At 50.5% G+C, this 136,147-nt stretch overlaps 9 protein-coding genes across 25 annotated transcripts; 6 read left to right on the top strand and 3 right to left on the bottom strand.

The window, feature by feature from the left end:
- Positions 1-316: 316 nt before the first annotated feature.
- Positions 317-18,943, top strand: LMNA (lamin A/C). Its single transcript, XM_014566985.2, has 12 exons — positions 317-911; positions 11,897-12,053; positions 13,398-13,523; positions 13,791-13,961; positions 14,148-14,273; positions 14,814-15,034; positions 15,128-15,350; positions 15,812-15,919; positions 16,026-16,145; positions 16,582-16,671; positions 17,441-17,710; positions 18,002-18,943. Exons 1-12 carry the CDS (start codon positions 556-558, stop codon positions 18,026-18,028), a joined length of 1,995 nt encoding a protein of 664 aa, XP_014422471.2. The 5' UTR covers positions 317-555; the 3' UTR covers positions 18,029-18,943.
- Positions 18,944-23,614: 4,671 nt separating this feature from the next.
- Positions 23,615-45,684, top strand: SEMA4A (semaphorin 4A). 4 transcript variants are annotated; one of them, XM_032464056.1, is made up of 15 exons: positions 23,615-23,701; positions 30,027-30,197; positions 31,432-31,664; positions 32,594-32,656; positions 32,906-33,004; positions 33,235-33,340; positions 34,187-34,303; positions 34,667-34,791; positions 34,956-35,128; positions 35,781-35,931; positions 41,162-41,342; positions 43,165-43,283; positions 43,393-43,550; positions 43,874-43,974; positions 44,367-45,684. In XM_032464056.1, exons 2-15 carry the CDS (start codon positions 30,056-30,058, stop codon positions 44,957-44,959), a joined length of 2,361 nt encoding a protein of 786 aa, XP_032319947.1. In that variant the 5' UTR covers positions 23,615-23,701; positions 30,027-30,055; the 3' UTR covers positions 44,960-45,684. The 4 variants fall into 4 exon arrangements, with proteins under 4 accessions (XP_032319947.1, XP_032319945.1, XP_032319946.1 ...); XM_032464054.1 differs by lacking the exon at positions 23,615-23,701 and adding an exon at positions 29,049-29,250; XM_032464055.1 differs by lacking the exon at positions 23,615-23,701 and adding an exon at positions 29,049-29,264.
- A 6,746-nt stretch (positions 45,685-52,430) lies between these two features.
- On the top strand, positions 52,431-67,217 carry SLC25A44 (solute carrier family 25 member 44). 3 transcript variants are annotated; one of them, XM_006174561.3, is made up of 4 exons: positions 52,431-52,592; positions 57,194-57,857; positions 62,322-62,449; positions 64,570-67,217. In XM_006174561.3, exons 2-4 carry the CDS (start codon positions 57,233-57,235, stop codon positions 64,759-64,761), a joined length of 945 nt encoding a protein of 314 aa, XP_006174623.1. In that variant the 5' UTR covers positions 52,431-52,592; positions 57,194-57,232; the 3' UTR covers positions 64,762-67,217. The 3 variants fall into 3 exon arrangements, 2 of the variants coding, with proteins under 2 accessions (XP_006174623.1, XP_014422455.1); XM_014566969.2 differs by having other exon boundaries at positions 52,432-52,592; positions 57,220-57,857; XR_004313988.1 differs by lacking the exon at positions 52,431-52,592 and having other exon boundaries at positions 57,201-57,857; positions 62,327-62,449; positions 64,570-64,705.
- Positions 67,218-67,394: 177 nt separating this feature from the next.
- LOC102512646 (polyamine-modulated factor 1) lies at positions 67,395-90,207 on the top strand. Of its 5 annotated transcripts, XM_032464051.1 has the most exons (7): positions 67,396-67,580; positions 83,840-83,945; positions 84,370-84,423; positions 84,705-84,805; positions 86,175-86,370; positions 88,030-88,087; positions 90,072-90,204. In XM_032464051.1, exons 1-6 carry the CDS (start codon positions 67,420-67,422, stop codon positions 88,081-88,083), a joined length of 672 nt encoding a protein of 223 aa, XP_032319942.1. In that variant the 5' UTR covers positions 67,396-67,419; the 3' UTR covers positions 88,084-88,087; positions 90,072-90,204. The 5 variants fall into 5 exon arrangements, with proteins under 5 accessions (XP_032319944.1, XP_032319942.1, XP_032319941.1 ...); XM_032464053.1 differs by lacking the exon at positions 90,072-90,204 and having other exon boundaries at positions 67,395-67,580; positions 88,006-88,563; XM_032464050.1 differs by lacking the exon at positions 90,072-90,204 and having other exon boundaries at positions 67,397-67,580; positions 88,030-88,563.
- PAQR6 (progestin and adipoQ receptor family member 6) lies at positions 84,830-97,080 on the bottom strand. 4 transcript variants are annotated; one of them, XR_004313986.1, is made up of 10 exons: positions 95,443-95,573; positions 94,731-94,806; positions 94,161-94,288; positions 93,823-94,028; positions 93,569-93,695; positions 93,074-93,170; positions 92,751-92,901; positions 91,991-92,404; positions 85,245-85,378; positions 84,830-85,113 (listed from the first exon to the last, which is right to left on the bottom strand). XR_004313986.1 is itself a non-coding variant. In XM_032464048.1 (8 exons), the coding sequence occupies exons 2-8, from the start codon at positions 94,779-94,781 to the stop codon at positions 92,130-92,132; spliced, it is 1,035 nt and encodes a 344-aa protein (XP_032319939.1). In that variant the 5' UTR covers positions 94,782-94,806; positions 95,443-95,572; the 3' UTR covers positions 91,430-92,129. The 4 variants fall into 4 exon arrangements, 2 of the variants coding, with proteins under 2 accessions (XP_032319939.1, XP_032319940.1); XR_004313987.1 differs by lacking the exon at positions 84,830-85,113 and having other exon boundaries at positions 85,190-85,378; XM_032464048.1 differs by lacking the exons at positions 84,830-85,113; positions 85,245-85,378 and having other exon boundaries at positions 91,430-92,404; positions 95,443-95,572.
- Positions 90,223-91,314, top strand: BGLAP (bone gamma-carboxyglutamate protein). The gene is made up of 4 exons (XM_006174558.3): positions 90,223-90,363; positions 90,602-90,640; positions 90,826-90,895; positions 91,046-91,314. The coding sequence occupies exons 1-4, from the start codon at positions 90,300-90,302 to the stop codon at positions 91,173-91,175; spliced, it is 303 nt and encodes a 100-aa protein (XP_006174620.2). The 5' UTR covers positions 90,223-90,299; the 3' UTR covers positions 91,176-91,314.
- A 148-nt stretch (positions 97,081-97,228) lies between the features above and the next one.
- On the bottom strand, positions 97,229-123,153 carry SMG5 (SMG5 nonsense mediated mRNA decay factor). 3 transcript variants are annotated; one of them, XM_032464045.1, is made up of 22 exons: positions 122,919-123,153; positions 119,119-119,217; positions 118,464-118,587; positions 117,944-118,100; positions 116,134-116,223; positions 115,084-115,173; positions 114,296-114,374; positions 112,010-112,135; positions 111,835-111,903; positions 111,161-111,369; positions 110,342-110,479; positions 109,582-110,181; positions 107,956-108,131; positions 106,716-106,791; positions 105,793-105,968; positions 104,614-104,772; positions 101,422-101,481; positions 100,884-101,043; positions 100,369-100,459; positions 99,376-99,450; positions 98,830-98,968; positions 97,229-98,668 (listed from the first exon to the last, which is right to left on the bottom strand). In XM_032464045.1, exons 1-22 carry the CDS (start codon positions 122,990-122,992, stop codon positions 98,585-98,587), a joined length of 3,051 nt encoding a protein of 1,016 aa, XP_032319936.1. In that variant the 5' UTR covers positions 122,993-123,153; the 3' UTR covers positions 97,229-98,584. The 3 variants fall into 3 exon arrangements, with proteins under 3 accessions (XP_032319936.1, XP_032319938.1, XP_032319937.1); XM_032464046.1 differs by lacking the exons at positions 97,229-98,668; positions 98,830-98,968; positions 99,376-99,450 and adding an exon at positions 99,457-99,886; XM_032464047.1 differs by lacking the exons at positions 116,134-116,223; positions 117,944-118,100; positions 118,464-118,587; positions 119,119-119,217; positions 122,919-123,153 and adding an exon at positions 115,279-115,297.
- Positions 123,154-124,540: 1,387 nt separating this feature from the next.
- TMEM79 (transmembrane protein 79) lies at positions 124,541-130,229 on the top strand. 3 transcript variants are annotated; one of them, XM_032464044.1, is made up of 5 exons: positions 124,661-124,679; positions 125,446-126,245; positions 126,510-126,723; positions 129,167-129,409; positions 129,706-130,229. In XM_032464044.1, exons 2-4 carry the CDS (start codon positions 125,486-125,488, stop codon positions 129,378-129,380), a joined length of 1,188 nt encoding a protein of 395 aa, XP_032319935.1. In that variant the 5' UTR covers positions 124,661-124,679; positions 125,446-125,485; the 3' UTR covers positions 129,381-129,409; positions 129,706-130,229. The 3 variants fall into 3 exon arrangements, with proteins under 3 accessions (XP_006174617.2, XP_032319935.1, XP_032319934.1); XM_006174555.3 differs by lacking the exon at positions 124,661-124,679 and adding an exon at positions 124,541-124,646 and having other exon boundaries at positions 129,167-130,229; XM_032464043.1 differs by having other exon boundaries at positions 129,167-130,229.
- A 261-nt stretch (positions 130,230-130,490) lies between these two features.
- GLMP (glycosylated lysosomal membrane protein) lies at positions 130,491-133,486 on the bottom strand. Its single transcript, XM_006174554.3, is given in 7 exon segments — positions 130,491-130,994; positions 131,108-131,364; positions 131,817-132,035; positions 132,161-132,325; positions 132,327-132,362; positions 132,563-132,820; positions 133,332-133,486. Coding segments are annotated over 7 exon segments (1,221 nt in total). The 5' UTR covers positions 133,452-133,486; the 3' UTR covers positions 130,491-130,828.
- Positions 133,487-136,147: the final 2,661 nt, after the last annotated feature.

Below are 136,147 nucleotides of genomic sequence, written 5' to 3'. Positions count from 1 at the left end.
ACTTTCCTGGATCTGCCCACTTTCCCTCTCCCCCCTGCCCTTTGCCCACCCACTCACACCCCTTGGCTCTGCCTTCTACTCCCGAAGGCCCTGGACAGTGGGGGCCAGCTTGCAGCTTGGAACGTTGAGCAGGCAGGGACCAAGATGGGAGCTTCAGTGAAGCCCCAGGCAGGCGGGGGTGCGCGAGAGAGGGTGGGGCTGGACTCCACCACAGCCAGGCGGTCCTCTTCTCTCCTCATCTCTCCCTCCCCCACCACTGTGGGTATGTGACGGCCCCTTTAAGAGCAGTAGCCCCTCCTCCCATTCCCTAGACCTATTAGAGCCTTTGCTCGGGTGCCGGTGACTCAGAGTGTTCGCGGGAGCGCCGCATCCACACCGGCCAACCCAGATCCTGAGGTCGACAGCTCCCGGCCCAGATCCCCACGTCTGCCAAGAGCAAGCTGAGAGCCAGCCGGCCGGCGCGCTCCCACCCCGAGCAGTCTCTGTCCTTCTGCCTGAAACCCGTGCCCTTCTCGGGACCTCTGCCCCGCGGGCAGCGCTGCCACCCTGCCGGCCATGGAGACCCCGTCCCAGCGGCGCGCCACCCGCAGCGGGGCGCAGGCCAGCTCCACCCCGCTGTCGCCCACCCGCATCACCCGACTGCAGGAGAAGGAGGACCTGCAGGAGCTCAACGACCGCTTGGCGGTCTACATCGACCGTGTGCGCTCGCTGGAGACGGAGAATGCAGGTCTGCGCCTTCGCATCACTGAGTCTGAGGAGGTAGTCAGCCGCGAGGTGTCCGGCATCAAGGCCGCCTACGAGGCCGAACTCGGGGATGCCCGCAAGACCCTTGACTCGGTGGCAAAGGAGCGTGCCCGCCTGCAGCTGGAGCTGAGCAAAGTGCGCGAGGAGTTCAAGGAGCTCAAAGCACGGTGAGTGCGCCCAGGTGGCGGTGTGCGGGGCAGGGAGGAGCAGAGAGGGCCAGTGGACTGTCGCCCCAGCCCGGCACCAGGCGGCTGATAACTTTGCCATGTAGTCTCCTCCCTCCCCGGAACTGCCCCCAGCGGTGACTGGCAGTGCCAAGGGAAATTGTCAAGACAGGACAGAGTGGGGAAGGGTCTCTGGGAGAGGGTGGAGTATATAAGCTATGAGGGGGCACCTGGGCCTAGTAGGGACTGGTGGCAGGGTGAGATTTACCAGCCTTTTGGGGCCTGGAGGAAGGCCTTGGGCAAAGCCGAACTGGCCCTGGCTAAGAAATCTGGGCACCCAGGATACGTTGGAGTGGGTGAAAGGGTCCTGTTAGAACTTTCTTGGCAGGTTTGGCACTGAGCCAACTTCCCCCAGCCTGGCTTTGAACACATGACACCCACTAAGACAAAGCTCACAAGCCGACAGATGTCCAGTGGTGCTGGAAAGAGGTCTCCAAGGCAGGTTGACCCTTTTTCCCTTGTGGGGGTATGGCAATGGCCTCCTTGGCACAACCCTTTCCAAGGTTCTTTCTAAGAGTTGGGAAGCTCTCCCTCACTCCCTGCGTGGCTGGGACCTTCCCTAGACTCTGACAGGCCCACCAAACAGCTCCAGGAGAGTGGCTGGCTCCCCCGCAGCTCCCACAGCCCTTGGCCTGCTTGGCCCAGGAATGCAAGGGAGGGAGGGAGACAGGGCAGAGGCTCCAGCTCAGGAAGTTGTGCTATGCCCAGGTCTGCACGCCCCCCTGGCCCTCTGCCTGGAGACTTTGAGGGTCAGATCAGGGGCCCTGTCCCTCCCTGCCTCCTTCCTTGGGATGAACCACTTTCATTTTCCCAGCCAAGCCGAGCAATCTTTGCTCTGGCCCGTCCTCTCAGCCACTGATTTTTTTTTTTTTTTAATCTTTGCCTTATTAAACTACTGGAATACAATGACATTTTTGAAATCCAGCCGTTGGAAGCTTCAGGCCACTCCTACCTCACCCATCCCTGCCCCACCCTACCGCACCCTCCTTGGCTCCTCCCTCTTTTCTAAAAAGGCCTTTGGAGCTGGGAAATTTAGGCCCTCTTTGGCCCCTCAAGAATTTGTTTTTCCTACTCTCTGTTCTCCTTTTCTCTGTTGAAGACCTTAGCCAAAGAGCACTAATGGTGCTTGGAGATCCCTGGTGGATGGTGGAGGGGGCCCTATGGTTTGACTTCCTTTCTTTCCCCTTTCGTCTCCAAACTCATGGGCTTCCCAGAACCTCTATGTATTCCATGCTCTTTATACTCCTTTGCTCACCCCCTGCCCTAGGCATGGTGGGTGTGGCAGATCCATCCCCTCGTGAAGAGTAGATGGAAACTGTGTGGAAGATAGGTCGACTGTATTTCTGTTGACAGGGATCACCCCTGTCTTTGTCCACTGGTGACATGAATAACTTAGCAGGACAGACAGGCAAGCTAGAGGAGTCCCAGAGAATTAGTGTCTTAAACTAGTCCACTCAACTACCAAACTACTACCTTGCAGATCTTTTTCGGGGGAAGATGTTGATCAGGGAACAGGACGAGTGGAGTCTAAGGTCTCTTGCTCACCCAGCCACGCCAGACTGTCTCCTCTGCCTCTTGGTGCAGCTGTCCAGGCCTGGGACACCAGGCGGGTGTGTGTGCACGTGGGGCAGGGCCGGGGGTGGTGTGTGTACTTGTTATATTTAGCCACCTGCCTCTTCTCCCCCGCTGATCCTGGCTGGGGAGGCTGGGCTTCCGGAAAAGGGGGGTAGGTTTGCACACCTGGATTCTAGGCTGATGGGAGGCAGGATGGAGATAAAGGGGGTTCAGACACGGGTGCCTGTCCCGTTCCATGTCCCCAGTGAGAGAAGCCAAGAACTGTTCCTACCTTTTGTGTCTGCAGTGCTCAGGGTGAGGTCAAGAGTGGAATGAAGAATTTAGGAGAGGAAGAAAGGCATTGTCCTAACTCCTCCCACTAAAGCCTAGAGAGAAGGTGTTGTCTGGTTTAATGTTTAATTAGAGCTCAGAGTTCAGGGCCAGGCTTTGGGTTGGGATGCAGAGCTGTCTGTAAGATCTTGTGGTGATTCCTGGCCCAGCCTGAGTACCTTGACCACACCCAGGGGTTTGGGGTACCCTCTTGTCAGGTTAGGTTATAGGCTCCAAGCAGAAACACTCCCCCTGCCCACAAACACATACACACATTCTCTGCTCTGGAGCCAGAGGGATTTGGACACCTAAGTGTGGGAAGAATGAGGAGGTTAAAAGTATCAGGGAAGGCCTGCCTGGGGTCCAGGCTTGGAGCTAGGCCCCACCCCAGGCAGGGCAGCTGGGTGGATGACTCAGAAGCTTCCCCCCTCCCTCCAACCCTGGTGGCTTTACAAGAGATAGCAGGAGATAGGGTGGAGACAGCAGATGTCTTAAAAGGAGAGATGGGGGCCTGAATGTCTGCATCTTCTGCTCCCTGCTCCCCACTGCATCCTGGGATCCTTTCCTGCCTCCTTCCTTAGGACCTCTGGTGGTGGTACGGAACCGGGGCTCCTGGCGGGCAGTATGCACAAGTAGCTCTAGAGTTGAGTCCAGAGTTATAGGCTTAGGCTGCAGGATGGTGCCAGGGTCTGTGTCTTCCCATGCGGAACTGGAGGAGGAAGGCTGAGTCAGAATTGGGGAGATCCCAGGCCCACAAAGCAGAAGCACCTCTTCCCCACTGGACAAGGCCTGGGTGCCTGATAACTTCCTGAATTGCCCGCCTTATGTGGCCCCAGTAGTAACAGGCAGGGACCTGCAGGCCCAGGTTGATCCAAGCTCTTATCAGGATAAGAATAGCCAAAGCCAGAGAGGTGCAGAGGCTTGTCCCATGTCACACAGCAAGGGAGTGACAGGTCAGGACTTGAACACAAGCCACTGACTTCCAGTTGAGTGCTCATACCATTAAACCTTACTTCTCTAGCTTAGGGGACAGTTTGGAGACTCTAGAAGGTGGATGGGGTGACTGAGGCCCCCTCCTGCTGTCTGGAGATTCTGCTCTGGGACCAGTGTTGCCTTAATGTTCTGCTGTCCTTTAGGGCCTATTAACTCTTAATAGCCTTTGCCCCAGCCTGTACCTGGAAAGGCCTGCCAGGCCATGGACCATGAGACAGAGCTCTGGGATGCTGGTGATTCCTGTCTTGAGACTGTCTTGGGACTTGTCATGGGAATTGTCTACCTGGATTTGCAGAAGGCTATGTCTTTTGGCAGATACATAAGGATAACGGGGATGGAGACCTTTAAACATACCTGGGTCCCAGTCCTCACCTGAGGGAACTCCAGGTGTTATCTCCATTATCTCCACCCCCCCACCCCCACCACAAGTCCACATTCTCATTCAGATGAAAAGAAGATGCAGCTAACCTTGGGAGCGGAGCAGTAAATACTTAAGGAGGGTCCTAGGGCCCCAATTGCCTTCCCACGATTGATGCCCCTGGTTGGCACATCCCCTGGCCTCCAGGAATCTGAGACTTACTCTTGCATGAGACATGCCCATTGTCCTCACTCCCAGTCCCACCCCCAGTGATTCAGTAGCTCAGTGTCAGGGCTGAAGCCAGGGACAGCTGGGGGGACAACTGGTAGGAGATGCCTTCACCTACCAGCTGTGCCCTCTGCTCTCCCCTGACCTCGCCTCCCTCCTCCCCAGCCCCTCACCACCTCAAGCAGCTGCAGCAGCCAAGACCAGGTCTGGCTCAGAGGCCCAGACACTGAGGCAGTTCATCCTGTTCTTACCTCCTTGGGCCCAGTGTACTGAAGATGACACAGGCCGAGCTCTAATATTCTTGGAGATAGCGGGAAAGAGGTTCTTCGGGGAGGTTGCAGGGTTTCCTACCCATTAACAAGAGGCAAAGTGGGCCACGGCCAAAATGACAGGTAGTGTGAGGCAGTAGAAACAGCCCTGGCCCTCAGTGTCCTTAGTTCTAGGCTTGGCCCTGCCACTAAATTGCTGTGCGACCTTGAGCAAATCACTTCCCCTCTCTGGACTTCCCTAGCTATAAAAGAAAGGGGTTAGGGCAGAAGGTCCCCAGAAATCTCTCCAGTTCCAAAGTAGTACAGTGCCCCACAAAGTGAGAAAACAGTCCTCTAAAAATACCAAGCCATAAATATTAAAATCGAATATAATTATTAGCCAATGCCATTCTCAACAGAAATAATTCCACCAAGTTGTGGAATTAAAAGTACTAACACCCTTCTCTATTTCTTAAAGTTTGTTAGAAACAGTTAATTTACGACATTACACTCTTGGCTGATGCCTTGTTTTTATTGCTAGTAAGAAAGGACACTACGTTTTTAATACCTCTCCCTTCAGGACGTATCATGTAGGCTATATCTTGTGGGAGAGGGAGAGTCCCACGGACTTGGGTTAGGGGTAGAAGGGAGGACCTGGGAAAGGCAGGACTGTTACCTTAGTGCTGGCCAGGATTAGACAGCGTGAGCCCAGAGCCAGAGGGACGTGCAGGGTGACCTTGAACTGCCCACCTTCTACCCTTCCTGCGCCCATTCTGGCTCCCCCAACCAGAGGCCAGGGCTGTGAGGAGTTCTTGGTCCTTAACTATCTCTCAAGGAATGGGACAGTTTGGGAAGGAGGCAGGACAGGGTAAGGGGGCAGGGGCTCCCCTTGTCCGTTTGTGGGAGAGGAAGCCTGAATCCTGCCTGTCAAAGCCAGGAATAATTCTGGCTGGGATCCCAGGCCCGGCAGAGGAGCTGAGTCACAGTAGAAGGCAGATTAGAGAGTGGACGGGAGACCCTGAGCTTGTCCAGTGAGATAAAAAGGCTGAGGGGTGGCCCTTTCTTGAGAGCAACGGTGGGTGTTCTTGTAAAGTGGCAGCCAGAAGGATGAGGGTCTGAATCAGGTGGGGGACAAGTGGAGGGGGGAAGAACACAGGAGTCCCCTTAGGGCTGGCTTAGGGGAGCTAGAGACCCTTCATTTGGAGGGGCCCAGTTCTTGGCAGTTGAGGGGAGGCTGTTTGGGATCGCCAAGGCACCCTCTTCCTCCTCTGAAGCTCTAACGCTGCCACCCTCTGCTGGCTGGGAGAGAGCATTGCATCTTCCTAGGCTGGAGCTGGAATGCAGTGGGACCAGAACTCCTAGGTCCTCCTCCACTTCCTTTCTCGATTTCGGGGTGTGGCTCCCACCCCCTCCTGCTCTTGTCAGGGTTAATAACCAGGAGCTGCCAGATGGAGGGTTAATTCATCCTAAGAAGGGACTGATGAGTCGCTTTCTTGTGGGGATCCCCTAAATGTCTGTCCTTTTGGCCAGTGGCCTCCCTCCCTCCCACCCCCAGTACATTCTACCTCTTCCTAGGCCACCCTTCTCCCCTCCATGCCCCCACTTCTTTTGGTCTGTTCTCAGGCCTCACCGCTGCATTTTTTGACAACCGAGGAATGATTTCTGGAGAGACGAGCCAGAAAGAAGGGAAGTAGAATTTGGCAGGGGAAACCTGGAGGGAACGGTTGGTCAGGAAGCCAGCTGCCTGTTGTCCAGGACCCCAGCGCCCTAGCCTCTGGCTGCAGGCCTCTCCTGCCTCTGTGCAATGCCACGTTGATACACCCAGCAGCTGTGACTCAGGCCTGGCCCCCTGCCAGCCCCAGCGCCTCTGCTGGAGTTGCGTCTGAACATGTCAACAGGCCTCCTATCCCCCTTCTCAGCACCAGTTCCCCCATCCCAACCCTCCCTCTGCTTGGAATTGAGACCTGGCTTTGTCTGGGGCGAAGACAGCTGGGAGCCTGGCAGTTCTGGAAGGGGATCTGAGGGCCCTCAGACCCTGTGCATATGTGGCGGGTGTCACACCCAACGGAGGCACTCGGAAGCAGAGCCGAGGCGTGCCTGCTGTGGGTGCATGTGCCTGTGTGGGGAGGTCCATACTGGAGGTCTCCCATGTGCTTTCTAGGTGTCAGACATTCAGAACTTCATAGAGTAGGGTTTGGGGGAAGGCTCAAGGATTTTCTAAGTCTCTGAAACACCTGCCCCCTTCAGTTCCTCTCTTTGAGGTCTCCTTTCCAGAGAGCAATGGCGCCTTGAATGCCAGAGTGGGAAACCAGATGTCCCAGCCTTCCCACATCCCGCCCTTACCTGAAAGTGATGGCGGACCCACAGACCAGCCAAGAAACCAAGCAGTGGTTACTTTTGGGGGTGGGGGACTATCACACCTCAGCTATGGGAGTGTGTGACGTTTGAGGGCTGTTTCACTAGGTCTCTGTGTCATCGCTCTCTGACAAGGTTGTCTCCCAGCAATTGAGCCGGGTCGAAGTGTCTCCCAGGCTCTCTTCTTGGCTGTCTCTGTCTGCTTTCTGTGCCCATCACATGCGTCACACCATTTTCTGTGTCTGTCCCCTGTCTGCTGTGAATGTCCTCAGGTGACCTGGTGGCAGGTTTTTAGGGTCTGAGCCTGCCTTTCTCCAGGCCTTGGTTTCTCCATTTGTAAAAGGGCAGGAGTCAGTCCAGGGGGAGGTCCCCCTAGAAGCCTTGAGCATATGAACTCCCTAGTCTCAGGGCATTTGGGGACATACAGAAAAAGCACTGAGACACCTTATAGCATCAGTGGAAAGAGAATAAACCGGCAGGTACAACAACAGCCATGGGCAGTTGGGAGAGGAGAAGAGGGTGCGACTGGAGCTGGAGGCACAGGGCTGAGGCAGGGCTCAGCTGAGGTTGGGGCCTGGATTTGGAGAGGAGAAAGGAGGGAAGGATGCATTTCAGTGGGAGGAGTTGCTGGAACAAAAGGAGGGGTGGCAGGAACGTGAGACCCGGCTTGGGGTGGCCGCAGGCGACGCCCTGTCACCTGGCAGGAAGTCCGCCTGGGCAGAGGTCTAGACGTCTAGGTGGGTAGGGTAAAGCTCTCGTCCAGCCAGGAAGGCTGGGACTCCCCGCTAAGCGCCCAGCCCTGGCCTGCCCTGCCCTGCCCAGCCACAGGGGGCGCCCTTTCCTGGGAGGCGGGAAATGCGGCTCAGAGACCTCTGCTCGCCGGCCTCCCCTCCCCCTCCCGGTCCGTCTGCGCCGCCATGGGGAACTCCGAGGGCCGGTGAGGCTGGGGTGTGGGTCTGAGGGAGCCCCTCCACCGCCCCCTCCGCCATCTTCCCCTCCCATTTCTTATTTTTAGCCCCAGTCCGATGTCTCTGCTCCCCCAGTCTCTTCCTCAGCCCAGGGGAGGAAATGGGTGCCTCTGTATCTCGGGGCCTAGCGAGTTGCTCCCAGCAACCAGGCCCAAACAGGCTGGTGATTGGCCCTGGCTTCCACATCTGGCATCCAGACTGGCCTGAGGAGGGTGACTCAGCGGGCGGGTCAGTGCCTGGCCCAGTGCCCACTCAGCCCCTTTCCTGTGCTGGTGCCTTTCTTCCCCCAGAGCAGCCCCAGAGTCCTGGCCTGCCATGGCCCTGGAGCGGGCTTCCCTATCCCGCCAGCTTCAGCCTAACGGAGCCCCAGACTGGGCCACACCAGCCAGCTCCCAGCTCTCCTTTCTACCTTATTCTTTTCCTCTCTGCTACCCTGCCCTCCCCCACCCCACTCATCCCTCCTTTGGAGGTCAGACTTGCCAGCTGTGGGAAGAGTTAGAAACAGGATGCCCAGCCCTTGTTGCCTCACGAGCTCGCTGGGATGGGGAGCCACTCCTGTGCTGGAGGAGCCTGGCTGGCTCCTCCCTCTGGGAGGGAGAGAGCCTCCCACTGGCATGGCACAGGGCCTGGGGCAGGATGCGGGGAAAGCCAGGGTCTCCCCTGTGAGCACTAGAGGATTTCCCGACCCTGCCTGGGTGTTGTCTGCTTGAGGATGAGTCACCTGTGGAGCCCCTGGTTCCCACCCTTCCAGCTCCCCTTGCCTGCCCACCCTGTCCTCCCTGCCAGCCCAGTGCGGGGTGGCAGTCAGCACGTGCCGTGCCCAGCTTTCCCACTGCCAGCTCCCAGTGGACTCGGGCATGGGCGGCACCACCACCCTGGCCTGCACACTTGGCCAGTGTCTGCTTGTGGTCCCTGCCGGGTCCCTGAAGACCCCAACTAGGGAAGGAATGGCGTTCAGAGCCGGTGGGCAGGCAAGACTCGGGGGGAGGTAGGAGAGGCACTGGGCTCTTGGGGAGTGCGTGTGGCTCCCTAGCCACAGAGCTCCTGAGGTCTGAGTCATGAGCCCATGGGTGATAGTGGCTTCTTCCCCGCAGAGGGGAGCTCCCCAAGCCTAACTGAGAAAACCACAAGGGCTCTAACTCGCTTCCCTCTCTTGGCTCGTGGTTTCCCTCATCTATAGGGTGTGTCTTAGTCCTTTCTCTGCATCTCTTTTAAGTGCTAATCAAAGCCTCCAGGAGGGAAGGGGAAAATAGCCACCTTAATTTCTTTGGAGGCTATCACAGCGTGGCAGGTGCCCCGAGCAGCACCGCGCAGATTTCCAGCTCTGCTCCTGACTTGCTGCAGGTCCCTGGACATAGCTCTCTGTTCCTCAGTTTCCTCAATCACGTAGTAATAGCCCCTGTCTCACAGGAAAGCTGTGGAGATTGAATGAACATTGTGCTGTTTAGAGCAATGCCTGGTACACAATCAGCTCTGTTTGCTGCTATTATGTTAGTATTAGTATTACTACCACCCCACCTTTGGGAGCAGTAGGAAGTAAAGAGGTTAGTGAAGGACAAAATCCTGCAGTTGTCAGACTGAGCTCCCTGAGGGCAGGGACCACGCAGCTCTGTTTTCCGCTGTCTGCCTGGCACTGTTGCAGGAAAGGTATTTCCAAGGAGAACTCCTGGAGTCTCCTGGTGTCTGAGGAGGCAGAGGAGGCGGGACTAAGGAAGAGACATCTTGAGATGTCTTTTGAAGGCATCCTGTCACTCCTTCCTGATTCTCCCAGCTCAGGCTGGCTGGATCTGGGAGCCTTCTTTCTCCTGCTGACTTCTCGGCTCTCTGTAGACCTGTGGCCAAGAAAGGCAGTGGAGGAGGAGGAGTCCTGATCAGTAGCCAGAACTGACGATGACCCCTCCCAGGTCCCCGTAGCTGCTTGCTGTGCTTGCCACTGGACCCCTCACCTTCCTCCTCTGCGCCTCAGTTTCCTCATCTGTAAAAGGAGGGGGTTAAGCTGAACCTTCGCTAAGCTCCTTCTAGTTCTCTAAATTCAGAGAGCCTCCCAGCACAGCCAGCTGCTGTCGTTCGCCTGCAGGATAGAGAGGCCTCTTCTGGGAAGTCCCTGCCAGCCTTGGAGTAGGCCCAAGGAGCTCGGAATCTATGTCTGCCGCGTCGCTTCACTTTACCAGCGGTTTTTCTTCTTTTTCCCTCCTCCCCCTGCAGCTGCCTCAGCTTCGGAAAAGTTCTGAAGTCATGGAAAGTTGGGGCTGTGCTCCCAGCCAGGGGCTGGGGCGGATGGCAGCCAAAACCTGAGCTGGGTTTTGACTTTATTTTTAGCTTTTCTGGCTGAGACGGAGGAGGGGAGACATCCTCCAGATCTGGAAGGGCCTCTTTTCACGGGAGACAGACACTGTTGCATGAAACAGCTTGTTCTGAGATGTGGCCAGAGGCCTGGACAGAGCAAGTGTGCAGGCTAGGGGCCCTCCCTCCAGGTCTTTGTGTCCTTCCCCTGCCTGTCTGGGCGTTGCTCTGTTCCCCTCCCAGTGGAGCCCAGTCAGAGGGGAGGTGACTCCTATTTGAAATCTCCTGAGCTGGTGGCAGAAGAACACGGCCTCAGTCTCGGCCCCTCCCTCCAGGGCTTCCTCGAGTCTAGCCTTCTCCGTCCTGCTTCACAGTGAATTGTTGGGTCTCTTGGAGCTGAGGGCTTTGGTGGTAGGAGAAAAATGTTGGCAGGGCCACTTTTCTCCTTTCCAGGATAGATTTTTCCCCCTGCCCACGTTTGGTTTTCCTTTTTTCCATCTGCCATGGTTGGGTTGTGCTTGAAGTCTGATGAATTACAGATGGCAGCTGGGCCCAGGCCCCTTGATCTTTCCTTCCACTCCCTGGGTCTAGTGCTTTCTCTCACCGTGCACTGGTGAAGGGATCATTATATCTGGAAATCTCTTGGATTCCTCAGAGGTCTTTAAGAAAATGGGACCCCTCTATTTCTCTAGGTCACTGTCCAGCAAAAATAATCATGGGCCCAGAAAGGGAGGGAAGTCCAAGGCAACCCCTGTTTGGTTGGTTCTAGGAAAAGCTTTATCCAATTTGAGGAGTGGGGAGGTTCAAGGCTGGAGCCCAGATGGACTTGGAGGCCTGGGGGCCACATCTGGAGCCAGATGATGAGGCTTGTAGTCAGTGGTCTGGCTCAGCAATCTTAGACTCTGATGAGGCCCAGAGGGAGGGAGGCTGGAAACCCTGTGCTCTGCCCAGGTCAGGGGACCAGACTGGGTTTGCAAAAGGGGTCAGTATCATTCCTGGTTGTCCTCATCCCAGGTCTCCCTAAGTTTTAACCAGACTTTTCCTCCCCACAGTCCCTGGTGTGTAAAAGGGACTAGAGGAGGTGACCGGCCTGTTTAGGGCTCAGGCTGAGAAGCATTAGGGACCCATGGACCCCGGGGCTGGGAGCCTGGCTGTCTGCGTCCCCGCAGGGAAGGAGGTTTAGCTGAATGGAAGGTGTGTGGAGTCAGGGGGGAGAAGGTTAAGGCCCTATGTGGGAAGGGGCAGGAGACAAAGGTGGCTCTGTCTCTTTGGGAAGGAATGGGAGGGGGGAGAGGGAAAAGCATTCATCTCACGGGATCCAGCTTTGCCCTTGGCCCTAGGCACGTTCCTGAGCACTGAGTCATGGGAAGGGTGGAGAAGCAGGAAGGGGGTTTAGGGGACCTTGGGGGAAGTGGGAGTCCAGCCCCAGAGGCAGGCAGATGCAAACAAACCAAGGCCAAGGATGCCCTCTCCTGGCAGTTTGAGGGACAGCAGGGCCGGACCCCACAGCTGACCTCCCAGGAAGTGACTTGTCTCTCTTCCTGGGGGACCTGGCTCTCTCTAGGGACACAGACTCCTTCTCTTAAGCCCACTCTTCCCTTGCTTCTTTAGCAATACCAAGAAGGAGGGAGACTTGATGGCCGCCCAGGCCCGGCTCAAGGACCTGGAGGCTCTGCTCAACTCCAAGGAGGCAGCGCTGAGCACTGCTCTCAGCGAGAAGCGTACGCTGGAGGGCGAGCTGCATGACCTGCGGGGGCAAGTAGCCAAGGTGAGGCCTGCCTGTGACCCCACCAGACATCTCTGGCCCCCCACCCCCAAACAAATGCACACTCTTCCACCCCAGGTGCTCTCAAGAGCTGCCTGGTCTGACCTGCTGCACAGCATCAGAACCAATCGTGTCCTAGCGTCGTTGTACCCATTCAGACAGCACTTCTTCCTTCTTTGTGGCCTGTGGCGTCTAGCACGGTGAATTTAAAAGAATCCACAAGCTCTTTCCATTCAACTTTGCAGTGAATTGTGCCTGGCCCTGGATCCCTCCTGGTTTGGCCCTCCTATAGAGAGCTGTGACCTCTCTGGAAGACAGGAGAGGAGTGTAGACCACCCACAGAGCCCAGAGTTGGGAGCTGATGGTTAATCACATATGGACCATGTTCTTAATGCTTGGCATGTGTATGGTGGTCTCTACTTTCAAAACACTTTGCTATCTATTCTAGCCTCTAATCTCTCACGTTACAAGCTAAGGAACAGAATCAAAGATGCTGGCTTATTCCCAGCCTCACAGCCTCATCTGCTCAGAGCAGAGCCAGGACTGGAGTCACTTGCTAAACATCTGTCCTGGGCTCTCTCCCCTCCCCTCCCCTCCCCTCCCAGGCCCTGCCACCATGGTGCACTGTGGAGAGACCAGAGAATGCCAGTGGGTTGACTTCAAAACCAGGGCTGGGCCATTCTCCCAGGTCTCCTGCTTCCAGCTCTGCCCTGCCCCCCAGCCCTTCCCCGCTGCACTGGCCAGCTTTTGCTTTCTAAGATGAAGATCTAAGAAAGATGCTCCCCTGCTCAAGCTTCAGAGGATCTTTTTGTGGCAGATGAGGTTGCATCTCTCCATGACCCAGTTCCTGCCTTCCAGTCTGGCCACTTTTGCCATCATGCTCCCCCTGGGCCCTGTCCTTGAAGCTTCAGCAGTACTGAGCCTTCTGAAGACCCTGAGGTGCACGTGTGTGCCTTCCTGCCTCTGTGCCTTTGCACTCGCTCCTTTCTGCCCCTGCAGTCACGGCAGTGTCCCTCCCCAGGCCCCACCAACCCAGCTTTCAGAGCTTAGCCTCTTGGAGCCCTTCCCAGAATCCCCTTTACCACCCCAGGCACACTTTGGTTCCTTCCCTCATCCCTTGTATACTGTGGACGTACTTCCTTTATTGCGGTGGCTATGTTGTAGAAAGAGAGGGGACACTATCTTTTTTTTTTCTTAGCACAGTACCTACCCAGAATCCTTCCTGTGAGTGAGTAGATACCATTACCACTGTGGGCATCCAAGGCTCTCACAGCCCCACTTCTCAGCTTCCTTCCTGCTCTGATGTTCTATGACCCCTCTCCCTGACCTCTGCCCCCTTCCTCTCAGCTCGAGGCAGCCCTGGGTGAGGCCAAGAAACAACTTCAGGATGAGATGCTGCGGCGGGTGGATGCTGAGAACAGGCTGCAGACCCTGAAGGAGGAACTGGACTTCCAGAAGAACATCTACAGCGAGGTGGGGACTGCGCTCTGCAGACTGGAGGACTAGGGCTAGGTCGTGACAGTCATCAGAGTTGGGGCTGGGGGATCAGCTGTGTGCAGAGCTCCCCTGCCTGACTCCCTTGTGCTAGAGGATGGAGAGTGGGGGATGGCCAGCCCCGAGGTTAAAGAGGGGCTTACAGTGGCTCTGCTCAGGGTTAGGATTGGGCCGGGCACTTGGCCACCTGGGTCTCATCCTCAAGAGACTAGCTCTAATTTTGGTTTCTGGGTCCAACCCTTCCAGGAGCTTCGTGAGACCAAGCGCCGCCATGAGACTCGGCTGGTGGAGATTGATAATGGGAAGCAGCGGGAGTTTGAGAGCCGGCTGGCTGACGCCCTGCAGGAGCTGCGTGCCCAGCACGAGGACCAGGTGGAGCAGTATAAGAAGGAACTGGAGAAGACCTATTCTGCCAAGGTGCTTGCTCTCCCCTGGCTCCCTTGGTGCGCCTTCCCCCAGCAGCCCTCCCCTCTGCCCACCCTGAGATGTCCTGTGGGGGATTCCTGGGACCTGAGACTGCAGCAGTGCTGCCCTTCGCAGGTCCCTTCCCTCCCTCCTGTCCTCCCGATCCCTGCAGCCCTAACCCTGCGTCCTCCCCTCCAGCTGGATAACGCCAGGCAGTCAGCCGAGAGGAACAGCAACCTGGTGGGGGCTGCCCACGAGGAGCTGCAGCAGTCCCGCATCCGCATCGACAGCCTTTCGGCCCAGCTCAGCCAGCTCCAGAAGCAGGTGATGGTCCCATCTCACCCCTTCCCCCATCAGCCAATAGTCTGTGCAGGATGTAGGGTGGAGGTCCTGAGGAGGGGAGAGTAGAGGACCGAACATGCCCCTAGGACCACAGACTGAGTAAGAAGCCTAGGATTTGGAGTCAGATGAGCTGTTTGCTATTCCATGACTACCTCTTATCTTGCCTGTATGACCTTCACTCCTCAGAGCCGTGGTTTTCCCATTTGAATATGGAGATCGTTCTTACCATCCCTAACTCATAGCTCTGCCACCAGACTCAATGTGAGGTGTTAAAAGCATCAGTGTTCTTCTAGCTGGCTGTGCCATTTGTGGCAGAAGGAAATAGGTTCCAGCCTCAGATTAAGAGATTTCAGTTAGATATGGAGGACTCCCCAGTCACCAGCCCAGGCCGCATTAGAGCCCATGAAAGGCTCTGATGGGAACCTGGAGATACTGGAGACGGTAGCTGGGTGACCCCTACCCCTTGCGTCTTCATGCCTGGGGCTCTTGGGAGCTCATCAGACCCCCATCCCTCTCACCTAGCTGGCAGCCAAGGAGGCGAAGCTGCGCGACCTGGAGGACTCACTGGCCCGCGAGCGTGACACCAGCCGGCGGCTGCTGGCGGATAAGGAGCGGGAGATGGCGGAAATGCGAGCAAGGATGCAGCAGCAGCTGGATGAGTACCAGGAGCTGCTGGACATCAAGCTGGCCCTGGACATGGAGATCCATGCCTACCGCAAGCTCCTGGAGGGCGAGGAGGAGAGGTGCGCTGTAGAGTAGTTGGGGAGGTGCTAGCCGCCACCTCTGGCCTGCGACCAGCCTTGACTAGGCCCCCCTCTCTGTCTCCCCCTCTGCAGGCTACGCCTGTCCCCCAGCCCCACCTCGCAGCGCAGCCGTGGCCGTGCAGCCTCTCACTCCTCCCAGACACAGAGTGGGGGCAGCATCACCAAAAAACGCAAACTAGAGTCCACCGAGAGCCGTAGCAGCTTCTCCCAGCACGCTCGCACCAGCGGGCGCGTGGCCGTGGAGGAGGTGGACGAGGAGGGCAAATTCGTGCGCCTGCGCAACAAGTCCAATGAGGTAGGGCCCCAAGTCAGGACTAAGGGACTACAGCTGGGTTAGGAAGGACACCTGAAAAGTGAAGGGAGGAAGTTTGAGGGGAGGGCTGTTCCTCCTGTCAGAGGCAGACCAATGTGGCTATCTCCTCTATACCCTAGTTCCAGGCCTGGCTCTAGGACTCATCATTGGCTGTGAGACCTTAGGCAAATTATTTAACCTCTCAGAGCATCAGTTTCCTCATCTGTAAAGTGGGCATGAATGATAGTCCCTAACTGAGTCCTTGGGAAGATGAAAGTATTGAGTGTGTTTGGCACAACATGAGCACCCACAGATCGTGGCTGTTATCCTTGAGGCAGGGAGAGGGGCAGGGAGAGGCAGAATAGAGGGAGAGGCCTCTGACTGAGGCCTGCCTGAGCCCTTGAGTGAGATAAACCCAAGAGCCTGTATGAGCCTCCTCCACCTTCTCCTTTCCTCCCTGGCAGGACCAGTCCATGGGCAACTGGCAGATCAAGCGCCAGAATGGAGATGACCCCTTGCTGACCTACCGCTTCCCACCAAAGTTCACTCTGAAGGCTGGGCAGGTGGTGACGGTGAGTGGCAGGGTGTGTCGGACTCTGGGTGGCCTTGGGTGAGGACAGGTTGGCCTGAGGATGGGAGTGCTGGAGTGAGTGCCCTTCTCTAATTCTCCCTCCCCAGATCTGGGCTGCAGGAGCTGGGGCCTCTCATAGCCCCCCTACCGACTTGGTGTGGAAGGCACAGAACACCTGGGGCTGCGGAAACAGCCTACGCACAGCTCTCATCAACTCCACTGGGGAAGTGAGTATGCCGCAGGCTGGCCTCTTGCTGGATGAGGCTCCCCCAACGTCCAAAGTTGGAGCCAGCTGCCCCCAACCCAAAGGAGCCCATTCAGGGCCACTTTCTCCCAGCTTTCCTGTGCAGTCTCAGGCCCCAAACTCTCCACCCAGTGGGCAAACACAAAGATACCTCCCCCAGCAGCAGAAGGGGAGGAAGTTAGACAGTGAGGTTTGTTAAAGGCAGACCATGCTTCTACCCAGAGAGGTCGACAGTGTCCCTGTGGGGTAGAAACAGGTTCCTTGGCTCCAGTACCACAGAGGACAGAGTAAGCAGCAGGCTGGACAGAGGGCAGACCATGAGAAGATTCTTCAGTGGTCACTGTGGGTGGATAGGCTCCACACCCCTCCCCGCTGCCCTGACCCACTAACCCCTGGGCCTGGTCTCGTTTCCCCGGCAGGAGGTGGCCATGCGCAAGCTGGTGCGCTCAGTGACGGTGGTTGAGGACGACGAGGATGAGGATGGAGATGACCTGCTCCATCACCACCACGTGAGTGGCAGCCGCCGCTGAGGCCAAGCCCACGCTGGGGCACCCAGCCAGGCCTGGGGACAGCCTCTCCCCGGCCTCCCCACACCAAAAATCTTTTCATTAAAGAATGTTTTGGAACTTCACTCGCTGCCCTGGCTTTTCTTCTCTCTCCTCCCTATACCTTGAACAGGGAACCCAGGTGTTTGGGTGCCCTACTCTGGTAAGGAAGGGAGTGGGAACTTTCTGATGCCATGGAGTCTTCCCATGGGAGCCGTGGACAAGGGTCTGGATTTGTCTCCCAGGACAGGGACGGGAGGACAGATGTGGGGCACCCAGCCCTGCCTCTCTCCCCCCATTTCTGTTGCATGCATCTCCTTTCTTGTTCCCTCCCCATTCCTGTCACATGCATGGCCTCTCATTTTAACCCCTTTTCCTGGGAGAACAGTCTCTCTTACCCACACCCCTTCCCAATTAATTTTGCATGCCAGCTGCTCTACAAGCTTGCTCACTCTCCTTTCCCTCTTAAAACTTAGAGTAGCTAGGACAGAGTCAAAGCCACAACTCCCATTCCCTGTCCCTAAGTCTTCCTGACCCTTCCCCCTTTGCATGTCCTCCCTGCCTCTTCCCAGTCCCGGCCCTCCAGTTAGGTCGCCCTGTTAGGTTACTTGAGCACAGAACCCCACCTTCCTGCCGGGCAACAGGAGCCTGCAGGAGCGCAGAGCCTGGGTGTCGGGCCTGAGTGGTCAGTCCCAGACTCGCCGTCCCGCCTGAGCCTTGTCTCCCTCCTCAGGGCTCCCACGGCAGCAGCTCGGGGGACCCCGCCGAGTACAACCTGCGCTCCCGCACCGTGCTGTGCGGGACGTGCGGGCAGCCTGCCGACAAGGCGTCTGCCAGCGGCTCGGGAGCCCAGGTGGGCGGATCCATCTCCTCTGGCTCCTCTGCCTCCAGTGTCACAGTCACTCGCAGCTACCGCAGTGTGGGGGGCAGTGGGGGTGGCAGCTTCGGGGACAGCCTGGTCACCCGCTCCTACCTCCTGGGCAACTCCAGCCCCCGAACCCAGGTGAGTTGTCCCTCTGCCTCCACACCCCTTGTGGGCAGAGGACCCATGTCCTTGAGGGTTAGGACAGGGTGGCCCTGCAGGGGGTGGAGAGCCTTCTCTTCCGCAGCCCGGGGGAGTGGGAGCCTCCTCCCCGCAGCCTAAGATCTTAGCTGGTTGGTTGGTTGCTCCTGCGTCCTGCCCCTCCCGTCTGAGCCCCAGATTGGAGGGCAGGGGCAGGGCTGGGGTTAAGGGGAGGGAGGGCACGGCTGGGTCCTGCCGCTCACACCTCTTCTCTTGTCTCTTCTCTCTTAGAGCCCCCAGAACTGCCGAATCATGTAACCTGGGACCTGCCAGGCAGGGGTGGGGGCGGAGGCCTCCTGCTTCCTCCTCCCTTCATGCCCATCCCTGCCCTGCACCTCATGGGAAGGGGCTTGAAGCCAAAGAAAAATGCCCCTTTGGTTTTTTTTCTTCTATGTTTTGTTTTTTTTTTTCTAAGAGAAGTTATTTTCTACAGTGGTTTTATACTGAAGGAAAAACAAGCGCAAAAAAAAAAAAAAAGCTTCTATCTCAAGTCCCCCGTCCTTTTCCCTGCTTCCAGGAAACTCCAAGTCTGCCTTAAAACCAAAGAGGGAGCCAAGGGAAAGGGCTGCTTTTACAGAGCCTAGTTTCTGCTTTTCTGCCCTGCCTGCTGCCCCCACCCCGGGGACCCTGTGACATGGTGCCTGAGAGGCAGGTGTGGAGCCTTGTCCGCCAGCCTCCAAGGGAGGAAGGCTGAGCCAGGCCCCTGGGCCAGCCCCCATCGTTCCACTACACCTGGCTGAGGCTCCTCCGCCTGCCCCGCTCCCAGCCCCCCTGCCCCCAGCCCCGGGGTGACTGGATTCTCCCAGGTACCAGCTGCGCTTGCTTTTTCTGTATGTTATTTAGACAAGAGATGGGAATGAGGTGGGAGGTAGAAGAAGGGGGAGGAAATGTTAGTTTGAGCCTGCCTTCACCCAGCTTTAGAGCTGGAGGGGTGGGGGTGGGCTCTGCCCAGTCACTGGAGGTCAAAGTCAAGTGGGTGTAGGGGAGGAGGGAGAGGGAGACCTACTAGAAAGGGGGAGAGCCTGCTGGGGCCCCACCCCAGAGGAGGAAGGTGAGAAGGGGTGGAGGGTGGGCGGCAGTGGGTTTTGGCATACACTAAGGAGCCCCTTGCCTCCCATTTCCCATCTGCACCCCTTCTCTCCTCCTCAAATCAATACACTAGTTGTTTCTATCCCTGGCTTGTGGTGTCTGTCTTTGTTGGTGGGCGTCACTGTGTTCCTAGGGGCAGACACACACATACACATGCCCCACTTGGTCTCCTGCATCCTCACGCTGCCCAGCCTTGGCCCTGCTCTAGGGGAGGTGCAGTGAAGCCCTCAGAGCTTCAGGTGCACATCTGGGCACCCAGTGGTGGCTGATGGGGAGAGCCTCTGACATAAGCATCACCCACCCACTGCGGGGCTCTCTCCCTGTGAGTCCCTCAGAGAGGTAGTCCCTCAAGGAGGGATTTCCTTTCTCCCTTCCTTCAGCCAGCCAGCACTTACTGAGCACCTTCTACATGCTGGGCCCTGAGCTCAGCATGAATCCTAAGACATACAATATGGACCCAGTCTGAGGGTAGTGTGATACCTCAGGACCTGGGGCAAGGACAGATGGGGAGGAGGGAGTAGAAGCCAGTGAGAGCAGCAGAAAAGGAGCAGGACTGACTTTGTGAACAAGCAGTTAATGGCCCTTTGGGCCACGTTCCATGTTCAGCTTGGGGACAAGGAAATGAACAAGACAACACTGTCAGTGTCCTCAGGGACCTGCCAGAAAACATGGACTGCTGTGGACAAGGAGATGTGTCAGGTGAAGTAGGAGCCTCAGAGGGGGAGGCCTATAATCTCCAGGGATGAAAACCCCAGGCTGAGGGAAAGGGCCCCAGACGGAAAATGAGCTATAGAAACCAACCTTTCTCTGGCCCTTCATAGATTCCAAAGTGTCTGCGCTATTTCATTTGATCCTCATACTACCTTGGCAGGTAGTTATTGTCCCCTTTGCCCCTGGAAATGGGGACTCAGAGTTAACTTGACAAAGCCACGCAGCTGGTAGGTGGCAGAGATCCCAGGGTCCTGTCTGCAGACCCCTGCTTCTGTGACATTATGCTCCCCCTCTGAAAAAAAATAGTGATGATAAAATACAAGTTTATACTCCCTGGAGCAGAGGAGTTGAGCCTGCCCCAGTCAAAAGTCAGTGAGACAGAGCATGTCTGGGACTGCGGAGAAACGAAATGAGTGAGAGGAGAAAAGCATCCGAAGTCCTGCAGGAAAGCCCCAGACTGAGACCAGGCGCCTCTGGGAGAGGGATGCTGAGATGATGGGGCGTGGGCTTGAGGAAGCAGTCTTTTCCTGTGGTGGACAGCTTCGAAGAAGGAAACTTCCTCTCCCAGCCCACTGCGAAGGCCTCAGTGGCCCCCGGTGCATCAGCCGAGTCGTCCCTTCCAAGGGTGTCCACATGCACTTCCCGGGCTGGACACCCGGGGGCGCCAGAGCCCCACCCACTCGGGTTCTGCCCCCTGACCCCCTACCGTGCCTCTTCTCACCCCCCACATCCCCACATTTAGCTTCGCCCCTCAACCCAGCTGAACCTCGTGGATGGCGCACGGTGAACTGGGAAACAGCAGGACCAGCAGGCAAGGACCCTGCTCTGGAGGAGGGCCGAGGGATAAGGCAAGTCTGTAAAAACTGCAGCAAGCTGTCCCCCGCCGTAGAATTCGCAGCTCTGACTCCGCGCAGCTGCGGCGTCGCGCACGTGGTTACCCAGGTGATGCTCCACACACAGCGGACCACGCTTGACTATTAAAAATTTTTTCGTTGTAGTTAAAATGTAACTCACACTCTAGTAAAACGGAAAACACAGGTAATCACAAAGAAGAAAAAAGAAGTCATCCCTTTTCAAGCACCCAGAGGCTACGGATGGATTTCCTTCCAGATTTTTCCCCCTGAATATATACTTTATATAGCCAAGATCTCACTGTGATTTAAACTTTGATTCTGCTTTTCTCAGCTTTTCTCAGTTAACATGCATAAGCACTTTCCAATGTTATTACAAAATTTATAAAGGTTATTTAAAACTAACGCTGATTTTAAAAAATTGGGGGGCAGGTAATTAGGTTTATTTATTAATTTGATGGAGGTACTGGAGATTGAACCCAGGACCTCACGCACGCTAGGCATGCACTCTACCACTGAGCTATATCAACTCCCCTACATTGATTCTTTTTCTATCATGTAATACTTGGCCATTATAGAGAGGGTAGAACAAGAGAAAGGAGAAAATCATTATCTCCACTTCCACTCCTCAGCGATAACCAGTCCACTATGAACACTATGGAGGGGGGGAGGACTCTAAGCACCTTTTTTTCAATTTTGAAATATACTTACAGTTTTCTACCAGTTGTTTATAAATAATGTGTCCTGGAACAGACATTATTGCATGCATCTCTGGGTATTTCCATGAAATAAATTCCAAGAAGGGGACTGGCTGAGTCAAAGGTATACATATTATAAAGGCAGTTGACAATATTGCCAAGTGGCATCCAGAGAAACTGGGTCCTTAACCATTCTCACCTGCCACAGAGCCCACTTTTCCCCCAAACTCTTCCCAACACCAGGATTTTTGTCGGTTTTCATCTTTGCCAACTTGTTAGGAAAATAATTATAGCTCATTAGTGTTTCCTATTGCATTTCTTTGAAGACGCTGAAATTTTTTTGCATCCATGTATATTGGTTTTTGCATTTCTTCTGGTGTGAATAACATGTGTCTATCCCTTTTGCTCATTTTTTTTTATTGGCAAAGTTATCTTTTTTAAGTTGATTCTTTAAGGGAGAAAGTTTCCCTCTCCATTTTATCTATCTATAGCTATTAGGCCATATGTTTTGCAAATATTTTGTGTTTTGCAGCCATTTTTAATGGCTGAATGAATAAACAACACTTCATTTAACCACCTCCTCTGGACATTTAGATTAATACTCAATTTTATGATTGTAAATAATGCTGTAGTGAATGTCTTTTCTTTAAATATTTCAGGTAATTTCTTAGGATGGAATCCTGATGATTCTGCTAATTGGTCTTATTTTAAATTCATGACCACACGCCCCTGGTACTGCCCCCACTGCTACTCCTGTCCCTAGCCCTGTCATCCCCTTTCTCCAGATGACTATATCACACCTCTCCTCCCTCTTCAAACTTCTCACTCTCAGCTGCTGACCTCCTTCCTCTTTCATTCCAAAAAGACTGCTTTGCAAGGTCCCCATGACCTGCACGTTGCTAACCCAGCGGCCACTTCTCAGTCTTTATCCTCCTTGACCTTGTTTGTCAGATGATCACTCTTTGGTCCTTCTCAGCCTGCATCGCTACATCTTCCTCTTCTCCCTGACTTCTGATGGATGGAGTGAACCAGGGTTCAATTCTTCTCGCCTCTGTCTACATTTAGGTCCTGGGAGACTTCCTCCAGGCTCATGGCTTTAAATATCATCCACATATTGGTGACTCTTAAGTTTACACCTTTAGCTCATTCCTTTGCTTGAACTCCAAACCTTAATGCCCACATGACAGTCTGATGGCATTTCAAAGTTAACATGTCGAAAACGTATATGCTGGTTTCTGATACCTGATTTCCTGACACCTTCAGCCAAATAGCTTCCAAAATGATGGAACCAGTTTGCACGTTCACCACTAGAGGACAGGCTACTTATTAGTAGTCCCATTTTAAGTGAAGCAACTGAGACCCAAGGAGAAGAGAGGTTTACCTGAAGTCACCTAACTTGCTGGTGATGGACCCCAGGACTTCTGATTCCCAGAACACACTGTTGCCACTCAGAATACTGTGGGAGGATCCAGGAGGGCTTTATGGAGGAAGGGGTCCTTTTGGGGCAGGCGTGGAAGAATGGGAAGAATTCTCGGTAGAAATGAGAAGAAATAACATTCCAGGTAGGGGTTAGATCTAAAGTGAAACTTGAGAAAAGGCAGGGTCCAAGTGGACTGAGCAGAGCATTCCCATGCTGAAGGGATGAGAGGGGACCTAGGACACAAGCCAGGGAGTTTGAAATTAATTCCACGGGCCCTGGGGAGCCAGGGGGATTTTCGAGCAGGGATATGAAAACTGAGGTTTTCTGCTGGCTCATTGCTGTCTTTCAGTTTCCACTTCTTTTCCCCTCTCCTTATATGTGTATGTCTCAGCTGTCCCCTGCCCCTCCATGGCCAGAAGTAACTGCTTAAGTCATTTTCCTTTTCCATGTCACCACCCTGACAGTCTCTCAGTGGGTAGGAGATGGAGGGGCTGAGCCAAGACACTTTGTCTCTTAGTCTCCCCAGGGCCTTAGTGCCCCCTATCCTGCCCCGCCAGGGGCGGAGGGAAGGCAGTTGGGGGAGTAGGGTGCATCCTGCGCAACACCCCCCTTGACTCTGAGGTACTGGCCTCCCCTCCCCCTCTGGAGCCCTTACAATCCTTGGGCTGATTCTCCGTGCTTAGTACCAGTCAGTGCCAGCTGGCAGCTCTCACCGGAGACTGAGGTGGCATGAATATGGGGGGTGGGGGAGTGGGCAGAGGCCCAAGGGGAACAGGGGCCAGGATTTGAGGAGGTGGTAGTCATAAGCTGGGTGGCCAACATGGGGGTCACCCGAGCTGAAGGAAAGACTAGACTGAGGAGTCGGAGGGTTTCCAGGGGGTTAGAGGAGGTGTCAGACTCCCCACTCTGGCCCTGTGGTCCCTGGCAAACCTAATCCTCTCCCTACCACTCACTTTCCTTTACACCCACCCCTTTAAGCTGCCCCTAGCTAATTCTCCTTGGTTCCTTTAAGAGCTGCCTGGGAACTGGGGCACTGGAGGGGGCTGGCAGAGCCCCCACCCCCTCCCCCTGCCCTGCCTGCCTCTGCTCCACCCCCTGCCCAGTACAGATTCTGCTGGAAGTCTTGGACGCCTGGGTTAGGGTCTCCACTGCTGGGCTAGGGGTAAGGCTTGAAAGTGGTGGGGAAGGGGGACCGTGGTCCCTGGGGTGGGATGGAGGTGGGGGCGGGATGCCAGCTTCCTAGCACTAGGGACATGGAATGTCTCTGTATACGGGGTCCTCTGGGTGGTCCTCCAGCCTCAGACTAGGAGAAGAGCAGCTCCAGGGATCTTGAGGGACAGAGCCTAGAGGGCAGGATGCCTGGGTCTCCTCATGCTCCACTCCCCCATCTTATTTTCCTGGGATTCTCATTTGCTAACCTCCATCGAACCATTCCCTGCCCCTCCTGCAATTAAAGACATAGGGCCCTGACCCCCTGTCTTCCCACAGATGGGGAAATTGAGGCTAAGCAAACCAGAGGAAAAGGAATTGTCTGTGCTGCAGCAGGAGAAACTGAGATTAGGCTGCAGAAAGGTTCTCTGTCCTTCTCTACCCCAGAGAACTAGACACAGGGAAATTGTGTGTCCAGCTCATGCCAGCAAGTTTCTAACTGCAGTCACACCACTGCCCGAGACTAAGTCCCTGGTCCCTCATCAGGACTAGTTAGCTTCTTCCTGGAAGTTTGATTTCCATCTGTCAGGGCCAGGAGAGGCTTCCTGAAACCCAGCTGGGTAACCTGGAATGAAGTGGAGCCCACGGTGGCAGGGGTGGGGGTCCTCTGTAGACCTCCCTACTTTACTCCCTTGGATTATTTCAGAAATGTAGCCCCTTCCAGTTCTGCCACAAAGACTGAGCCCAATTCCCCTAAAAGAGAAGGAGATGGGGGCAGGGACCCAAGGACACCCCCTGGGTATAAAGTCCTTCTGCAGTCTAACCTTCCTGTTACAGCCCTAGCTCCGTTTCCTCGAGTCCCTGCCACCTTGATTCCAAATCATTTCCTCCCCTCCTGCCATGTGCCCCTGTCCTGGGGGAGAAGAGCCTGGATGTGTAGGCATACTCTGAGTCCCCAAGGCCTCCGGGCTGAGGGCGCAGAGGATGGCGTGGCAGGAAGTAGTGGGGGAGGTGAGAGCCGCTCTGCTCAGAGCCTACTTCTGCTTTCAGCACATGCCCTTCTTACCCTGCCCCAGACAGAAATGCTCACCTATTACCCTGGCCCAGACCTAAAGGGGAACCAGGCTTTGCCTGTGAAACCCTCGGCCCGAGGGCTAGCCAGAACCAGCACACCCACTTTCATCTTCTTAAAAATACTAAATCTAGAGGTGAGTCCTGCTGCTCCCAGGTAGTCTGAAAAGACATCATTTTACCTGTGTGCATCAGAGAGGGCAAGTGCTCTGTCCTGGATCACACATCAAGATATAGGTAGTTAGGCCTGGGATCCAGGGCTCTGGCTCCCCAGCCCCATGGTGCCTTTTTCAGTTTTCCCACAGGCTGAGAAAGGCCAAACTGGAAGGGGTTTTTCAACTCCTGATTTTACCACTAAAGAAGCCGAGGCCCAGTGGGGACAGGAAGGAGTTCTGGTAAACAGTAGCTCAGGATCAGAACTGGGAGAGGACACCAGGTCCAGCTCCCAAATCTCCCACGCAGACCCCTGCTTGCCTCGCAGATGGGAAAGAATACAGGTCAGGCTTATCTCTCTCTCTCTCTCTTTTTTAATGCCTAGCTGGTCTAGACCTCTGGAAAGTCTGAAGACAGCCCTCCATCCCTCCTCTTATAAAGCACAAATCTTCTCCCCCTAATAGGTCTCGGGGTTTAGCCAAAGAAGGCTTCTGGAGGAGCCATCTTCTTGGGAAGGTGGCTCAGGAAGAAATGGCAGAATTTGAACCTGTCTGGGGAGCCCTTGCCATGCAAGGATAATATTAATAGAAAAAGCCTTCTGAGGCTTCTTGACAGTGACCCTGTCTCCTGGCTTATTTGCACAGATATTTGTATGTTCATTTGCATCCTCACCAGCAAACTCAGTTTGCCTGAGGTCAGGCTGGCTAGCATCCAGGTGTGACCCCTCTATGTGTATATATATACATTCCCAAGGGAAAAGAGAAAGCCCAGAGAAACTGACCATAAAGAGAATTGGCCTTTACTGACCCCCCTGAACCCAGCTGGGGAACATCTGCACCGTGGTGCCTGCTTGACAGTGGGCAAGGGAGCTGAGCAAGGACCCCCAGGGGCTAGTGTGCCCCCTCCTACCTCCCCCACATCTGGAGCCCTTCCTCCCACACATATGGATCCAGTAGCTGCAGAAGGTGGGGCGCAGGGGGACATGGGTAGGAGGAGGAAGAATATGGGGAGATTCTAGTCCCTCCTACTTAGAGATGCGGTTGCCATGGTGACTGAGGACCAGTGAGGCGGGATGGGGTTGGGGATGGGGGGCGGGGGTGTGGCAGGGACGAAGGCACTGGGAGACAGGAAGCCTGGCATTCCAGGGGGAGGCAAACGTGGTGGCTGCATCTCCAAGCTCCAGGTAAGGGAGAGGGAGCGCTGACAGTTCAGAAAGGAGGGGGCAGGCCATTGTCTGGAGCTGGCTCTGCCCTGAGGAGGGGGCAGACAGAAGGGGTCGGGCCATTGTGTTCAATACTCAGCTCAGCTTCCAGCACTAGTCAGACGGGAGGAGGAAACCTAGGAGGCACTGGGTAAGGGGTTAGCCGGGACTGGACTGGGTGGGAAGCAAGCAGGCTGGAAGAGAGTGGGGACGGGAAGAGATGGGAGGATGCTGGGGGAGTAGAGGCTTGGGGTCATCCCTAGTGCCTTACACACAGTAGGCAGTTAATAAATATAAGTTGATTTCACTTTCTTGTGATTATAAAACGAGGGCAACGAGGGGCAGGGCAGGGGGGCCTAAAAAGAGAGCCGGGAAGCTGCTGTTCTCCAGGACTGCTCTTTTGGGGCAGAAAGCAGAGGTGTTTGGGGAAACTGAACAAGCCGGGTCATTGGCTCTAGGAGCCCCTCCCTCAATGAGATATCCATGCTCCCTCGGAGTGCAGAAGAGGCAGAGCCCCTGGGGTGAGCATGGGGTAAGGAAGAGGAGAGACATCTCCATCTCCCCTCCCATATCCACCCCCACATCTGGATCTCTATCCTGGCCAGAAAGGGGCTACTGTTTGATGTGGTCTAAGGTCTGTAGGGGAGGAATTGCCACTCGGGGGTCGGGGTTGAACTCAGCATTGTTGTCATGGGCTCCAGGGCTTACGGAGAAAGGAGTTGGGAACCCCAACATTGGGGTTATGAAATGGCATGACCCCTATGGCCTGGTTCCTGAAACTTTGACTGGTTCTTATGGCCACTCCACCTGAAAGGCTGCCTGACTCCAAACCCAGGGAAGACACTTCCCTTCCCTGGCCTTGATTTCCTCATCTGTACAGTGAGGGAGGGGGTGGGGCTCTGTCAGCTCTGAGCATCTTGAACGCTGCAGGCAGGACCTGCTATATCATTTGCAAAGCCCAGTGCAAAATGAAAGTGTGGGGCCCCTCGTTCGAGACCAAGACTTTCCAGACAGCAGCAGTTGAGCATTAGACCAACTGTGGGCCCTTCCACAGGTCTCGTGCCCAGGAAGCCAGACCTAGCTGTGGGCCCTGCAAGTTGCAGCAAGGGAGATGGCAGTGCGACTTGGGGTCTGACTCCTGCAGCTCTGGTGCAAGGCAGTGATAGGGGGCAGGGTGCCCTTCCTCCCCTCCAGGCCCCTCCGTGGAATTAGACCAGGAGGATCTTGTGGAGGCAGAGAGCGGTACGTGTACATGATGGCTTTTCTTCAGAGACATTTCTATTCCCTCTTGAGTCAGGAATCACCCCAGAGATACTGTTTCTTAGCCCAGAGGAGCTAGAACTTGCTACCCCCCATCTTCCACACTTGCCTTCTCCATCCAAGTGGCTCAGAGCTGAGTTTCCTGGCCAAGGCAGGAGTTGGACTCCAGAGACAGTGTGGTTAAGGGATTTGCTCTCCAACGAGGCAGATCTGAGTTTAACTTGGCTTCTGGCTGTGTAACCTCCTTAGCCTCTCTTTCCTCATCTGTCAAATGGGATTATGGTGGTACCTATAAGCTAAAACTTTTGGATAACCAAAGCCTAATAATGCGAACTTCATATTTGCCAGAGAGGCTGGGGAAAAGGAGAGCCCGTACCAGAAGGAGAATTCCTGGGTCCCTAGAGAAGGAGGAACTAGGCTCAGGGCATTGAATCTAACATTTCCAAAGAGATGGAAACAGGGCAATTGGGGCTGAAATCTCCTCCCTCTACCCCCACTCCCCACATCAGACCGCTTTCCAGAGACCCATAAGCCATTTGGTTCAAGCAGAGAGGCTCGAGGCAGGGTAGGTTCCTAATCTGAGCTGGTGGGAAGGACTGGGGTGGGGAACATGGAATGTGGGGTCCAAGTGGAAGTTTCCCTTGATCCTGACAGTCTAGAAATTTTTCTCTGGGTGGCTTGGCCCATGGCTTCTCCCAAGGGCCTGGCAACCAGCCTCCATGAGAGTCTGGGGGGTCTTAGGCAAGTCTTGACAGAAGCAGTTGTCAGGAGGGGTTTGGCTGAGATCAGCCCTCAGGGAAATCGAGGGAAAATGGGAGCAGAGAGAGGGAAGAAGGCTGAGCCGGCTCTGACAAGGAATTCTTCTCAGGAGGAGCCTAGGCTGTAACATCACCCTGTAGACAGGTGCTGTGGCAAGAGGGAGGGAAGTTGCACTACAGCGAGGACTTCCTGATCGTGAGGAATGTGCGTTTAAGAAGGAGCTGGGTTATTTATTGGAGTCAATTAGCCCTGGGATGTCTGTGCTCTGTAACCAGCAGAGTCTCGGGCTGAGTGGGCAGGCAACTACCCACTTTATAGGTCACGGAGCCCTCGGTGCTGGATGCCTCATTAACCCTGCGTTATGAGGTTCCCCCGGAGCCTTCAGGGAGGGGTGAACAGCCACCATCGGGGGTTTGGGTGTCTCAGAAGTATGAGCTCAGATGGGAATTTTTCTGGGCCTCCTGCTGGCCTGATGCTGCCTTGAGTGATGGAAATAAGACTACAGGAGGAATTTCCTCAGCAAAGCCGAATGCAATTGTTTTATTTTTTAAAGACTGTGGTCAGGTTGGAATTGGGAGGTTTGAAGGTTAGACTACTGCAGGGACTTCCCAGCAGGTTAGGAGTGGAGAGACCCCACCTTGTGGGTAAGTGAAAAGAGGAATATGAAATACAGTGTCATGTCTCCTCTCTGGGAAACCTTGAGCAAGAGGAGAAACCACTGCTAGGCTGGTTAGACCTGATGTGACATGCTGGAGGGGCAGGGGAATGGCTGAAATGACCTAGAAACTTTCTAGCCTTTTAAACTCTCTGGATAGACAAGGTGAGAGGACTGGGAGAGAGGTGTGTCTCCTTTTATTCCCCTCCCAATCCACCAACTTCCGCCCAAACCAGGGATCTGTCATAACTCGAGAGGTGGAAATTCTGGTTTCCCTTGCCCAGAGGTTCCAGTGCTGGCTTTGCCACTATGGGTACCTGGAGGGCCGCACTCCTGGCCCAGCCAGGCTAAGCCTTCCATCCCCTGCCTCTGGGGCCTGGGAACCCCCTCTTCTTCTTTCTCTTGGATGGCACCCCTGCCCAGGAGTCCAGACGCTTGGTTCCACACTGTGGCTGGCTCAAGGGTACGTGAGATGAGGTGGGTGGCTTGAGGGGTGCCGATCCCAAGGGAAGGTTATGCAGAGACCCAGGGAGACTGACAGCAGCACAGGGACCAGGGAGAGAAGGGCAGCTGCGGAGGCTGGGAGCCAGCCAGCCTTTCCTCGCCCTGGCCACTTCCCGCGTGGTGCTGATGGCCTGCCTGGCAGGCTGGACTCTCACCTCCTCCCTGCAGGAAGAGGCGTGTAGGCCTCAGCGTCAGAGACCTGAGCCCAGCTGGGGCTGGGGGAGAGATCAGAGCAGGCCAGTTCAGCCCTGGTCTCTCTGATTGGGTCATCAGAGGGCAGGGCTGAGTAGGAGGTCCTGGGAATCAAGAGATCTGATAGTGCCAGGAGAGTCGGGTCGTAAGAATCTATATTGTGAGTGCAGGAATCCTGCCTGGGACCAGGCATTGATTTGGGCTCCGGACTATGGGAGGAGGGAAGGCAAAGAATAGATGGCAGGAAGGACTTCCCTGAGAGTAAGGTGAGAAAAGGCAGAGCAGGGCTATTGGTGCAAAGAGAGCGGCAGGGCAGGAAGGAAGCAGTTGGGCTCCTACCCAGAGGGCACAGTGTGGCAGCAGGATGAGGCCCATGAGGATAATGGAAGTGAGACTCTCTGACGGCACTCCGGAGAGGAAACTGGCCTGTCCCCCTAGCATCCCCACCACACACACTTCTGCTGCCTGGGCCTATCTGATTGGTTCCTGGGGGGGATGTGGTAAGGACTGCTCACGCAGAGTGCCCGGTGCCTGTTTCCCCAGAGCCGTCTGGTGACAGCCTCTGGCTGAGCATGGCCCTCCCAGCCCTGGGCCTGGACTCCTGGAGCCTCCTGGACATTTTCCTCTTCCAGCTGCTCCTGCTGCTGTTGCCACCGTCGATGACTGTGGTGGGTGATGGGCAGGGGCCCATACCCAGGGTCAAATACCATGCAGGTAAGTGTCTGATGGTCAGGAAGTGTGGGGATGGCAACGCCAAAGTGGAGGGCTGTGGAGGAAAGAGAGAGGGAACGGAGGGTGAGCGGGAGGAAAACGGACATGGAGAAACCAAGACATACTTGCCAGGGAGAGATAGAGGGCCTCAGAGAGAGATTGAGAGAGAGAGAGAGTGAGCCAGAAATAGGGAGTTGTAGGGGCGGGATCTCCTAGGCCTAGCTGTCTTTAGCATCTTTCTGGGACAACCAAAGGAAATACATGTTGCCCATTGATGGAGGGGCCTCCTCTGTGTTGGATGCTGGAACTCAGCCTCTGCCCTCAAGGTGCTCATAGTCCTGAAGGGGAGGCAGGTGAGCAATCAGATAATCACTACTTGGGGTGATCAGTTTAGTGACTGAGAGGTTTATGTACAGTTCTGGGGAGGCTGGCCCCTCCAGTACCTTGCCACATGTTTCCCCAACTCCTCCTCTTGGTCCTGTCTAAGACTCTCTGAGCCCCTAAAGGTAACAAGTAGCTAGTCGGTCCTCTAATGCAAAAGTGCAAATGTGCTCGTGAGAGAGGACTTGAGAAGCTCCTCCCCCCTTGCTGACATGCCAGGGGAACAGGGCACGCACCCCTCACCCCCGCCACACTACGGTGATGGGTGATGGAGAGACTTTGGGGAGCCTTCCTCCACCAGCTGGAATCCCGTGCCAAGGTGACATCCAGGCATCCCCACAGGAACCTTTGGGAAAAAAGTTTCCTTTCTATTCAGCCTATGGCAGTGATTCTAGTGGTGGAAATTTCCTGCAGTAGAGGAGAGGAAAGTGAGGTTGGAGAGTGGGACCCCTACAACCCACAGCTGCTCTGACACTTAGTCCTGTCTCTGTCTAGTTTTCATGTCTGTGGCTGCCAACACCTTCCTGTTGGTTTATCTGCCTTCTGTCCTCCCCCACCCCACCACCAGTGAGGGCCAATTTATCCTCCCCACCAGCCCCCCAAGCCTGGAAGATCATTCATCATGCCTCACTTTATTTCCTGTCCCTTTGTCTGTCTCTTGGGTGCAGGCCACCCTCCCCCAGCCCCAGCCTGTCATTACCCTGTGTCTAGCTGCCTCTCCTCTCTACTGAGAGCACAACACACAAAGCTCCTATGGCTGCCAGCAGGGTGGGGTGAAGTGGGGAGCTGCTGACGAAGAGTGGGTCCAGCTGCCAAGGCCTGGGGAGCACACTCTGCCAACCCTTGCTTCCCCCAGCTTTTATCTCAGAAGTCAGCTGCTTGTCCACCGACTCCTCATCACTCACCCCGTCTCACCACCTCTCAACAGGGGATGGACGCAGAGCTCTTAGCCTCTTCCACCAGAAGGGCCTCCAGGATTTTGACACTCTGCTCTTGAGTGGTGATGAAGGCACTCTCTATGTGGGGGTTCGAGAGGCCATTCTGGCCTTGGATATCCAGGATCCAGGGGTACCAAGGCTGAAGAACATGGTGAGAGGTCAAGGAAAGGCCGTGGGCTGGGAGTGAGGAGGGGGGCAGTAGCTGCCTTGCACCTGGGCTATCTACGCATGAATAACCACCCAATTGCTGTTGTCTATAATCAGCAACTATCAGCTATTCTTGAGATAGATGGATATATATATCTGGTCCGTATAACAGACAAGAAATACTATAGTGGCCTCACTATTCACTGGTGTCATGACTACTGGCTGAATAACATTAATTGCTAAAATGGCTGATGTGGAAATCATTGACAAATGAGAGAAACATTGACTCAAATTACATTAATAATGTGATATCCACCCACTGGTAGAAATAACTGAAGCTTCTGTGTTGAATTACAGTCACCCCCCTAACGTAAACAATGTGAGGGAGAAAGGGGGAAAGAAGGAATAAAGGGAGGGAGGGAGCTAGCAATTACTGAGCATCTCCACGGTTTGTGTTTCTCCCTGTGTGGCCTGAGGGCCAACTACACATAAGGGATGCCGATTAAAAATGCAGATTCTCTGAAGTGTGACCCAGGAACTGACATTTTAAACAATTTCCTCAGGAAATGTGTAATTTTCCAACTGCTACTTTATATACCATGCACGGCATTCAGTGCTTTCCATATGTTACCTAGTTGTGCCCTCCCGAAGCCTATGCAGTTGACCAAGATCACTCAATCAGGAAGCAGCTAAGCCTAGATTCAAACTCAGGTCTGATTCCATGTTCTACCATAAAGCTGTGTCCTATGAATATCTGTATCATCAGAGCAATAGCTGGGGTTACAAAGTGAGGTTGTGATCGCCCATCAGCATGTAACTAACCATGATGCCTGCTGGTGATTTCACACCAGAGCTAAGAAGGGGACAGCAGGTCAGAGCTAGAGCTGAAGACCTCATTCCCTTTATCTCCCCCTTCCCAACTCCCCACTTCAGATACCCTGGCCAGCCAGTGACAGAAAAAAGAGTGAATGTGCCTTTAAGAAGAAGAGCAATGAGGTAAGTGGAGGTGGGGTACAGGGGTTCTTGTGGAGAACCCTGGTGTCCCCAGGATGACCTCAGGTGGGGCAGGCAGTAGAGGTTGCTTGTTTGCATGATTATTTCCTGCATCATGTTCTATAAAGACATACAGAGAAGGCGTCAGTATCACCCAGTCCTTCTCCCTACTAGGGAGTGAGGGAGCAGCCTCTGGGGGCCCAGGAGTTTGGCACAAGTGCCCAGGAGGCCTGAATTCTCTGTCTCCCCCAGACACAGTGTTTCAACTTTATTCGTGTCCTGGTCTCCTTCAACGCCACCCATCTCTATGCCTGCGGCACCTTCGCCTTCAGCCCTGCTTGTACCTTCATTGTGAGTTATCTGGCACCAGCTCTTAGGCCCCAAGCATCCCTCCTCACACCTACTCCCAGCCCATCCTCTGCAGCTCTGGAAAACTCTGGTCTTCCAGATGCAGGACCCTTGTGAGCTTCCTGGCCTCAGGCCAATTTCCCTCCACATCCCCTTCCCTTCCTCCCTCACACCTCACATTTCCCAGACATGAGACTCTGGCGTTCTGGCCCCCAGCCACTCCCCTCCTCCAGGAACTTCAAGATTCCAACCTGTTGCCCATCTCAGAGGACAAGGTTGTGGAGGGGAAAGGCCAGAGCCCCTTCGACCCTGCCCATAAACACACAGCTGTCTTGGCAGGTGAGTATCAGGTTTCCTGGTCCGTCCCAACATCTGTGTTCCCAGGTCATTCTGTGACATATGGAACCTGACAGAGTTTCCTGAAAGGCAGGGGACAGAGGGAGGGGAAGCCAGAAGCCTCAGAGCACAAAATTAGAGACAGAATCAGGCACCCCAATCCACAGCTCCTGCTGAAGCTGCTACAAAGCAGGTTCAGCAAGGCAGATGTGGAGAGATACACAGAAGCAGGAGGGTCAAGAAGGGGTCTCAGGCAAAGAGGCCTGAGATTCAGTCATTTGTTCAACAAATATGCGCTGTGTGAACATCTCCTCTGGTGTGCCAAGCATTGTGCCAGAAACTAGAGGGATTGCAAAGAAGAAATTATGGCTATGTCCTCCCCCCACCCCCAACCATTACAGACTTCCCCTCATGACTTCCTGAAGGCGATGACCTTTGATTTTCGAGTGGGACCTTGAAAAATAGGTAGAAAGGCAGGGAAGGTGTTCTAGGAAGAGAAGGGTAGGATCTAAGGTTTGGAAACAGAAAACACAGCCATCTTCAGGGAACAATGAGTGATTCTAACTGGCAAGTGTTTCAGCTGGATGCGGGAGGGAGCAGCCAGAGAAGGACTGGAAAAGTGTCAAAACATTTCAGGCCATAACGTTGGCCAGTCCCTGTGGGCAGAAGTACCTAAGGTGGGTGCTCAGTGGGAGATTGTGAGCTGGACTTTGGGGCGCTGCAGGAAGGTGTAGAACAAATGAAGGAAGCCAGAGTCTGGTGTGAATGCTGACACCAGTCAGAGGCCGGTCTCAGGAAGGCAGGGGCATCCTCCAACTGATGAGGTCTCCCCTCCTCTCCCCACCCTAGATGGGACGCTCTATTCCGGCACCATGAACAACTTCCTGGGCAGTGAGCCCATCCTGCTGCGCACGCTGGGATCTCAGCCAGTCCTCAAGACGGACATTTTCCTCCAATGGCTGCAATGTAAGGACCTGAGTCCCACTCAGCACAGGTCTGGCCCTCTTCCCCAAGTCCCAGGTGCTGTTAATTCACTCAACTGTCATTTGTTGAGGCATGATATGTGCAAGGCAGTACAGGTAGGCACTGGTGGTACAGCAAGGAAGAAGACAAAGCTCCTGTCCTCGTGAATCTTTCATTTTATGTAAATAAATTAAAGACGTTATCAGTCGCTCCCCACCTCCACCCCCCCACCCATGGTTACGCTTCGACCATATGTGGGACCCAAGGTATCTTGTCTCCTGGCCTCCTGAGCCAAGGGATTTCACCAGGGGGAAGCCAGGGCACACAGGTGCTCCATCTCTCAACCTATCTGTCCCATCCCTGCAGCGGACGCCTCCTTCGTGGCATCCATCCCTTCAACCCAGGTTGTCTACTTCTTCTTTGAGGAGACAGCCAGCGAGTTTGAGTTCTTTGAGAAGCTCCATACCTCCCGGGTGGCCAGAATCTGCAAGGTCCGCAGCCTGGGCGGGAGGTGGGGCTGGCCGTGGAGAAGCCAATGGGGATATGGCAGAGGCGGGGCTGAGCTCGTAGGGCCCAATGGGAGCCTGGAGGGGCGGGGAAAAGGGCTGGGTCACGCGGGGCAGGGGGCGTCCCCTGACTTCTCTCCTGTGGATAGAATGACATGGGCGGGGAAAAGCTGCTGCAGAAGAAGTGGACCACCTTCCTGAAGGCCCAGCTGCTCTGCGCCCAGCCGGGGCAGCTGCCCTTCAACGTCATCCGCCACGCTGTCCTGCTGGCAGACAATTCCTCCAACGATCCCCATGTCTACGCAGTCTTCACCTCTCAGTGGTGAGCAGCCAGCCGGGAATCTGGGGGCTGGAAGCGGGATTTAGGGCCAGCATCCGTGTTGCCCTCGCTGGCCAAGGAGGGTAGGAACTCACGTGACCCGAGCACATATTCCACACTTCATATAGGAAATCTTTTGAGATTTCCTTATAAACAGGGTCTGGTATCTATGGCATCCAGAACCGACAACATGGTGTGTGCCACAGTCAGGTTAAAGAGAACAGGAGAGACAGACCTTTCATCTCCATAGACCAGGGCTGAAGGAATAAAAATAGTCTTGTAGTCAGGCTTTGGTTGGTTATCTGAGAAGCGGGAATACGTGCGACCCCAAGGAGACGGCTTCATCCAGAGCCTGTCCCAGAGCTGATTACACTGCCCCTCCCATTGGCACAGCCCAGTCTGGGCAGGACAGGCAGGAGACACCCCCAGGGCCTGAGCCCCAATTAATTCTCATTAAGGATAATCACACCTCAGATCCTAAGACAGGCTAGGGTCTGAGGCTCTCCTAGCCCTTATCACCCCAGCTGGGGGCTGACCCAGCCCTTCATACTCCTGCCATGTCCTGGGGTTTCTCACTGAGGGTGGGGCAGGGCTGGAGGAGGTGCTTCCTAGTATAGCAGAGCTTAGAGACAGTGTCCCCTCTGGCTGTCTCCAGGCAGGTCGTTGGGACCAGGAGCTCTGCTGTCTGTGCTTTTTCTCTCAAGGACATCCAGCGTGTCTTTGAGGGGAAGTACAAGGAATTGAACAAAGAGACTTCACGCTGGACGACTTATGGGTTCTCTGATATCAGCCCCCGGCCAGGCAGCGTGAGTACTACCCCTACCCCAGCCACTGAGCAATGCCCTCCTTCCCTCAGACTCATGATATCCACGCCAAAGCACCTATCAAGGCATAATAAATGCCCAGTAAATGTTAGTGCTCCCCATGAACTCAAGCTCTCTCTGCTCAGATATACACCCAATCAAGCTGCCCAATTCCACAGGTGTCCAACCCCATCCTAAACACAGAGCAGCCCCTGCATCCACCCCAGCTAAATGCACGCAGAATACCTGGGTATATCACTAAAGAAACAAGGGGACATCTCCATCTGCATTTCTTTTTTTGTTTGTTTGGGGGAGGTAATTAGGTTTATTCATTTATTCTTAGAGGAGATACTGGGGATTGAGCCCAGCACCTCATGCATGTTAAGCATGCGCTCTACCACTTGACCTATATCCTCCCCCTTCACCTGCATTTCTTATTTAACTTTTGTTTTGTTTTTCTATCAGAGTTGTATATGCACACCATTTAAAGAATCATAGATCTACATGGTTGGTTACAAAAAATAACCCTATAGCCAATCTTCAGCATTTTTTCCTCTCTAAAGACAATTACCTTCAACTATTTTAGCTGGTTCTTTTGGTATTTATCTCCAAATCTCTAAATACTTTATTGCTACTTCTTTTTTTAATTTTTTTTGGGGGGGAGGGGGAAGTAATCAGGTTTATTTTTATTTATTTAACGGAGGTCCTGGGGCTCGAACCCAGGACCTTGCGCATGCTAACCCACACTCTACTACTGAGCTATACCCTCCCCCTTATTGCTGCTTCTTGATATTTCAGTTTCAGGCAGTATCTATCGAATTCCCATTCTGGATGGTGAGGATTTAACCATGTTCCCCTTCCCCCACCCACTCAGTGATATGCTGGAGCTGGCTTGCAGCAACTAACAAGAACTCTTTGCATATCTTTTTTTAAATCTGTGTCCAGTGACATTACACTGATAACTTGAAATCAGCCATGGTGGGGATAATACATCACAGAAATCAATGAATGCTCCAAATCAGGACTCCCCCACCCATCACCCCAGACCTGAATTACCAACACACCACTGCACCCACCCCTCATCTCCCAACATAGTTTTATAGTAATTTGGGTTAGATCAATATTTATTTTATGATCCATTATTCAAAACTGAGCCAGATAGTAAGCCACGATTACTTTTCCTTTTTGCATAATTTTACATTTTCCTTGGGGTTACTAATTGTTTTCATTTCTTTGTTTTCTAAGCTCTTATCTTTAATTCAACCCCAAACTCTTCCTCAATTATCTGAATCTCTTCTAAAAACAGACCCATTAGATATTCTAACCATTTCATTTTCCTGGAAATCCTTCCTACCCGTGGCAGTCAGGACTAGTAGCCCTCTACATCAAGAGCACAGCTGCCATCCTGGAATCTTCCTTTGTCATCATCCTGGGCATTCCCTTTGCCTCTTGTGATAGTTTGGTGTTTCTTGCATCCCACAGCTTCCTCTTTTTTCTTTTTGTCACTTTTCTTATTTTAGTGAAGGATAGCCTCTGGAGATTCCTGGAAGGGATACATGGCAGGTAAATTTTTTGGAGACCTTGAATGTCTGAAAATGTCTTTACTCCACATGCACATTTGAGAGTTTGGCGAGGTGTATGTAATTCTATAATAGGAATAATTTTCCATCAAAACTTTGAAGTCTTACTCTATTATCTTCTAACTTCCAGTGCTGCTATTGAGATGTCTAAAGCTGTCCTGGTCCCTAGTTCTTTGAATGTCACCTTCGCCCCCCCCCCCCACTGTAATCTTGTGTCTTTTTTATGTCTGTGGTTGTTTTGAAATTTCATGATACTGTGCTTTGATGGGACTCTGTTCATTTATTGTCTGGATATTCAATTTGCTCCTTCAGCCTGGAAATTTAATTCTTTTCAGCTCTAAGTTTTCTTTCAACATATATTTTTTGAGGCCATGTTCCACCATTCTAGGCCCTGGGGGGTACAGCAATGAATAAAACAAACAAAAGTCCCTTTCCTCCTGAAGCTGCCATTGTTACGTTAGAATGTTTTCTTGCTCCTTTCTGAACCTCCTGAACTGGTCCTCTAACTTTTCAAAAAAATTTTTTTTTTAATTTTCCAAGTCTTTGGTTTTGTTCTACTTTCTTGGGAGAGTGCCTCAATTTTATCTTTCGATCTTTCTATCAGATTTTAACTTTCTCCTAACATATTTAATTTCCTAGATTTTGGGGGGGAACTTTGGTTATGTCTTTTACAAAAATGTTCTGTTAGAGAGAATTTCAAACATATGAAAATTAGGCAGACTAGTATAATGCACCACCATACATCTATCAGGCAGCTTCGATTCATAGCCAATCAAACTGTTTCATGTATACATCACCTACCTCCCCTCATATTATTTTGAAGCAAATTCTGGACATCATATTATTTCAGCTGTATTAGTTTCCTATGGCTTCCATAACGAATTACCACAAACTTGGTGTCTTAAAACAACAGAAATTTATTCTCTAAATTCTGGGGGCCACATGTTTGAAATCAAAGTGTCAGCAGGGTTGGTTCCTTCTGGAAGTTCTGAGGGAGACTCTGTTCTATGCCTCGCTCCTAGCTTCTGGTTGGCTGCTGGCAATCCTTGGTGTTCCTTGGCTTGTAGGCACATCACTTCAATCTCTGCCTCTGTCATCACTTCGCCTTCTCTCTGTATAGCTCCTCCACTTCTCTTATAAGGACACTTGTCATTGGATTTAGAGCCCATCCTAATCCAGAATGAGCTCATCTAGAGATTTTAAATTATATCTACAAAGAACTTTCCTCCAAACAGTCACAGTCACAGGTTTTAGATGGACATATCTTTTGGGGGGGCTACCATTCAACTCACTACATCATCCATAAGTATTTTAGTATGTGTCTTGAGAAGATAAGGGCTTAGGGAAAATAAAACAAAACAAAATACAACCATAGTATCATTATAACAACAAAAAATTAATAATAATTCCTTAATATAATTAAATTTTCAAATTTCTAACAGTCTCATAGATGTTAGAAGAGTTTTTTAAAATACAGTTTGTTTATTGGAATCAAAATCCAAATAAAATCTGTAAATTTGGATTGGTTGTTCTTTTCTCTCTCTTTTAATCTGTATGTTCCCTTTCCATCGTCTTATTTTCTCTTACAATTTATTTGTTATGTGGAATTTTCTACAGTTTGGATCTTGATGATTTTGCATCTCTGTGGTGGAATTTAAAAGGTTTATGTAAATTCATTGGTGGTTAGATCTAGAGACTTGATTTGATTTAGGGGAGCACAACTACTTCATTGTGGTAGGGTTGCCTTCTTTCAGGATGTATGTAATGTCTGGTCACACTCTTTGAAAAAAAGAATTCCTCTTTTGTAGCGTTATGTTCTTGTTTCATGGGTGCGCTATCTTCGTTCTTCTCTCTCTTAAGATAGTAATGATACTTTGCTGTGAAGTTTTCTTTTCTCTGAATCATTTCTGTTTCCTGTCAGGATTTTGTTTGTTCACTTTTTCCATTGGTTTGTTTTGATCTCTTCCATGTTCATGATTTCACTCACATGTCTGGTAATCTTTGGCTAGCTATTCATGCTTAAGAGGGAGGGGACCATGAAGCTGTTTGGAAACTGCGCCCCTGGATGTGACTTGGCAACTTGAGCTCCATGATAGCTCCCCTGAGGACAGTCTGGCTGGGCTGCTTTGTTGGGGACCTTTAATGTCAGTATCTTTAAGTCTTTCCTTTTGAGCTTCTAGTCAGTTTTCCTGGAGTGGACTCTTCTAGTCTTCTGCTTGAAGGGAGATGGTCTGGCTCTTGATCTCTGGGAGCCACGGGGAAAGAGGGCTGGGTATGGGGGAAGAGTCCAAGCAGGTCCTATGTCTACCTGCACTTAATCCCTTGCTTTCATGATGGTGTCCCCTCTTTTCTGTCCTCCATCCAGTGTGCTTTACCCTCTCCAGAGCATAAACCTCCAGTCTTGGGCCAGGGTGTGAAAGGGACAGTCACTCAGCTGCATGGAACTGGGACAAGATCTACTTGCTTCTTAAACAGACTTTCAAATAATCTTCTTTATTCAGTCCCTCCTTTACCCCATTTCCAGAGGTGATGGGGCCACTAATTCATGAACATTAAGAATTCTGCCTTGTAAATCAGGTAATTTTGGGTTATCCCTGGGCTGGCTTAAGAAGATTTTTTTTTTCCTGCTAAGTCTTTTACTATTTGTTCATTTGCTTTCCAGCTTCCCAAATGTGGCAGCTTTTGCCTCCTCTTCTGTTCTCCCCATCCCTGTAGGTTTATGTCTTAAAAAAAAAATCCCTTTGGGAGGAAGTGAGAGTACGTGTATGTGCTCATTCTGGCATCAAAATGAGATATAGATGTTATTACATCACTTTACAGATGAGGAGATTGCAGCTCATAGAGGTGGGGTAACTTGTCTGAAGACACAGCTTATAGGTGACAGAGCTGGGCGTAGCATTAAGACAGTGCTCTTGGAAAAGGAGGATAAGAATCGTGACAAAAGAACAGGACACAGGTGTCCTAGAGCCACAATACGCTGGTGTTGGCAGGGCCATTCGACAACAGCTGGTCCAACCTCCTCATTTTTTGGGTAAGGAAAAGGAGGCCCAGAATGGAGAAGGGACTCTCCAAAGTCATGCATCAAGTTCATACCAAACCATAATGAGAAATACTTTCTGCTATACCCCCCACCCCGCATTTCTGCGACATTCTTCATTCAATCATTGACTCAGCAAACATTTATTGGGCACCAACTGTGTGTTGGGTCCTGTGCTAAACCTGGGGTTACAGACATGAGTTCAGAGTGGTCCTTGCCTGCAAGGGACCCTCACCCTGTTTCCTGCTGGTGGCCAGGTATCCTTGGTGAAAGTGATGATGATGAAGGTAATAACAGCCAACATTTTTCAAGTATGTACCTCATGCCAAGCGCTATTCTAATTGCTTTTCATGTATTAGAGCATTTCATCCTCACAGCAAGCTTATGATGTATTGGTAATAAGCCCATTTCACTGTTAAGGAACCTCAGGCATGCTGAATTCAGAGGCTGGAATTCAAAGCCAGGCAGAGTTCAGCTTTAATCAGCATCCTGAAATGAGGACTGCCAAGAGGGAGGGAGGCAAAGGAGATTAGGGGGAGAGGGAGGGAGAGAAGAGACAGTGGGTGAGTTTAAGGGAAGGAGGAAACTGACCTGATTTGCCTTCTTCCCCCTTCAGTGCTCGGAGGGCCCCTCCTCTGATAAAGCCTTGACCTTCATGAAGGACCATTTCCTAATGGATGAGCCAGTGGTGGGGACACCCCTGCTGGTGAAGTCTGGTGTGGAGTACACACGACTTGTGGTGGAGACAGCCCAGGGCGTCCATGGGCACAGCCATCTGGTCATGTATCTGGGCACCAGTGAGTAAAGGGCTCCAGGGCATCCCTCAGGGGACCAGAGCAGGGGCTGCAACTCAGGTTGAGGAAGGGAACCTTTGAGTTCATTCGCTCATGCATTCATTCACCAAATGTTTTCTGAGCACCTACTAGGTTCCTGGCATCCTGCTGGGCTCTGAAAATACAGTGGGGAACAAAACAGCCCTGTCCCTGCCTTTTCTGAGCTTTCAGTCTGGCCGGGGAGAGGAACACAGAGGGCTTTGATGGCCTTAGCAAGAGCTATTTATCTTACTGGGGAGACCATGCTAGAGAGGTAAAGAGATGAAGAGTGAGAGTGGATAGAGGGGGAGCCAGAAACAGTAGAGATCATGCTTCAGGAAGCTTGGCTGTGAAGGGGAAGAGAGGGAGGGGAGGTAACTGGTAGGGGTGGGGGGATGTCTAGCCAGCATTCTTTTTTAAAGGTGAGAAAGATCTAGTAGAGAGGGAGATGGTGAAGAGATGGGCAGGTAAGGGGCTAATTGGCAGGTGAAGTTGCAGAGGAAGCTGGAAGCCACAGTCCAGCTCACAGGTAGAGGGCCTGGCTGTGAGTGGAAGAGGGACAGCATCTCTGCTGGGATAAGAGTGAAGGAGTAAGAGGTGAGTGAAGACTGGAGGAGGGAGTGGGTAGACTGCAGGGAGACGGGCAGGAAGCAGGGGGAGCTCTCTTGTGAAGGCTTTTGTGTTTTCTATGAGGTAGAAAGACACAAGGTCTTGATCTGGGATTGAGGAATGGAAAAGGCGGGAGGTTTGAGAAGAGGGGTATAGATTCAAATACTCATCATGGAAAGAAGGAAAGACAGTCAGTGGTGGGGGATATAGAAGGTTGCTAAGCATACATATTGAGGGCCTGGTTGAGGTGGATAACCTTGAGCTTTAGTGGCAGAAACCCAACAGTTTCATTCATTCTTTTAGGACGTAAGCTATGTATATATTGGGTCTATAACAGAGAACAAAACAGACAGAAATCAAGGTCCTTTTGAACTACATGGGGACAGACAATAAACATACTGAATGAGTCAATTACTTAATGCATTATGAGATTAGCAAACAAATAGAGCAGTGTGAAGGGTAGTCAGGAATGCCAGTTGGGGAGGCAGCAATTTTTATTTTTATTTTATTGAAATACAGCTTACAATATTGTGTTAGTTTCTGGTGTACAGCAAAGTTATACATATACATACATATTCTTTTTCATATTCTTTTCCATTATGATTTATTACAGGATATTAAATATTGTTCCCTGTGCTATACAGTAGAGCCTTGTTGTTTATCTATTTTATGTATAGTAGTTTGTATCTGCTAATTCCAAACACCTAATTTATCCCTCCTCCACCCCCTTTCCCCTTTGGTGACCTTAAGTTTGTTTTCTACATCTGTGAGTCTGTTTCTGTTTCATAAATAAATTCATTTGTGTTATATTTGGGGAGGTAGCAACTTGTAGAAGGGTGGTCAGGGTAGACCTCACTGAAGTGCCTTTGGGTAGAGACACTCGATGGGAGTGAGGGAGGCTGGTGATGTGGTTTTCTATAGAAGCGCTCAACTGTCCACTGCCCCACGTCCATGGAGAAAGCAGACGGTTGGGTTCCTCCAGGGATGGAGTTTTATCGGCGCTTGCAAAGGAAGGACAGAGGCAAGAAATTTCCAGCCATTTACAATTTCAAGCCATTTCCAGATCTGTGTCCAGTGCACGTTACATGTCCGAGGGAACTTTCTGACAGCTGGGGAGGCCATCTGGACTGAGAGCAGGAGCACGAGAGGGGTCTGTAGATGGGGTGAGACAATTTCAGCAATCTCTGTCTCTCCGTAGGCACAGGGTCCCTCCACAAGGCTGTGGTAAGTGGGGACAACAGCGCTTATCTGGTGGAGGAGATCCAGCTGTTCCCTGCCCCTGAACCCGTTCGCAACCTGCAGCTGGCCCCCACCCAGGTGGGAAAGGGTCTGGTCATCAGATGGCCTTCCAGTGGGGTGGGCCTTGGGGGCGGGGTCCTTACTGGGTATGGCGGGGGCGCCCTCTCACTCTCCATCTCTCTTCCAGGGCGCAGTGTTTGCAGGCTTCTCAGGAGGCATCTGGAGGATTCCCCGAGCCAACTGTAGTGTCTACGAGAGCTGTGTGGACTGTGTCCTTGCCCGGGACCCCCATTGTGCCTGGGACCCTGAGTCCCGAATCTGCCGCCTCCTGCCCACCCCTATCCCGTGAGTGCCAGTCCTGGATGGTGGCTGGTGCTGGCCTATCAGGACCCTAGTTACCCAGCTTATGCTCCGGGTCTTCCTCTCTCCAGATGCTATTAACACATTCCCTCCAGGATCTGCCCTCTTGCAGTGGGCTCCTTCAGGGATGGTTTGCACCAGGCAGTTTTGAAGCTGCTCCTGCGCATCCTGGGTTTCTCCTCCTCTCCTCTCTTTTCTACCTTGTCTCCTCTGACCCACTTTTTTCCCCACTGCACTTCCCTCTCTTGCTCCATCCTCTTCCAACTTTTGTTTTCAAGGGATAATTTTTGCTTTCCCTTCCTTTTCAGGAAGTCCTGGAAACAGGACATGCAGCAAGGGAACCCAGGGTGGGCATGTGCCAGTGGCCCCATGGGCAGGAGCCGCTTGCCTCAGAGTCGCCCCCAGATCAGTAAGTATGGGACCAGGCGAGGTATAAAGGCTCAGGAGGACTTCTGGGCAGGATTGGGCGCTCCTGCCTCAGTTTCTCTCCCCAGCACCTACTCTGCTTGAGATCTGAACACCCAGAGTTGGGATAGATTGGAGTGTAGACTATAAGGAGGAGGGACAGGAATTCTAAGCTGGGATTCAGGATTAAGGTTAAAGTTGGTTTTGGTATCAGAGTTGGAATCAGATGGACTGAGGATTCGTTTGGGGTCCAGAGTGGAGATAGGGAAGAGGTCAGAGTTGGATTTGGGAGCTGAAATGAAAATTGGAGACAGGAGTTTGGTCCAAATGTAGGGTAGAGACTCCCCTCTGCCTGCCTTCTTCCCTTAATCTTTTGCCCCTTTCCTTCACCTACAGTTAAAGAAGTCCTAGCTGTCCCCAACTCCATCCTGGAACTCCCCTGCCCCCATCTCTCAGCTCTGGCCTCTTACCACTGGAGTCATGGGACAGCAACAATCCCAGATGCATCTTCCGCAGTGTACCGTGGCTCCCTCTTGCTGCTACTGCGAGATGGGGCATGGGGGCTCTATCAGTGCTGGGCCACTGAGAATGACTTCTCATACCCTGTGGTCTCCTACTGGGTGGACAGTCAGGACCAGCCCCTGGCCCTGGATCCTGAACTGGCGGGCATTCCCCGGGAGCGTGTGGAGGCCCCGCTGACCAGGGTCGGTGGCGGGGCTGCCCTGGCTGCCCAGCGGTCCTACTGGCCCCACTTCCTCACTGTCACTGTACTCCTTGCCTTAGTGCTTTCAGGAGCCCTCATCATCCTCCTCGCCTCCCCACTGGGGGCACTCCGAGCCCGGGGCAAGGTCCAAGGCTGTGGGACCTTGAACTCCAGGGAGAAAGCCCCATTAAGCAGGGAGCAGTGCCTCCAACCCCCCAAGGAATGCAGGACCTCTGCCGGTGATGTGGACATCGACAACAACCTCCAGGGCACTGAGGTGGCTTAAATTCTGGGTACAGGCTGCGGCTTGTTGAGTAGGGCAGGGTGCCTGGCGAAGATGGCTGGAGGGACCTAGAGCAGTGCAGCCCTGACTGGGGTGGGAATAGCGCAAAAGACCACCTTTCTCCCATAAGAGGAGCATCTCCTGACACTCTGTGCCACCGAGAGCACTCGGTGGGGCCGGGCACAGCCGCCTGACTCCTCTATGGGACTCCCTTCTACCAAGCACGTGGATTCTTTAACGGGGGCTGCCGCAGACCCGGACCTCCGCTGTGATAGGAGGACTTGGCGAGACTCCTTCAGTTCTGGCCATTCCAGGACCCTCCAGAAACCTATTGCTGCAGGAGACCCTAAAACACCAAGCATCTAAGCCACTGTAAGATAGCACACGCTCCTGGAGACTCCACTCTGAAAGCAGCTGCCACCTCGGACACCAACTCTCCCCTCTACCAGGGGTCCCAGGGCTCTGCAGGGAGAGGCTCCCTCCTGCTCCTCTTATCAACACAACTGTGAGCCGGGGAGGTCTTTCCTGAAGTCTGACCTCCTTCCTTCCTGCTTCAGTTGGGGCTGATTTGCTCCGTTCCAGCCTGGCTAGAATGGCAGGGGTGATCTGAGCCTTGTTCATACTTTTTTCCCCGGCTGCCCCCTTGACCTCTCTCCTCTCCTTTTGTTTTGGGATTCAAAAACTGCTTGCAACAGACAGTTTATTTTTTATTAAAAAGACAAAGCTTAGAACTGGTGCTGTTTTTGCCGGAGCAGAGTGCTCCAGCTGAGGAGTGTGGGATGGAAGGGGAGCTGGCAGTCCAAGGTTTGTGGGGTGATTGTTCTCTCAAATTCCAAACCACCCCTTTTGCCCTGCCAGCTCCCTCCCAGCCCCCAACCAGCCCCACAGTCCTTTCTTCCACTCCAGGCACTGCTAGAGAGTGCTTCCAACTTTGCTTTTGGGGCCAACACACGTTTGTGTGTCTGCTGGCCAGGCAACACCTCATCCATCATGGACTCCGTGCCACAGCCCCACAGTGGCTGTCCCCAGCTCTCCCACACTTCTCGTGACTCCAGCTCAGCCCCCCTTTCCCCCTGCAGCAGTTGGTTTCAACTCCTGGTGGATTGAATTTATAGAAAGACCATGCAGCCACCCCCATCCTGGCCACATCCTTCCCGATATCTGACAAACACTCTGTCCACACCCCCTTATCACCTTCCCTCTCTCCCTCCTGTCACGAAGGCACGTGTCCCTCCTCCAACCAAGACTAACCAGGGCATCTGCCCTTCCTCTGTGCCAACCTCCCGCCACCTCCACCACCAGCATCGCCCTCCTCACTTTATTACTCTCTCATCTTTAATCTCCTCTCCCACCCACGGGTGTGCTAGGTGTTGTCTGTACCGGGAAAACACAAAGCAATAATCCTTCCCACAACTCCACCATTTCAATCTATGCCCTCCACCCTCACTGGCTCGCCCTTTCCCGTTACTACTGAACACCAGGTAGAGTCTGTTCTGGCTGCCTCGCCAACTCCGTGCCCAATGTCACCCTCACCCTCTTTAATCCCCTGTGGTCTTGCTTTTTTCCCCACCTCTGTGCTCAAATGACTCTCATAATTTCCCATAAGCACTAACCGACCTTGACCTCTATGCAGTCTTCACACCTTGGCCACCTTGTTCTTCTCACAACTCTCTTCTACGATGGCTTTTTCTTTAAAAATTTTTTTCTAAATTTTAATTGTGGTAAAAAGCACACAGTAACATAAAATTTACCCCCTTAACCGTGTTTAAGCATATAGTTCAGTAGTGTTAACTATATTCACATTGTGTAATGATCTCTAGAACTTCTTCATCTTGCAAAACTGAAACTCAGTACAAATTGAACAACAACTCCCCTCTCCCCCTCCTCCCAACCCCTGATAACCACCATTCTGCTGTCTATGAGGCTGACTACTTTAGGTACTTACTGTAAATGCAATCATACAGTGTTTGGCCTCTGCTGACTGGCTTATTTTACTCACCATACTGTCCTCAAGGTTCATCCATGTTGTTGCGTATGACAGGATTTCCTTCCTTTTTTAAGGCTGATTAATATTCCATTGTGTGTATAGACCACAATTTCTTTATCCATTCATCTGTTTGTTTGTTTTTTGGAGCAGAGAAAAGTTTCTTGCAGGGCCAGGCAAGTAAGACAGGCAGCTCGTGCTCGAAAAACCTGAACTCCCTGATGGTTTGAGGGGAAGTTTTCCTAGACAAAACTTGGTGTGAGGGCAGCAGGGTGTGTGACTTCCTTCTGATTGGTTGGTGATGATGTAACAGGGCAGTGTTCCAGGAATCTTGAGCTCAGCCTGAAATTGTTATCCTTCACTTGGGTGGGGGCCTTAGTTCCTCAATGAGTGCAGATTTTCCCATCATTTCCCCTCTTGATTGCAAATATTTCCATAGCAAGTATTGATGATCAAAATATCTGTCCCTCAATGCTAGGGTGTTTTAACTGCTTGCTTCGGGTTCAGATCATGTCCCTCGGTGCTAGGCCTCTTTTGTATTTGCCTTGGTATCCACACTGGGGGAAAGTGGCACTGGCAGGATTCAGTTCCTTGAAGACTGTTGGTTTGAGGGCCTCCATCCTTCTCTTCCCCCGATGTTAGCTAGAAGCTGCTCTCAGTGGTCCTGTGGTCCTCTCCATTGGGCAGTTCACAACGTGGCATCTCACTTCATCAGAGAAGCTGAGAAAATCCAGAGAGAGGGCCTCCATTCATCAACAGATAAATGGACATTTAGATGGTTTTCACTTCTTGAGTATTGCGAATAATGCTGCAATGAACAGGATGTGCAAATACCTCTTTAGGATCCTGTCTGCTGGGGCTCCTTTATCAGAGTTACTTGGCTTTTCTAGTTATGTCTTTCTCTTCTGCTGGCTCCTTCTCTTCCTCCCATTACCCAATGCACTTTTACCCTGAGGCCTGGCTTTCACTGTTCCAAGCACCCTTTCCAGACTTCCTTTCTTGTGGCTCCCTGATGACCTCTAGACCAAGGGCAGTGGGGCAGCGTGGGGTGGTGGAAAGGACACAAGGCCAGGACGGGGTTCTTGGGGCATTCACCTGCTGTTAATAGACTCGGACAGTTTTTCCTGTTTGCACTTCAATTTCTATACCTTTCAGGAGGAAAGGATGCACAGGAAATTCTTCCTGCTTTAAGCGTAATGGATCCCTCACTGCCGAATATTCAGCTCCATAGCCAAGCTCTCTCCTGTGCTCCAGCCAGTACAGGGTAAGCCTGCTGGACATCTTTATCCAGGTGACCGAGAGGCCCCTGGAACCTCACCCTTTCTCTCCTTCCCTTCTTTGCCTCCTGCCAACATCACTAGCATGTATTCTTTCTTCATCTCCCTCTAAAGTACAGTTTAGATGCAGTCTCCTCTGTGCCAACTGCCAGGCTGCCCCAGTCCTGGCTGATTAGTCTTCCCTAGGGTTTCCCCAGCACTCACTTGTCTGCATCACTCATGAGGTACCCAGACCCAACCATAAGAATGTAAAACACAGAACGGGATTGCACAGGTGGTTATCCCTGCTGGACTGTCAACACTCTGGGGACAGGAAGTATCTCAAGCCTGTCTCCACTGCTTACGGCATGAGGCAGTCTGCCATAGCAAAAGGAAGTACTTGGGAAATGCTTACCATTTGTGAGAGCAAAACCTTGGTTGGTCTCATCCTACCTGACCTCTGCAGACTTTGACATTGGGGACAGTTCCTTCCTGTAACACTTAACCCTTTGGTCTCTGGTTGATGCTCTTGCTTACCTTCCTACCTCTCTGGCCATTGTTCCTCAGGGTCCTTCAAGCACTTCTCTTCTCTTCTCTTATTTCACTGAAAAATCCCCTTGGACAGTATCTTCCACGATTATCGCTTCCACTCTCACCTCTCAAGCAAGGATGCCCATTCCTTCATTCAGCAAATGTGCATTCAGTACCTGCTGTGTTTCTGAATGAGGTCTAGACAGCTGGAGAGAAGCATGAATCAGATCTGCTTCCTATTCTCACGAGGCTTACAATCCAGCAGTAGGGATGGACTGGCAACAATCAGAGCCCAGGGTTAGGTAGGGAGGAAGTACTGTTCCTAGGTAGTGTTCCTAGCTCAGGCTTCCTGCCTCCCCCTCTAGCTACTGGTTACCGCCACTGGTTACCACCACCCAGATACACCACAAACATCTCTAATGCAACATGCCCCCATCTGATTTATCAGCTCCTCCAACCCCGCTCCCCCTCCCATATTTCCCATGCTAGTTAACCACACTGCAGTGGAGAAGCTTGAGACCTCCTCTCTCTCCTCTCCACATTTAGTGGGCCACCAGTCTCTTCTCCTCTTCCTCCTCCCTCTCCCTGCAATTCCTCAGCGCCTCTCCAGTCCAGCAGGCCCAGACCACGTACCATGACAGCCAGAGCTGGCCCCTGACCAGTCTCTGCCACCTTTTCTTACTCCCCTCCTGCATTCCACTCTCTGGTAAGGGTCAAGGAGAGCTTACTAAAACACACAACAAAACAAAAAACCTGCCTAAAACTACTAGTGGCTTTTCATTAAATTCAGAATAAATAAAGTGAAAATCTCTTGGAATGGTGTGCCTTGCCAGCTCCCCCATCCACACCTGGGCACTGCTTGTAGATCCTGAGCCCCTCTATACAACTTCATAGAAACCTTTATTGAGTGCCTAGCACTATTCCAGGCCTTGGCGACACAGAGGTGAATAGACAGTCTGCCTAAAGGAACTAATGGCTTCCTTTAGGCATGCTATGTCTCCCACCTAGAGCAGCATCCTTTCTGTGGATTCTTCTCTAATCGTCCATGCAGAATTAGTGACCTATATATACCTCAGTATAAGCCCCCTTTTAAAATGTTTTTATTTTTTATTGAAGTGTAGTTGATTTCCAATGTTAGTTTCAGGTGTTTAGCAAAGCGATTCAGTTATATATACACATACATACATATACATATATTTTCAAATTCTTTGCCATAATAGCTTACTATAAGAAATTGAATATAGTTCCCTGTGCTATACACTAGGACCTTGTTGTTTATCTATTTTATGTATAGTAGTGTGTGTCTGAGTATAACCCCTTTTATACAGTGCTGCTGCTTCATTGTGTTTCTGTGTGTCTGGCATACAGTAAGCACTCTCTTAATGCTGACATCCATTCATTTATTCAACAAATATTTACTGAGCACCTACTGTGTGACAGGAACTGTTAGATGCTGAAGGTATATCAATGAACAAAATAGGTAATTCTCACCGTAACAGAGCCTACATTCTAAGTGTAGAAGACAGATAAATGAATAAAATAGATAGGGTACTTTAAATGGTGATGTGGAGGTGGTGGGAAGTGGTTAAACTCTGGACATACTTTTAAGATAAATTAGATAGCATTTGATGATGAATTGCATGTGATATATAAGAAAAAGAGAACATTTAAGGATGGCTCCAGAATTTTCGGTCTGGACAAGTGGAAGAATGGAATTGCCAATGAATTGAGATGAAGAAAGTAGGTAGGCTAGATTTTGGTGAAGAACAGGAGTTCATTTTTGGTATGCTAAGTGTCAGTCAGGGTTCTGCAGAGAAGAGAAACAACCATTAGGAGATATCTATGTCTATTATTCCAAGGAATTGGTTATGCCATTGCAGAAACTGGCAAGTGTAAAATCTGTAGGGCAGATGGGCAGTCTGGAAATTCTGGGGGCAGGAGTTGATGCTGCAGTCTTTTTTTTTTTTTTTTTTTTGATACTGCAGTCTTGAGACAGAATTTCTTCCTAGAGAAACCAGTGTTGCTCTAAAGGCCTTGCAACTAACTGGATGAGGCCCACTGACATTATCAAGGCAATTTTTACTGAAAGTCAGCTGATTGTAGATGTTAGCCACACCTACAAAATACCTTCACAGCGACACCTACTAGTGTTTGATTGAATGACTAGGTTCTGTAGCCCTAGCCAGACTGACATAAAACTAACCATCACACTAAATTTGAAATATCCAATAGATATTCTGAGGCAGTTGCCAACACAATTCTGGAGTTCAGGAGGGATCTATCCTAGGAGTATCAAATTCTTTGATTGGAGTAAACTACACATAACATAAAACTTACTATTGGTGACATTTAGTCACTCACAATGGTATACAATCATTGCCACATCTAGCTCCAGAACACTTTCATCACTCCAAAAGGAAACTGTACTAATTAAGTAGTCACTCTCCATTCTTCCTCCCTCTCGGTCCCTGGCAACCTCTAATCCACTAATCTGGTTTCTGTCTCTTTAGATTTGTCTATTCTGCATATTCACCTAAATGGAATTACACAATATGTGATTGCTGTGTCTGGCTTATTTCACTTAGCATAATAGTTACCAAATTAATTCATGTTGTGGTATATATCAATATTTCATTCCTTTCTTTAATCGCTTTGTACTGTTTCATTATATGGATATACCACTGTTGGTTTCTACTTTTTCCCTATTGTGAATAGTGCTGCTATTCACATTTGTGTACAAGTTCTTGTTTGAACACCTGTTTTAAACTTTTTGGCTATACATTCAGAGTGAAATTGCTTGATCATATAGTAATTTTGCTTACTATATTGAGGAACCACGAAACTGTTTCCACAGCAGCTACACCATTTTACATTCCCACCAGCAATGTCTGAGGGTTCCAATTTCTCCACATCCTTGCTAACACTTCTTACTCTCTAGGTTCTTGTTTGCTTGCTTTAATTTTAGCCATCTGAGTGGGTGTAAAGTGGGATCTCATGGTTTTGTTTTTCTCTAATGACTAATGATATTGAGCATATTTTCATGTGCTTGTTGGCCATCTTCTTTGGAGAAACGTCTATCCAAGTCCTCCGCCCATTTAAAAAATTGGGTTGTCTTTTTATTGTTGAGTTGTAGAAATACCTATTTCGAAATGAATTGACTCTCCAATCCCCATCTCCCAGTCCCTCATTTAAAGGGCTCTGCCCTGTCTTTTAAATCCACGTACAGGCAAATAGTTTTACAGATGGAAGAGATCCTTAATGTCACATACTCCACCTTCAGGATGTCCCCTATTCCTGTAGTTTTTTTAATTCCCAAACCTCAAAACTGGTTGTCTAACCTTAGTCCTTCCTGTTGTACACTGGCCTCTGTTTTGGCTCTATAAATGAAAAAAAAAATACAGATTATATTTGAATTTAAGGATTCCAACAGACCCGAAACACAAGGTGACCCACATAGAATAAGACCTTCAAGAAGCGCCGGGATGACAATTTTCATGAATTAGAAAGGGAACGCATGCGCAGTAGAGTTAAGGGCGTGTCGAAGCGAATGAAGGCGTGGCCTCTGCCCGAACTCAAGATGGCTAGGAGGACAGTCCGCCCTCGCTGCGGGGGCCGAGGGAGAGGCCAAAGACTCAGAACGCCATTGGTGGAGTTGCCCATCATTTATCCCCGCCCCCCTCAGGGGGTGGGAATGACAGCGTCCCAGTTTCCGGTTCCGGCAGTACCGGGAGTCCGGTCGAGATGGAGGAAGATGCGACCCGAGGCCGTCAGTCGCTGGGTACAGAGGATAGAGTGGGAGCTGCGGCCTAGAGGTCCGCGCTTGGAGTTCGCCGCAGACGCGGCCGAACCGCCCTGATCTGAGAAGGTAAGAAACCATCGGTTTAGGGTGCCTGAGGACTAAGGTCTCCAAAGACCTGGACCTGTCCAGGAGGCAGCGGGTGTCTACAGTGCCCGGCTGCAGTTCCGTGGGAGCCCGCCACGCAGTTTTGGGATTGAGGGACAACTCCAACGAGGCATCTCTTCCTGTAGGAGGAGCATGAGGTTCACTGACAGCGAAAGGAGCATGGCGAGAGGCCTGGCAGGGGCATGTCCGAGGATCCAGAGGCGGCTGTGTGGGGGCCAGGACAGAAGCTGCATAAAGGGAGTGTCATGTGGAGTAGGTGAAGGGGAGTGTCATGTGGTGTCTGGCATGAGGGATCATGTGGGCACCTACGGAAGACCAAAGGAAGGCTAGGTGGGAGCCTCATCATGTCCAAGGGGGGAGATTGTGTTTAAGTGAGGGCTTGGAGACACGCCAGGGACCTTCTAAGGAAATGCATATTCATTAGGACAGGTGGGCAAGCATGTAAATATATTCACGTATATGTGGTAGGAGGCAGAGCCTTGATGCAGATGCAGTAAGAAGAACAGAGGAACGGAAGGAGGAAGCAATGATCTTTTTCCCAGCACAGAAGTGGGGACTAAACCGCATGGGTGTCTTGTCAGGAGTTGTAGAGGTGATTTGATTTGGAGTTGTTGACTGAAAAGATCTGAATGAGTCTAGTAGTCATCATTGGGCCCAGTCCTGGTGCCAGGTCAAGATGGAGTCAGAGGGCTCCTAACTTAGTCATAATGCTCCTGGTCTCCCTGAGTAGTTGTTATCATTGTATAATACTGACAATTCTTAATAATTAAGGCAGTACTTTCCAAATTCTGATATACATATTAATCACCCAGAGATCTTGGGTAAATATCGACTCTTATTCAGCAGGTCTATGGAGCATCCTGAAATTCTGTATTTCTAAGAAGCTCCCAGGTGATGCCCATGCCGCTGGTCTGTGTAGCACTCTGAGTAGCAAGGATTTAGAGCAGCACTGACCAGTAGAGCTTTCTGCAGTGATAGAAGTGCTTTGCTGTTAATAAAATGCTTTTACACATACCAGCTCATGTGAGTTGCACCACACTGTTACATAGCTATGGCAGGCTTTATTAGCCCCATTTCACAGATGAGGAAACTGAATTTCAAAGAAGTGACTTGGTTCCAATCCTACTAGTAAGTAATGGAAATGGAATTCGGATCTCCTGGCTACTAGTCTTCTTTCCATTGAATGACCTTACCTTCCAGGTGACACCACCTTGTCCTAAACCAGAACCTTATTCAGAACCTGGTGAATAGTCTGCTGTGATTTTTCTGGTACTGGGAGAGTGGAAGTGGATAGGAGTACCTACCTGGGGCCAGTTTGTCTTTTTCCTCTGGTGGGTTCAGCAGTGGGGGCTCTGCCTCTGGCATCCCATTTGATGACTTCAGGACATCCTGGGTCATCTGCTGGGTCTCCATATGAGGTACTTTAACCTTTGTGCCTGAGCCATGTTAAAAGACAGGGGAAAATTCAGAATTGGAGCCATGCACACAAGTAAGGGTTTGGGAAAGAGCCACAAAGAAATTGGGCAATTGGGTTGGAAGAAGGGAAGACTGAAGGAAGTTTGCATACAGGTATCTGCAAGGATGATTTTTCAGAGAGTGTAACACGAGGAACTGGTTTTGATATTTCAGCGGGAAGTTTCGAGTTTATATAACAAAGAGCAAGTTGAGATCCCAACTTTTAGGAGTAGCCCCACCTTTCAAAGGGGTAGAGGGTGTGGGTGCAGAGCCTTCCCCTTCAGTTGAAGGAGCTCATCCCTCTGTGTCATGACCCTTAGTGGTTCCTTCCATCACCGCGGCAATGGTAGAAGTTACCTGCTTCGGCCGTGGAGAGTCCTCCTTTCTTTCTGAGAGTTTAAAATAGACTGGCACACATGAGAGATGCAGGAAAGTGGGGAAATGGGGTGCTGGGGGCTGCTGTAGGATTTCTCATCAGGAGATGTTGGTACTCTGTCATTCAGGTTGACAAGTTGAGATGATGCCCACAAAACCAGGTCCTGAAACAGAGTCCTTCGTTGCTCTGCCTCTCTGCCCTGCATAGCACGCGGTATCCATGAGCTGGGCCGAAGCCCTCCTGCTTGAGCCTTGCTGTATTTGTCTTGTGACAACAACGCGCCCGCTCAGCCACTCAGCTCAGTTACTCCACATGCACACTGGGAAAGCAGGGACAGCTCTTGGTTTCTCTGAAACAAAGCTGAGAGAAATCCCTGGGCGTCTGCAGGGCCAGGAGCTCATGCTTAACCCTTGGGTGACTGGCAGTCATGAGGGCATTAATTCTGCCTCCCATGGGTGAAAATGACTTGGCTTTAGACTGAACAGAGTGATTTGTGCTGGAACTTCTCAACTCCCATGGGGTAGAAGGCATGATGGAGTAAAGAATAAAACTTGGCTCATATCCTGCCTCCACCACTGACCAGCTGTGTGACCTTGGCCCTCTTTCTTTTAACTTATCTGTGCCTTTCTTCACTTAGCAAAAATGCCTGACCGTGCACAGGTTAAGATGTAAGGACTGCATGAGGTAATAGGTATTCAGTAAATCACAGTGTCTCTCCATTTCTCTCATCTCTCAGTGGAAATGGAAACATGTCCTTGGGGCCCTGGATGACAAACACCCTGTTTGTCAGTGATACAGTAATCCCCTTCTCTTGAAGGCCTCCAGGGAGAAGATTACCCCGCTGGACTTGGTGGTGTTCCGGGCTGAGGCTGCAGGAAGGACCACTTTTGCCTACAGCAGTGGCACATCAGTGTTCCAGGAGTTCTCCTGCTAGAACGCCATCTCTAGCTTATTTCCCATGGTCAGATTCTCCATTCTGATCAACCCAGTTGTTTCAAGCCACTGTTCTCTCCCTTTCATGGTCCACATGTATTCCTCCCTTCAGACTGCTTTGTCCTCCTCCAGGAAGCCTGTCTTGGTTATATGTGCCTCATCTTGAAGCTGAGGTTTTCCCTCATCTCACATGTACTCAGTTTGCACTGTACTTGTACTTCAATGAAGGTGATACAGTCCAGCTCAGGGAATTCCAAAAAGCTAACCTTGCTTCCCCTCTGACTTCCATGGTAAACCAAGAAGCTACTCAGGCCAGCTGGGACCTTTGGTTGGGGAAGGTGGTTGAAGACATTCTGGTTATACACTCGACATGATGTTTCTCGAGGCACTGGCGCCGGGACTGCTTGCGTAGAGTATTTCAGCTCTCTGGAGTTGTCCTTTTGATGTGGCCACCTCCTTTCTGAGCCTCTAGGGATTTGTCTCTAAGTTCGGGGAGCCCTTGACTTCTCACTTCTTGGAATTTAACTTCCCATGTTCCCCTTCTGGCTGCATAATGTCAGTATCTTACACAGGAGCAGGTTACATGGTCACTAAGTGTATGTCCAATACATCATGTCCTCCCATTTGACATTTCTTAAGTTGGAAGCTCCAGATTACATTTGTAAGCTTATTAGTTTTGTCTGAAACTTCAGTCACTGGATACACGTAACATGAGGGCCACATGTACATTAATTTGCCCTGGTTTCTTTATCTCTGTATCTTACACCCATTCCCGAGAGGGATTCTGTGTCTCTTTAAAGAGATTGTGAGTTTCTCGAAGGCAGAGTCTGTGTATCTTCTTTGTCACCTGACTTTCCCTTCATTATCCAGGACTGAGATTATGATTTATATGCTTGGGAATGAAAGGGGTCAATCATGTTTAGTTCTCAGGATTCTTCAGGGAAGCTGTTTAGATCTCAGGTGGTTCTTTTCTTTCTCTAGAGTGAGTTATCTAATAACCAAAGAGGACTTTGACCTTTGACTTGCTCCTGACTTTTTGACTCCTTTCATTGGAGGGAAGGGAGGTTTTGGGGGGGTGCCCTGTGGAGAGAAAGCCCCACTTGCCTTCTTCCCCACACTTTCTTCTAATGCACACTGGAGAAAACATAAGTGTAGTGAGTGTGGGTCAGGGGAGCTCAGAGGGGCCAGCACGGGAAGCCAGAAATAAATAAAGGTCAGTAAACTGGTAAATGGTGATAAAGGAGGCACCCTGCTGAGGCTCAAAAGCCAAAGGCCATGCCTCCTCAGTAAGCCTAGGAGTATCAAAAATGAAGCACTTCCCTTTAGCCTTTAGAAACCTCCTGAATGTCATTTAGTGACATCCCATTAGCCCACTTAAAAACCTTCCATCCTGCCAGGTGGTCAGTCTTTCCACAGCATCCTGAGCTGTCCGGGTGAGCTAGAGAAGAAAAAGGAGAATGGACCATGACACCAGGGCTTGGGGAGAGGCAGAGAGATCAGAATAGATGATCTGATAAGTCGGGGGTAGGGAGCCTAGGTGGGAGGGGGCCCAGAGGAGTCACTGAGGTAAGGAACAATTTTCAGAAGAGGGGACCTGAATTGGGACTGATTGGTGGTAAAGGAGAGAGGAAGGGACAGAATCCTGATCTTTGAAGGAAGACTTAGGCAGGGGTTGGCAGAACCAGGCTGGGTGACCTCTAAGCTTTGGGGAATTGAGTACCTCAGGAAATGAAGCCTGAGAATGGGGTTTCAGAGCCTAGCCAGGACGGGAGAATACAAATTATGATCTCTTTCACAGTCCCTCCACCCTGCTCAAATCCCCAGGTCTTCAGGCACCATGGAGGACAAACGTAACATCCAGATCATTGAGTGGGAACACCTGGACAAGAAGAAGTTCTATGTGTTTGGTGTGGCAATGACAATGATGATCCGTGTCAGCGTCTACCCATTCACCCTCATCCGCACTCGGCTGCAAGTTCAGAAAGGCAAGAGCCTCTACCATGGGACCTTTGATGCCTTCATCAAGATCCTACGGGCGGATGGTGTGACTGGCCTCTACCGGGGATTCCTGGTCAACACCTTCACCCTCATATCTGGCCAGTGCTATGTAACCACTTATGAGCTCACCCGGAAGTTTGTAGCTGACTACAGCCAGAGCAACACAGTCAAATCACTGGTGGCTGGTGGCTCGGCCTCTCTCGTGGCTCAGAGCATCACGGTGCCCATCGATGTGGTCTCCCAGCACCTGATGATGCAGCGCAAGGGTGAGAAAATGGGCCGCTTCCAAGTGCGAGGGAATCTAGAGGGACAAGGGGTAGTTGCCTTTGGCCAAACCAAGGACATCATCAGGCAGATCCTCCAGGCTGATGGACTTCGTGGCTTCTACCGAGGCTACGTGGCTTCACTGCTTACCTACATCCCAAACAGTGCTGTCTGGTGGCCCTTCTACCACTTCTATGCAGGTAAGCAGGGCCAGGACAGTGGGGGCGGAGGATGGGTTTCTAATGGGGCTGAGATGCTGTTGCTCTGTGCATGTTGGAGCGGGAGATTTACTGGGAGAATGGGTCATTCATACAGCAGACATTTGAATTCAAAAGGATTCAAAAATAAATAAGACATGATTCTTGCTTTCAGGGAGCTACTATTATACTGGAGGGAATCAGACAAGTAAAATATATGGCTGTAGAATATAGAGCATGTTCTGTGTGCATTAGAATCAACTGGGGTTAGTGGAATATTGGCAGAGAATTAGAAGGTGAGAAGGGACAAAATCCATGAGATTTAAAGATGAAATCAATGGGTAATAGTGAGCTTTTGAGTTGGATGCCTTTCCTCAGATCAAGATGTGATACAACCCTGAACCTCTCTACTCCTATCATGTGTTTTTGTTCACAAGACATTACTTGTTAAATATTTGCCAGAAATGGGATCACTGGGTCAAAATATAAATTTTTGAGGGCCCCAGTCAACATACTGCCAGATTTCCTTCTGAAAGGGCAAAGCACATTGCCAGGAGCAGGACCTGTTTGTGCCTGCTCCCCTGCGACGTCCACAGCCTTGGGTAACTGCCAGACTCCACTCAGGGCAGTCTGTGCTTGCAGCCTTCCTAGTGCCTGCTGCTGGCTCCCAGCCCTTGGCAGTAGGCATTCTGTCCCATCCCACCTGGAATTTTTTTGACCAAGTTTTGTAATGACTTCCTAACCTACAATCGTGTTTCTATGACACTGTTTACTTTTCCATTTTTCTAATTGTACTTTTTTTTTTTTTGAATAGCTCTGTCTCTTTCTTCTGTTTAACATAGTCTGGAGTATTTGGTAAAATTCAGATACCTGAACTTCACCCCTGACCCTCTGTATCAGATTCTTTGGGAATGGATGCTGGTGATCTTAGTGTTAGAGAAACTTCCTAGGAAATGTGAGCATTTTCTCTGGAGTCTGTCTTCACCCTTCTCTCCTCATTTGATTTCATTTACAAGTAGAGTGGTCCTTTTCTAATATGTCCAAAATCTCTATTTCTGTTCCCAAACTAAGCTGTCCAGAGCTCTGGACAGACATTCTGACTGTTGGACCTTTCGACTTGGAGGCATGCATTTACATCTGAAATTTTATTCAATTAACTATTTTTCATCCCAAGCTGGCTTTCCCTTCTGATTTACTTTTGTGTGGGGGCAGCCACGTTATTCTCTAAGTCACTGAGACTGAAGACTTGTGCTTGGCCACCCCCTCTTCCTTGTCCCCACATCTAGTTGTGGTGACCCTGGTATGTCTTGCCCAACTTTCTCTCCAGTCCCACTGCCTTTCCTGGAAACCATGCTCCGTTACCTCCCGCCTGGATGGCCACATCAGCCTTCTAGCTGTTCCAGGTCTCTTCCTTCCCACCTACACACGTCTCCCTAATGGATTAACTTTAAACCCTGGTTGTGGCTCCCACTGCTTGCTGAGTAAAACCCAGACTCTTCAGGTTAGCTTCACCCTCCCTTTACGGTAAAAACTCCTCCTGCTGCCTCCCAGTGCATAGTCCGTGCTGCAGCCAGGCCAGTTAACTCACAATCCCTCACCCATGCTTCCTCTCTCCCACCTCTGCTCTGATCGTATCGTCCCTCTGCTCGATGCCTTCCCGTCCACTTGCCCTGGTGAAATCATGACTCACTGCCTCCTCGCCCATCCTGTCCATGTAGTAGCCCTCAACTCAGAAGTGATCTTTCCCTCCTTTCAACACTCTTGTCCTTGCGTCAGTCTTTCTGAAGGCAGTTAGAGTATTTGCCTTGTGTTATTTGCATGTGCCTACCTCTTCTATTATGTGGACAGGTTCTTCTTTTTTTTTTTTAAACGCCTTTTTTTCAGCTTTATTTTGATATAATTGACTAGAAGGGCTCTTGGAAGAGCGTAGAAACTAACATTTATTGAATGCCTACTATGTGTCAGGCTGTGACACCACATGTCTCAGTGTTGGGTGAATTGAAAGTTCTCAGTAGATACTTGCTGAGTGAGAATATTGGCTCTTGCCACTGCGTTTTTCTTAAAATCTACCAATGCTGCCTTATGGGCATTTAGAATAAAATCTAATGCTTCTCACGGTCAACACAGGTCCATGTGATCTGGCTGCTGCCTGCTTCGCCAGGACTGTCTTGTGCTGCTCCCCCCTTATTCACTCTGGTCCGTCCTCACTGCCCTTCTCTCAGTACCTGAGACACACCATGCTCTAGTCTCACTGCGAGGTTTTTGCAGATACTGTTCTTTCTGCCTGGAATACCCTTTCCCCTGTTCTTTGTGGGCCTGGATGCTTCTCATGCTTCAGGCCTCATCATCCATGCCACCTTTGCAAAGAAGACTTCTTTAACTACCCAGTTGGAAAGAGGGCTCTTTCTGTTTTCTTTTTCAGCATCTTGTTTCCTTCATAACACTTGTCATAATTTGCAATTATTTTATCCCCAACTCCTACCCAGCTCCTTAATTAGACTGTAAGTTCCATGAAGGCATTTCCCTGTCCATTTCTGTTTTATGCCTAATGGTTTCATAGTGCCTGGCATATAATAGCATTAAGTAAATATTCATTTATATTACTTGTCCAAAATCATTTAGCCAGGAGGGACTTAAACCAAATCAAGCCTGGGTTTATCTTCTGCCTTGCAGATAACAGATGCCCAATAAATGCTTATTGAATGAACAACGGAGAAGGAAAGACATGGGGGTCTTTCCCCCACCCTCTTGCTTTTGTTTTTTCATCCTCTCCCTAAGCCCCAGGAAAATGGCATGTGTGCATGATTCGAATTGGAATCTGGATCCCATTGTAGCTTGCAGGCCTTGGGGCCAGTGCAGACAGGCCCACGGAGGTTGGCAGTGCCAGTCCAGATGCTGCCTTCTGATGCTTGCATAACGTCTTCTCTTTCTCTTCCGGAGAAACCAGACACCTATGAGGTAGAGCTGTCAGTTCACTTTGTTTCTGTTTGTATTCTGACCCTGGGGAAGAAAGTGTTTAGAAATTGTGGGGCGAGGTGGTTCTGGTGGGGCTTAAGGAATTCTGCCACGCCGCTGGGACTTGGAAGCACTCTCTTCTGCCCTGCCAACCTCCACCCTTCTACTTGTCCCCTAATCTTTAGTTGCCTATTTGCAAATTAACAAAACTAGAAGCATGAAAAAAAAATTCTTAAAGGTTTTATGGCAACTGAATTGTAGAGAGAAAACTGAGGGGGGTGTGGTGAATCTATTTTATGTCCAATCTCACTCAGAGTAAAAGCCCAAGTCCTTTAAGGCCCTAAATGACTTACCTCTTAGACTTCATCTAATGTTCTTCCCCTCACTCATTCAGCTCCAGACATACTGGCCTTGCTGCCCCTTGAAGATCTCAGGTGTGCTCCTGCCTCAGTCTTTGCACAGGATGTTACCTCTGCTTGAAAAATTCTTTCCACGGATGATATGGCTTAAACTCTCCTTTAGGTCTTTGCTCAAACTTCACCCTCTACCCTTGGCATTCCTTATCTCCTTTTCCTACTTTATTTCTATCTATAACCAGCACACATCACCTTCTGACACAGCTATATGTTTTGCTTTTTATTTGTTTATTGTCTGTCTTCCCCCACTAGAATGTAAATTTCATAAGGACAGGAATTTGAGGCTCTTTTATTCACTGTTGTATCCTCAGAACCCAAGGTGACTGGCTCATGGTAGTCACTCAATACATTTTTGTTGAAAAAAATGAATTAATTCTTGTCTTTCACCTCCAGAGAGAGAAAAGCAAAAAAAATTCAGTTGCAGGTAAACTTCCCAGTTTTACTGGGGATGGGTGAATCTGGGTACCATTCCAATTTCTTCATCAGCTTTTTGAAAAATGAATTTTCCTTTCTTGCGATAGGTTGGAGAAAAGTTCTCACTGCAGGACTTTCTCTTTTAATTGTGATTATTTTTATTTTTAAAAACATTTACATGGTTCGAGATTCAAAAGGAGGAAAGGGTATGCAGTGAAAACGCTCCTTACCTACCACAGTCACCCAGCTCCCTTCCTTAAAGACAATAAGTGTTACCAGTTTTTAATGTATCTTACCAGTTATTCAATGCATGTATAAGAACACATGTAGTGTATGCTTTTCTAGCCTTGAGTTGGGAAAAGTAGAGCATAGGCATAAGAATTTTACATCAGGAAGGAGATTTCTTTCCATCAGATGAAAGGAGTCAGCAAGCAAAGAGGTTTTGAAATACCCTTTTCCACAGAAATTTTGTCCTGTTCAAAATAACTTCTGGAAGGGGCCTGAGGTTTATACATTTTTGTTGGTTCAGAAGGAAGCAAAGATAAGAAAAGATGGGAGTTATGGAGTCTAAGGCAGATAAGGACGGAGGGTTTGTCATCGTTGGGCCAACTGGTAGAAGCAACTTGGGGGTGCATGGGGTGGTACCTCATGTCTTGAGGCATTGTCTTTCCCTTGATTCCAGAGCAGCTCTCGTCCCTCTGTCCTAAGGAGTGCCCTCACATTGTTTTTCAAGCCATCTCAGGGCCTCTAGCTGCAGCCACTGCATCCATCCTCACTAATCCCATGGATGTCATCCGAACCCGAGTGCAGGTAAGACCAATCTTCTCCCCCCACCTCCTCCCAGATAAGCCTTTAGAAGCATGATCTTCTGGCCCTCCAGTTCCCCTGACCTCTTTGTGTCATGACCCTCTAGTCTGGCCAGCCTTCTCCTGGTCATCCAAGTCTCTACCTTGTGGTCACAAGTTACCATCTGCAGAAACCAGCTGAGCACTGTGAACTACCTAGAATGTTTCTGTCATCCTGTCTGCTGCTTTGCATGCCACTACTCCTTTACTTGCCCGTATCTCTACGAATTCTTACTGCTGTCTACCTGCCTTTCATCCTGTTAGCATAGCCTATCAACTACCTTTCCCCTACCTTGTAGGTTTATGGTTATTAGAAATATGATTTCAGTAATTTCATCAGTCTTTCTGATTTCTGCACTGGGCTATGAGCTCTCTACAGTGAGCATAACTGTTTTTGAACAGGTTTCACAGCTTGTGTGAATTCAGCACAAACACAGACAATGTCCTTGGTAGTGCTGTCCAGAAATTATAGTCCTGTCTTTAGTCAGCTCAGTGATGACTTCACAGCACCTAGTCCAAGGAAATAGAATCTGAATGATGATGTATAATATACGAATGGTAGGTTTTGCTGTATAAAGCTTTACGTGGAGAGAACGGGGGAATTTTAATGTCTGATTTGGGTAGCTTAAGAGGATGGCTGTCTAGGAGAGTTGGGTAAAGAGTTGTGGGGAGGAAAATAATTTTAACAGGTTTGGGATGAAGTCAACTTCCCTGATACCAGAATGTTAGGATGAAGGTGGCCGGTAAATCTAGGTACAGTTGACCATTGAATAACATGGGGCACTGACCCTTCATGCAGTTGAAAATCTGCGTATAATTTACAGTTGGCCCTCTGAATCTGTGGTTCCCCATCCACTGATTGTATAGTACTATAGTATTTACTATTAAAAAAAAAAAGCATATAAGTGGACCCATGTAATTCAAACCCATGTTGTTTGAGGGTAAACTCTATATTTGTCCCTAGAAAAGAATGCCGCCCCCTCATGACCCCAACATTTGAAAATGAATTGCATCTGATTGGTTTGCAAATAATAAAATGCACAGGTCCCATCCTTAGTCTCTCCTGTGCCTTGTTCTGGGTGTTCCACAAGGAGAATCGAGGGAAAGGACAGGTCTCTACTTTGAGGAGTTCTTAGGCTGGAAGAGACAAAGAACACATGAGGACCAGAGCCATAGTTCAAAAAGCCCTTGACGAGGCTGTGGATAAGTGGAGGGTTAGGGGAGCACCGATGTTCAAAGTACTGGGGAGGAAGGAGGGAATGTGGAGGAGGGTGCTAAAGCAGGCAGGGAGGATGGGAGATGTTCTTAGTCATAGGGGGGACCACCTTGTGAAGGTCACACAGAATAGGGGGAGGGATGACAGGGAGTGCATCTGTCCTGCATTGGTTGAGGGTCTGAGCAAGGTGGTCTCTAAAGGTGTGGTTTGGTGGCAGAGTACGGGGGCAGATTATTAAGTAAGAAGAGAGAAAAGATTCATGCCTTTGCCAGGCTTCCAGTGTGACAGGGAAGACAAGTCACGGGATGCATGGGAGATGACAGGGTCGGGAGGGGGGACTCTAGCCGCAGGGGTTCAGAGGGATTGAAATGATCAAAATCAAAATCACTGGTAGAGCTGCAGAGGATTTTAGGGGCGATTTAATCATCCCTGAGACCAGAGAGAAGCACCAAGTCCAGACTCATCGCTCTGTAGTTTATCTAATGATATTAATAAGAGTTAACATTTATTGAATACTTATATCTGCTAGACACTGTCCTCAGCATTTATGAATATTCTTTTGTTTACTGCTTAGAACAACCACATGAGGTAGGTACTATTAACACTATTTTATAGTTGGGGAAACTCAGGTACAAAGTGTTAAGTAAACTACCAGAGATTATGCTATTAGTAAATTGGGGATCAGAATTCAAACCAGGAAGTCTGGCCCCAGAGCCCATAGTCAATCAGTGTGCTGAACTGTCCCTCAGAAGAATCCAGCACTTTGACTTTCAAGTCTACTTCTTTCCACTGTAGCCTAGGGCAGAGGGAGACTGAGCAGAGGGGCTTTGACTGCAAACCATGGTCTTCCACTGTGTTAACTTTTCCAGGTTGAGGGCAAGAACTCCATCATCCTGACCTTCCGACAGCTAATGGCAGAAGAGGGGCCTTGGGGCCTCATGAAGGGCCTCTCTGCCAGAATCATCTCAGCCACGCCCTCCACCATTGTCATTGTGGTGGGCTACGAGAGCCTCAAGAAACTCAGCCTCCGACCTGAGCTGGTGGACTCAAGACACTGGTAACCAGTGGTGGGGAGAGAAGCCTGCTCTTTCCCATACTACTCTGGGCCAGGGGCAGAGCCGAGAAGAGAGCACCTTCTCCAAGTGCCCCTACCACGTATCTAGCCCTACCCTGGGCCAGGTGGCCTGTCTGGGACAGGGACAGAGACTTTGAACTGCTCTTGCTGAAGAGGCTCCATGCCTGGATCCCCTGCCCCCATTATTTTTAATTTTCTTGCCAAACTGGGCTCTCTCACTAAGTTCAGGTACTCAGTCCTGCCCTAAGGAAACCCACCCTCCCCACCAATCCCACTCTGTCCATCCCCTGCTGACCCTTCTCTGCCTTCCCCCTCCATCTGCATCCCTGAGGTCCTGAGAAGAGCTGTACATAGAGCTTGCTTACTATCACTGGTTCCTCCTCTTGGGCTTTCAGCCCAGATTCCAAGCAGCTGCCATCAGCCCTTTCTTGCTTCATCTCTTAGGCTTGCTTACTTTTATTTTGGGACTGAGCTGCCCACCAGACTACTCTGCTTTTCCCTGCCACTGGGGCAAGGTCCCAGGCACATTTGCACATGGAGTAGGAGCAGTAAAAACCTCTGGTTCTCCAGAGCACTCGTCCTCTCTTTGGAGAGTTATTAGGTTGGGTAGAACTGTTGATACTTTATTTTGTGTGTGTATTTTTTTTGTGAACCAGGCTACTGTCTTAATCCTGCTAAAGCACCAATCCTGCAGTCAGAGCCCACCCCTTCCTCAGACAGGTGGGAAAAAGTAACGTAGCTTTTTCCTCAATCCTGTTCCTTATCCCAACCAGTCCTCTTAGTCCCAGCAGCCCCAGGACATATAAGCTGTTGTTTTCCCCGGCCCAGATGACTACAGTTGTGGGCACAGCTCTAAGTAGATCAGGCTGTCTGGGGCACACTGGACTTGGAGCACTACCGTGAAAAGTCAGGTTGAGAGAATAGTTGGTTTGGAAAGCGACAGGAGGGTATGTGTGCCCTAATGCATCTCTCGACCAGCTGAGCCAAGCCTAGGATAGGGCAGTGGAAGTTCTCAGCCCTAGGCAGACACATGTCATGACAGACACATATACACCCCAATCACTTGGACACACAGAAACAGATATTGTCTCACAATGGGAATCTCTGAGATGTGGAACCTTTTTTTTTTTCTCCTCGATGTTAGAAGTCATCCAGGTCATGGTACCCTCTGGAGGGATGCTTGAAAGAGAGTAAAGAGCGGGTCAGGAAGTCACCCAATACCAGGACCACTGCACTTACCAGCCTGATACTGCCGAGATTATCTGTTGAAGCTCTCAGGAGCTAGATGAGTGCTCCCTCCTGCCCTCTTCCCCACCCCAACCTCCTGCACCAAGCCTGTGTTGCAGGTGAGGAGAGGTGCAACAAATAGAGTGAGAAGAAGGCATATCAAACCCCGCACTTGTACTTCAGACATCTGGCCTGGATGACCCTTCAAACTTTCTTATTGGTCCCACCCCCTGGGAAAGGCCATGGTGCCAATTTGAAAGGTGCTAGCTACCTGAAGCCTTGATATTTCTATGGCTGCCCCACATTCTGTCCCCCGGGCCAGATCAGAAGCTGAATTCTCTACCTTCACCAACCACCACTGCCCATCTTGGTCTCTTATCTTTATGGTTATTTTCTCTTTCACTTATATTTTTCCCTTCTTGCACTTTGTCAAGAGTCCTCCAATTTCTTTTCACAAATGGTCGTCCAAAGGGTTGGGCCCACAATTCATTCTGAATCTTCCTGCCTCTCAGTCATGCCTTTACCCTAAGAACCATCAACATAATAGAAGCCAGGTGTCCCTCCTCTCTCTTTAAGTTCATCCTAGTGAGACCTTTGGAAGTTGCTTTTCTCAGCTCCACACCTTCCCCTCCCTGGAAACTTATCTTCAATCCTTCCCCACTATTGCAAATGGTGGACAGGAGGTAGTCTCTTGCTTCTCATGTCTTAGGATGTTTCTCCCTCCCACACTCCTCCAGATTCTCTTTCTTCTGTTTTATTTTCTTGTACAGTATTTCAGTCTTTCACCTGTTCTCTGTCTCTCTCTCTCACACACACACACACGCACACACACGAGTTTTAAAAGATGATGTGCATATACTAAACGGGACCCCTGGCCCCTACTTTCCCATCTAATATTTTAGGGACTAGGACTGGGTTTGGTTAAAATATGTCTATGTCTTGGTGGGGATGGGACAGTGGGCTTCTATTTTCCCAGGACCATGAACTGGACCAGCTGGAATTTTTGATTATTTCTCCGTAGCCAAACACTGAAAAGAATTTTTCGGGAGACGGCAAGATGGGACACCTGATGGGAGTACTGAAGGACAGGGGAATGAAAATGCAGATGCAGTTAACATTTGATAAAGTAGACTTGTGGATACTAACAGCGAATACTCACTGTTGCACTGTACGAAGTCTCTGAAATGTAATTAAACGTTTTTATTGAGTCCCTGAGCTTTGCGCTTATTTTGTCCGCTTACCGAGAAAGCTAGTTTGTATAACCCTCCATCTCCGGCAGTTTCCCCTCCCACGTCCGTGGCTCGGGATAGACATTCCGCTGCTTCCAATCGGAGGCGCCCAGTGCTGGGAGCGGCCAATCAGGGGCTTCGGTGGGCGGGGCGGCCGGGCCAGTTAGCTTTGACGCTTCTACTTCAACATGGCCGAAGCGGGTAGCGTCAATGTAGGCAGAGGCCGTGAGGAAAAAGAGCCTGAGGGACTGTCTCAGGAATCTGCGCCTACCGGCACTACTATTTCGAGGGTGAAGCTGTTCGACACCATGGTGGACACTTTTCTCCAGAAGCTAGTCGCTTCCGGGAGGTAAGGTGGAGGAACAAAGGCTGAGGGCAAATCTCACAGTAGCCTGAGGCGGGCGAGAGGCAGAGAGAGTTTGTCCCGCCGAAGTCTAAGTCCCGCGAGACCAGGAAGGCCGGAGGGAAAAACATCTCAGTCACGTGGGTCTCGGGGTTCGCGGGTTATTGACTGGCTGTCTTTCAACGCTCAGTTCCTGAGCTCGGGAAGTCACGTGATGTTTACCAACACACTTAATGTAGAGCAGACCTGGGACAACTAGCTACTCCTTCCTCCAGTAAATCTAGTTTGTTGTATGCTTGGTTTTTAGTAAGCCTAGTTTTGACTGCAGATGGTTGAGAGGAAAGATACGGGCTTTGGAACTAGATCAGGATGGTTAAGGGATTCCACTCTGAGAAAGTGACATTGATCTGAAAATTAAAGAATGAGAGAGAAATAGCTTTTTGAAGAACTAGAGAAAAAGCTTATACTAATCCGGGGACAGCTTGTGCCCTTGCCCTGAGATGGTCAGGGCGTTTTTGGGAACTGTCAGAAGCCTTCTTGTCTATAACATAGTGATCAGAGTAAGAGTAAAATCAGAGGAGGGTGGTCAGGCAAGTGACAGCCGTATGCATGGCCTAGTTTACATGTGATAAATATGATAAAATATAATTTGTAATTATTTTTATGGACCATTTATGACACACCATCAATATATGTCCAGGCAAGCTCTCTCCTTTGATTGATTGATTTTCCTTTACTCATTCTTGCTCCCTGCTCCCCTCCCCATAGGCCCTGCTTTCTACTGGCTGTACATCCTCCATTTTTTCATATATTTCTATACAGATATTTATTAGCTATCTACAGTGTCCCAGGCTCTGTTCTAGGAGCTGGAGATACAGCAGTGATTAAAATAGGAATGTCCCTGCTCTCATGGAGTAGACTTTCTTGTGCCATAAAGAAAACTGAATCAGCGTAAAGGAATAAAGAACAATGGGGAAGGGGTCTGGGTTAGTGTGAGTGCAAGAAAGTGACATTTGTGTTTGCATCTTTGTAAAATTGTTGTTTTGTCTGTTTATGTTTTAAGTTTATATGAATGATAATCATGCTGCATATGTCTTTTTTCATTCAACATTTTTTTTAAAAAAAGATCTGACCATTATAAGTGCATATGGTTCAGAGTTTCTCAGTGCTGCTCGTCGTTCCATGATAAGCATTCAGCACTTACCTATTCCCTGTTATAGACACCTGATTGCTTCCAACTCCTTCCTCCACAAATTAGGCCAGGGTACATCCCTCACAGACTAGTGCTAGAATTTCTCTGCGATGTAAAATGGAGCAGGGTCACCGGATCCAGGGGTTTACACCTACCTATGTTTTGTCAGATCGCTTTCCAGAAAAGCTGGATAGGAAAAGCTGTTCCTATCTCCTACATCCTCACCATCGCTGGGTATCCACCATTATAATATTTGCCATTCTGAAGGTGTGCAAGGGGTATTTATTTTAATTCACACATCCCTAATTCCTCACAGGTGTGGACATTTCCTTATATGCCTCATTAGTCGTTTGGCTTCCTCTTCTGCTAACTGCCTACTCATTTCCTCTAGCTTTTTTTTTTTCCAGACCTTTTATTTTTTTAATTGGCGGTTTTGGTTGATTTGCAGGATTTCCTGGTATAGTCTAGATATGAATCCTTTGTCAGTTTTAGACTGAAGAAGGAAATAGCTATCTCTATGTTAACTTTGTCTATAATGGCCTGTGAGGAACCGAAATCGTTAATTAAATTAAAAATAACACAGATTTTAGTTGTTTACACTTTACCCCAGGAAGATGAAGCAGAAAGAGAAATGTAGTCATCCCAGGGGACCCTCTTGCAAGCTATATGGATACTCATGACTCTTCTCAGCCTTTGTACCAACTCAGCATCAATTGTTAAGTATTGCCCAATCAATTTCTATTTTTAAACCCTTAATTTTTTGGTAATTACTTCATGTTTTTCATCTTATGGTTTGTGCTTTTGGGGTCTTGTTTATAGAAGCTATACCCACACCCAGGTCATAAAGATAACCTCCAGTGTTTTCTTCTGTTGGCTACTTTATCATTTTGCTCTATATTCTCAATCTGTGATCTGTCTGGGTTCAGGTGTAAAGTGGTGGTCTCAGACAGTCTTATTTTTTTTAGTTTTCTCAGTCATTGTCAACTAAACAGTTCACTTATCCCCATTGCTTTATGGGGTCTCCTTTATCATATGGCAAGTCCTTCTGCCCGTTGTGCCCCTGGGTCTCACTTCTGCCCCAGTAATCTGTTTGCCTGTCTTTGTGCCAGTGCTCATAGGTTCTTAATATCAGGCCTCTGTAGGAAACTTAAGTCTGGTACAGAGAGTCCCTCTTCTCTTTAAAATTGTCTCAGCTATTTGGGAACCTTGGTTTTTCCTTATAAACTTTAGAATGAAATTTTCTGGTTCCTGAAAACATTCAGCTACAATTTTTGGTACATATTTTTGGCAAATTAAGGAAATCTGTCTCATTCTAATTTTCTGAGAGCTATTAAAAAGATCATAATTAATTGTTGAACTTTATCAAATCTTTTCTTCCCCAGTTAAGATGATTTTTTTCTAGTTCATTATTGTTCATGATCTACGTTGGTAGATTTTATGGAAGTTAAACTATCTTTGTATTCTTGAAATAAATCTACTTGATTGTGATGCATTTTAAAAATATAGTTGGATTTAATTAGATCAGTGTTCATATGCTCATAAGTGAAAAGGGCCTATAATTTCTTTCTTCTTTCACTGTTCTTATCGGCTTATAGAATGAAAGATAGATTAGACATATATAAGGAGCTGGAGAGTACTCCCTCTTCTGGAGCAGCTTATATGAGATCGAAATTATCCACAGTAGTTTGGAAGAGCTTATTTACACTCAGAACTTTTTGAGGTTGTCCAGGGCTGCCAGTATTATGTTAAACAGCAGTGATGCAGTAGGCATCTTTGTCTTGTCCTCAAAGTGTCTCCATAAGGTCTGTTGCAGGTTTTTGGTGTAATTGTTTCTTTAATGGCTACAAGTCTGTTTAGATGTTATTTCTTCTTGTGACAAATTTGCCACTTTACCGGTTCCCCCCCCCCCCCTCTGAAATCTGTCTCTTTTGTGTGTTATATTTTATTAATTTGTAACTGTTCAAACTATTTTAAATATTATTTTAATTTAATTTTCATTTCCCCTTTTTCCATTATATGCTGCTTCTCTTTTTTAGACTTTATGTAGCCAGAGTTCTATTTTATTAATCTTAAAGAATCAGTTTTCTTTTTTTTTTTAATTTCTGTGTTTTGAGGTTATTGTTAGTCTCTTTATCTTCAGAATCTATCCTTGTCTTTTTTTGTTTGTTTGTTTTTTATTTCTTAAGATTTGTTTTGTTAGTCTCTTCCCAAATTCTTGAGTTGATCATTTAACTCTTCTTTTTCAGTCTTTTTTGTTTTCTGAAAAATGTGTTTAAAACTAAATTTTCATTTAATTATTGCTTTTGCTAGTTTCTACAAATTCTTATATCGAATATTTTCATAGTCATTTATGTTTTTTAATTGCTATTTAATTCATATACCATTAAATTCACCTTTTAATGTGTACAATTAGTATATTCACAAAGTTGTACAACCGTCACCACTAATTCCAGAACATTCTCATCACCCCAGAAACTTGTGTTCATTAGCAGTCACTCCCCATTTCTCACCTCAATCTTCCAGCTCCTGGTAGCCATTTATCTACTTTATCTCTCTATGGATTTGCCTATTCTGGACATTTCATATAAATGATACCTTACAAGATGTGGTCTTATGTGTCTGGCTTCTTACATTTAGCTTAATGATTTCAGCGTTTCCCCATGTTACAGCACGTATTAGTACTTCACTCCTATTTATACCTGAATAATAATTCCATTGTATGGATATATCACATTTTACTTATCCATTCATCAGTTGACAGACATTTGGAGTTATTTTTACATTTTTTTGTCTCTTATGAATAATGCTGTTATGCACACATCTGTGAACAAGTGTTTTCAGTTCTTTTGGGATATACCTAGAAGTGAAATCACTGGATTATATAGTAACCTATGATTAACTTTTTCAGGAATTGCCAAACTGTTTTCCAAATCAGGTGTACCATTTTATATTTACACCAGCAGTTTATGAGGGTTCTGATTTCTCCACATCCTCACCAATACTTGTTATTCCTGTCTTCTTTATTATAGCCAGTGGCCATCCTGCTAGGTGTAAAGTGGTATCTCATAGTGGCTTGGATTTGCCTTTTCTTAATGATTAATGATGCTGAGCATTTTTTTTTTTTGCACTGGAATAATATTTATTTTTTTTACTTGACAAAAAGTCAAAGATGCTGAGCATATTTAATGTGCTTCTTGAACATTTGTGTATCTTATTTGGAGAAATGTCTATTCAGATGCTTTGCTCATTTTTTAACTGGGTTATCTGTCTTTTTATTATTAACTTGTAAGAGTTCTAATTTTGAGAAGTCCAGTTTAGATTACTTACTTATTAATTTTATTTATTTAGGTTAAAAATTGCAAAGAATTTTTCTTTGGTTGCTCATGCTTTTAGTGTCATATCTAAAAAACCATTGTGTAATTAAAGGTCACAAAGATTTACACCTATATATTCTCATGATTTTTATTGTTTTAGTTCTTACATTTAGGTCTTTGGACCATTTTGAGTTAATTTTTGTATGACATGAGAAAGAGGTCCAAATTTCATATTTTAACATATGGACATCATCGTTTAATTTTATGTACTTTGTCATTTTCCTTATCATTTCTTCTTTTAACCTAGTGATTATAGTAGTATGTTATTTGGTTTCCAGACATGTAATTTTTTTAAGTTATCCTTTTGTTGTGATTTCTAATTTTATCACATTATGGTGAGGTAACACAGTCTGTGTAATGCTGATTTTTTTCGGAATTTTTGGTACTTTGACCCTATATGGCAAGTCTGTGGGCAATTTTGGGGCAATTTTTGTGAATGTTCCACGTGTACTTGAAAAGAGTGTGCAGTTTCTATTTCTTGAGTGTAAAATTCTATACTTATTTATTAGCTTGAGCTTTTAAATTTTATTATTAAAATATTTAATATGCTCATTTAAAAAACCTTTTTGATTGAACCATCTATTTCTTTTTCAAAATCTTCAATCACAATTGTTTATATCTGTTTTCCCCCATAGTCTGTCTTTGTTGCATTATATATGTAGGGGTTATTATTTTTATTAGATGCAAGGGAGTTTATTATTCTAAGAGAAATGGAAAGCCATTGATGTTTTTTAAGTCATGACTGATCCTTTTTAAAAATTTTTCATATTTGGGAGATGGCTGTCTGCCGGCTTAAAAATTTACTTATTCATAATGCTCTGAATACAGTGACTGATCTTTAAAAGGTACTCTGACTGCTGTGCAGATAATAGATTGTTGGCAGGACTGTCTTAAGGTCTTTCTAGGCTCTAGACTGATTTTTTTGAGACCCCAGCCCACATCATGATAATACATTTATTTAAAAAGCACTCAGTGTATTGACTGAGGTGGCGGTTATGCAAGGTTACACATGTGACAAAGATGTACACACGCAAACAAATGATGTATATAACTGTTGAAATCTGAATGAGTTCCGTGGGTTGTACCAGTGTCAGCTTCTTGGTTTTGATACTGTAATATAGTTGTGTAAGATGTTAACAATGTTAACACCGGGGAGGGTACATTTCTTTGCAGCTTCATAAAAATCTATAATTATTTCATATTGTGCTGTATACCAGAAATTGACACATTGTAACTGACTGTACTTAAATAATTTTATTTCGTGTTTTTAAAAATCAAAAAATATACATATAGTTATTTCAAAATAGAAATTTCAGAAAAGCTTATGTACAAAAGATATTCATTGTAGCATCATGTTCAGTGGGAAATAGTTGGAAACCGTGAGAAATGTCCAACATTTGAAGAAGTTACATAAGTATAACTCTATCCGATAAAATACTATGGAGATATTTAAAATTCTATTTTGAATAATAAATAATTCATGAGAAAATGATCATGTGATAATGGTAAGTTTTAAAATTAGGTTATGGGGGAAAGCATCACATTCCATGTTAAATACTTTTATCTAATTAAAATTGCAGTTGACTAGTTGACATGTTACATTTTATATTAATTTAAAAACTACTAGTTCAATTTTGAGCTTTTATTTTTGAAGGCATTCCATTATTTTGAAGTCTAAATTTTTTTGTATGCCTTTGAACAGCTTGTTAGGTCAAAGTCCTGTGCCTGGAATGCTTACTGCATTGTGGTAGGGGCTGAAGTGGTCAAGGCAAGAAACATGATGTAGGTGAGAGACATGGGTAGATATGAGCTGATTAGAGATAGAATGGATTGGAGGGGAAGATGAGAGAAAGGGGAACTCCAAGAGGATGCTGACTCATCATGAGGGTGGTTGAGTGGAGGGTTTTACCATCTGCTGAGATAGGGAAGAAACACTCACCACTGAGCATTGGGGGAGAGCTCTGGGGTTGGACATCACAACATATTTTTGGGTAGGTTCAGTTGGAAATACAAGGCAGCCACACTTCTATATCTCAGCTCTTTTGTTCCCTCGTTCTTCCAGCCCACCAACTGGCAAACCCAACTTCTGTATCCTGTCTGCACTCCTCTGTCCCTACATTGAGCCTCTGAGCAGCACTGTGGAGTCTCACCCATGGTGGAAAATCGTGCCTCCACAAAGTCATGTTCTTCGACCTCAGCTGGGCACTCAGTGAGCCCATGATCCTCATGCCCACAGCCAGTTCTCTTCCCCTTCTCCACAGTAGCTATTTTAAATCGTCATTGTGTCCCTCAGGCCCTTTCCCTGCTGCCTGTACTCTCTTGGTGAAAAGGACCCCAACACTTGGTTTATAGAGAGAATTGAGACCACCAGACAGGAGTTTCTACATCCCTAGGTTTGGCTGAGAGATGCCCAACCTTGCATCTTTCTAGCTACTCCTCATCAGCTTCTTTCCCTTTACATCCAAGGCTGTGGCTTCAGGATTTTACATTCCCAGGTTCTAGTTCTCCATCTCCAATTATTTCTTCAGCTTAGGGCATTTTGCCACCATTCCCCTAAAACCTTCCTTTCAAGGTCATTAATAATGCTTTGTTGCTAAATACTTTGGATGTTTTCCCATCTTTAACCTACTTGCTCTCCTTGTAACATTTGACACTGTTAACCACTTCTTGGTCCTTGAAATTTCTCCCTTCACTTCCAACACCATTCTCTGCCCCTTTACCTCACTAGCGCCTCCTTCTTGGGCTCCTCTTCCTCCGCTTGTCCCTTAAACGTGTGACCATGGCCCTTTCCTTCTTCACTTACACATGTGCATGATCACATCCCATTCGATACCTTGCTGCCTCTCCTTGTGCAAATGCTTTAGTTCAAGCCCTCACCATCCCTCACTAGATTTTTGCACCAGCCTCCAGACTGGCCCTCCAGCCTCAGTCTCGCCCCCTCCCTCCAGTCTATGGCTCAGATTTGAGCATGTTCTTCTGCTTCAAATGTTTAATTGGTTCAGGGTTGCTTCCAGAATCAAATGTCAGCTCCTTAGCTTAGTGTACAAGGCCAGTCACTCCTTCTGCCCTCCTGTCTCTCCAGCTGTGGTCAGGGCCATGGGTATACAGCATATGCACACTTGCATGCAGGTGCAAACACACACGTGCACATAAGCTCTTCTGCACTGAGTGCTGCCACTGTCCCCCGACCCTTGCCACCTGCTCTTTCCACTTGCTCCTCCACCTTGCTAGAACATCCTTCCCCTCACTTGGTTAAATAGGAACTTAACGGCTGTTTTCCACATAGAAAGGGCTCAATAAATGTCATGTATGAATACAGGCTTTTAAGATGTATGCAAATACTTGACCCTCTCCCAGGTCATTAAATTGAAAGTCCTCAATCCCAAAGACCAAGTACTTATACTGGGGATAGGAATCTCTACATAGTGAAAGCTAGTTTATTCACATGTCAGTTATCCAAAGGGATATTTAAACCTCAGACTGATTTTCCCTACAACTCAGCCTATTTTTGTGTACATGTTAACTTGACGAGGGGGAGCAAATTATATGGTGCACTCCAGAGTGACCGGAAGATTACTGGCCTCCCTGGGCTGTCGGATCTCATGGACCCGTGGCCCTGTCTTCAGTTGGGGTGTCTTCCTTTACTGGGTTGGTGAGGCAGAGACGCCTGAATCTGTCCTTTCTCAGGCTTCAGAATGTAGAAATATGGCCCCATTGGAGCTTACCATTTGCGACCTCTCCCTTGTCATCTGAAAATGAAGGGTTCTTTTCTGTCCTCACTGCCTCCTGGACCTTCTGAGAAACAGCTGTTTTTCTGTATAGCTAAAACAAGAAGATGCGGCTTTGTTAGAAATCAGGACCTGCCAAGAGAGGCAGTCGGTTAGAGGTGGTGTTGGTGGAGCTTCAGTTGAAGTTAGCACTGTTTGGAGGAAAGCTCAGTCTGCCACAGGTACCCATGGCATCTGCAGCTGTGCCACATGTCAGTCCTGGGGCAAGGTGGTGCGGGCCTTAGGGAGAGAGAGGAGATTGACAGCTCTTAAGTTCTTAGATGCCAGACTGGTCCAATGCCTGTCCTGGTCCAGTCTTCCAGCCCGAGATGTGCTGTAGAGTGTGATTTGTGTAAACAGACTTAAAGCCTGCCTCTGACAACGACCAAGGAAGGAGAGCTGACTGCATTTGTACGTCAACTGGTAGAGTTTTAAACTGGTGGCAGAGACTGTTGGTGCTCATAGGAAACAGTTCTTCACAGGAAAAAGAGTGGCTTGATGTATAAAATATTCCGATTAAATAAGTGCTTCAGAAATATCTCACCCTATTTGAATGTGCAGATGCTCTGTGCTACTGGCAGTGATTAGTTTCTGAAATGTGGGTATGACTCATCTGACTGTGGTGTGCGGCTTCAGCCCCATCTTGCTGATTCTCTCTTCATGTGTTTCCAGACCATCCACCTCGCTCTGTCCCCACTGGGTCTGCCTTGCTCGACTCTCCTGTCATCTCAGCTGTGCCTTCTGAGTCCACCCTTACACAGCAGCCTGAGGGAGCTTCTAAAGTACAAATGTGATCATGTCTCACCCCTGCATAAAACCTTTTTCTAGCTTGTCCCATCCCATCATGATACAGTCCAGACTCTCTGTGCCTGGCCCTTCCCTGCCTGACCTACCAGCCTGCAGACTGTGTGTCTTGGAGGCCAAGGACACCTTATCCAGAGCAGATGGCCCCACCATATTCCAGCTGAGTGACCTCCGGCAAGCTTCTCTCTGCCTCAGCGTCTGCATCTGAAAAATGGTCATGGTGATAGTAGGCCCTACCTCATAGAGTTATTGTGAGGACTGAGTGAGTTACTCCGTGTAGAGTGCTTAGAACAGTACCTGCTTCTAGTCCGTGCTCAGTACACTCTCCTGTTATTTTGTCTTCACACACAGGCGTGCACGTGCTCTCTGCTCTTCCTTTACACTGCTGGGGCCTTCTGTCCTCTGATCGACTCCTGCTGCTCTCTTAAGTCTCAGATGTTGCTTCCTACAGGGAGTCTTCCTGAGCTCTCTGCTAAGCTCCCCATGCTATCCCATTCTCATTTTCCTGGGCACTGATCTGTCTTTTCTTCCAAACTATATACCCTTCTTTGGGTTTGTACGACTGACCTCGGCCTGGCACATGGTCAGTGTTCAGTGTTTATCAAGTGAATAAATGAATACAGTTACCCTGATGGTATATTTTTTAATTTTCATGCTAATATTTATCAAATCAGAAGTTTTTTTCCTCCTTTTTTTTAGAAAAAAGTTATCCCAATTTCAGATTCTCACTATTTAATTTTTAGCAGTTTCCAAAAGAATTCAAGCAATAAAAGGTTAAAATTAGCCTGAGACCTAATAACCTAAAGATACAATTTTAATTTTTAAACGATAACTTCTTAATAGTCTTCATCATAAATCACTGACCTCTTCTTTTCTTCTTTTTTTAAATTGAAGTATAGTTGATTTACAATGTTGTGTTAGTTTCTGCAAAGTGATTCAGTTCTTTTTCATATTCTTTTCCATAATAGTTTATTACAAGATACTGAATATAGTTCCCTGTGCTATACAGTAGAACCTTGTTGTTAATTTTATATATAGTAATTTGTATCTGTTAATCCCAGACTCCTAATTTATCCCTCCCCTCCTGTTTTCCCTTCGGTAACCATAACTTTGCTTTCTATGTCTGTGAGTCTGTGTCTGTTTTGTAAGTAAGTTGATTCATATATTTTAGATTCCACACGTAAGTGATGTATTTGTCTTTCCCTGTCTGACTTACTTCACTTAGTATGATAATCTCTAGGTCCATCCATGTTGCTGCAAATGGTATTGATTCATTCTTTTTTATAGCTGAGTAATATTCCATTGTATGTATACGTATGTGTATATATATGTATACACACACACATACACCACAACTTCTTTATCCACCATCTGTTGTTGGACACTTAGGTGCTTCCATATCTTGGCGGTTGTAAATAGTGCTGCTGTGAACATTGAGGAGCATGTGTCTTTTCAAACTAGAGTTTTCTCCAGATATATGCCCAGGAGTGAGATTGTTGGATCATATGGTAACTGTAATTTTAGTTTTTTAAGGAACCTCCATACTGTTTTCCATAGCGGCTGTACAAAATTACATTCCCACCAGCAATGTAAGAGGGTTCCCTTTTCTCCACACCCTCTCCAGCATTTATTGTTTGTGGACTTTTTAATGATGGCCATTCTGGATAGTGTGAGATGATACCTTGTTGTAGTTTTGATTTGCATTTCTCTGATAATTAGCAATATTGAGCATCTTTTTGTGTGCCTATTGGCCATCTATATTTCTTCTTTGAAGAAATGTCTATTTAGGTCTTCTGTCCATTAAAAAAATTTTTTTTGTTATTGAATTGTATGAGCTGTTTATATATTTTGAAAATTAAGCCCTTATCAGTTGCATCGTTTGCAAATATTCTCTCCCAGTCCACGTTGTCTTTTCGTTTTGTGTATGGTTTCCTTTGCTCTGCAAAAGCTTATAAGTTTGATTAGGTCCCATTTGTTTATTTTTGCTTTTATTTTATTTTTTTGGTAGACTGACCTAGGAGAGCATTGCTATGATTTATGTCAAAGAATGTGTTGCCTATGTTCTAAGAGTTTTATGGTGTCCTGTCTTATGTTTAAATCTTTAAGCCATTCTGTTTATTTTTGTGTATGGTGTGAGGGAGTGTTCTGACTTCATTGATTTACATGCAGCTGACTGACCTCTTATTTTTCATCAAGGAACATTTCTGTTTTTTTTCCCCCTCTCCCTTTCTTAGTCCTGGGGCAGCCCAGTGTACACAGGACTGAGATGGGGGGACGGGAAAAGGCCAAACAGAGAAACATTTCTTAATGAAACACAGCAGCTGTACATGTCGGGGGTGAAGAGCATGAATTTCTGTCACAGGGATCCCCAACTTCTATCTGTCTTGGTCTCAGCCTTTGCCTTCCACTCCTTTACTGGGCGGAAACACCAGTTCCCGCCCGCCCTCTGGTGGACAGTCTGTGGAACAGGCATTCAGTTGGGCAGCAAGCCAGTTACCATGAAGGAGGAAGGCAGGGCTTCCTTAGCACTAGTACACATGTTTATTTGTCTGTGCCTCTGTCTTTCTGTTCCTGCACAATTTATCTCATATATAAACTGACAGGTTGGCAAGCCACCAGAGCTTTTTTCTGGGATTAAATATTTTAAGTTAAACATGTGCTAACTCAATTTATGATTAGTTTTTAGTAAAGTAAATGAAATGCTTTTTCAGTGAGTTCAAAAACAGCTACTGTGTCTCAGATACTGCACAATAAGTATTTAAGAGAAAAAAATAGGTTAAAATCAGTTAATGTAGTCATCTCTGTTTTGAAACTCAGTAAATTTAGTATATACACACACACACACACACACACACACATACACCACATATTATATAAATACACCACAACTTCTTTATCTGTCATCTGTTGATGAATATTTAGGTTGCTTCCATGTCTTGGCTATTGTAAATAGTGCTGCTGTGAACATTGAGGAGCATGTGTCTTTTCAAGTTAGACTTTTCTCTGAATATATGCCCAGCAGTGGGATTGCTGGATCATATGGTAGCTCTAATTTTAGTTTTTTAAGGAACCTCCATACTGTTTTCCATAGTAGCTGCACCAAATTACATTCCCACCAATGATGTAGGAGGGTTCCCTTTTCTCCACACCCTCTCCAGCACTTTGTGGACTTATTTTTAATGATGGCTGTTTTGGATAGTGTGAGGTGATACCTTGTTGTAGTTTTGATTTACATAGTAAATGCAGTTTTTAAAAGTTACTTTCATTGATGATAAATGGCCCTTTTTGTGGGGCCATAATTTCGCCTTTTCTTTGCAGTGGGGGCCAATGGTTTCTTCCTGCACGTGCAGCTGCAACCAAGACGCACTTACTAAGCACCTACCTTCTGCGGGGGAGGAGACTTCTCAGCTTTGGGAAGCCAAGTTACTGACTGTGTCCTACACTTCTGAGTGGTGATAAGGCCTGTTCTTTTGAGAATGGTAGTAATAATTGTAGCTAATATGGAGAATTTCCACATGCTATCCACTGTAGTAAATGTTAAACCTCATTTAATCCTCACAATAATTTTGTGACTTATAGTTATTGTCTCCATTTGACAGAGGAGGAGACTGAGGCTTAAAGGTAAGTTGTCCAAGATCACTCAGCTGCTGAGTAGTAGAGGTGGGATTTGAACCCAGGCAAAAGGACAGGCAGTCTTCAGAGCCAGTGCACTTACCCAGCACATAGCTGGGTGGCCCCTGTGTACTCTTGGAAGGCCAAGGCCAGGAGACCATTCTAGCCAAGGGCAAAGTGGGGCTTGGCAGAGTGGCCATTGTTAATGCTCTGTGGGGAGGATTCCTCTGTTCAAGTAGTCTGGGCCCTGGTAACCTGGGGTCGAGGGTAGGGGAAGTGGCTGGGAGTGGGACAAGCTGGGGGCCAGGTAGCTCCAGACCTCCCCTCAGCCCCAGTCACCTGGTCTGCAGCACGTCTTGAGTGCTGCTGTGTATCTAAGACACCTGAAGATCCATTGCAGATAGTGTCCCTGTCCACAAAGTTTAGAGTTTATATGAGAAAATAAAATTTGACGTTTGGGGAGGGGGTGGTCATGAATTTTGTGTGTGTGGGGGGAGGTAATTAGGTTTATTTGTTTATTTATTTTTTAATGGAGATATTGGGGATTGCATGAATTTTTTTTGAATTCATCACTTTTCTTGTTTCTCTGTGAAGGTATTTTTTCAGGAAATTGACAGGGGCATTCACACCATTCCCAACTCTGCATTGGCTCTCAAGAAAGGAATCACTGGAGGGTGGGGGAGAGGGCATTGCATGAAGGTGGTCAAAAGATACACACTTCCAGTTATTAGATAAATAAGTACTAGGGATGTAATGTACAACATGTTGACTACAGTTAACACTGCTGTGTGGTACATTTTGAAAGCTATTATGAAAGTAGTTCCTAAGAGTTCTCATAAGAGGGAAACCTTTATCTTTCCCCTTTTCTTTCTTTTTTGTTTCTATATGAGTTGATGGATATTAGTTAAACTTATTGTGGTAATCATTTCCCAATATATGTAAGTCAGATCATTATGCTGTACACCTTAAATTTATCAGGTGCTATAAGTGGATTATATCTCAGTGAAACTAGAAGAAAAAAAGGAAAAAAAAATCACTTTGCTCCTGGACTCCAACCTGGCTGCTCTCCCTCCATGTCCTTGCAACATGTTTTCCACCTTTTGTGTTTGTATCAGTGTGTGTGTTTCTGGGTCCTTCACTTTCACTGAACTCTCAGACCCCAAGGGGGTCACCAGAAGAGTTGATGAGCAGCACTGGTGGGTAGAATGTGCCTCACCCCTGCCCTGGGTCCTATCTGCTGCCAGCCGCCTGAACCCAGGAGAGATGTGCCCAGCTCAGACCCTCTGCCTAGCCAGTGGGCTGGGAGGAGAAACAGGATCTCCCACGTCCGAGCCAAACCCATCTCAGGCCACAATTACCCGGTTTCAATTCCAGCTCTTGGTCAGGCACCATGTGTCCTCCACATTCCTGCATATAGCCACAGACTGCGTGGCTTGTGGAGCCAGTGGCAAAACAGCAAGATGTCTGCGGCTCTGCTGGGGGTGGAAAGGATGCCCATCATCTCTGTATTGTCCTTTTGGTACCTCGGCCTGTAGCCTCCAAGGTTTACTGATATCAAACGTGTGCCCTGGGAATGATGGGAGACTGTCACCCTTACCCAGAGGTGTGCTGGTAGACGCTTACAGCCTACTGTCCAGAAGTAAAGCCCTGGCTTGCAGTGTTTGCCAGGTTCCAAGGTGTAAACACCCCTAAGCCTGCCACTGTAGCCTCGCTACACACGGCTGGGAAGAGATGGGCAGCGGCACACCTGTTTCCACAGGTAGAAACCAGCAATGGAAGCAACCTCAGGAGCAGAGTGAAATGTGTGAAATGACTAGGAGGTCATATGTTTTGAGTAATTAGTGCCTTTGTCTTTAATGTAATTTATTGTAACTTTATATAGTTTTCAATAATGGCTATGTTTAACAACTGGCCCACAGATTTCCTGAAAATTTAAGTTACCTCTTACAAGCACACCACTGCTCTCACTCTGCACCTGTTTCAAAAAGCATTGTTTTGGGGGTAGGAATTGGGTCAGGAGGCCCGAGGCCCATGAGAAAGGGAGGACCCAGCTGTGACTCCCTGGGTGGGGTGGGGGCAGTGCATTGGGTTCCAGGCACCAACTCAAATCAGTTAAATGAACTCTCTTGGCTGTTTCCTCTGCCTGCTCTCTCAGGCCCTTCCCCTCCACAAATTTTTTTTTTAATTTTATTTTTTGGTTTTTTTGTTCATTTGTTTGGGGGAGGGGGCAGGTAATTATGTTTATTTACTTGCTTGGAAGGAAAAGGGTACCTAACCCCTTCTTTGTCCAGGGGCCTACCAGCCTGAGAGGATCTGGGCCCATAGTAAAGCACAAGTGTGGGCTCCTCCTTGGCTCAAACACTTTTTGCAGGTCCCTTGCACATTGCTTCATCAGAGAGGCCTTCACCCCCACCCCCAACTCCTAAAGATGATCTCCGTGATACACTCTCATCCCCATAGCCCCAGCCCTTTTCCTTCCAAGCATTCTCCACAGTAATCATCTCCACATGGAGTTCTACTTTCTACTGGAAGCTCCAGGAGGGCCGTGCTGGTCTCATTCACCCCGGGACACCCAGCACCTGCTGGTGACCAGCACATAGGAGGCACTCAGTATTTGTGGAGGGGAAGGGCCTGAGAGAGCAGGCAGAGGAAACAGCCAAGAGAGTTCATTTAACTTATTTGAGTTTCTTTGTCCAAGAGGAGCAAGCCATTGGGGGTATATTGGGTACCCTTTGACCTTTCCAGCTACAAGGGGTGTTATCAGTGCCAGTGACAGGGACCTGATTTTAAATGGCTTGAACAATCAGAGAACTCCATTACCTCACTAACAAGAAGCCCAGAGGTAGGGTGGTTCTAGGTTGGTGTTTTCAGCAGCTTGATGATGTCCTCGGGGACCCTGGTCTTTTCCCTCTTTCTGCTTTGCCTCCTTAGGTTAGAAACTCTGCCCTCTGGCTAAGTCCCCCTTGGTTGCCGGGAGCTGGACCATCACCTGAATATAGTCATGCCCCACAGAAAGGACATCAGTTCCTTCCTGTGTGGCTCTTTTTGGAAGTAAGGGAACTTCTCCCAGAGGCCACATGCCCTGTCCTAATCCAGCCCTGCATGGGGACTGGGATGAAGAGGTTCTTAAAGTGGGGTGCCCAGAACAGCAGCAGCAGCACCACCTGGGAGCTCATTCAAAACTGGGGGGTGGGGTGGGGAGGATGGCAGCGATCTGAGTTTTAATAAGCCCTCCTGGTGATTTGGTGCTTGGTCAGGTCAAGTTTAAGAACCATGGCTGGCCTCATTGTGACCCACCCTTACGGGGGAAACACCTGAACTCAGCTGGGGCTCTGCTGAGAGGAAGTGGGGAGACTGGTGGGGCTGAGCCATTCTCAGTGCCGGGAGCTGCCCATGAGGCATTTCGTGTCCACTGCCTTTAACCAGAGCCATGAAGTAGACAAGGCTCAGAGCCCTGTGGGGAGAGGCCGGGCTGCCTTAACCCTCCCCACCTTCGCCTTCTGTCCTTCCCACCAGCTACCGGAGATTCACTGACTGTTACAAGCGCTTCTATCAGTTGCAGCCTGAGATGACCCAGCGGATCTATGACAAGTTTATAACTCAGTTGCAGACATCTATCCGGGTGAGTGGCAAGAAGCCCAGTGGGTGGTTGTTGTTGGCTCAGGTCCTGCCTCCAGATCCTCAGCCCCTTGAAGGCCGAGACCCTACCCTCATCCCCTGTCCACCCTCAGTCCATGGATCTGTCCTCCATGCCCTGCAGGCTGCAGTGGCAGTCATTCTTTCCCTCCAAACGATGTGGGTGTCTTGAATGCCCCTTCTCTCATTGTGCAGTGTGTAACTGTGTTCAGATGTTGTCTACCCCACCAGACCTTGTGAGCTTGGCAAGGACAGGCCCGGGTCTGACTTCTCTGTGTATCTCCAGTACCTGGTGTAGCCTGGCAAAGAGGAGGCATTTAACAGATTGTTGAATTTACTGGACTGCCTAGAGGGGATACAGAAAAGGACAGGAGTCCATTCATGTGTTTAAATATCTGTGATCTCTCTAGAGTTTCACTTCCACGCTGTCGCACTGCAGGATGGGCCTGGTTCAGCAGCAAAATGTCCGTGTGCTGTCAGCAAATGGTGCTCAGGCATGGGGGTAACGGCGGGGGTGGCAGCATTCAGAGATGATGGCAGGAGGAGAGGCCTGCTGCAGGCCCTTTTCAAATGTTTTCCATTTTATACTTTATTTTCTTAATTATAAAAGTCACATGTAGAAAACTTGGAATGTTTGTATGAAGACACAGGACCTAAATTAGCGAAAGTTTTACTAAGTGCTGTTAGCAGTTCAGCTTATGGAACAGTCTAGTATCATAATAGCTCTTTCCTCATTTCTCTTCAGGATGAAATCTCTGAAATCAAAGAGGAGGGGAACCTGGAAGCTGTCTTGAATGCACTGGATGTGATTGTGGAAGAAGGCAAAGACCGCAGGGAGCCGGCCTGGTGAGAAGGGCAATGCCTGCTCCCCACGGGAGGGCCGAGGGCGGGGAAAGAGGCAGCACTTCCGAATCTTGAAGGAGCGTCTATGGTGGACCCATATGCATGAGACTCTGGGCTCTCAGCCCCTGAGAGGACCTTGTGACAGGGACAGATGGAGAGGACCAACACCAAACAGTGACCCAAAACAGAGAAACAAGTGCATAGTCCCCTCTAGGGAGGAGAGCCAGGGGCAAGCCCATGTTGTCCAGGGGTATGAGGTGACTGGAATGAGGGAAATCTTCCCGGGGAGCTCATTTCAGGACCCATCTAGCCTGCAGGAGAGAGGGTAGGTAGTGTGAGACGAGGTAGAACAGCGAGGTGTGGAATCTTAGGTCGATTAGTCTGGCCTGAGCATCTGGTTTTTATTCATTTGTTCATTCAACAAGTATTTAGGAGCACTTACTATACGCCCAATACTGTCTCAGATGCCAGAGATTCAGCAGTGAGTAAGACATGAAAGACTTGCTCTCCCAGGGCTGTGGTTTCAGTGAGCCGCTCTGCTGCCTGGCTCTCCTGTGCAGCGCGGAGCAAGGGGCCCTGGGGACAGGAGTGGAGAGTTGAGGCCACCGAGACCATAAGTGGCCTGAGCTCCTGCCTCCTGCCACCCTTCCCTGCCTGAGTAGAATCCTGGGGCAGAGGGAGTAAAAACCTTTGTGCTTTTCAATTTGTTAATGCTTTGTGACCTTAGTAATGTAAGAGAACTAACTTTTGTAACCAAAAAAGAATTTTTAAAGAACCTACAGTGGCTTCTAGCCCCCTGCCCATCAGAACTGACCCATCTCCTCACTCTGGACACTCAGAACCCTCTACAGTCTCACCTTCTCAGACCTGCCTTCCCTTTTCTTCCCACCTTAGCCAGCAAGGGTCTCTCAGGGTCTGGGCCTGCTCTTGGGCCACCACTCCATCTGGGATGGCTCATCCCACCGCCACCCCACCCCCACCCCCAGCTCACAGTCAGATGGAGCAGATGCACCAGCAAGGCCCATGGTCACAAGGACAGAGACAGGAGCCAAAAAAGTCACCTGTAGGCCTGGAGCATGACAGCTGGGGGCACTGTATGTGGGGAGAGGAGGAAGGCTAAGACACGGGCTGGTGAGAAAGGGAGAAGTAGATTCCTGGGCGCTGAAGCTGAGAGGTAAGGGCTTAGCATGCCTATCAGCAGCAGGAGCCATGCAGCTGGGTCTTGGGAGTGAGAGAGACCATAGGAGAGGCCTTGGAAGCCAGCCCAGCTTGAGACTGAAGGTAGGAATGCCACCACTGGGTTTGGAGGGAGAAGCCTCAGCCCACACACCCCTCCCTGTCCCCATCCCCTGTGCCCTCCGCGGCCCTGCAGGCGCCCTAGTGGGATCCCGGAGAAGGACCTGCGCAGCACCCTGGTGCCCTACTTCCTGCAGCAGCGGGACGCCCTGCAGCGCCGTGTACAGAAGCAGGAGGCCGAGAACAGGCAGCTGGCAGATGCCGTCCTGGCCGGGCGCAGGCAGGTAGAGGAGCTGCAGCTGCAGGTTCAGGCCCGGCAGCAGGCCTGGCAGGTGAGTGTCCCGGCCCTGCCCACAGGCACATGCTGCCCGGGTTCTGACGCGGACCTCTCCGCGTCAGAGTCAGGGTTAACCCTCTGTAGCCAGGGAGGTTTTACCTCATGCGATACTGCCCAGTACCTTTAAAATGTGTACATTAGAATGACTTTAGTCCATCAGCATATTTGTTTTTTTTCCTTCTTTTTTTTTCTACGAAGGTTGCTCTATTTTTTCTTTTAAAAAAATATTTATTTATATAGTTCTTGGGTGGGGGGATTAGGTTTATTTATTTACTTTTAGAGGAGGTACTGGGATTGAACCCAGGACCTTGTGCATGCTCAGCAGGCACTCTGCCACTTGAGCTGTATCTCCCTCTGATCTGTCAGCATATCTAAAACATACCCTCTGTGCAACAAATGTGTGTCCTTTGAGGATGAATTTCTGAAAGTCACTTGGGGCCAAGATGGTGAATAAGGGGAAAGAGGGTGATCAGGCTGGATGACACACAGAGCAAGTGTAGCCGGAGAGTGATGAGATGGATTTCTCACTGGCTTAACGTGCAGTTCCAGAAGAGGGTCTCTAGTGGGGCTTGAAAGGTGGCCCATTGTCAGGTTCTCTCCATCATTTAAATGTCCAGCCTATGTCTACCTATGGCCACTTGACAGCTCCCTCCCTGGGGCAGACCTTCCTGATCCTGAGTGGAATAGGTCCCAAATCTATGGCTCTTGGGTCCCCCGGTCTTCTCTTCCCAAGACCAGTCAGCTGCAGCCTGAAGGCCCTGCTCTGGCCTCAGCAAGGCACTGAGCCTCAGAGAGGCAGCAGTACGAGAAAGGCTGGCGCCTTGTTCTGCCTCCCCTTGTCCTCACCCCCTTAGCCTCCTCCTGTAACACACTGGCCCTGGGGGTCTGCGGTGTAGTGGAGCGGCCCAGGCTCTACACAGCAGGCATGCAGGTGGTGTAACCAAGGCCCTCGGCCTGCTGCTGTCTCCTGGGGCAGGTTCCACAGCTCAGAGCCACGTCTCAGGGACTCTCAGGGCCGCCCTGCTGAGTCCTCAGGCAAGGAGCTGCGCTGCCATTGCTGTTCCATCACCATGAGTGTCCCTCACTCCCTTCTGGGCCCTGGCTGCCAAAGTGGCTAAATAGTGATCCCCGGGGCCTGCCGGCTCTGTTTGGTGCTTCTATTTTAAGAGGAGGAAGGAAGCCCCCTGCTCTTATAGCCACACCTCTCCCATTACAGCTGCAGATCTGAACCATTGTTTGAAGTGGGTCAGCTGGATTGACTGTTCAGTGCTGAGCCCTGTGTGGGAGCTTCAGAGAGCTCTTTTTCACCACAACTTCCATGGCTATAGCCTGGCTGAAAGTCCACTTAATTTAAGAAAGTTTCTCTGCTAGAAATCCCCAGTGAGGTCAGAGGATCACGGAACACCCTAGGGGCCCTTACTGAGGAACAGCTCTGCTCTGGGGAGGTCCAGCCTAGTTGGCCGGCACACAGCCTACCACAAACGCTTGCTGATTGGGGTGGATTTCCTAAAGTGCCCTGCTGGGCCTGTTACATGAGGTACAGACACTTCCACGTCGTCCGGGGGGAAACCCAGGCCTGGAGTCAAGGACAGTGGAGGGAAAGGGTTGGGTTTTCTCACCTCTCAATCAGTCTGCTCTCTCCTGTTGATGTCAGGCTCTACACAGAGAACAGAAGGAGCTGGTGGCCGTGCTGAGGGAGCCTGAGTGAGGAGGCAAGAGCCGGGCCCAGGATCAGAGGGCAGTCAAGGTCAAGGGCCTGTGGTCCAGCATGCTGGGCCTGAGTGAGCTGCCTCTGAGAACAGCCAGATCGGTGCCCAGTCCCTAAGCAGTGATGGGATCTGCTGGAGGAGGAGGCCTCAGCGTCTCCACTGCCACTGTGCCTTTGGCAGTCCCTTGAGGTCGTAAACACACACTACCTTCAGGCTTCTCCCCGTTTTCTCCTAACCTGAGCATCCGTGGCCGGCTCCCAGCCCTGGGATCAGGCACCATGCTCCTTCTTCTCTAGGTTCAAGCCAACCCCCTACCCTACCCCGTCACAACACGTACCACCAGTTCCTGAGCCCCACCTTGGGCCTGGCATGGGGAATCTGTTTTCAGTCTCCACTGATTGCCCCCTTGCTGGCCAGCTCGAGGGCTCTTGCCATGTTCTCCCCACATCCGCAAATAAACTTCCTCCACTGCACTGTAATCTGTGAGGATGCTTCCTCCGCCTGGGCCTCTCCCAGGCCTCTCCTGGGCCAAGATCCCACCCTGGAGTCCAGAGTCCTGGCTCCAGTTGAGGCCTCAGTTGTAGGGCTCCGGGAACCTCTAGGCCGGCGTGGGTTGGTGGGGGGTGTATCTGACCATCATGTATGGAAGGGCAGTGGAGCCCCTTGTCACAGAAACCAGGAGCCTGGGTTCCCTGAGGCCAAGACAAGCTGCCAGGGGGATGTCACTGTCCAACCTAGCCTGCCCTTAAAGGCACCATGGTGGCCCTCCTTCGGTGTTTGCACCTGGTGAGCGCTCACATACGGAGCAGGTGGGCCCTCTGAATAGCTGGGCAGTTTGTCCCCCTGCTTCTCATGCCTTCCTCTTCCCCAGCCAGGGCCACAGGGTATCAGGAGGGACTTCCCCAAAGGCAGGGTGGGTGCATCCTCCAGACTGGAGGGGGAAGGGGGTGGGGGTGAATGGGGGCAGAACTTTCTTCCCTGGTGAGGTCCTCACCCTAACTCTGGAGAGAGGCTTAGTGGGGTCTGTCTAGGAGCACTGGAGACACTTGGGAAGTTGTCAGGGTGGTCCCTGCTCACCAACCCCACCCCTCAAACTGTGCCCAGCGGCTCCTCCCTCCTCCTGAATGCACCCAAACATCAGGCAGCCCCTCCTGCCGAGCCGCAGGCTGTGGGGTGGCAGTGCTTTGTCTGGCAGGTTTCCACCTGGTGAGTGGGTGGTGGGTGAGGACACCCTCCCTCCTCTCCAGGCTGAGCTGAGACAGAAGCAGTTCTAAGTGTTGGGGGTGGTTTCAGGTTGGATGTCCTGCCCCTCAGGGGACACGTCCCCTTGGTTGTTGGCACTGGGGAGGCTGTGAGGGCAGGAAGAGGATGGGGGGTGAGGAGCCCAGAGGTGCTCTCCACCTCCCTGCCCCTCGTGGGCCCTGCCTCCCCACCTGCAAGGGCCACGGGGAAGGGCATCCCCACTGCAGTGCTCACCTGGCCGGCCCCAAACAGAAGGGCTGTCCTTACCTCATACCTGGCCCCACCTGTGTTGGCTTTCGGCTCTTGTCCCTGTGCTGCCCCAACCCCTTCCAGTCCTGATGCCCAGGGCCTGAGCAGAGTCGAGCTGCCCCCACACCAGGCCTGCTGTTGGTGTCTCTCTGGGGCAGGGCCCCTCGGGGTGAACGAGGGCAGCGGCAGGCCCTCCCTCCCTGGGGTTTGGCTCCTGCCCATGGGGCCGACGGTGGAAATCACAGTCTGCAAGAGGCTGTAGCCCAGCTCTGTGCCAACCTATTTTAGATCTCTGGGCCCCCTTCCTCTCTAGGCTCCCTCTCCTACCCTTCTAGCCTGTCCCGCTGGTGCTCAAACTGAGGCTGGGGCTGGGGCTCCGAGCAAGAGTGAGTAGGGGCTGGGGGACCCAGGGCAGCCCCTTTAGGGAGGGGCTGGGGACCTCCATGTCTGGAGACTGGCAGTCTGATTGAGGCCTACCCTCCTCCATCACTCCCAGGGCCCTGCCCAGGCAGCCGCAGCTCCAACCACAACATCCTTTGGGGTTTGGCCTACAGAGCTGGGGCGGATGACCCCCAAATAGCCCTGGCAGGTTCTCCCGTGACCCTCCTGAACCCTTGCCTCCGGGGCACAGCCCAGAGAGTATAAAGCAGTGCTGGAGGCTGGGAGAGGCAGACCAGCTGAGTCCTGAGCAGCAGCCCCAACGCAGCCGCTGACAAGACACACAATGAGGCCCCTCACGCTCCTCGCCCTACTGGCCCTGGCCACGCTCTGCCTCGCTGGCCGGGTAGGTGAGTGCCCCCGCCCCAGCCCGTGGGAGCTGCAAAGGGAGAGTGCCATGGCCTCGCCTCTCCTCATCCCTTCCCCTGGTGGTCCCGTGGTAGTCTAACCACCTTCCTGTGGGCTCAGTCCCTTCACCCCCAGATCTGACCTTGTGGAGGGAGAGAAGGGAAGAGTAAGGGGCCAGAGAGGCACAGGAGGAGGGCCGTAGGGAGAAGCAGGGGTGAACTGGGCCCCCTTTCTTTACAGATGCGAAGCCCAGTGGTGCAGAGTCTGGCAAAGGTGCAGGTATGAGGTGGGGGCTGTGCCCTGTATCACCCAGTGGTGCTGCCCACTCCCAGCACCGTCCCCCCGTCCCGAGTCCCATTCCCCCCTCCTGCCCACTCCCACCTGGCTATCAGGAAGGCCAGCCTACTCCCCTCCTTGTCCACCCAAACTCAGAGCCACCTGACCCCTGCCCTTCTGCTCCACAGCCTTCGTGTCCAAGCAGGAGGGCAGTGAGATGGTGAAGAGACTCAGACGCTACCTGGATCATGGGCTGGGGTGAGAGAAAGGAGGTGCTGGACAGGGCCCTGCATCTCCAGGTGGGGGGGTCAGGGCAGGCCTCCTGGCCAGGACTCTGGAGCCCCAGTGCCGTGGGAGGAGGGGTGGGCATTTTGCCTGGAGGCTGATGCTAGTGTGTTGGGTTCTCAGAGCCCCAGCCCCCTACGTAGATCCCTTGGAGCCCAAGAGGGAGGTGTGTGAGCTCAACCCGGACTGTGATGAGCTGGCTGACCAAATGGGCTTCCAGGAGGCCTACCGGCGCTTCTACGGCACAACCTAGAGCTCGCAGCCCTGCTGGCCTGGCTGGCAGCCCCCAGCGCTGGCTCCTCTCCAGGACCCCTTCCCCTCCCCTCGCCCGGACCTCCCTGCCCTGCAAGTGTGAGGTCCCCATCATTCCAGCTGCTCCAGAATAAACTCCAGAAGAGGAACTAGTGGTGGAACTGATTCTTTGTCCATCTATGGAGTATGAGGAGGAGGCGTTGGGAGGATGGGGAGTGGAAAGGAGGTTTTATCTTTTTCAGTCCCAGAAAGTGCTCCCCAAAGTCTGTTGTTGATTTATTTATTTGTCCCTGCCTCATTCCAGAAGCACTGAAGGTGGCTTCCTAAAGTCTAACTAGGGTTCCCCTCTATAGGCCAGAACCTTCCCCACCTCAACCCACTGCGCCATCCATGACACACCCAAATAGGCCAGACCCCATGCACTCCTGGACACCTGGAGTGCATGGCTATGAGCGGACAGGCCTTATCTCTGTAGGCAAACAGCTGCCGGCAGACGGTACTGCCTGGCTTAGGGGTAGGGGGCAATAGCAGGCCTCCTGGCCTGGTTACAGAGCATTTGGGGTGGGCCTGGGTTAGTCATGTTAGTTCTTCCCTGGGCTGAGCAGAGACTCCAGGAGCACCAGAAATGGGACCTGATAAAAGGGTCCAACACCTCCCTATCCCAGCCTCTGAGGTGGGTGGGGCAGCTCCAGCCTGGACACACGCACCTCCCCTCTCAGACCCTCAGCACTTCCTCCACCCCATCAAGAGCCCCCTCCCTGACCCTCCTGCTCTCACCCGGCCCCCCAGCCCCTCTCCTCTCCTCTCCCTTCTCACCTCTGCACTCTCTCCTCAGCCACTCTTGGTTCCAGGCTCAGATGTGCCCGCACCTTATCAGGCCTGGTTGGGTCTGGTCTCCTGCCAGCACTGGGGCCTGGCCTCTGCCTCCCTCCAGGGCAGGCTCAGAGCTGGGGCCTCACTGTAGTTTGGCCTTTGTACCCGCCTCCAGTGGGCCGCCCTGCAGCAGGGGGCATGTACTGGGGGCCCGGAATAGGGAAGCTGTGAAAGTGGCAATGATGAGCAGATTCCCGGCCACCGCCAAGCCCAGTGTGGCCACTGTGCCCGCCAGGCCCAGGGGCGATTCCTGCGTAGCCAGCCAGGCTCGGCGAGATCCCATATCAGCCAGCACCGCCTCCAGCTGGAAATGGGTGCCCAGCACTGCACAGATGTGGAATAGCTGGTGGCTGTGGCCTGTGGGGAGGGTAGGCAGGTCAGGGCACAAACCCCGTCCCCAGGGCTGCCCCGACTCATCCTGTGACCCTTGGCAAGCACCCCATTCTCTGGGCTTGCTACTCTCCTAAAACTGGGAATAAGAAACCTGATTCCCAGGATTATTGACAGGAGTGAGTGAGCTGGGGTGCACAGAGCCCCAGCAGACATGCTACTGGTTTTGCTGTATCTGAGGGCTGGGGCTGGACCCTGAGGACCCTGCCAGGGACACGCTCCTTTACTCAATTCACTCTGCGCTCTGAGGAGCTGACTAATCCAGACTCACCCCAAATGCTCCCCTCCCGGGCCAGACCAGGCCTGCTCTCACCAATGTAATCAAAGCGTCCTGGTGCCAGCCGCTCAGGTAGGTGGGAGGCGAAGAGGAAGCCAGTGAGCAGTGCGCAGAAGAGGTGGTAGCCGTGGCTGGTGCTCAGCGCCTCCTGTCCACAGCTGTGGGCCCTGCCCCAGCACAGGCTGAGCTGGCAAAGGAAAAGGCGGTTTGGCAGGGAGGGGCTTTGGGAGTGGACACCATGTGTCTGAGATCTGGTGGGGGGTGGAGGGGAGGACACAGCTGGACTGGGTGCTGGGACTGAGTGGGCAGGACTGGAAGTGGGCACTGTAGGGGTCAGGGCAGGAAAGCAGGAGCCTTACCCGATAGAAGAGCGGGAGGTTGTCGAACAGGAAGGGATAGGTGAAGGCAGCTGTGCGAAGGATCTTACTGAGTCCAGGCCTTTCTAGCTCTGGGAATCTGGGAGGTGGGAGGGAAAGGCTGATCACCATCCTTGTGCTGGGGTGGGGGTCAGAGGAGGGCAAGGGACCTTTGACCAAGATAGAATGTCAGTGTAGCTTAGTGGCTACGAAAGCCCTTAGGGTACATGACTCCTTTGTAAGTGACCACATCTGTAAAATGGGGCTAGAAGCCTGCCTCTTAGGTGGCTGTGAGAATTAGAGACAGTGCAGAGTCTGGGCACAGTATGGTCCTCAATAAATGGTCCTGTTGTTACTACTGTTGTTCAAGAGCAGTGAGGCTGAGGCACATGATCGCTGGTCTCCCACAAATCCTGGGAGTCCAAATGTTTGTGAGTGCCCTGCCCCGTGTGCCCCCGCCCCCGCCGCCTTCCCCTTCACCCCTGGCAGAGAACCTACCGGGAGTAGCAGGACAGGCCGGTGCACAGGAAGGAATTGAGTGCGGCGGCGGGCACAAAGAGCTGGTGCAGGCGGCTGTGCAGCCAGGGGGCCGGCATGGAGTAGGCGGCGTAGGGGAAGGCGCAGCCTAGGGGGACGCGGGGCGGGAGCTGAGGCCCGAAGGACGCGCTCTGGGCGGAGACCCCCGCGCCACACCCCGCCCTGCCCCGGAACGCCCCGCTCCGCCCCGCGCCCGCCGTCGCCGCCTGGCTCACCCAGGCTGTAGAGGCTGAGCGCCCCGTAGTCCAGGAAGTAGCAGATGTGACGCGCGCGGGGCGACATGGAGCTGAAGGTGTGCGCACAGCACGACGCAAACGGGTAGAGGCAGGCGGGCAGCAGGAAGACGAGCAGCGGCCAGTGGTAGGGCTCCGACCGGAAGCCCGGGCCCCCGGCCAGCGCCAGGAGGCGCCACAGGAAGTACCTGCGGCGGGCACGTGCTCAGGTCGCCGGAGCCCCACGACTCCCGCTGCAGCCCGCGGGCCTGGGCCGTCCCGGCCCGCCTGAGTACCCCCTCTGAGCTCGAGACCGAAGCCTGGGACAGAGCTTCCCTCACCAGGTGGGCAGGAAGTGAGTCCAGATGTTGACGGTCTCGTTGGTCATCTGGAAGGAGCTGAGGACACAGTCTAAGGCCGAGCTGGTAGGGTGGCGGTAGCCAGACATGATGCCGTCTTCCCAGAACACCTGGTGGAGTGGGGGCGGAGGGGAGAGGAGGGGAGTTACTGAGCCCCAGCCTTTTTGTCCAAGAGAGATCTCTGGAGGCAGGGTTGAAGAGAATGGGCTGGAGGTCACAAAGGACCCAAAGCCAAGCTAAAATCCGACCTCATCACACCACAGGTTCCAATACCCAGAGAGCAGGTGAGAAACAGAAGAGGCAGAATAAAGGGGCAAGATAGGATGGGGTAGTTGGACGCAGAGTGCTCTGGGGAAGGGGACATTGGATGAAGGAGCGTTCTGGGCTCTAGGGAGCAGGTCATAGCCTGTTCCTTAGAGAACATAAGAGTCCCACACCGAAATGGCAGGGATAAGAGTTAGCCTGCAGTAGGGACTTCTGCACTTGCAAAAAGAGAACATCTGCCCCAGTCAGTCTCCTGGGAGGTAGGAGTCAGTGAGTTAAGGCCCTCACCCTGGGGACCTGGTGGACTCGAAGGAGCTGGGGCAGCTTGAGACTGAGCATGGTGGCCCGGCACCTCCACGTTGACCTGGAGACAAAGGGCAGGGGGTTGGAAATTAGGTATCTGCCCCCATCCACGGGTCCCTTTTCACCCAGGTCTAGGCTGGACCCGGTCACTGAGACCCAGAGTGGGCTGTGTGCACACGCATACACACATACGTGTGGGTGGTAGCTGGCCACCAAGCTGCTTCCTTCAGGCCAGGGGAGGCTGGCCTGGCCCCCATATCACATAACCCCAACCCTCCCCATCCTAGCACGAGGGCATTCAGTTCCCCCACTGAGAGGGGCTGGTCAGCCTCAACTCAGCAAGGAGTGATAGAGGGTCCCCCTCAGAAGGCTGCCTCAGCTGGACGGTAACCCTGGACCCTGGATTCAGGCCCAACCCCCAATTTGTTTCAGGAGAACGCTGACTTATGGAGGCAGCACAGAGAGAGCCCAAGCACACCCCACCATTGCCACCACCAGAAAGCCCCTTGGCCCGTGGTGCCTGGGCTGAGCACAGAAAATTCAGGGCACTGGGGAGAGTTTCTGGAGAGGCCAGATGCCACCGGTGGGACAGCGAATTAGAGGGATGCCTGGCTCTTCTCTGAGGACTACCCTAGTACCTTCTGAGGGCATTCGGGGTCCCTGTCCCTCCTGAGCCCCGTGCCCCTCAGCCCCAGACCTGTGTGCTGCCTCCGGGTGGCTGCGGCTCTGCTGCCCTGCCTGCTTCTCAGGCTGCCTCTCCCAGGCACATTCCTTGGCACAAGTGGAGGGGCTGAGCCAGCAAGGAGGGTGGAACCGCCCGGGGAGGAGAGAGAACAGGACACTCCCCTAGTCCCCAAGCCAAAACTTTCCAGCCTAGCCCCACCCATCTTCCTGCCGCTGCTTTGCGCACTGTCTGCATGTGTTTGTGCTGCACGCACTGTGGGCCTCACACCACCAGCTGGAACCCCAAGCCTCTGCTCCTGTGATTGAACAGTTTGGGGCCCTCTGCTCTTGAGCTGGGTGCTGGGGACCCAGCTGGGCACAAGGCAGACCTGGCCCCTAGTCCGTGCGCCCTGACTGAGCTTTAAGATAGATGACCCCTCCTGGGAGCAGGATGGGGATGTTCTGACCTAACCTGAGTGCTGCCCAGCTGCCTGGGGGAGGGGTGAGGCAGGACGATGCTGGGGGTCTAGCTCCCCTCAGGGTCCCTTCCCTCAGCACTAGGGTCTAAGGGTCTCTGGAGTAGAGTTTGTGCTGTAGCCATGGAAATAGGGGAGGAGGCTGGAGCAGGCGCATTGCCTCTCGTTTCTCAGCACGGGCATCCGGGCCCCAGGTGAGCTTCCTTACCCAGGGCTTGATGGGCGCTCCTAAGGCGGTGGGTGACCGGCCCTGGCTCCACGGGCGGAGTCCCAGGCTCTTGCCAGCCGGGCCAACGGGAGGGAGAGGAGAGTGGCAGACAGGCGGGCCAGGCCTGGGCGGGGAGTGGGAGACAAAGGAGAGCCGGGGAACAATCCCAGCCTTGTCCACCCTTCAGGGAGCAGCGCAGGGTGGCCCAGCCCCATTAGCAGGCAGCTCACTCAGCCTCCAGCACACAGCCAGCCCCTCCAGCTTGACCCCACCCCACAGAGAGCAGACTGGCCGGAAGAGGCGGGGGCCCTAGCCAGGATGCAGCCAGGGTGATACAGAGCGCCCCCCACAGACTGGGCTGCCCCTTGGCGCCAGGGTTCCAGTTTCTCCCAGCTGAGGGTGGCTCTGCCCTAGGCTGGGCAGAGGACTCCAAACCCTGACTTTGGATTTCCGAAACCACTCCTCACTGTGCTTCACGGCCTCTTAGCATCTGGTACTAGGTAAGATCCAGAGCAAATGCACTTGGTTGTGTTGGTTCAACCACGAGGGGACTCACCAAGCTTCTCCACTCTCCACACACTTGAGTTGTCTGTCCTTGCAGAGGGACAGGAGTTGAAGACTCAAGAGGCTGGTTTCAAGGCCCACTCTCACCTCTCCTTTGAGGAAGTTTCTCCCCAACTCAGAGGACCCAGCTGAGACAGCAAACCTCCCCTAAGCAGCACTGTTGCCTTCAAAATACACTTGACCCTTGAACATGGGTTTGAACTGCACTTACATGCAGATTTCTTCCATTAAATGTTTACTCAGTACTGTGGTCAACAAGTATCGTGCATGAGGGCCAACTGTAAACTCATGTACACATTTTTGACTGCATGGGGGTCAGCACTCAAACTCTGTCATGCAGGGTCAAACTATGTATTGTTTTCACCTGTCACCCTTGTGGAGCCACCAGCTCAGTTCACAGAGTCAATAAACTTGACAGTGTCTATCAAAACCATCTCTGGAGTTTGTGCTTCAGTTGCTGGTTTCTTGCTTCAATGGGTCCACCTCAAAGAAACCTTTCCGAAACGCCATCTCGGCATGTAATCTCCGACATCCCAATAAAACTGTACAGAAAGGCATCAGGAGACAAGGAGTAGGCTCTGGGGGTCTTTATTAAGTGATGCTTTAGTCTCAGTCTCTGCCAGGGACTGGAAGTGGGAGCAACCCCACTCCCCCGAGGTTGTCCCAGATTTTCTGTCTTAAGAGGAAGGAGGCAGGAAGCCTGCTCTCCTCTGAGAACAGCCTGGGAAGCTAGGCTAGCGCTGGGGCAGGAGACAGCAGAGCTGAGATCCCCCACCCTCAACCCCCAGCCCGAGCTATACGTGCAGCCTGAAGGGGAGGGACCGAGGCAATTCTGGCCAAAGCCCCCCCCACGCAGCCCTGCTCTCGCTCCACTCCCTGCCCTGAGCTATTCATGATCTCTGCTCCCACATTCACCTCGACACTCCAAAAGCTAGCCCCATGCTCAGCTCCTCCAGGCCGCTAGTCCTGGGGAAGAACAAAAGTAGGGAAGCCCACCAGGGTAGAGGGTCCCTGGCAGGGCAGCTTCAAGGCGCCTCTCCTTTCTGCTGCTCACCCGGACACAGTCCCCTCCCTAGTAGTAAGGGGGGGGGTGGCCTCAAACTGTGCCCCCCTCTCCTCTTACTGGCATCCCACCCTGTCCTAGCAAAGCAGCCCAGAGCACAAAGCACAGTGACCGTGCTGGTGGGCACAGGAACCCTCACTGGCATAAGAGCCAGACTGCCTGCAGCCGTCGTGGTCCTGCTGCCTGCCCTGGAAGCTAGATGGAGGGAGACAGAAAACAGAAGTGGGGCAACAGGTGTGTGGCCCCTGCAGCAGCAGGAGGGGATCTAAGCCCTGCCCTGCTCTCGGTGCAGGCAGCTCCAGGCCCCTCTTCAAGAGTCCCCAAGGCTCCAGAGCTGCCCAGCCCCTGCAAAGGGAGGTAGAGGGGGACGGGTGGTCCTCGAGGAGAGGAAGGGTCTGCGGAGAACCACCCAGACACCTGTGTTACCCAGCTCTTCCCCCAGGGCCAGAGGGCCCAAACTCCTGGCACCGACCACCCTGCTTCTTGGGTGAGGAAGAAGGGCCCCTTCTGCTGTCCCTTCCCCTCAGAGGTCCAGGAACCACTCCAATGAAACGCAGACACCTACGCCTGCCCCCTGCCCCTGGGGAAAGCAGGGGGGCTGAGGCAGGAAGGCTAGCCAGGGGCCCACAGGCCTCTCCTGCTCCAAGCACTTTCCTTGCTTTCCTGACGTCGTCTTGGCAACAGGGGGCCCTGCCCTCCCAGCCGGCTCCTGGGCCCTCCCTGCAGCCCGTGCGCAGCTGGGCTTCCTTCCTGCGTGCGTGCGTGAGGCTGTGTGTGGTGGGGTGACTACAGGTGGTGGTCCTGGCTGCCAGGGAGGGCAGGAGAGATCTGGAGTCAGCCCCGCTGCAGGGCCTGGGGGTCGGTCTCAACCAATCTCCTTCCACTGCTTGTAGAAGTCCAGAACATTCTTGATGTCCACACTAGCATGTGCAGCGGCCTGCAAGGCTGCCTGTGAATTGAGGAGAGTACAGATGGAGGCAGGCCTGCCCTCCTGAACTACGGGACAAGTCACTGAGGGGTTGGGGAAGGGCAGCTGTCTGGTCTCAGGGAGTCGACTCTGGTACCTATTCCCCATTCCACACTCTGCCTCCACCTCACCCCGTGACCCACCTGCATAGGGCCTGAGAGCGTGCTGGGGCTGTCCAGTGGAAGGCCTGTGACAATGGTCACCATGCCGCTCGGGTCCTCCTCACCTGCCCCCTGGGCCAGGGTCAGCTGTTTGCAGCTGTCCAAGATCTTATAGAGCGTCCTGGTGGGGAGGAGAGGGAAGGCGGGCCAAGCCCCAGCATTAGCACAGACTGAACACCCATCTCCAGGGCACAGGGGAAGCGGGGGGCGAGGAGGGCCCTGGGAGAGAGCAAGAGAGACCAGGTAGCCAGGAGCAGTGGGTCCTGGGAGCTGGCCCTGGAGGACGTGCTACAGGGACTGGGCAAAAGTGCAAATGAGTGAGGACGCCAAGCCCGAGTGTCCAGGGCCACAGGGGCTCTGGTACTGGAGCAATTTCTCACTCTATCCAAGGTGAGACCAGCAGGAGGGCCCTGGCAAGCCGCCTAGTACAGAACCGTCCGCTCCTGTCCCGCTCTCCCGGGGAGTCCCCGCAGAGGAGTGAGGCAGGCAGCCCAGCAGAGGCTCGAGGGGCAGGGGCTGACATTCTACCAGGCATCTGCATCCTGCCTCTTCAGCTTATGCCGCTCAAAGCTCTTCCCCACCTCCTTCTGGCAGCGAATGTACCTGCAAAGGAGACAAGAGAGTGGAGGTGGGGGGCAGAGGAGAGGGAGGGCACCTCACATAAAGCGGGCCATTGTGGCGCAGGGGACCCAGTTTTATGGGAGGTGGAGGGGGGTGCATCTTCCCCAACACAGGTCTGTTTGGAGCGATTTTGAAGTGGCTTCCTGGCTGCTGAGCCCGGCTCGCTTTTCCTCCTGATAACATCAACTTTTTGGTTCCTCCCGGGGGAGGAGCTGGGAGGAGAGAGGCAGCAGATGCTTTTCAAGTCAGTGCTTCTGGAGACACGGTCCAAACAAGCAGGCTTTGTGCAGCTTCCTGGCCAGGCAAGGGCAGATGCAGAGAGGGGTGGGCCGGCCAGCAGGGAGAGGGGAAGCTTTCTCTCTCTTCCCTGCACAGACTGCCTAGTCCTCTTCTTCTTCTTCTTTTTTTTTTTGGCACCCTAGATGGGACACGAATGCCTAGTCCTCTTCTGGCCCCAAAGGCTATAGACTGCTAGGCTGAGCACCTACACACTGCCATCCGTTCCCCCCACATGGCTTCATGGGAGGTAGGAAGCCCCTGGACAGCCCCGATGAAGGCGCTCCCACCCTGGTCAACCTGATCACCTAAAGGAGGAGAAACTCCTGCAAAAGAGCCCACAGCCTGGAGTCAGTGGTTTGCTCCCCTCTCCCCAGTGACAATGATCTCATGTTTGCCCCAAAGGTAAATGGACTGGCAGGTTGGTGCTCCCTGACAGGGCTCCTGGCTCTTCCAATCACCATCTACTTATGCACCTAAGACCTTGATTTCTAATAGTCTTTGGCCTCCCTCCCTAGACAGTGAGCCAACTGCGAGCTGGGACCACGAGCATGTGTCTTACACAAGGAACACATATGCATTTGCTGTCTGGGCTGAGCACAGGTCCAGCCAGCCTGCACTCACCTGTTCCCTTTTTTAAACTCTGCCTCCAGGTATCGAATCCCATCCCGAGCCCCTGGGTGTTCCTTCTTCAGCAAGTCCAGGCCATCGATCACTGGTGGGCAAGGTGGGGGTGGGGGAAGGACAAAACAGATGAGCTCGGGCTGCTGTGACATGGGGCCCTGCAGAAACATCTGCACCTGCTCCAGGACACGCTGCAGGAAAAGAAGGGGCCATGGCTCCCACAGGAATCCTGAAGTTCCTGCAAAGACTGACCTTCTGCCACGAATGTATTTGGCACCTTACCAACTACTGTCACTTAGATTTTCTCATCTATTTCTCCCAACCATCTTGAGTCAGGGTTTAACAGAGATTGTCATGCCCACTTTACAGATGAAATGACTGAGGTTCAGAGAGATGGTAGGACTTGACCAAGGCCACTGTGTATAAACTGGGCCGTAAGTAAAGGTCTCAATCTCAAGCCAGAGTCTCTTTTAAACATACTCTCTGCCCACACCCCACCCCTCTAATGTGCTTACCTGTCCTTGGGATGATGACAATGAAGCGGCCACTGGTGGCCAGCTGGCGGATGAGAGGGAGGTGGTGGCAGAGGGCCTGGGTGTCAGGGACGAGGTAGGGAGACATTGCTGATTGGGCCTTGGGCTGCTGCAGGCTCCCTTCCAGCTGGGAGACCTCGAGCTGGTGAGAGAAGGCAGAGTGGGTAGAGCCGTGTGGGGCCGCAGCCTGAGTAGGGGAAGAATTGTACTCGAGGTGGCTCTTATGGGGCTCCTCCTGCTGCCAAGGGGAGCAGGGGGCCCCTTCTACAAATGGCCTCGTAGGAAAAGTAGACAGAAACAAGGATATGGGAAAGAGAAAGAGAAGGAAGAGAAAGAGAACTGAAGGCAGAAAGAGAGCATGAAGGCTCAGTGACAAGTCAGCACCGAGAGGGCAAGGTGGAGGGACAGAGGGACATAATAGACAGAGCGAGGGCTGCAGCTGGAGGGGTGAGGATGTGCCAGGGGCTTTAGGCAATAACCAGATCAAGAGCAGAAGGAGCGCTGGCTCCAGACTTCCTACCTGAAGTCGTAGCTGGGCCATGTCTCTCATCAGCCTGTTCCGCCGAGCTTCCTCCTGTGCCTGCGAGGGGAAACCAGGTGCTAAGCTCGGGACGAGGAGCTGGGGGAATATTCCTTTCTCCAGAAGGAATCAAGAAGACCAAGAGGGATTCCTAGGGTCTGAAATAGGTACAGCTTCATATAAAGTCAACTCTCTACCACTCCTGCTAAGTGAGGAGAAAGGAGGCATGGGTGCCATCTAAATACGTTCCATCAGCAGAAGTGACAGCACATGGCTGTGCCTCAGGGCTCCATCTCTGCTCTTCTCAATCCGTCCTCCTTCCCAGGGGATACCATCCATGCACCCCCTCACTTTCTATCACCATCTACCTATCAACTTCTTCCAAAACCTACAGCTTCAGCCCAGACCTGACCCCTTGAATTCCAGACCTACATACCCAACTGCCTATTTGACAGCCCCATCTGCTCCTCAAAACTGGCTTCTCGTCCTCTGTTGTTCCCCAACTTGCTATATAAACCACCATCTGCCCAAGTCAGGAAGCTAGTTGGCTTTGACTTTTCCCTCTCTCTCAGCCCCAGAAGCTATCAGCCTCTCAGTCCTGTCAGTTGTAGTTCCTCAAAAAAATCATTCAAACCCCTCCCACCTTGACTATTATAACCACCTCCTGACTGGCCTCTGGCTCTAACCCCATCCATTTTCTCTGCCTGCAACCAAGGCAAGCTTTCAAAAGCCATCTGATGTCTACCATGGCCTTGACTGAAAGTCCTTTGATGGTTTTCTTTTGTCTTCTGGACTATTAAGTCCAAATTCCTTAATACAATCTAAAAGATGAGGTTAAGAATGGCGACTTATCCTAAAAGATATGGGGAGCCACTAAAGGCTCTTTGACAAGCAAAGTGGCATCATCAAAGTGATGCTTTAAAATATTCACCTGGAGTACATAATCTCACTGTACTCATAAGACGACACCAGACAAAGCAAAACTGAGGGACACACTATACAACAACTGACCAATACTCTTAAGAAATGTCAAGATCATAAAAGACAAGGAAAGGAGTCTTTAATAATGAGACATTAACTATCAAATGTAATGTGGAATCCTGGAAAATAAAATAGACATTTGTAGAAAAACTAATGAAATACGAATAAAGTCTATAGTTAATAGTGTTGTAGCAATCCTAATTTCTTAGTTTTGATAATTATACTGTGGTTATGCAACATCCACCTGCTACCTCCCTGCAGAGTCCTACACAACAAAGAATGGTCCTGCACAAAATGCCAGGAGTGTCCCCTTAGAGAAACTCTGGTAGAAGAAGGAAAGGGAGGCAGAAGACCAGAGCCCAGGTGAGAGCCATCTTCTCACAGGCCCCACTGGCAGACTGGTAAGGAACAGGAGCACCGAGGACAAGCTTCCCCTCTTCTCACTGTAGAACTCAAGCCCAGGAATCTGACTTTGAGGCTACAACTGGAATCGTGAAGCCTGTGTCTGAGAGAGGGGGATGGGTGTAGTTGGGTAAGTGCCCCCAGAGAACCAGTGCAGGTGAGTGGGGATCACCTGGACCCACAGGAGGGGAGCTGCACTAAGCTTAGGCTCTGAAACCCAGCAGCTCAGAGGTGTGGGCCTCTGTGTTCCTCAGGGAAAACCTGAGGTCTCATCAGAAAAGACAGGGTCCCTAAACCAGGCAGACACCAGAGCCCAGAGAGCCCCCCTGGCCTGCAGAGAAGCTAAACTCCTACAACAGCTTAGAACAAGGACAAGAGCCTGGTCCTTCCAATTCCAGAGCCCTGGCTCTACCACTGATACCTCCCTTTGTCATTCTGAGCTTCGTCATCTGTAAACTGAGGGTGCAAGCACCCTTCACGGGGCTGCTGCAAGGGTTAAATGAGGTGTCGCATGCAAAGCAGCTTTACAGAGAGAAAGCTCTTGCTAAATGATAGGAGATGGTTATAAGGCAGGGACCATGCTGCTGCTGCTGGGGAACAAGCTCCTCGGGCTGGAAACGTGACTCAGGGAGGGCAGGCGGCAGCCCCGGCAGGCAGTGTGGCCCGAGTCCAGCACGGCCTGTGGCGTCCGGCACCACACCAGAGGGGCTTCAGGTGTTCCCTCCCCCACCCGCGAGAAAGGAGTCTTCGGGAGCTTTAGGCCAGAGGAAATGCCTGCAAACTCTAACATTTTTTGAAGCTGTGTAACTTCCCCATAATTATTTTTGTAACCCCCTGTGTTTTCCCCTATGGAACAGCAATAAAAGTCTTAACACAAAAGGTTAGTTTTTAACAAAATGTGCTGACTTTTAAGGCAGCAAGGAAGGGAGTTTCTGGGGAGTCTGTGCCCCTTCCCATCAAGCAGAACGTCCGCAGGAAGCGGGTGCTCAGAGAGGTAGGGGAGCCTGGGGCTGGGGAAGGGAAGAATACGGGGCATGAGATGAAGAACCCCTGAGGCCTGCCAAGACACACGGGACATGCCTCCCGTGCCAGACACCATTCCCTCAAATGCGCTGGTGCCACTCAGCCTGGAAGAACGACATGCCCAGGGCTGCAGGCCCCACTGCAGAACCCAAGTAGCCCCACGAGAGAAAGACCTATCTTGTATGTTGCTGTGACCCATGCCTAGGATACGGACGGGTCTGGCACACAGCAGACTCTTAATAAACATCTGTGGAATGAGTGACTGAATGGGTAAGAGGTAACACATGCCACCTCCTATTCTCTGGGGCTTCCGTGGGATGGGAGGGTTCCTGCATGGTATCTAATGCCAGGATCCCTCCACTCCCTTCCACTCCCCAGGCTTCACCCTTCTAAAAGGGAAGGGAAAAGCTTTTGCTGAGCACACACACTCCATAATGCAACATGCAGAGCCTGACATTTGCTATAATTCCATCGTCACAACAAGCCCATAAAGCTGACTCTATTCCTACATAAGTGATGAAGAAACAGGCTTAGCAAGGTTAAGCAACTTGCTCAACTCAGACTAGTAGAGGACAGAGATGGCCATCCACCCCCAGTCAGTCTAGATATAGCCCCAGTGCCAGGCTGCCCCTGCTCAAAGCACCTCTCACTCCCTATCAGCCCTTAGCTCCGTCCCTGGCCTCCTCTCCCTAGGCTGTTTCCCTAGTCCCACTGACCTTCAGTCGAGGCCCACCAGCACACTTAAGCCCATGGGAGCAGAGTGGAGGGAGCGAAGGCCTGACTCACCATGCGGAACTGGGCCTGGGCCTGCTGCAGCAGGCTCTCCTGCTCGGACTGGGCGATGCTGACGAAGATGCCGACCTCTGGGTTGAACTGCAGGATGCTACCTTGCAGGCGAGCAACAAAGTGGCCAAAGCTGCGGATGCAGCAGATGCGCACGACCGTCTGTGGGGAGAGATGGGAGCAGCCCAATGAGCAGGGCGCCGCAGGCCCACCCGCCCACCGGGACTCCCCGCCACCTGCCTCTCCGCCAGCCCAGCTGCCTCAGCAAACGGGCTCCTCGGAAAGGCTTCTGGTCTGTGGGGCGGAAAAGAGGAGCACCACAGCCCAGAGCCTCCAGCTGCCACAAAGGAACAAGCAAGGAGGGCAAGGAGACTCCTACGAGGACTAGAGAAGTAGGACTCGGGGCTGAGAAGAGCAGGGCACTGGGCTGGGAGTGATGAGACCTGGGTCCTTATGCTGTCCCTCTCCTCTGAGTCTCAGTTCCTTATGTGTAAAATGAGAGGACAAACCAGATCACTATTTCCAGCTTACGTTTTTGATCAGCAAAGCTCTTCTTTTTCCAACAGACAAAAATCTTATCTAGAACCCTAAAACATGAAACAGACTAAAGCCAAGCGACTCTGGCTGGAGAGAGAGAAACCAAGGGGGAGGCGGGGCGGCGGAGGCGGTGTGTATGTGTGTCTCAGGGACAGGGGCAGGGAGGCCTGTCTGCCTGGCTTTCCTCTGCTGCCCCCAGATGGCCCATGTGGTGACACTGACTCAAGGGTGAAGGTCACCAGACTAAGTGGGTAGCACATGCCCTTCCAGCTCTAACTTTCTCTGATTGTTTGGTGGTCAGCTTAGAGGAAGCTGGGCCCAGAAGAGAGAAAAGACCGATAAAGATTTCAAAGTCCTAATAATCTGCTTCTTCTGTCCTCTACAAAAGGTGGCGAAAAGGAAGGAAGTTTGTTCTACAAAGGAAGACACCAACGGCAGACCTGTGGGAGGACACCCTGCCAAGAAGGAAAGGAAGCCCAAATGGCCCACTGAGTGAAGAAGCGCTCACAGCTGCAGCCCCAGGGACACACTCCCTGTCTGGATGGAAGGAGGGGTGCCTGCTGGCCCTCTGCAGCCCCGAGCCCCTGCTTTGCCGCTGAGTCTGACTAACAACAGAGCTTGTGACGTGAGAAATGCTCTCCTCACCTCCTCTAAAGGGCTGAGCAGGAGCCGATCCGTGTCAAAGTTAAAGCGCCTGTGGGCAGCCCGGAGGGGAGGCAGGTTGCGGAGCGCCATGTCCTCTGGGAGCAGCAGGCTAGATGGGAGGTCAGGCAGTTCACAACCTTCAAGGAGATCCTGGACCTCAGAACACAGGGCCAGGCCTGGGGAGAAAGAGGACACATGAGACCTACCTGCCTTGTGGGAGCCCCAGTCAGAGGTACACAGCTCTTCCCTTTGGGAATTCCCAGGCTGTGAGACAGGACATACCCCTTGGACAGAAGGTAGGGGGAGGTTTGGGGGAGGACAGGAGAGACAGCTCACAGGCCATCAGGCAGAACTCTAGGAGCCCAGAGCTGGAAGGGTTAGAGAAGCAGAGCAGGTGGGGAGAGTAAGGACAGCTTACACGGGGACGGCTCCCTGACAGTGGAGACAATCACACTAGGATGGCTGTGAGCGGAGGGACTCTGGAGGAAAAGGAATGGATCACCCTCGGGTGAGCCCAGAGGTGGGAGAAGGTAGATTTCCAGCTGGAAGGTGGTAGGAGGAGATGAATGAGACAGATGAGCTCTGACGGTCAAGGCCAATTCTCAGTGACGAAGGTACTGGTGCCACATCGGCAACTGGTGCTGGCTCCCAGGCTCCCCTCCCTCGTTCTTGTCCACTCCACTGCCTTCCCCAGGGAGCACACTCCCTGGCAGAGCAGGCTACCTGCCTACAGTGGGGCAGTGTCAGGGGTGGAAACCAGAGAGGCCCAGACCACAATGACTGCTGTGTGTCAGGGAGGCTGGGCAGTGAATCCCATTAACCTCCTTACCCCAAGGACCAGGTTACCAGGAAGGGGGGATGGTGGGTTTCGTGAGGCCCGTGAGGGAGAGGGGAAGGGAGGGCAGTGCCAGGAACTCACTCACCAGACTCTTGGAGTTCGCCAGCAGCTGGCAACAGGTTCAGCAACACAGACAGGCGGTTCCACAGACTTTGAGAGCTCTTGGGGAACAAAAAGAGGAGGCCTTCAGCTGGGGCAGTGCTAGAGGATGGCAGCAAGCAAGAAAAACATTATATTTGGGGGGCATCTGGCTATGGCCACAGGCCTAGATGCATTTGATACAAAAATTAACAAAAGAGCCCAAGGGGGGCTCGTGAAGGACTTGGAAAATAAGGAAGAAAGAAGGAGGACCACGGAGCCTTGCTGAACTTCATCACCAGCTGAAGGCTTCATGTAAAGGGAGGGGGTGAGACTGCAGGAAGGACTCTCTGGATCTTGGTAATGGAAAAAGCTGGTGTTGCAGGAGGCTTCTCCCCATCCAGCACAAATTTTTCCTTTCGGCCCTCACGTGCCCACACTGGGCCGCCTCTCCAGGGACGCGCCCCCCACCTCCATCTTCACCACACCCCTTGATGACCAACAATGATTAACTAGCTGTCATCAGGCACAAGCACACACCCAAGGGTGTGCCTGGCCCTGACCCAAACTGTCTCGTTTAGGGAAGAGGGTGACCTGAAGGGAAAAGGGTCTTCCACAGCAGACAGCTGTGCCCCTGGAATAAAGCAACATCACAGAAAAGCCTCAGGGCACCAGAGGCTCAAGACTGAGACTCTGAACCTGAGAACAGGAGGAGGAGGAGAAGGCCACCATCGCCCCAGCCAGCCTCCACTGCAGCCTGCCTGACACCACTGCCTCCAGCGGCAGGAGTCTCTTTAAGCCGTTTCCCTGCCCACAATGCTGACCCCTTGTCTGAACATCCTGCACTTCCTAGTCCCATCTCTCCTGTCACCACTCAGTGCTCTCCCCTCTCGGGACTCCAGTGTTTACCTACCGAGGTTAACCCTCAAACACATACTTTCAACAACATTACTCATGATGGCAGCAATTATGCCTGGCGTGGGGGACACAAAGCAGAATAAGCAGGGCCTTCACCTTCCCAGTCCACAAAGTTTGTATCCCAGCCCCAGCCACAGGCTTTTTGAGGGCAAAGGTTATGCCTAATCCTTGTTCTGGAAAAAGCCTAAGGAGCCAGCACAGAGCACGTGCTTGACAGTAACTTTGGCTTGACTAGACCATCTGAGGGGACTCCCATGCCCCATCCTGGCTGGCACCCTTCCCTAACACCCTGGCACCTGACAGAGGGCAGCTGGAGCAGAGTGACACACCTGCGCACACACAATGATGAGGTCAGGGTTGGTCCGCAGCCAGTCCAGGAAGACTTTCACAGCAGGAAGCAGGCCTTCGGCCATCAGGACTTGCAGCTTCTCCTGGATGCTGCGCTCATTACGACAGGAGCGCCCACTCGACTCACTTCCTTCTGACTCAGAGCCTTCTTCAGAGGCTGGGGGTGGGTGATAGAGAACTGGGATGAATGACACTGTGCAGGGAGCATGCCCCAAACTGCCTGGACTTTTCTGAAGAATTCTAATGTGAAAAGAAAGGAATTAGGCCCCTGCTTAATTTTTCTAGGCCCACTGACTGCTTTTAAGCCAAGAGCCAGGTGCCTTTTAAAATATGATTCTTTCAAGACGGGAGGGAATAGCTCAGTGGTAGACTGAGCGCTTAGCACGCACGAGGTCCTGGGTTGAATCCCCAGTACCTCTGTTAAACTTAATTGCCACCCTCCCCCAAAAAAACCCCAAACCAAAAACAACAACAAAAAATATATGATTCTTTCAGACTCAAGCTAATTTGTGAGGTCTACAGCTATTCCCTCAACCGATATTTATGATGCGCTTATTCTGTGCAAAAGGCAAGGCAGACAGACAGAAGGGGGCTATAGGGAGGGAGAAAAGGGGTACAAGATGAAAAGAACTACTTCCAACTCCTAGCTCCTCCAGTCTGCAGGTCAGAACACTGAGCACGTCTTATTTCACCTCTGAGCATCAGCTTCCTCATTGCTTTCATTCATTCAGTATTTCCTAAGTCCCACCCACGAGCCAGGCACTGTAAGTACTGAGGATACAGCAAGAGACAAAACACAGACTGTCCTGCTCTCAAGAGGCTCACAGTGTAGGTGAGGAGACAGACAAGTTAACAGACATTGTCACTTGAGTGGGAAAGGGCTTGAAGCTGTGGACGTGCACAGGCTGCAGGAGCCCACAGGAAGCCTACCCTTGGAGGACTCCCAGAACAAGCGACTTTTAAGCTAAGATCTAGACAGCAAGTGAGAATTAGCCAAGCAACAGCTTCAGGGCAAAGGAGGAAAAATATGTTCCTGACCAAAGGAGCACCATGCACAGAAGCTTGGAGGTAAGGACAGCACTTAGAATAGGGATAACTCACCACAAGACTGCTGTGAAAAGTTAAGTACGACAAGACTCAAAAAAAGTCCAGCCTTGCACTTGGCAAAGAGCAGACATTGCAAATGCTCGATGCTGCTCACCAGGTGCTTTGCACCTTAAGGGAAGTACCTCAGGAAGTAAGTCTCACTCTAATCTGCCTGCCCTGGTGGGTGCTGGTTTTTCTAGTTTCCACAAGCCCTGGCAAGACCTGGGATGGCAGGGAAGGGAGCTGCAGCTGCAGTGTCATGTGGGAGGAAAGCCCCAAACCCACAAGCAAGGTGGAGTCGGACGGGATGAAGACCATGAAATCGATTGGGAACTGAGAATGAGGAAGTGAGCAGGAGAGGGGAGTCCCACAGAAAACTTCTGGGCCACACTACAGGCAGAGGCCAAAGGTAAGGCGGTGAGGGTGAGACGTACTAGAATAGAGAGGAAAGAAGCCTCTCTCAGTGAGTGCTGATGGTACGGAGATAGGGACCAGAGCCAGATGAAGACAGGCCCAAATACCTGGCTGTGAAGGCTTGTCCACATCCCCGTTGACGCAGGGCCTGTGGCTGGCCAAGGTGGGAGCTTCAGTGGTGGGCTGGAGGAGCAGGTTGCTAAAGGTGGGTGCCAGTCGGAAGCAGCGTTTAGTCTGGAACATCTGAGTGGACATGGCTTGTAGATTGCTGGCAATGCTGGCCTCACTGGGGCCCAGTGGGCCATTGAGGGATTCGGGAGCCTCTGACCTGGCCCGAGGCGGCTCCAGGGCTGGGGACCGTGTCCCTTCCTCATCCTCCATATCTTCCAGGTCTGATCGGGACTCTTGGCTGTTCATTTCTGAATCTGACTCAGCATCAAAGGCTGTTCCCCCACCTTCAAGACTCTTGTCAGAGCCACTGTCTGAGCCCTCGCTGACCCGGGCAGAGTCATGGCTGGAGTCTGATTCAAAGCCTTCACTCAGGTCACTGTCATCACCAGCTTTGGGGGGGTGGCGGCGGCGGCGGAGACAGGAGAGGCGGGAGAACTTCCGGCTCTTTCTGACCTCGCCCACTTGAGGTGCTGCAGGAGGAGGCTCAGGACCTGGCTCCTCCTCCTTCTCCAAGGGTTCCTTGGACTCTGGTTCATCTGTGGAAAGAGGATGGTCAGGAGGCCTAGGGACAAACTGGAACCGGAACACTGGAAGATGCTCTTCGACAGCACCTCCCACACCACACCTGAGTTCCCCTTCCATGACCCCCACACCCCAAGATAACCTTTCCAGTCACAACCTCCCCCTTTCCTGCACCTGTGCCATCACTCTGGAATGCCGGAACGGGATTCTCGCCCTCTTCCAGCTCAGCCTGCAGCCGTATGTTGACGTGATTGACGAGGTGGGAGAAGAGAGCTAGGGTGAAGGCAATGGCTGCACTGTACTGCTTGGATCCTAAAGCCAGGAAAGCCAGGCGTTAGAGGCCCAGGGCCCTGAAGAGGAGTATGCATCATTAATTCCAACCACATCTCACCTGTCCTCAGCCCTTTCAAGGATCCAACTACCACTCAAAGCTTCTTCTAAGGTGAAAAACAGATCTCTCAGGTCTCTGCACAACCATCCTATAATGTAGAATGTGCTGGCTCACCCTGCTTCCTCATGTAAGCTCATGGATCCTCTTGTCCCATCTCATCCTCCGTGGCTTTCACATAAACCCCTCCCCATACCTCAAGCACCTTCACACCTCGCCCTGCCTCCTCCACCCTTCCATCCAACCTTGCTCTACATACACCTCTGCCAGAAAGGTTTCCAAAACTGCCTAACTGCTCCCTCCCCCCATCCCCAGCAAGGACTGAATTCTGTCTGGATCATCAGCTAAGCATTCGTTGGCCCGGGTCTTGGCCAAGGGTGTGTGTGTTGGTGGGAGGGGGAGGGAATACGCTGCTGCCTTTTGTTTGTTCTCTAAGAGCTCCTCAGGGCAGGGTTCCTTGTCTCCTCCCTCCCACAGCCAGGCAGTGACACAGGTAGTCAAGGGACTGCTTATGGAAGCAAGTTTACAGATAAGGAGCTGCCGAAAAGGATAGTGAGGATCCTAGAACTCAGTGGGGGGGAAAAGAGGGACACAAGGGGACTTACCAGCTCTCTTCAAGCTGTGCACACCCATAAGACAGATGATGACCATCTGAAAGATGAGAAGGTCGGGGAGGAAAGCATATCCACTCTCATACTCCTCCTCATCCTCACTGGCCAGGCTGAGGTTGGGTGAGGAGGGCAGGTAGAAGAGACAGAGGTTGAAGTCTTCCAGGACTGACTGGCAAAGCGACGTCAGCTCTGAGTCCACGGAGCTACGCAAGGATAGGAGCAAAAGGGGAGATCGGTGATGGGGGCTGGGGCAGGAGGAAAGAGTTGGGAATACAGGATTCAGAGGAAAGACTACAGGATCCTGCAAGGGAGACTTCAAAGAGAGTACAGGAGGACTCAGGGCTGGGCTGATCACCAAAGCAGACAGAATAACACAGGAAGGGCAGACACACAGTAGAATGGATGTGGGTGGGCTTCCCATTCAGCCACTCCTTCAACATCTAGTAAGCACCCACTCTGTGCCAGAGGGTGAGCTACCAGAAGAATGGGCACGGAATCTAGGTGAGACAGTAAATGATGCCAAGAAAGGACTAACCAACCAGCTAAAGAATTTCCAACCAAGAGGCAGAATTCAACAGCCCACTCCCTTCTCTTCAAGTCTCCGGCCATAAGGGAGCCATCATGGATGGAGCTCACGGGTCAGTTCTTGCTCATGCTCTTCCACTCACCTGCTCTTGGGCTGCAGGAGGCTTTGTAGATACATAAAGTTCACCAGCAACCTCTTAATGTCCTTACATCTGAAATGAGAGGAGCCCAAGGTATACGGTGAATGGCTCCAGAATCCCTGTGGTCCTACTGCACTGACTGTAGAAAGACCTCCCTCCTCCCACAGGCCCCACTCACCGCTTCTTGCTGGGAGAGAGTTTCCGAGTCTCACACTTCTTCAACTGGTGGTACATTTTGGCTGCCTTGTCATACAGCCGCTTGAGGTTCCCATAGGCTCCCTCAAAGGACACTTCTGACTGGATGCTGAAGGAGACAGAGGTAAACTACTGAGACATGGTAGAGGCATAGGTCGAAAGGGGAAATGTCAGTCTTCTGGGACTTGAAGGAGCAACACTTCTAGTAAATACAGGCTTCCCCAGCCTGCCCTTCCATGTATATACTCAGGGTGAAAGCTATGTTTCCTAATAAAATATACACACACAACTTCCAGATTAATCAGGGCAATGATGATGTCTGCATCTCCTTTATATCTATAAATGGGACAATTAATCCTACTGTATGTTACAAACTTAACTTAGTTACCATCCCTGAAATACACAATCCTTCATCTTTTTTAAAGCACAGAACACTTAATAGATAGCATTTAATAAGCATTTACTACATGTAAGGATATTTACACCCACTACTTCAGTTAATCCTCACATTATTCATTCAAACACAAAAAGGTACTGAGCTCCCCATACTGTGCCAGGCACTGTCCCTTAATACTGTTCACATCTACAGATGAGGAAATGGAGCCTGAGAGATCAAGAATAATGCGAAGGTCACATAGCTACCACATGGTAGAGCTGAGTTTCCAACCCAAGTCTGTCTTACCATGAAGCCTATGACCTAAACAGCGCACTGTAATTTTTTTATGTCTCATTTTTTAAAAAACATCTTTTAATTATAAAGGGCAAGGTACAGAAAAGAAATACATGTTGTGGTCAACTAAATATAGCTACAAACTCTTTGATATTCCTTCCACTGAGAAGTGGGTTCTACATCACCTCCTTTAAATCTTGATGGGGTGTTGGGGACAATGACTGTGCAATTGTTTTGATCATCAGAATATTGCAGAAGTGACTCTGCCAGTTTCCAGGCCTTAAGAGACTGGCAGGCTCTACTTCCACATTTTTGGGGTCATTATTCACTGTTGGAGTCCTGAGCTACTGTGTAAGAAGTCCATCTATCCAGAGGAAGATACCACATGGAGAGGCCCTGAGACTTGATGGAGAGGGATAGAGGTCCAGGTGTGCAATCCTCCAGACGTATCAGACCCCCAGACAGCTGGATACCACTGACTGACCCTAGACAATGCTACAAGGAGAACTGCCCAACTGAGCCCTACCTGCATGCCAGATCCACAAACCCTGAGATACAACTATTTAAGCACAGTAGAGGAGGACCTTAGTAGGCACCTCCCAAACCTGGATGTGCTTGGCTCTCTTTGCAAGTGACTCATCCTAAATCATGATTATGAGTGTGTTGAGGGATCCAGGACAAGTAAGGGGGGGCATTCCCTGGAAGGCATGTGAGGAATAGGAAAGATGCAAAGGGAGGTTATAAACCTGGTAATCATATTTAAGAATGAAGACAGAGGATAGGAGGGCAGTTTGTACTGATCTAGAAATAAAGGGGCACCACAAGAGCAAATACTTGCTGATACAGAGAAATCTGACCAGGTGAACCAAGGATCACAGCACATGGAGTTACAAGGCAGAATTAGGTATTTCACTTTACACTCTAGCATCTGACCATTTAAGCTATGAACACTACTGTATTTCCTTTGGAGCCCAATTCACTGTATAACTTCTGAGGATGATTCAGCTTCTCAAGTAGACTTTTTATGTGGCAACAGTGGGTTTCTGTCTCCCTATAATTTCATCAGTGGCATTCTGGTTTACCTATCAGTCTCATGTGCGTTTGGTTATGGTGACTTAGTAACCTAAGCCTAACCAACTTTGGGTGCCCTGAAAAATTTGTTTTTCATTCTAAGAGCCAAAGTGTCAGATCCAGGGAAGCAGTGATCCACCCTGCTGCTAAGCTGGTCCCCCCATGCTGTCATCTGTCACCTCAAAACACTGAAGCTCTACAGTTCTGAAGTTCTTGTCAGAAGCTACTTTGGTACCATTTTACTAACTATATCAAATTTATTTCCTTCTTCAGGAAGGCAGCAATCCTGTTATTTTGCATGATACTGGACAGCTATTTCAGCTGCCTGAACACCTACAAATCCAGGTGGCTATGTGAAAAGCAGCAGGGCTATGTGAGGATGCCCCTGAGCGGAGGGACCCCTCCTCAATCTTAGCATTCTCCTATCTCATGCAGGAGCTAGAGAAGGGAGAGAGGGAAGAGAGAAAACAAAGCAGGAGTGGTATGGGCATGAAAGCAGGGCTGGGGAAAGAGCTAGCAGATACTCACCAGCGCAGGTAGCAATACATGGCTTCCACATTATAGTACTTGCTGCCTGCAAGGGTGCCTAGCTGATTGAAGGGCATTCCTGGAGAGAAAGAGAAGTCACACAGTCTGCAGCCATAATACTCACCGAAATCTGCCAGGCCCAACCAATGCTGAACATCAGAGAACTCATGGGGAAAAAAGTGGGTCTGCAGGTGACACTGGTGTCTCAGTGATAAGCAGCGTAATCTTGCTCCCCCGGGGGATTACTGATTACACACTCACTTCTTATCAGTCTAATCCTGCCTGCCCCCACCAACCCCCTGGATTTCAGCACTGATGGGCGCCACTCCTTCAGCAGCAGCTGTGGCTCTGCCAGCGCTGACTGAATTCCACGGAGCCCGCTCCTCTATCCCGGCTCAGTTTCCCACCTCTGAGTTCTCCTTCCTGCATACTAATCCCCATCTCTCCCTGTAATGCAGCCTAGCCCCTGCTCTCACTGTGCCTCCATGGGGGCAGCTAAAGTACAGTCTCCTCATTCTACAAAGAACTCAGGCATAGAGAAGTCGTCTTCTCTCTCCCTTCTCTTCTGCCTCCCTTCTTCTTAGTTCAAGACTTTTCCATTTCTCCTCCCCTCCCACAATCTTCTGAGTGTGTGTTACAAGGAGACTGCAGAACCAAGGTGAAGTATGGAAGAACTCAGAGTGGAGAGGACCTAAGGGGAGATGAGTATGGCCTGTCTGCCACCTCAGCATCGTCTTCCCTTTGGAAAATGCTGCTGGCTTAGGAGCCCCCAGTGGGGGTCCACTTACCAATCTGGGGAGCTACTGACAGGGCTTGGTAGTAAAATCTCTCAGCTAGCAGCTCGGTGTCTACGCCAGCTAATTCATTCTGGTATCGTGCTGTAAGAGAGATGAGAAATGTGATGATTCCATGTTTAAGAGAAACCTCCCCTCATCTGGGAGTCCACTCTATAGAGCTGTAATAAGAGCCTGGGAGGAAGATACCTGAGCTAGGAGGCAGGCTGCTTGACTCTCTGGCACAGTCTTAAATCTGCATGACTATGGGCAAACTGTTCAACTCTCTCTTCCTTGCTGGTAGGTCCAAAATGTAAACACTATTTAGTGTTTGTAAAGTAAAGAGGCTCTTCTTGATTATCTCTTTCCAATGAAAGGGAGCTGCAGCATACATAAATGCTTGAAAACACTTCTGATATTTGGTTCTGGAATTCAACTGCTCAGTTCTAGAGAGAAGACATTACTAAGGACACTTGGTCAGTCTACTGAATATCAGCAGGTTCCCTCCATGTCCCGCTGCCTATGAGAGGTCCAGGAGTGGAATGGGGGCAGGGAGAGAAGGAGCCTCAGGTCAATAAAAGCGAATGCATCCAACAGTCACATACAGGCAGCCAAATGACAGAACCTTTGTCTATTAAGACTAAGACCCAGGGGCCATAAAGCAAGAGGGTACTTTTCCATTCTGAGAAACATTTTTCAGACATGCAAGTCCTCCCTGAGGTCTAACTGCAATTCCTCCAGGAGTCCATGAAAAGAAAAGAAAATCCCAAAGGAGAAAGACATCAAATTAAAATCTTCCTAACCCACTACTGAAACTGAGTCATCACCCTGACTTCCTTAAATCACAAAGACATTTTTCTTTGTCTTGTATTCACTCATCCTTTTGATTCATGGAAGAGCAGTGATAAAGAGGAAACAATGTAAGCAGTCTGCAGGGAAAACGTTACCAGAGGTCAAACTATTTCTCCTGCTCTCCAATCACATAAAGGGTAATACCAATGACTGAAGCAGCTGGAGCCTGTCCTATAGCCCAAAACAGAGAAAATGAAAGGTTCAGATTCTTACACAAATCCCCCAGGTACACTAGACATCGGTGGCATGCCATCTGTGCCCAATCCATCTCCTTCCCTGAGGCAGACACTGGCTTCTTGCATCCTGAGAAAGAAAGACAGAGTGGTTTATGAGCCCACTTCTCTGCCCCTACCGAAGGGGACACACCTTTCCTAGGTGAAGAAAGATCGAGAATCGAGGGCTAGTTTTGGAACAGTCTTATGGGGCAGAGAAGACATCCATACAGGATGAGGCACAGAGACTCACAGGTAGAAGTCATTTACAGGACAGGAAGGAACTGGAAGAGATGGGCTAGAGTCCTCAACCTAGGACAGCTCCCTGGGGGAAGGTCATGTGAAAGCTCATCATAGGAAGGCTTCCAGAAAGAAGAGGTGAGACTTAAGCGTCAGTACAGTTGCAGGTGCCTTGGGTAGCAGCTCCCCACACAAAGCTAAAAGGTTTGGATAAAGATGGGAAACTTGCCCAGGAAGAATGGCATGCGAAAAAGGTCAAGGTAAATGCTCTTGGCTTCTGCTTGGTAAAGGAGGTCCATGGAGAAGGCAGCCTACTGGAGAGTCTACCCATAAAGGAGACAAGGTCAGCCTGACCTGAGGACTGGTGGTGGCCAGAGCCAAATATGCTTGGGCTCTCACTTTTCCCTTCATCCAGGCAGCCTTGTAACTTCAGAGAGCCTTAGCTACTTGGGAGGCAGTTTTCCCATGTGCCAGATCCTGGTCTGAGTGCAGTACAGTATTAACCTAAGTGATCCTCACAGCAACCCTATGAGGTAGTTATTCTTATTACTCCCATTTCACAGTTAAGGAAATCAAAGTCACACAACAGGGAAGTGACAGAGCCGGTATTCAACAGGCAGTCTGGCTTCAGAGACCATCCTTGTATCCACTACACCTTGCAGCCACTCTCCTGGCTGTGTAGCTCCCATTCTGAGAAGCCCTTCCTAATGTTTTCTACCGAGACATCTCTATAGAAATGTCTATCAGTTGTGTGAATGAGAAATAGAGATACAGAGAAAAACTAAAGGGAACTGATTCTTTGAAATAAGGGTTCTTAATCCTTGCTTAGACTATGGACCCCTCTGGTGAGCTGGTATAAAGCCTACAAATGCTGTCTTGGATTAACGTTGTTTTACTTTTAAGTGTTTTTAAGTGCACAGAATATAGTGTTGTGCTTCTTACCAGGGAATGCTACGGTGCAGTCGCACACACAAAAACTCCATCTCTGACCCAGGAATGTCTTTGTCCTGGTGAGGGCAGGGGCATGGGGCTGGGGTAGCGCAGAGGGTATAAAGAGCAAGAGGAGTTGGAGGAAGAGGGAGAGGAGCTCTAAAGGGTAGCCAAACTGAAGGGAAAACTACCAGCTAGAAAAGGTGATAAATCATAGTTGCCAGTACCTCAGAATGCCGAAAAGAGTTTTGTACTATCTTGAAAGAAAATCCATAATTTCCCCAACATTTATGAAAACTTTAATACTGTCATCAAATACTAGGAAAAAATCTCTAAAGTTAAAAGAAACAGTGTCAGCCAAATTCAACTGGGAGAAAAAAAACAAATGCTATTAATAGCATCTTCCAGTGCCAGACCTACTCTAGATCCATTCCATTCCTCCTGACATGGGGCTACACTCCCAAACCAGAGTCTCACTTGCTTTTTTGGATAAATCCAAACTTCATGAAGAATTTGTAAGTCTTGCTAGAATCCTCTCTGCCTGGCTGGGTCACAAGGTACACAAATCCCGAGGGGTAAGAAAGCCAGAGGTGGAAGCACATGAACTTGCTCCTCAAGCCCACCTTTCAGACTTCACTGACCTATGAGGGGGTCGGTGACGTGGGTCCAGTCGATGCAGCATTGCAGTTCTAGCTGGTAGTGAGACTGGATATAGAGAAGGAGATGCTGGTAGAAGCCAATACCAGCGACCAGGTGTGTCCTGTAGGCACATTCCAAGGTGCTCCGGCTGTGGATGTGCTGGAGAGTGGGAGAGGGAAGGGCTAGCTAAGCAACACTCTCAGAGTTCCATTCCACCTTCTCTAACTGTAGTCATCTCACTGAAGAAATAAATTTATCTTCTTGGTTCTAAAACTTTATCCACATTGCCTCTTACTCACAAGTTACCCCCACACCCTTAAGTCTACTCTGGTCTCCCCATCTGAGATCAGTCCCCCTTCCTTCTCTATTCCTAATTATATATGACTCCCCCTTCCCTCCTTCTGCCATCTCTTCCTTGGTTCCCGTCTCCAACCATGCTCTGGCCCACCTGCCTAGCTTTCTTCTTCCTTAGCTTCTCCTCTTTAGACAAACTTCTTCCGAAGATCTATGACCTTCCCTTACCTTTTTGTTAGTCTTAATAAGCTGGATAACTTCATAGTACACCTTTCTCCACAGCAGCTCCTCAGCCTTCCTCCCATAGTCCACCGGGTGCAGGAACATAAGCTTGACGCAGAGCTCACGCAGCCTGGGAGGGTGCAGAGGAGCATGAGAGAGACTGCCCATCCCGTGGTGGGGGACAGAAGAACTGAAGGCAAGAAGGCATTTGCCAACACCCTGACTGACAAATCTCTGTGCTTCCCAATAGACATCCAAGGTCAGTTAGTAGGACCCAAGACAACAGCAGTCTTCGAAGGCAGTGGGAGCCCCACAAGACAGAGAGAGGAAAAGTAAGAATTTTAATAATCTTCATTTTCTTCCCTTGCACCTTTCTCTTCTTTTTACTCAGCCTTTTTATCTCCTCTTTCTTTCCTTCATTAGGCAGTATGGCCAACTCCCCCAACTCAAATGCCATTCTTATGGCACCAGTCTGTTAGAGGTAGATACTGCAGAGAGTGAGGGATCCCCATCTCCTCTCTCAGAAAGGCCCATTATTCACAGCCCACTATTGTACCATGAAGTTAGGAGATAAGAGAGAACATGTGTCTACATGTGACAGGATTCAGGTGGAGAGGAACAGAGAAACCATAAGGATGTGTAGTTTAGAGTCTCAGCTTACTTGTTCCTCAGGCTAATGTTCTCTGGTTTGAACACTTCTTGATAAGCGGTTTTGTTGCAAAGGATGAGATCAAGTCGATGCACAGCCTCCACCACAGCCCTGCAAGGAAATATAGGCAAACAGCCCCTGAGCCATCTGTATGGTCCAGCCACAATGCTAGGACACTGATCCTAGAAGAAAAGCTAAAGAATTAGGGGTGGGGAAACAAAAAGGCTGCAGGCTGAGCTCTGTACAAAACAAGATGAATAGTCTTCATCCTGATATAGCAGCTCCCTCAGGGGACACCTGGCAATGCTGGAGACATTTTTAATTGTCACAACCTGTGGGAGGGAAAGAAGAGGAGTTGCTATTGGCATTTAGTGTGTGCCGCTAGACACTGCACAATACATGGGACAGTCTATCACAATAACTATCCTGCCCCAACTGTCAACAGTAGAGAAAACTGTCAAGGCAGAGAAACTCTGTGACACGGGAAGGTAGACTCTCTCAACGGAAAGAGCACAGGCTGTGATGCTAGGCAGAAAATTTAGGATTTGAACCTGGCTGTGTCTTACTAACTCTGTAACCTTGGGCGAATTACCTAACCTCTTTAAGCTTTAGTTACTACATCCATAAAAACAGAAATAATAGCAGCTACCTAAAAGGGCTGTTGCAAGGATTAAATGAAATAATTTACATAACATCACTGGTACATAGTAGGCAATCATAAAGATTGGTGGAATGAATGAATGATTATTATACAAGGGCTTATTATCTCTGACATAAAGGAAAGGCATTCCTAGTAGAAAACTGTGCTTTGGAATAATGGGGCATGGGAAAGTGAGGGAGGGTTATCCCTGAACTGCTTAGTCATAAGGTCTCCTGGATTCTGCTGAAGGAACCATTTGTTTAATATAGAGTGTAGGCTCTGGAACCAGACTGCCTGGATTCAAATCCTAGCTCTACTTCTTACCAGCTATGTGGTCCTGGGCAATATCTAACTTCCTTATGTCTCGGTTCTCCCATCCATAAAATGGGATTAATATTATCACCTACTTTGTGAGGGTTAAATTAGCTAATACAAAAAATACTCATATCAGTGCCTTGAACATGGTAAATGCTCAGTAAGTATTAGTCTTCATCCTGAGGAGGAGATTCCAGACTCTGAGGGAAGTCCAAGGAAACTCTACAATGGTTGGCTAGGAGGTCCTTAGGTAATTATCATCTTTGGAAGGGTGAAACCCCGAGGATGTTAGCAGCTGTGAGAACAGATCAGGCACAGCTCTGGACACAAAGTAACCAAAGAGTAGGGAGCGATGATTCCCCAAACAATCTAAAACTGTTTCAGAACACTGAAACTTGCTCCTGGGCTGGAGAAAGTGGGCCACAGCAGGCGAGCATCCTGTGATGGCTCAGGTGGTACACCACTAAAAGCTGCTCTGTACAGGACAAAGTGACTGCCAACACCAGCTGAGTGGGTGAGATGGTAATCAAGGCCTTCTCACAGGCAATCTTAAGAACTCAGCATTTCTCCAAATACCTCCTGGGCTGCCTAGAGACAGGAGTCAAGCCTGTCAGCCAGCCTGGCCCTCAATGCCAGGGCAGCATCAGGAGGCCAGAAGTGATATACTCTACGCCAGCTTAGTCCCCAGGGAAGAGCTTTTAACTTCAGTGTCATGCACATATCTACGGGAAGGTGTGTATGTGTATGCATTTTTATGGACAGGCCTCAGAGCTCTCCTTAGATTCTCAATCCAAAAAATGTTAATAACCACTACTCTCAGTAGTTTTAACTGCAAATTCTTAAACCAGAGAGGACTCTGCACTTTCTTCTCCATTCCCCATTAGAACATAAATACCTCCACTAAACTGTAATCTCCTTTGGAACAAAAACTACAAAAACCAGTCTTGTGTCTCATTCACTACTGTTATCCCAGGTCTAGCAGTGTTAAAAAAGAAAATTATGTTTTTTAAAAAATAGTTGGGGGGTAGGCATAGCTCAGTGGTAGAGCACATGCTTAGCATGCACAAGGTTCCTGGGTTCAATCCCCAGTACCTCCATTAACAAAAACAAAAACAAATTTTTAAATTAAAATTGGCATAATTAATTGGTGCTTGTGTCCTAGCACCCTCTTTTCCAGCTGTCTTTTCTGAAGGGCTTAAAACATTTCAGTATTTCATTTCTGTAAACAGATTGTGGGAACGTCCCAAATTTACTGAAGCTTGGAGTGACAGTTTCATAGTCTAACAATACAATTATCTTGGGCTGAGAAATCAGACCTTCCTCCCCCAGTTCTTTCCACCAATCACCATTGCTATAATAAATAATAAAAAGAGATCTGCTGCCTCAAATTTCCACTCTGCTCAAAGCCAACAATACACAACTACAGGCAGAGACACCCATGTGCACCCATGTAAGCCACACACACAAACACGTCAGCGTAAGTCAGTCAGTCCTGTGAGGGCAGTAGCCTGAGAAAGAACAGGATTTGAGAATGATTAGAAGGATGACCAGAGCCATTACCAAAAGCTGGAGACAAGTAAGGAATCTTGCAGACACTGCCCACGCTCTGTCTGACAGGCAGCGCTGACACTCAGCAGCTTGAAGAGGCACACGTGCCACCCCAGCCAACTCCTCAGCACCTGGAGACCGCTCCGGGCAGCCCACAGTAGGAGCCCAGGGGCTGGTGGATTGGATCACTTTTCTATTTTTGGAGCAGCCTGTACTCCCCTCTGCCTTCTGGCTTAGGGACCCAGAGCAGGCAGGATATCTACTCAAGAGAGGAAAAGACAACACGCTCTTGACTCTTTCACTGCCAAGATGGGGTCCATGGCTCTGAAGGAGGTCTTCTCATGCACACCTCTGTTCTACAGAGCCTGAGCCAAATGAACCCCCAAACCTACTCCCCATTAGAAAGAAGAAAACTCAACTTGGTCTCTACGCTTCATCCTATTTTAGTTCAAGAGCCCATGTTCCAGTTGCCCCCCCCCCACAAAAAAATCCTTGATCCAGGATGGGAAGAGCTCAAAATGGCCTGTTCCCAACAGAGGGCTGAAAGGCTGAAGATGTTGAGGAGTGTGAGTGGCACTGTGGAAATCAGAAACCAGGAATGGAAGCTGCCTGGCAAGAGACTGTAGTCATGAGGCTGCAAGGCAAGCAGGACTCAGGAGTCCCCAGGTGCCCTGAAATGGGCTCCTAAGACCTAAGAACACTCTGGATTCAAAGTCCTTCACTGCCCTTCCAGTCTAACACAAATAGTCTTCCAGCCTCTTTCTTTTCATTCAGATTCCCAAAAACTAGACCCATAAGGGACTTCAAAGCGTATCAAATCCAAATCTCTCCTTTTAAGGATGAGAAAACTGAGGTCCAAGGTCACACTGAGAGAATGGCAAAGCAAGGACATGAATCAGGCTCTCTTGATTTCAGTCCAGAGCTCTTCCCTGTAAATCCTACAGGGTTCTAAGCAGCATTCCCTTCCGGGTTTTTCTCCTATCTGTGACCCCACTCTCACCTTCCCAATCCCTGCAGTCCCCAATTTCCACCTTCTTACCCCAAATCCGCAAAGCACGGTGCCCGCCCCAAGCTCACTGCGGAAGGGAATAGTCCACGTGCTTCCCTCCAAACCTCCCACCCACCCAATTCCTTCTTTCAGCTCCATCCCGGGTTACCGGGCCCCGCCCCCCCGCTCCCTCCAAAATTGCACCCTTCTCGCTCGCCTGCACCCCAGTCCACAGCGGGCCCCGCCCGCCGGGGAGGCCCCGCCCCTCACTGTCCCCCCCACTTCCCTCGGCGACTGCACTCACGCCCCGGCCCCTCTCACCGGTAAAGCCGCTTAGTGTGGAGGACCTTTGCTTCGGGCTCGCTGCTTTCCCCTGTGGGGGGGCCTTGGCTCATGGTGCCCGGGTCCCGGGGCGGCTCCGGGTCACAGGCCCCCGCCACCCGCCGCTACTGCCACCACTGCCGTCTCCGGCCGTAGCCGCCGCAGCCGCCACCGCCGCCGGCCCTGCTCGGCCGCCATCGCTGTGAGGCGGCTGCCCGAGACAGCTCCTCCTCCGCCTGCCAAATCTCGCGATAGCAGTCGCACAGTTGCGGGCCAGTGGCCTGCTGCTACCAGATCTCGCGAAACTCGTTTTCCCTCCCCGGAAGTTGCCAGAACTAACTCTGGGCGGCATGGCCTCTTTCCGGCTTCTGCAAGCTCTTGCGAAAAACTTTATTGACAAAGCTGCTAAAGAACGAACAGTGGACTGTGAAGGGGGTTGAGGCTAAGCTGGATCGGTGCAGACGGGCTCACAGCTAGGAGCATGACTTTGCTTTGTCCAGCAGTGGTCATTTGGTCCATCTTTCCGTCCCCCCCCTTTTGAGCCTTGTCTCTCTCAGATGACTGGTTATAGTGATTCCAATTCTCCCTTTCCCCAATTATTTAAATAAACAAGCAAAAAACGCGTATGTGAAAATTTTCTTGGAAAGGGCAGAGAATAATATATGAGTAGGGCCCTCCAAGACAGGCTCTTGTACAAGCACCTCTGCCCCAAGCTCTCCTACCCCAGCCCAAAGACTTCCACTTGGATATTCATCTCTCACCAGTCTAGCAAACATTTATTGAACACCTCCTGTCTTCCAGCCACAATCCTGGGTTCTGGAGACAGAGATTAGCAATCCAGACGCTGTCTCTCCCCTCATAAAGCTCAGATGACTTCAGGGAAGAAGATCTACAGGAATGAGAAGCTACACCCTTATGTTTCTGCCCCTAGTCCTCCCACAGAAAAGATCACCTTGGGTTCCTATTGCTTTCTTACTCTTAAACCTAACCTAAAAAACAAGGTGTTTGGGGGGCCTGTGTACACACTATAATGGGAACGTAAAATCCCTTTCCAGCCACTAACCTTCTTTCTGTTTCTGAAACAACCTGTCTTTCCCACTCATTGGCCTTTCACTTGCTATTCCTCTGCCTGGAACAGTCATTCTCCTAATTTCCCATCAAGTTTGGCAAAGAGGTTTTCCCTACTGAAATTGTCCTGTTGGTTAGTTGCTAGGCTTCTTTATTATGTTACCCCAGTAGAACAAGCTCCTGAAACGCAAAGACTTCGCCTGTCATCTTGTCCTTTACTGTGACTGTGCCTAGATTAGTGTCTAGCTAATAATAGGTGCTCAATAAATATTGAATGAGTAAGTGAATTCCACCTCTTTGGGGGTATCCCAGCCTGCTCCAAGCACCCTCTGATGCACAAACCCACTCTTCCCCCACTCTGGTCTCCTGTGCTGGGAGTTCCTACACATCCCATGTTCCTAGAACACACACCTCTATGCCCAGCTGCACCAGCCCCTAACCAACTTTCAGAAAGGACGACGTCCTCCTCTGCTTTTTCTGTCGGCAGATTCAGCAGGGCGGGGCCTGCCCCTTTAATCTGGGCCCCACCTGCTCTGGTCAGACAGGTTTGGAGACACAGGTAAAGGGAGGGAGACCGAGAGGAATACTTGCAGAGCCAGCAGGAAGCCAGGCAGCTCCTTCCCGTGTGCTGGGGAACCTCTGCCTCTCTCCAGATGGAAAGTAAGAGGGTGTCATGGATCCAAACAGTAAGGGGTAGGAGGTCCTTGAGGAGGTAGAGGGAGGGGAATCAGCCCCATCCAGAAGCAGTGAGGTGGAGGGCGGCAGGGAGGGGAGAAAGACAGGAGAGGAGGCATGGGAAACAGCCATGATTTAACCTAGAGGTTAGAATGGACAGACCCAGACTCTCCGGAGATGGAGGAGGTGGGTTAGTGAGAAGTCTGGAAACTGACCAAGTACCCAGACTGGAGATGAAAGAACAGGGTGTGCTGCCACTGCCAGCTCTTTGGGATAGATTTGTTGGCAAATCAATGGTGGTATCAATTGCCAGGGGAGTTCTAACTGGGGATTTGTGGGGAGAAGGGGAGATTTGGAGGTGAAAGGGTAGCTTCTCTGGCCACAAGAAGATCCTTAGTGGGAAGAAAGCCCTTGGCAAAGTTCTAGACACCTTTTCTTCCCATTCCTGTATTAGGGTGGCCATGACCCCAGAGGTTTTGGTGGAGGTGGGTAGAAGGCATAGGTGGAGGCTGGCTGAGGCCACAGCTGCCAGAGCCTGTGCCCCCAACTCACCCTCTGCTGCTGAATAGTATTCAATGTCGAAACGGTGCCTCCGTTTCAGCTGCTCACTTCCCTCTTGCCTCCCTCTGTTTCAACACCTTCCCTTGGACTATGTTCTCCTTAATGACCCAGAAGGGGCTAAAGCCCATGAGGCCAGCTGTCCTGGAGAGTTCCAATTCTATCAACCCATCCTGAGGGCCAGAGGACAGCAGCATCTGATAGAGCTTTCCTCTGCTCCCTTCAGGGTGACACGACCTTGCAGTAGACCCCCAAAGTGCCCCAGGATGACAGAACCGGAGACCCTGGCCCTGATGGAAGTGAAGGGGCCTGAGGCTTTGGAGAAGAGCCCACCCCAGGCCTTGGTCCCTAATGGCCAGAAGCCAGAAGGAGAAGGTGGGGCTGAGTCTCTCGGAGCTGAGTCCTCCAAAGTAGGGTCCTCAGCTGGGTCTCCCACAGCTGGAGAGGGGACCGAGGATGGTCTAGACAGCACAGTAAGTGAGGCTGCCACCTTGCCCTGGGGGACTGGCCCCCAGCCCAGTGCCCCATTCCCAGATCCCCCCGGCTGGAAGGACATTGAGCCTGAGCCCCTGGAGTCACAGCCACCCACCAAGCTAGAGGAGTTGCCTGAAGATGACGCCAGCCTGCTGCCTGAGAAGGCGACCCGGGCCTTCGTGCCCATCGACCTACAGTGCATTGAGCGGCGGCCGCAGGAGGACCTTGTTGTGTTCTGTGAGGCGAGCGAGGGCGAGCGCCGCCGGGCCTTCCTGTCCCCCCGGGCCACCCACCCTGCGCCCCCAGAGTGCAAGTGGGCCGAGGCAGTGGTGAGGCCGCCTGGCCGCTCCTGTGGGGGCTGCAGGGGCTGTGGAGGCCGTGAGGGGCTGAGGGCCGTGGCCTCAGTGGGAGCCGCCCTCGTTCTCTTCCCCTGCCTGCTGTACGGGGCGTATGCCTTCCTGCCCTTCGATGCCCCACGCCTGCCCACCATGAGTTCCCGCCTCGTCTACACGCTGCGCTGCGGGGTCTTTGCCACCTTCCCCATTGTGCTGGGTGAGCCTGGGCCCTGTGAGATGGGAGGGCGCATCTGGGAGCTGGGCTGGAGGGCAGGGCCCGCCTGGCTTGGGGAACAGGAGCTTCCCTTCACTAGACCTGGACCCTCAGGGACTCCAGGTGACCCTGTCACCCTGTGTGCCCGCCTCCTCCCAGGACCACCTCAGCCCCACGGCGTCGAGCCCATGCTCCACTACAAACCCTGTCCCCGCTTCCTGCCTGCCACCCCTCTCCTGATCCTCTGTGCTCTCCAACCCCACCCAGGGATCCTGGTGCACGGGCTGAGCCTGCTGTGTTTTTCTGCCTTACGGCCCTTTGGGGAGCCACGGCGGGAGGTGGAGCTCCACCGGCGATATGTGGCCCAGTCAGTCCAGCTCTTCATCCTCTACTTCTTTAACCTGGCTGTGCTTTCCACCTACCTGCCCCAAGACACCCTCAAACTGCTCCCTCTGCTCACTGGTCTCTTTGCCATCTCCCGGTGAGTTGGGGATGGGGGTGGGGCACAGGGGAGGTGGTGGTGCTAGAGGGACCCGGACATCAGAATGTCTGGAGAGCCCGGGACAGGGAGCTTTCTGGATTCTGCATCAGCCCAAATGAGCCCTGGAAATATAAGTCCACTTTCTCCATTGTACCTTACCTCACCTAGCAGCGGGTGATCAGCTCATATGTCTTTCATATAACACATGCAAACCTAGAACAGGAAGGGCTTTCAGGTGTCTCCTAGACCAACGTCCCACCCATTGCAGCACTCCTCAGTGGCACTCCGGTCTGGTGGCTGTTGGCCTCTAGTTGAGCACCCTCTGTGACCAACTGCTTAGTTCTTTATAAGGCAATCTGTTTCATTTTTCAAAAATCCTAATTATTAGAAGGTTCTTCTTTACGTTGTGCTAAAAACTGCTGCCCTGATTCTGACCTCTGAAAGTGCCTAGACAAATTCAGATATTTGATTGACAACAGTTCTCAATTCCCTGACTCCAGCACTCTGCTCCCTCAGTGTTTACTTTTCTAAGTAGCTCTGGTCCCTTCACTGTCCTGGGTCCTCCTGTCTGGGCAGGAAATTGTCCTGCTTGTCAATTGTGGGGGTGGAGGGGGGGCTGTTCAAGAGTATTGTCCTGTTCATACAAACCAAGGCCATGTTAAGCCTCACAGCAGCCTTATTACTCTCCTTCCATTTAGAATTTGTCATCACATGAAATCCTTAGAGGTATTTTCATGTGAACTACTGTTAACCCACAAGGCACCTTTGAATTTCTGAAGCCCAATGCAAGTCTTTCCATTTTTTTCTCCTAATACATTTCCTTTTGTTACTTTCCATATAGATTAGCAGGTAGCTTTTACTGCTAAAACATTCTTCCTATTGAGCTAAAATCTGTCTTCCTGACACTTCTGAGTGTAGTCTGGTGGTCATCTCTCCCACCAGCCTCCTGACCATCATACCGCCCTGCATGTTCTCCCGATAGATGTTTCCAAAGATAAATATGTTCCTGCTCATGTAACTCAACCTCACATCTCCCTCTGACGGTCTCAGATAGAAGTTGGCTTAAGCAGTAAGAATCATCAGGGAGCTAAAAGAAGACTCAGCAACTGTCTGGTCCATTCATCCATTTTACAGAGAGGAAGTCACTACAGACTGGGGAGAAGAGTTGCATAGTTCAGTCAGCAGCAGTGGCAGAACTAGAACCCATGTCCCTTCCCTCTCTCATCCAGGGTCCTTTCTTCTCTACCTTGGGCAAGTTACTTAAGCTTTTGTGCCTCAGTTTCATTATCTATAAAATGGAGTTATTGTGAAGATTAAATGAGTTAATTCATGTAGAGTGCTTACAATAGTCTGGTACTTGGTAAGGGTTCACTGAATATGAACTTTTATTACCATTATGCCAAACTACTTCCTAGTACAGTAGAGAGGCTGCAGTTACTCTAACCTCTGTTTCACAGGTGAAAAAAAAAAGGTACCTCAATTTTGTAATAAGTGGTCCTTCATATATTAAGAGGAAGCTGCTGCCCTCCCCCCAATGAAGGGATGTGTATTCTGAGTGGATCTTCCAAGAAAGGAAATTTGGCTGTGCCTGATCCATCTTTCTGGGCTTCAGGCTCTCTTGAAGCTTGCTTCCATCCTCTCTTCTTTCCCTCAGCTTGTCTAAAATCGCAGGAGAGGAGGGTGATGAACAGGCAGGGGTTCAAATCACAGTTTTACTATTTCCCCAATGTGCGACTTTGGACCAGTCCTACTTAACCCCTTTGGAATCTTAGTTTCATCTGCAAAAGGGGAAATAAATACAATGGAATACACTGCAGCTGTAAAAGTATGAAAAAGCTGTTTCTATACTGATACAACATTATCTCCAACATACAGTAAATGGGAAAAAAATCAATGTGTAGAACAGTCTTTATATATAGTATGCTACCAAATTTCAAAAAAGGGGTAAAGAGAAAACAAACATTTTTTGTTCATATATACATAAAGCATCATGATGCACAAGAAGCCACAACATTGGATGTCTGGGATGGGAGTGGAATCGAGGTGGGGAAGTGAGGGAAGAGGATGGGGCAGCTGGGAATCAATAAAGGGAGGAAGACATTTTACTATACTCACTGGAAACTTTGAATTTTGAACCATGTGAACTTACATTGCCTATTCAAACATTTTAAATTAAAATTTGAAAAGTGAAAAAAAAAAGAGGGAAGTGAATAATATATTCACTTCTGAGATATGGGGGTCTAAATTAAATAGTGCCCCCAAAGTAGTCAGCACTGTGCCTGGCACATAATAAGTACACAAACACTGGCTGTTTTCAGAAGCATCAGTCATGCCCACCAACCCCCATCTGCTCCCTCACTTTCTACTCCCCCCATCCTCAGCCTGTTGCCAGTTAGCAGACCCACTTCCCTCAAGGAAAGCCCGATCTTTTCTTGCCTCCCAGGCTTATATACTGGCTGACCCTCGCCGTGGGCCGTTCCTTCCGAGGCTTTGGCTACGGCCTGACGTTCCTGCCCCTGCTGTCCATGCTGGTGTGGAACCTTTACTACATGTTCCTGGTGGAGCCCGAACGCATGCTCACCGCCTCCGAGAGCCGCCTTGACTACCCCGACCACGCCCGCTCGGCCTCGGATCACAGGCCCCGCCCCTGGGGCTGAGCGGCTCCGCCCCCTTGCCCCCAGCCCAGGTACCTGGGTGGGATGAACCCAGCGACTGCCCCGACAGGGTTCCCATCCAATTAGAGCCTGGACTGTCCCCGGCTCTCCCCCAAGTTGGGGTGCTGCCTTTCACCTTTGGAGCCTGGGACAGTTATGAGGGAGGGACTTAAGACATTCTTGTAGGGAAAGAGGCTGACAGCCATGTTCCTTAAGGATGCTGAGGGCGCAGGGCCAGGAACAGGAGCAGAGGCATGGTTCCTTCCTGAGCAGCCTCTCACCACTGCCGCTAGGCCCCATCACTGCTGGACTCTGTTTCACTCTCCAGCTTCCTGTGAGGCAGTCGGCAGAGCCACAGCCAAAACTCGGACCATTTCTGTGCCAGTTGTCTAAGCAGAGGGCCTCAATGGAACTAGAAATTTTGCCCATGCCTAAAGGTAAAGACTGCCATCAGATCAAATAGGACTTTCACGGCTGGTGGAAATCTTCCAGGGGGCCTGGGTTCAGGACCCTCCATGACTGGCCTCTTAGGCCCTTTAGCCTCAATCAAGAGGATTACAGCTGCCCCAGTCCACAATGGCTGCTTCCTCCCTTCCCACCCTTTATGTCCCTATAACCTCCCCCCTCCAAACTGCCCAGAAGTCATGCCTCTCCCATGGGAAGAGGAGCGGACAGGGAAACCTGCCTCCCAAGAGGAGTGTGTGTGTGTGTGTGTGTGTGTGTGTGTGTGTGTGTGTGTGTGTGTGTGTGTGTATGCACCCACATGTGGTGACTGGGGAATGGATGGAAGGCACAGTGGCTGATATGAAGCCTGTGTGAATGTGTGTGTAACAATAAATGACTACCACAGTCTTCCTTGGCTCTTCCTTCATGTTTGCCCCTCAGTCTTAAGTGTCCTTTCCTTGTTTGAGTCAGACTGCTCCAGAAACCTCCCAGCTCCACATGTTGAAGAGTGGCTGGCAGAAGCCTGGTCTCATGGCAAGGGAGAGAACTAGGCCTGCTGAGGAAATGGGGCCACAAACAAGATCTTGCCTTCCACGCCCATCTCTTAGCCCTCTCATTTCCTGGAACCAGCCCCAAACCAGCCCAACAACACACACACCGAGAGACAAACCCTGTGGAAAAAATAAGTCTATTTCATGCCCTTGAGGGCAGCCAATCAGTGAGAAGTCCTCTCATTTAGGCCTGTGAGTCTCATTCAAGGGAAATGGGGGGTGGAGGGGCGGGGAAGTAAAAGAGGGGACTCTCCCACTACCAATCACTCTGTCCCTGGTCCCTCCTCAGAGTTTGAAGGAAGCTCCACCTGGGTCCACAGGAAGTTGAGGCTGGTCTCTGAAGTTCTGCTGAAAAGCAAGATGGGAAAAGGGAGCAGCTGGCTGGAAATACTGACCCTCAAACCTGTAGACCAGCAAGGAAAGTCCAGTAATGTTTTTCTGTCTAGTGAGCAAGCCTCAATTTATGAGCTGGTATTCTGAGTGCCGCTTGTGGCTTAGCAGCAGAAACAGACCTCCTGCCAGCAGCATGAGCCCCGGAGCACCCAGGGCCACTGCCATGATGCCCAGGACAAGCGGGGACAAGGCATCCACTGGAGGGGTACCCACACCAAGGAGCACTGACCTAGAGCAAGCAGAGTGAGAAAGGGAGGTAAGTAGGCTTAGGAGGGAAGGCTGAGAGGCCCAGCCCTCCCCTACTTCACCCTCCCAACCGTCGGCCCATGTCCTGACTCTTACCAGCTGAGGTAGTGTTGGTCCCAATAGCCAGGGCCTGTGGAAGCCCCAAATGTCAGATTGAAGGCACAGAAGTTGCTCTGGGGCCCGAAGAAGGCTCGGACAATGGGTGACTGGGGGAGAAGGTATGCCAAGGTGGGGTAAAGAGGGGAAACTTGGCAGGACATGGCTGATTCCCGGCTCCCCTGCTTCTGTGAGAAAGCAACTGGTCGCCACTGCATGAAGCCTGATGGGAGGGAGCCCCATAGCAGCTGGTCCAACTGGGGAGAAAGGCAAACAGGCAGGGTGAGGAGAACCAACAGTGTTGCTCCCCTACCCTTTCCCAGCCTCTGACAGGAGTTGTCCTGAGTCCTAGGCCTGGGTCTAGAACTCACAGGCTGTTTGCACCTATCTCTTCTCTGCAGAAAGGGGAGCTGAACTGGATGGCAGAGTCTTTTTCCAGCCTCAACACTCAGCAAACCTGCACTCAGCTCCCTCTTCTGGGCCCCCACACCCTTGCAGATCCCACCTGCCAGAGCACTAGTCATACTGGACTGCCTTCTGTCTGGCTTCCCCACTGAGGGCAGAAACGGTGCTAAATTCATCAGCATAGTGCCCAGCACAAAATTGCTGAATAAAGTGCTGCTAAATCGTAAATGGTTGAATGATTGTCTGTGATCCTAAGGTCCCCCTTTCACCCCCTATCCATCTGTCTCTCTGCTGGAAGCCTAACCTGGAAGACGGCGGGTGCATATTCATCATCAATGGAGTGCTGCTCCTGCACCGAGGGGCAGTCGGGGCCCTGGCCCAAGGTGGCTACCTCCAGCCCAAACAGGGAGCGGTTTCCCCGGGGAGAGGCCCCAACCAGCGCCACTTCTAGCTGGCAGGTGTCCGCTGTGTGGAGAAGGCGAGGGGGTTGGACTGGTCGGCCAGATCTGGAGAAGGCCTGCACCTAGGATGGAGGAGGCAAAGGAGGTGTGGGAAGCAGGTGGATACCTGCATTTGAAGACAACCCCCCATCATTAACTCCCACCCTCATAAACTGGCCTTTTGAATTCTGATTCTCCATAACCTTACCCTGAAGATCAGGCTGCCATTGGCAAAAGCCCCAGTGGGGTCGTGAATGGGGTGGCCTCGAAATGTAACACTCAGGGTGGCAGGATCCAATGAGTCAGTGATGTTGTTCCAGGAGAACTCGGCCAAGGAATATGGAGGATATGACTTTCCTGGAGAATCTGCAGCCTGCATCAGATGTGTTGGTGCTGTCAAACTCAAATAGCTGGTGGGTGGGGGTGGGGAGGGACTGGGTTGCCTGAGTCCAGCTTTCTCCTGAATCACCACCCCCCCCATACACTGGACCCCACCCCAGTCTCTCATACCTGACTCTACTTCACCCACTCTGTCTTTAGTTTCTTCCTCTAATTCAGATGAACCCTCTCCTCTACACTCTTCCCCTTGGTTCTCCCCCAACCTCCTCACCCTGGTAAAGACGAGGGCAGAAGAAAATTGGATGCTGTCCTTGGGGTGTACCATCAGGGCCCCATCAGGATCAGAGGAGATCAGGAGGCTCCAGTTGACACTCAGGGTGCTGTAGGGGGTGTTGGTAGCCACCAGCAGCACTGCTGGGGGTCCCAGGCTGCTCCACACATAGTGCAGTGTGGAGTTGGTACCCACTGCCCGGACATGAAGCAGGTTCTGGGGGGCATCCAGCCAGTCAGAGATGACCTCCAGAGACACCTGGAAGGAACATGAGTAGTGGAGGGTCAAGGGAACCGATTCAGGGAGAGACACAGGGGAAAGATGCTTGGGGACAGGGAGACCGGGCTTCAGAAATGATGAGGAAAGGGTGGGACCCTGGGGTCTAGGCAAGAGAAATGCTTGTGGGAGCTAAGGAGATCCTGGTGTAAAAGGAGAGGTGGGGTGGAGGAGAGGTGTGTAGAGCCAGAAGTGCCCTGACCTTGGTGGAGAGATCAGGGCACAGGGCCAAGAGGAAGAAAAAAATCCAACACTTGCCTGGACCTGGCTCACTCAGGGCTAAGTCATGGTCCAGCTTTCACCGGAAGACAGGATACCCTCACATCTGCCCTGTTCCACAGTCCTGTCCCATGATCCATGGCTGCCCCGACTCTCAGATTGAAGAAACTCTATTCCATGCAAGCAACCTCTAACACCACCCCTCGGTTGCCTGGGTTCCAAATACCCTTCAAGGGTAGCATATCCTGAAACACCTACTGCTGTAGCTCCTCACCTGGCGGGTCTCTTCCCCCAGCAGGCCAAATGGAGCTGTTGTCAGAAGTAGACTCAGAAGGAGCACGGGGCTGGGGGCACAGTGCCCCCAACCCCGGCAGGGCTCCTCACAGCCACTCATGCGGTCCCAGCTCCAGAGGGCGGAAGAAACGCTAGTCATGTGACTCACAGGTTCAGCTGATCTCTTTAAAGGGTGGGGCCATCACAACAGTTCTTAAAGAGACCGCCTCCCTTAACCCAGATTTCGGCTTGAGTGAGAATAGAATCAGAAAGGTTAGGAGTTCATTATCCCCCACGGAGCTGGCAAACAAGACATCCCAGACGGGATTTGCAGACATACTCGCAACCTCTCCTACCCAGCTGGTCCCACTAAACAGTTATCTGTAAGTGGGCATTATGTCTGGATTCAAGGTCCAAATAGAATCTCTATAAAATGTCTCTGTAGCAGGGAAGGCAGAGAGAGGAATTTGAAGGAATTTGGTAGAAGAGAGCGCGTACCTCAGGGGGTTCTTTTATTCAATTATTAATATTTATTGAGCCCCCAGGTATACAGGTTCTTGTCCTGGAAGAGCTCACAATTTTATCGTAGAGAAAAGAAACCCTAGGTAACAGGATATGAAAGCAATATGTATTTGTCAAAGGAGGGAGTTCGAATCTGGATGAATGAAGCACTTTTTCTTGTTCTTTTTTTCTTAAGCCTAAAATTATTTTGACTAATAGTATATGCATGTTACCGAGTCCAAACTTGTTCTGCTCACTGCAAGACAGGCCAATAAATCGGGAGATGAGGTGTTGGGGCAAGGAATAAGGACTTTATTCGGAAAGCTGGCAGACCAAGAGGATGACAGGCTAATGTCTTGGAGAATCCTCCTCCACCAGTTAGCACACAGGCTTCTTTTACACAAAAAAACAGGGGAGGGGGTGTGGTTGGTTGTTGCAAACTTCTTGGTGTAGGATTCTTTGCTCCTGCAGCTGTCCACGTGGGCCAGCTCTTGGTGCTCCTGCAAAACCTCCAACAAAACAAATGTTATTCTCTATTCTGCAACTTATCTTTACGTGAGTGCAGAGCTAGCAAGACTAAGCCTAGACAACAGGGCACAGGATTAAAGCCAAAGGAACAGATCTAATATGGAGTCAGATTTGTTCCTTTTCTGTTAATGCATATGATATAAAACTCATAAGGTACCAAAGGGTATCACCCCTTTTCCCCTGCAATCTGGGTCCTTCCTTGAGATAACATTACTATCAGTTTCTCACGTGTCCTTCCTAAAATAGTCTAAGCACACTCAAATATATACACACACACAGTACATTATATATATAAAATACCATATAATGGCATCCACTGTTTTGCAGTTTGCTTTTTCACTTATATTTTGGGGACTATTCTCCATTAATGCATTTGGAACTGTCTCATTCTCCATAGTATTTCATAGCAGGGGGGGTATTCCCTGGATATATTTAGCCAGAACCTTGATAGTTTGCAACACTTTGCCATGGCAAACAACACTGAGAGGAATAGCCCTGTGTGTACCGCATTTCATACACATTTGTAACCAAATCTACAGGATAAACACCCAGGGGCAGAACTGATGGTCAAACTGCCCTCTGAGGTTCATCAATTGACACACCATGTTCGGGGGCTCATTTCTCCCACATCCCTGCAAGTGTTTACCAAACTTAATTACATTTCCCTAGGAACAAGGTTAAGCATTTCTTTGTTTTAGTCATTTGTTTTTGCTTCTCTGAAGCATTTTTTACTCTTTGCCTATTTTTCTGAGGCCGTCTTCTTGACTGCCAAGTTCCAAGTTTAAGGAAATTACTCTTGTATTGTTGCAAACATCCTCTATCCCTCATTTGTCTTTTGCAGTGCAAATCTATGTAGTTACCCTATTTTTCTCCACTCTGGTATTTTTAAATCTCATGTTTTCTTCTACTATTCTTACGGTTCCACTTTCTTATGTTTAAATCTTGCATGTAATTAATTTTGCTGTAATAAGTGAAGAAAGGATCCAAATGGCTACTCTAAGATAAAACTTGTTTCCTTAAAAACTTATATTTTCTTCAGAAAAAAACTACTTGCACCCTTTGAGGTCCAACTCTGAGAGCTGATAAGGGAAAATATAAACAAGGGTCATGGCTGAGTACAGATATGAGTAAACAAGAATTCAAGTCCGTCCCCCCCCCCCCCCCCCCGCCGCCAAATACTGTCATTGGGTTGGGTGGGGGAAAGGATTTAGCTGAATCTAGAAATCTGACAGGAAGGACCATGAGCAAAGTCAAAATGGCAGCAAAATTGTGTTCATGCAATCACTTAGGGCTCATGCAAGGCAACAAATTGGATGCTTTTAATCACTATGTTAAATTTAGGCTTTGAACAGCACAAAGGGGCTTCGAAAGCTAGACTGAAGAGTACTGACTGATCTAATGTGCCAGGAAGAATTTCCATAGGTTCAAGAGACACTACAGGGGCTTAAATAAAAAAGAGGCACTGATGACAGCAGAGAAGACTACTATGTACAGTTACCCAAGTGCTTAACTGTTAGAGCTGAAACCAGAATGGACCTAGAAACATGTAAGGAACAAATGGGAGGATATTCTTCCCCCTCATAATCTCTCAGGTCTTGCAGTTTTTCCAAGATCTTTTTATTTACTTGAGAATTAATCCATTATCTTTCTCTAAGGCCTTAAAAGTTGAAGGAATTAATACTGTAACTAAAGAGGCAGGGATTTCAGCAAAAGGTAGGTAGGCTTATTCCAGAGCTCCTCGTGGAAGAGAAGCCGAGGACTTAAGACTCGGTTAAGCAGGAAGCTAAG

Source organism: Camelus ferus, chromosome 21, assembly GCF_009834535.1.
Source record: "Camelus ferus isolate YT-003-E chromosome 21, BCGSAC_Cfer_1.0, whole genome shotgun sequence".
In the NCBI taxonomy this organism is placed as follows: domain Eukaryota; kingdom Metazoa; phylum Chordata; class Mammalia; order Artiodactyla; family Camelidae; genus Camelus; species Camelus ferus.
The sequence above is the reverse complement of the archived record's forward strand: the minus strand, read 5'-3'. Positions and strand labels throughout refer to the sequence as shown.

Coding starts and splice junctions, on each gene's coding strand:
- SLC25A44 (XM_006174561.3), top strand. CDS start 57,233: ATGGAGGACAAACGTAACATCCAGATCATTGAGTGGGAACACCTGGAC. Junction 57,858..62,321: donor CTTCTACCACTTCTATGCAG/GTAAGCAGGGCC, acceptor CCTTGATTCCAG/AGCAGCTCTCGTCCCTCTGT. Junction 62,450..64,569: donor TCATCCGAACCCGAGTGCAG/GTAAGACCAATC, acceptor TAACTTTTCCAG/GTTGAGGGCAAGAACTCCAT.
- SMG5 (XM_032464045.1), bottom strand. CDS start 122,992: ATGAGCCAAGGCCCCCCCACAGGGGAAAGCAGCGAGCCCGAAGCAAAG. Junction 118,101..118,463: donor TTATTAAGACTAACAAAAAG/GTAAGGGAAGGT, acceptor CCCACTCTCCAG/CACATCCACAGCCGGAGCAC. Junction 106,792..107,955: donor TCATCATTGTGTGTGCGCAG/GTGTGTCACTCT, acceptor TTGTTCCCCAAG/AGCTCTCAAAGTCTGTGGAA.
- LOC102512646 (XM_032464051.1), top strand. CDS start 67,420: ATGGCCGAAGCGGGTAGCGTCAATGTAGGCAGAGGCCGTGAGGAAAAA. Junction 67,581..83,839: donor AAGCTAGTCGCTTCCGGGAG/GTAAGGTGGAGG, acceptor CCTTCCCACCAG/CTACCGGAGATTCACTGACT. Junction 86,371..88,029: donor CCCGGCAGCAGGCCTGGCAG/GTGAGTGTCCCG, acceptor TGTTGATGTCAG/GCTCTACACAGAGAACAGAA.
- TMEM79 (XM_006174555.3), top strand. CDS start 125,486: ATGACAGAACCGGAGACCCTGGCCCTGATGGAAGTGAAGGGGCCTGAG. Junction 126,246..126,509: donor CACCTTCCCCATTGTGCTGG/GTGAGCCTGGGC, acceptor AACCCCACCCAG/GGATCCTGGTGCACGGGCTG. Junction 126,724..129,166: donor GGTCTCTTTGCCATCTCCCG/GTGAGTTGGGGA, acceptor CTTGCCTCCCAG/GCTTATATACTGGCTGACCC.
- PAQR6 (XM_032464049.1), bottom strand. CDS start 94,781: ATGCTCAGTCTCAAGCTGCCCCAGCTCCTTCGAGTCCACCAGGTCCCC. Junction 94,289..94,730: donor GAGTCCACCAGGTCCCCAGG/GTGAGGGCCTTA, acceptor CCACTCCACCAG/GTGTTCTGGGAAGACGGCAT. Junction 93,171..93,568: donor GGCCTGTCCTGCTACTCCCG/GTAGGTTCTCTG, acceptor CCCACCTCCCAG/ATTCCCAGAGCTAGAAAGGC.
- LMNA (XM_014566985.2), top strand. CDS start 556: ATGGAGACCCCGTCCCAGCGGCGCGCCACCCGCAGCGGGGCGCAGGCC. Junction 16,146..16,581: donor TCATCAACTCCACTGGGGAA/GTGAGTATGCCG, acceptor TTTCCCCGGCAG/GAGGTGGCCATGCGCAAGCT. Junction 17,711..18,001: donor ACTCCAGCCCCCGAACCCAG/GTGAGTTGTCCC, acceptor CTTCTCTCTTAG/AGCCCCCAGAACTGCCGAAT.
- BGLAP (XM_006174558.3), top strand. CDS start 90,300: ATGAGGCCCCTCACGCTCCTCGCCCTACTGGCCCTGGCCACGCTCTGC. Junction 90,364..90,601: donor CTGCCTCGCTGGCCGGGTAG/GTGAGTGCCCCC, acceptor CTTTCTTTACAG/ATGCGAAGCCCAGTGGTGCA. Junction 90,896..91,045: donor TACCTGGATCATGGGCTGGG/GTGAGAGAAAGG, acceptor TTGGGTTCTCAG/AGCCCCAGCCCCCTACGTAG.
- SEMA4A (XM_032464056.1), top strand. CDS start 30,056: ATGGCCCTCCCAGCCCTGGGCCTGGACTCCTGGAGCCTCCTGGACATT. Junction 31,665..32,593: donor TACCAAGGCTGAAGAACATG/GTGAGAGGTCAA, acceptor TCCCCACTTCAG/ATACCCTGGCCAGCCAGTGA. Junction 33,341..34,186: donor ACACACAGCTGTCTTGGCAG/GTGAGTATCAGG, acceptor TCCCCACCCTAG/ATGGGACGCTCTATTCCGGC.